This window comes from Phyllostomus hastatus, unplaced genomic scaffold (assembly GCF_019186645.2).
Source record: "Phyllostomus hastatus isolate PE091 unplaced genomic scaffold, TTU_PhHast_1.1 phas_scaffold_345, whole genome shotgun sequence".
NCBI lineage: Eukaryota > Metazoa > Chordata > Mammalia > Chiroptera > Phyllostomidae > Phyllostomus > Phyllostomus hastatus.
In genome coordinates, this window is record NW_025334024.1 from 1,131,518 (window position 1) to 1,240,667 (window position 109,150).

The 109,150-nt window shown below is 49.5% G+C and overlaps 2 protein-coding genes and 1 pseudogene across 5 annotated transcripts; all 3 read right to left on the reverse strand.

Moving 5' to 3' along the window:
• Positions 1 to 369: 369 nt before the first annotated feature.
• IL17C (interleukin 17C) lies at positions 370 to 2,968 on the reverse strand. The gene is made up of 5 exons (XM_045819116.1): positions 2,896 to 2,968; positions 2,247 to 2,572; positions 1,433 to 1,685; positions 788 to 860; positions 370 to 392 (listed from the first exon to the last, which is right to left on the reverse strand). Exons 1-5 carry the CDS (start codon positions 2,896 to 2,898, stop codon positions 370 to 372), a joined length of 678 nt encoding a protein of 225 aa, XP_045675072.1. The 5' UTR covers positions 2,899 to 2,968.
• A 6,059-nt stretch (positions 2,969 to 9,027) lies between these two features.
• On the reverse strand, positions 9,028 to 69,849 carry ZC3H18 (zinc finger CCCH-type containing 18). Of its 4 annotated transcripts, none has more exons than XM_045818887.1 (19): positions 69,450 to 69,849; positions 62,411 to 63,009; positions 54,634 to 54,718; positions 53,781 to 53,852; positions 44,840 to 44,988; positions 44,518 to 44,610; positions 43,432 to 43,589; positions 36,739 to 36,856; positions 35,071 to 35,339; positions 20,045 to 20,236; positions 18,866 to 18,991; positions 16,273 to 16,377; positions 14,853 to 14,996; positions 14,331 to 14,390; positions 13,025 to 13,185; positions 12,587 to 12,789; positions 11,840 to 11,936; positions 10,632 to 10,728; positions 9,028 to 9,917 (listed from the first exon to the last, which is right to left on the reverse strand). In XM_045818887.1, exons 2-19 carry the CDS (start codon positions 62,993 to 62,995, stop codon positions 9,710 to 9,712), a joined length of 2,922 nt encoding a protein of 973 aa, XP_045674843.1. In that variant the 5' UTR covers positions 62,996 to 63,009; positions 69,450 to 69,849; the 3' UTR covers positions 9,028 to 9,709. The 4 variants fall into 4 exon arrangements, with proteins under 4 accessions (XP_045674843.1, XP_045674844.1, XP_045674845.1 ...); XM_045818888.1 differs by having other exon boundaries at positions 12,587 to 12,786; positions 69,450 to 69,848; XM_045818889.1 differs by lacking the exon at positions 53,781 to 53,852 and having other exon boundaries at positions 69,450 to 69,847.
• A 2,112-nt stretch (positions 69,850 to 71,961) lies between these two features.
• On the reverse strand, positions 71,962 to 72,658 carry LOC123806104 (annotated as a pseudogene).
• Between the last annotated feature and the right edge of the window lie 36,492 nt (positions 72,659 to 109,150).

Below are 109,150 nucleotides of genomic sequence, written 5' to 3' on the forward strand. Positions count from 1 at the left end.
CCCTGGTCCTTCCAGGCTCAAGACCAAGGTCACCCATCCCCCTTCCTGGTACTTGCACACAGTAGGCATTACGCAGTGGGTGAGAACTACTGGTCAGGCAGGCGGGTGCTGATAAGGGCCCAGCAAACCCCATAGTGCCCTGTCAACCCTCAGATTTGGCTGGTCCTGTTCGGGGGTCGTGGCTGAGCCAGAACTGCCCCAGGGCCCCTTCTACAACCGCTGAGGCCACGCACTCCTGGGCCCCTTAATGAAATGCCTCCGACAACCCCATGCCGGAAAATGCAGGTTCAGGACTTCTGCAGTGAGAGCACAGGCCGGGCCATCGGTTGGCCAGTGGGGCATCTGGCCTGGGGACGCTGGCCAGCTTGGTTACCCCTGGACTAGCAGGTCACCTGTGGTGGACAGAAGCCCAAGGGGACGTTGGGGCTGGGGGATGGCCTTTGGAGCTCCTGGGCCTCTGCTGGGCTGGGGGGGCAAGGCTCAGACAGCTGAAGGTGACGGCACTCACCCAGGCTGCACAGGTGCCCCCTGAGCTGGTGCCCCCTGGGAGTTACCCTCAGAGATGCCTGTCCCTGGGGTCGCAGAGGTATTTCCCAAGGATGGAGAGGGTGCTCACTGTCACAGCGTAGGTCTGGCCACACCCTGGGCCAGTGGGTAGAGGAAGGCCTCTCTTCATCACAGCCGGGCTGTGGGGACGCGGCCCATCCTGGGGCCCCAGTGCCATCACCAGGAGGCGTCACCAGGCGAAAACCACAGCAGCCAGCAGGGCACATCTGGGCTCCCCCACCCTGCATGTACTTGGGGTTCACGCACAGGCCTTTCTGGTGAATGTGGGCCTGCAGCAGCTCCTGCAAGGCCAGCTGGGAGTGAGGGCCCGGCAGGGGTGAGGGTGAGGGGGTTATCTTCACCCCTGTATCTACCTGGGACATCTGATGCTGTGCCCTTGGGGTGTTTATCAATTTAATGACACACATTTGCATTTACAATAAATAATTGTTTTAGAAATACAGGGGAGGTGGAAAGAGGGAGTGTGGGGGATCCCAGTGGGACCACCACGTGGGGCCATCGGAACCCCTTTCCTGTTTTTATTTTAAAAAGTTCTAGAGAATAATGAGGTTCCTTCTAGCCCACTGTTTGTATGAAAGGGTGACTGAGCATCGAGAGGGGCTGACCAGGGCAGGGTTACCCGGCCCTCCCCTGGAGCGCCCAGTCTCCACTGTCCTTCCTCAGACTAGAGGCCTGGAGCCCTGGTGCCTGCCCGGGGGCCCTGGGTAGGGGCAGTGGGGTCACCCAGGGCATATAAATAACCAATAAATACACAAAATAAATAGGAGGGGCCCTCTCTGCAGAGAGAGCCCCACTGTCCAGTCTGGGAGGCCATCCCTGCCCACAGCACAGCTGTGGGGACAGCTGAGGCAAGCGGTCACAGTACCACCCTGGGTAGGACGCAGGTGCAGCCAATGGGCACTTGGATGGACTCGACATGGAATTCAAAGGCTCCGGGCGTGGGCACCCCTGTTGCATCCTGGGAGCAGGGCTGTCTGCGCAGCACCAGCAGGCTCTGGTACAGCGGGACAGAGTTGAGCGCTGCTGTCTCACGGCCGGTCCTGGTGCTGATGCAGCCCCTGCACAGGCACTCGGCGAAGGCCAGCTTCTGCGGGTAGCGGTTCTCATCCGTGTCCACACTGCAGGAGAAGAGTGGTGAGGCACTGCGGAGAGCCTCAGCAGGCGTGTCCCTCCTTCCCTGACTGCACCCCGTGGCTGCCCTGTGTGCTCTGGGGCGCTCCTGGCCTGAGAGCTGAGGCATCAGGCTGCAGGGAGCCCAGAGGGCAGGCATGCAGTCAGTGCTCAATAAGTGATGATTTCCCATGACTCCAGTGCCCTCTCAGAGCACAGAAGCTAGGGTAGGTGGCTTTCACGAGCCACCCCCTACCTCCCTTTTGGTCCAGCCCATCGCCTGCAAGGGCTCAAGTGGGGGTCCCAGAATTTTCCCAGGAGACCTTGGTACCCAAGGTCTGGGCTGAGATCTCAAGACAACAGTGGCAAGGAGGAGCTCACTTGATGGGACCCCCCCACCCCCCAGGACAGGGGCCTGGCTGGACGAGGTCAGGATGCTTATCCCATTTAAGTAGTGAAAACACCGAGGCTCGGAGAGCTCTTTAGGAATCCAGTGCCCAGAGAAGGGAGGGAGCAGCCCAGTGCCACACAGGAGGATCCCAGTGCCCAGGGAGCCCCACAGTCCTCACCGGTATCTCCAGGGAGAGATGGAGCGCTGGTGGATGTCGGCTTCCAGTGCCTCCTCAGGCTGCAGCACCGGGCACCGGGTTCCAGCTGGGGGCCCCTTGTGCCGCTTCCTGCGGCCCACTGCCTCCAGGCTGGACACCAGGGCTACCGGCAAAGTCTGCTCCCACTTGGCAGCTCGGGCCAGCAGGTGTGCAGGGGCCCGGCCCAGGGGCAGCTCCTCGGCTGAGTAGCAGCGTGGGGTCCCATGGGTGTGGCCTCCCCAGAGTGGGGGGCTATGGACAGCCAGGCTGGCAGACAGCCAGAGCAGAAGCAGAAGGCTGGGGAGGAGCTGGTGGAACAGGAAGTGGGTGGTCAGGGCATGCCCAGGGAAGGGGGCACCTTGCTGCCACCCCAGCTTGCCCTGTTCCCTATGTAAAGATGGGAAATGGCCTGCTCTTACAGTTGGGGAACCTGAGGCCCAGAGGGGCTAGCCCCTTGGCCCAAGCTCCTCAGTGAACCAGAGTTCCTGTGTTCTGGTTCCCTCTTGCCCCAAGATTTGAAGGGACTTCCTGGACCCCATCCCAACATCATCAGCTCAGAGCTCAGGGAACTGTCAATCCTTCTGGGCCAGATGGCACTGTCCAGATGGGGGCGTGGGGAGAGGCGGCTCACCATTTCAGTGGCTGGGCTCAGAGTGGCTGGCTGGTGTGTGCCTGGCAGCAGTCCCAGGTATACTTGGCTGTGGTTCTGGGGTGCACCAGTGGCAGGCCTGGCCAGCTGGCTGTCAGCACCTTTATACTTCTGGCCACACCTGGGGAAAATCCAGCATCGCTTCCTCCTTGGGAAGTGCCCAGCTGCCGCTTCCTCCTCCCCTCCCTTCTGGTCCCCACAGACTGTCCCCTTCTCCCCAGCCCAGGGCAGATGAAGCCCACCCACCCCTCGCTCCAGACCTCCTCTCACTGCCACCCTAATTGTCACCCTATTCTGTTTTCCTCTCACTCCCACCCAGAGGGACCCCACCCCAGGCTATGCACCTGTAGATGGAGCTGCAAACAGATCCTGCCTATGTAACATTCTGGAACCTTCTGTAAAAGGGTTTTTCCTGAGTATTCTTTTTTTGTTTAAGATTTTGTTCATTTATCTTCAGAGAGGCAAAGGGAGAGGGAAACTTCGATGTGTGGTTGCCTCTTGCACGCCCCCTACTGGGGACCTGGGCATGAGCCCAGGCCTGAACCCTGCCTGGGAATCAATCAGCAACCCTTTGGTTCGCATGCACGTTGGCACTCAATCCACTGAGCCCCACCAGCCAGGGCTGCTGAGGATTCTTTAGCTTGCCTCTCTGATTACACCTGTATGTTTTCGCTCTCTGGACCTGGTGACCCGGTGCCTGGGGTGGGGCTCACACATCACATGCCGCAGCACAGTGCTCCTGTCCCATCGGTGGACATGAAGTTGGTTTCATTTTTTACCTAAGATGATCAAGGTCAGGGGAACGGCAGTGTCTGCCTCAAACTGCCGGTGCGGGGAAGTCCCGGGGAGACTTGGGGAGTTGGGGAGTGAGCGTCTTCAGGCTTTGTCAGGGTCGGGCAAAAGTGGATTTAGAGGAGTGAGTATTTGAAACACAGTTTCTTTTTGTTTTATTACTTATTAATTATTGTATTATTTTCCATACTAACAGCTGTAAACCTACTTTTGGCCCACCCTGTGTGTTTGGGCTTCCGTGTGTATTTTTCAACAAAAATTCAAGCTAACATGTCTGAGATGGGGGGGTGAAAATGCCTTGGAAACGTTAAGGAGCAGTGCACCCTGGGAAGCTTTATTTAAGGAGGCCCTGGGAGCCCACCTGCGTCCCACCCACTCATGCTGCTGGCTGGGAAGAGAGGTGCTGGGAGGGTGCCTTTGTTATCCCGGGAAGGAGAGAGTTTGGAGACAGATCTTGCAAAGTTTTGAATGGGGTTTGAAGGCCATCCTGGGGAGGGCCTGCCCGGGGGTCCCTGGGCAGGCACCTAGGCACCCTCCAATGCTGAGGGCCCTGCCTGTCCTGGTCCTCTCGAATCAGAGGGGAGTGGAGGAAGGGTGCCAACCTGCCCTCCAGTCTTCCTTTGCCTGACGGTAGGGGCCGGAGTGTATATGCTGTTACGGCACCATTCTCTGTTTAAAGCCACAAACCTGGTGGACATGAAGACCCCCTGAGAGGGGTGGGGCTGGAGACGGGAGCAGGATACCTGAGCTCTCCCAGCAACGCCACACAGCAGTGTGTGACTCTGGGCAAGGACTTGCCCTCTCGGGGCCTGAGCATCTTCAGGGTTAAGCTGTCCTGCGAGGAGCCGGTGAGGATTAGAGGAGGTCCTACCCTGCATGGGTGGATGGAAGTGCCTCAGCAACAGGTGCTGTGTCATGACTGTTTTCTCTGTTTATTTTGAATTATGGATGGATGGGATGGCTGGATGGATGCCATGAGTCCCTAGGACTGCCCCCCTCCCTTACAATGCCCCTACCCATTTACCCTCTGCTTGCATGCTTCCTGAAATGGGGAGCTCACCCACTGCATTGTTTGCTAGGGCTGTCATAATAAAGTACCACAAACCAAGATGCTTAAAGCAAGAGAAAATTATTCCCTCACAGTTCCGGAGGCCAGAACCCGCAAAACAAAGTGTCGGCAGGATCCTTACTGCCTCTCCCAGCTGTGTGTGGCACTGTGACCCTCAGAGTCCTTGGCTTGGAGACCCATCACTCCAACCTTTGCCTCGTGTTCACATGGCCTCCCTGTGTCTGTGTCATTTACGAGAACACGTGCCCTCCTCCAGGACGATCTCATTTCAAGATCCACGCCTTAATGATATCTGCAAAGGCCCTTTTCTCAGATAAGGACACACTCCTTGCAGGCACTGGTGGCTAGGACTTCAACATATTTTTTTAGGGGGGGACACAATTGAGCCCAGTACACCCTCTCGTACTAGATGCTGACGTTGTGGGTTAGGTCAGGCTGAGAGAACTGGGACCTACCTGCCTGCTGGGGCCCTTGGAGGTCTCAGAAAAACTCCAGCCCTGGCTGGTGTGGCTCAGTGGATTGAGTGCTGACTTGAGAACTGAAAGGTCACCAGTTAGATTCCCAGTCAGGGCACATGCCTGGGTTGTGGGCCAGGTCCCCAGTAGGGGGCACTTGAGGGGCAACCACACATTGATGTTTCTCCCTCTCTTTCTCCCTCCCTTCCCCTCTCTAAAAATAAAATCTTAAAAAACATTTCTTTAAAGAGAAAAATTCCAGCCCCTCCTGCTGTTCCCAGAAGTGTGGTGTGAGCCCCTGGATGGCAGGAGCCATGTCTCCAGCACACCCAGTCCTAGCACCTAGATGCTCTACTAGCACAGCAGAACCAAGGGGAGATAAGCCTGGATGACCTCATGGGAAAAAGCAGGGTGACGATGTCCCCCGTGCTGGGCCTCTAGGCAGTTCATGCTGGCGAGGCAGGGAGGCCAGGAACCCAGGAAGGCCAGCGGGCAGCAGCATTGCTTCCTTTGGTCTGGAAAGTCCGGCTGCACTCACACAGGTGTTCAACAGGAAATGAAAAGGCTGTAAAACTTGCTTGCACAGGGGTTTCTGGGGTTTCCCACCCTACAGGAAGGCTCTGGATGCTTGGGTCCAGCAGGGGTGGGGGCGGGTGTTGAGGGGGGCCACCTCCCTGCACGGGCCAACCCTCATGGGGTGTCTGCATTGTCTGTGTTCTTGTATCTGTTCTGAACAGCTGACCAGGCACGCACTGTGCTCTGTTGAGGAAACTGCGACCCTGACTTCACACCTATCCCTCCTCACCATGGGCCCCCTGCTCCCACGCAGGAGGCCAATACAAGGACTGGGAGTGTGTGTGTGTGGTACGGGGTGGGGGTGGGGCCGGAAGGGCACAGGGCAGGCAGGGGTGGAGCCTCATTCCGGTGCTGCTGACTGCTGAAGCAAGCACAGAAGTCCCAGGTTGGGCAAGACTGGAAAGGCACCACCAAGTGGAAGGTCTGAGGGCATCTTGGAGGCCGTGTCTGGGAAGAACCCCCCACAAACCATGCCCACAGGACCACACCCCTGATTACCACACCCCCAACTCTCAGAGACACACAACTAAGAGGACAGAGACGCAGGAAGAAGAATGTGAGGGCACTTCAAAGCAAGAGGAGGGGCCAGACAGAGGAGACAGGTGCAAAGTGTCACAGACAGACAAATCCGGGAACAGAGGCTGGCAGAGGGAAGGCAGTGGAGAGAAAGACACAGGCCAAGGCAGAAAGGCAAAACACAGGAGACACAGGGACACAGCAGGTGCTTCGTGTGTGGCCCAGCCTGTGGCTCAGAGCCTTTATAGCCCTGGCTGGATAGAAGCAGCCAAGTGGGCCTGGGTTGGGAGGTGGCCTGCAGGAAGGGTTTGCTCCAGGCTCTTGGGGTTCCAGGCTTCAAGTTTTCACCTATCCTAGAGGGGGGCCCAGCAACAGGGCTGAGACCACTCATCTGTGAAGGGGGCATGACAATACTGCCTCCCCTTTCGCTGGAGGGTGTGACCTTCCTAACCACTGGGCCCCAGGCAGCTCCTGCCTGGAGTCAGTCTATCATACAGCCCAGTTGACTTGTTCCCACAGCACTTTGCATTGTCAGGAATGACTTTTGACTGCATCTTTGTCCATGGTCCTGTACATGGGGCTTTCTAGGGTGGGGGCATCCCTGCTTGTTCACCCAGGGCCAAGGCCAGGGCCTGGCTTTTCTCAGCCAGAGCTTCTGAGTGAGGATGAGAATGACTTCTGCTCTGTGGGAGTGGGGGGACTTACAGGCTGGCAGGGGAACTGCCACGGAGATGGAGGGTTGGCAGTAAGCGGGGAAGGGAAGCCAAATCTGGAGGCAAAAGGGGTAGGTGGAGGCCCAAGCCTGGAGGGGAACAGCAGGGGCCTGACCCCGGGGCTGAGAGATGAAAATCAAGATCTGGTTCCTTCCTCTGAGACAGGCCAGTGTTAGGAACTTGGGGCCAAGCGCTTCTCCGGGTTCCACTGGAGGAAACACAAGGTAACAGCTTGAGGACCGCATTGTGGCTGCAGACACTGGAGAGACTGAGGGGAGGGGCTGAGAGGAAGTGGGAGGAGTCAGCTAGGTCAGCGTTCCAGGGTCAGGGAACAGCAAGTGCAAAGGCCCTAGGGTGGGAGGACAGGCCAGCGGCGGGGAGGGGTTAGCCTGGCTGTGCAGTGAGGACTGAAAGGTAGGGGACCCCACAGTGCACTGGAGGAGCAGTGTGGTGGGCAGAGACGGAACTTGAGAAACTCGCAATTATCCCCACTGTATTTGCATGTTAACCACCTGTCAGGATCTCAGTCAACAGGTCTCCCTTTTCTCAGATGCCTGGCCTGGAATGTTCTCCCCACTAGACCCTGGCAGGGGAGAGCTGGCTCAGGGTGAGGCCCTCACCCCTCCCAGGACAGGCACGGGGCCCCAGCCTAGCCCAGGTGAGCCACGACCTCAGACAGCAAATGGAAACCTGCTTGTTTAAACCTAGCTTGGGTCAAGGGGACCCAGGGCTGTGGCTCCAGCCTAGGTGTTAGAGGTCAGGGTCAGGTCAGTCTCTTGGGACTGGAAAGGGCTAGAGGAGGGAGGAGTACAGAGACCTGTGTAGTGGGCTCACCTGTGGGATCCTGGCTTTAGAGGGGCAGTCACTGCCCAGCTGGATTACAGGACCCAGTGGCTTATGGACATGGAACACAGGGACAGGCTGGCACTCAAGGTGTCCTGGATTCTGGCTCCAGGTCCTTGAAAGCCACTCATTCAGAAAATGGGAGTTCCCTTTGCATCTGGCTATGACCTGATGGCACACCAGATAAGCCTTTAAAAATAGTGGGAGACACCCCACTCAGGCTGCTGTGCTGTAAGAGGATGTGGGCACTGGATGGAAAACAGTGCGTGCACTCAGGAGGCCCAGCCGCACAGCCAGTGTGCAGCACCGGCCCCTGCAAGCTTTCCTGTCCAGCCTGACTGCCACCCAGCTTCGGGGCGGAGCGCCGGGACATGCACACTGTAAGCTGGTGTCAGCTCAGCAGCTCATGTAAGTAGATGAGGACCCCAGGCTGCTGCCTCCGGGCACTAGCTCCACAGGACCCTCCTGCAGGACTGGAACTGGGGGCAGCAGCAGTGTGGGCTCTGGGGGTGTTTCAATCCCTAGTCCTTACAGTACTTGCTTTATGGGAACCTGAGGGTGGCGGGGCACGCTGAGGTCCATGGCACCACTGTGTGAGTTTAATCCGACCAAGAAGGACCCCAAGTGAGCACTGGGGTTTGCCCCACGGTGGAAAGGGCCCTACTGGGGCTCTCCAGACGGCAGTGGGAACCCCAAGGGCTGCTGCCCTGAGAACGGCGGACATTTCTGCTCTGCAGTGGATGGACAGCAAATTTAAGGCTCTGGATGGGGCACTGGCTTTGGGGACAGGTGTTGGCCTGGCCTGAGGAGGATCCTTCCTGACCTCTCTAGCCCAGGGCCCTCTGCTGGAGTAGGTGACCACGGGTTTGCATGCAGGAAGCCCTGCCAGGGCCATGTCCACCACCAGGAAACTGAGGCACAGTGCTCCCTGGGGGTGGGGGGCAGAGGACAGAGTGCCTGCGCTAACGGTGAGTGAGCAATTACTGCTCTGGGCTGAAAGCTCCCAGGGAATCGCACAAGGGTCTCCGGGGAGACCCCATGTCCCCAGCCTCCATTAGCCAGGGGCCGCGGCACAGCAGGAGGGCCCAGTGGACGCCACGAGGTGTGCAGGCCCAGGCACACGAAACACCACCACCAGGGTTAAGGCAGCTGCTTATCAAAATATTTTATTTTAGGAGACCCCTCAGAAAAAGACCCTCCACATTAGACAGACGCCCAACAATATACCCTTGGCCTTTTTTTTTTGGTCTTTCTGTATTTTGTTCATTTTCAAATCAACTAAAACAAATTGATGCTTAAAATAAGACAGGAAGTTATTTCCCAGTCAGACTTTAGTGAAGAATATATATATATTTTGATCCTGGGGACGGGCAGGGACGGGGAAGAGGTTGCTCAGAAGCACTCGGTGTTCCCGTCGACAGCAGGAGAGCCGCATGGCGAGGCCGCGACAGACAGCAGGGCGAGAACTGGCCTCACTGGCAGAGGGAGGAACAGAAGATCGGGAGGGAAGATGTACGGGCTGGCTGATCAGGACGCCTGGGACTTAAAATTTACATAAAACTGCCGCGTCCTCGCCCAGTGCTGCCTGCCTGCCTCTGCTCTGGAAGGGGCCGGTCAGTGTGGTCGGGGGAAGGCTGGGGTTCAGCATCATCTTCATTACGTGTGTGTGGCTTCTTTTCCAGCTGAGAAACTTTTTTTCTTTTTTAATATTTAAAAAGAATCACAGCCAAAATAAGACATTGACTGCAAAATCCAAAATGGCTGCGCTTACCCTATTTATAAAAACACGCGAGTCTTTGCCTCTGGTAGGGGAGCCGAGCCCGCAGGGCCCATTACACTTTCCCAGGAATCTTGGCCCGCTTGCGAGCAATGGCGTCCTCCACGGCTTTGAGCTGCTTCAGGAGCTCCTCCCGCCTCGACAGTGTGCTGGCCTTCCCTGATTTCGTGCCAGTGGAGGTGGTGGTGCTGGCATCTGAGGCTTTACCAGGCACACTTGTGACCTTGCTGGAGCTCTTGGACTGCGGTGACAACTGGCGCTTCCTGCAGGGGTGGGGAGGCCATTAGAGGGGTCCGAGTGCCTCTCCCTCTCTGCCACGAGCTCCTGCCAGGCGGGGGCCACGAGGCCCCGTCTAGGGGCCTGAGCCCTATCTGCTGTACCTGCCAGGCAGAAGGCACCCTCTCCGCAGGGAACGGAGGCCCCCACCCCATGGTGGGTGAGTGCCAGGCCCCAGCCCAGCACCGCACTAACCAGTCCCTCTTGCTTTTGGTCCTGGTGTGCGGCCTCCGTCCGAGGTGACGTAAGACCCACGCTACAGACTTAGGACCCCTGAGGCTACGGGTGCCTGGGTGTGTGTTGGGGTTGCACAGCTCCGAGTCTTGTGCACCTGCCCTCCCCATATCTGCCACCCCCCCCAAACCTTGACCCCGAGCTACATGGCGTAGCTGCACAGGGACTCAGAGCCAAATTCCTGGGAAAAGGAAATTACTCTCCTACTCCCTGTGCCTCAAATGGAAGGTACAAAAGAGCTGGGACCACCTTCCCATCCGTAAGTCCCCAACTCCCCACCTTAGGCCGACAGTGGAGTGCCTCAGGCCACTCTTATCCCAGGCCCCGCGGGTGCGGCAGAGTGAGACATGTGGGGCTGCCCTCTTGCCTCCAGATCTGAGACGTGCCCCAGCTGCCTCTGGGTCTGCCGGCCCTCCCGAGGCAAAGGAGCCCACGTGGTGTGGCTGTGGCTCGGGTGGGGCACTCACCTGTCTGGCGGGGCCACAGGAGCCTTGGAATTCTGGCCCCTTTGCCGCTCTGGCTTTGGGGAGCCGATTCTCCCACCTGACTTCCGGTCCCGAGAACCTGGGACAATGTAAGACCAGGGTCCCAGTTATACATGGGGCTGGCAGCGGAGAGGGCTGGTGCAGCCTTACCGGATGCTAGTGACCCCGCTCTATCTTGACAGCTCAGCACAGCTTCCTAATTTCCTCAGCGGGGCCCCAGGGGACCCATGAGCGCCGAGCTCCAGACTGGTGCCAGGTTTCTGGAGCTGGTGTCTACCAGACCACCGAGCCGTCAGCCTGTTCCCACAGGAACACGGAGACCCTGCCCACCCTCTGCCCTCACGTTCTCAGAGTCGGGTGGAGTCTCCCAGAGCCCGTGTGTTCTGTGCTATCACAAGAGAAGAGAACCCAGCCGTCGTCTGTCAGCCAGATATTAGAAATCTGGGACAAAACAGACCAAAGCCAACCCAACCCAGTGCCTTTGGGAGCTCCCCCTGATGGGGCAGCTCAGTTGGCCAGAGCGTCATCCTGATGTGCCGAGGCTGCAGGTCTGATCCCTGGTCAGGGCACACAGCAGCATCAACCAACGAATGCATAAAAAGTGGAACAAGAGGTCGATGTTTCTTTATCTCTAAAAATCAATAAAAAACTGAAAAACAAAACAAAACAAAAACAAAAAAACAACAAACAGAAAAACCCCAACGCCACTCGTACTAACTTTTGTTTTGGGAAATAGTTATTTTTCATAAAGAAATGTTATTTGTGCTAAAATATAGTGGCTTACCAGTTATTTAAAAATATTAAGAATTTTTCCCAGTTTTGACTTCTAATACTGTAAATAAAGACCAGAAGTTCCGTGGGGTCCTCTGTCTGTGTCTCTCTCTCTATATTTTTCTGTTTTGTAACTTTTTTTTTAACCCTCACCCAAGGACATGCTCATTGATTTTAGACAGAGAAGGGAGAGAGGGAAACATCTATCGGTTGCCTCTCACAGGTGAACTGATCGGGGACCTCTTGTACACACGCCCACTGGGGACCCACTGGGGACCAAACCTGCAACTTCTCGGTTTACAGGATAACGCTCCAACCAAGTGAGCCATACTGGCCAGGGCAAGGGGCCTCAATTTCTTAAAAAATGGACAAGGTCCTGGTCCCTCCGCCAGTCGGGTCCCTGAAGGGACAGAGCTCACCTCTGTCTGGGGACACGTTGGCCCGCTTGGCCGGAGGAGGGCTTGGCCTGTCCTTGTCCGAGGGCTCATACCGTTTCCTGCTCCCTTTGTCAGCGGCCTGAAGTACGGGAGGGAGCACAGTGAGGACACAGGGTCTGAGACACCGGCCACCAGGCGGGACACACAGCGCAAGGAACAGAGTGGTGACATCCTCACTCCCACACCTGCTCTCTGCTCCCACAGGTCCCCCTTCACCCAGCTGGCTCCGGGTGAAGCAGGGCCCACGGCTGGGGGGCCTTTACTCGCTGTGGCAAAGGTGCCAGCTGAGACGCTGTGCTCCCTGTGGGGGCCATGCGACGGGACAGGCCCCCAGTAGACTCAGCCTCTTGCCCTTCCAGTCCCATAGGGCCTAGGAGACATCATCTCACAGAGGCCGAGTTTGCTCTGCTCTGTCCCAGTGCTGCCCTGTGGGAACTGGCCAGCTTAGGCACAGGGAAGAAGGTCAACGGTGTGGGTGCTCCGGGTCAGGGAGAGCACCCACTGGATGCCCTGATGTCCCAGGATGTGCTATAGCAACCTGTCCAACCGGTGCCCGCACGCCCCCGCCTTTCCCACAGGGCTGTCCATCAGGGCAGGGGGATGAGCAGGGCTGATACCCAGCCGCCAAGTTCAAAAGGCCACTTGCTGGCTCCCACTCGGTCTCGGTCTAGGATGACCCCGAGCTGCGTGTTTCCCTGTGGCTCCCACCAGAAGAGCCTACAGCCTCACCTTGTTCAGCAGTGTCAACTTGATCTCTTTGTGTGCCACAAATGTACCCTGCTGGGGCTGCCCGGGGGGTGCCTGCTGGGGGGTTGTGGGCTGCTGGGAGGATTTACTGCCTGTGGAAGATTTCGAGGATTTGGGTGGCTGTGTGGATGAATCTCTTTTCCGCTTATCCTCTTTAACACCGTCTTCTTTTTTAGATTTTCCTGCTGACAAGAAGGGCTCGGTCACGGTCACCAACACTGCACTGTGGTTACCCGAGTGCCGCTTGGTGGAGGGGTGTGTTATCAGGCAGGCAACGTGTGTGCAGGGATGAAACTGGGAGGTCACCGCACGGTTTGACCAGCTGCACGCAGTGCTGACCAAGGCTACACGCCCCCTCTCTCCACAAAGGGCCAGCCTCTCCTCTGTGGCCACAACACCAGCACACAAGGAGCCCCGTACCTTTCTCCTTCTTGGTCTGGGCTGGGGTTGGGGACCGTGAGCTGGCTGAGGACACAGGGCTGGCCAGGTCGGCGTACATGTCGTCAGAGTCCACACTGTGCACTGAGCTGCTGCTCGACGTGGCGCTGGACACCGAGGAGACGCTGCTCACGCTCAGGGACCTAGACACGTACGAGCCTGTTTGTGCCCGCGTGTCCCCAAACAAAAGATGGGCTGGGGCTGGAGGCCCTGGGCAGGGGTGACGTCTACTTTTCCCGACTCCCAGTTTCAAGGGACATGTACCCACCAAACCTTAAATTTCAGAGGGAACTCGAGATAGTTTAAAGGTGCCACATAGCAGAGAGATGCCCACGCTGTTTGCTGGGCAGGGCATATGACTAAGTGCAACCCGAGAGTTAGCGAGCACGGAACTGAGAGTCTCGGTTAATAATGCACAGTGAAGGGAGAGCTTCCACCTGCAGTGACCCCAGACACTAGACGGGAGACCACTTTAACCCATGGATTGTGTCAGGAAAGCTCGAAAATGATAGCCAGTCTCACGGGCCCCTGGTTCTGTCCCAGCTCATGCTGCACAAGGACTTGAAATGCACAAGCTGCTGCATTAGTCTCTGCGGAGTGCTATCTCTGTACTCTGAGAAAACCCCCACTGCTGTGTCCTAAGGTCATCAGACACTAGCATAGGGTGTGGCAAGGAAAGAGAGCTCAACACTTTTTTAAAAGTTAGGCCTTTAAACCTATTTAGAAAGATTTGGGCAAATATATATAAACCACCTGCTGCCTAGAAATAAAAGAAAGTTTGACTCAAGGAATCTAAGGTCTGGTTCAATACTGTCAACCTTTTAAACACCTGAACAGCAGAATTCTTTTCTGCTTCCTTTCTGAGATTTGAGAGAACTGGCAGTCCCTGGCTGCCTCCGGCACAGCATGGCCGGGTCAGGAACAAGCAGGAACAAGCAGGAAGACTCGGTGCCAGACCCTCTCAGACCCACTGAACTGGAAGCGCCCAGCTTCTGGGAGCCCATCAAGGGCTTGTGGGGCAGAAGGCACCTGGGCCCCTCACATGCTTGGAGCCCCTGGGCCAGGCTCCCTACTACACGAGTGTCAGTCTGTTCTCTCCTCTCCAACCCGGTGGAGACAGACAGCCAGCTGCTCCTGACAGCACCGACTGATGGCCACAGGCTGCCCAGGGGAGAAGGAAAGCTCACACCTGAGGTGACCTCTTCTAAGGTCCCTAGACCCTGACTGGGAGGCAGGAGCAGGGGCAGAAGCTGACGGGGACCGGGGCCAGAGAGATGCTGACAGTGACCTGGATCTGGAACTAGAGCCGCTGTAGCTGCTGCCGCTGCCGCTGCCACTGATGGTCCGCCTGCAACACAACCAAAAGTCCCGCCACTCACATCTCTGCAGAATTGAAAAGGGCAGACACAGTCTCTCCTCAGAACCAGGGCTAGTCACTGGCCCGAGACAGATGCTTAGCCAGTAACCTGCCACAGATTCGGAAGTGATTGGGGTCTATTTCCTAAGTGCAACTTTTTCTTAAAATAAAAGACATTTCAATTTCTCTACAGTGTCCCCACACCACCACCATCTCTTTCCAGGGAAGATTCTGGGTGTCAAGGGTGCCCTCCCTCCCCAGGTGGACAGTGTGACGGGCACACGTCTCTCATTGCACTCATGGGGACACCAAAGCTCAGTGAGGTGACAGGACTAGACAAAATCTCACAGGTCAGGGACAGAATGGATCCCTGGCCTAGGCTGCTTTGCCCAGGAATGGCCCCACCTCTAGCCTAGGCATCAGATACGGAAATCCCCACGTGGGTCTGCTCACCTCCTGGGGGGGGTCCTTGCTTGTCGCTCCCTCCTCCTGGCTTCCCGAGGGTCTCCTGGCTTGGCGGGCTCGGGGACGGGGGCAGTGGTCTTCAGGACCTGTGGTGGAGCTGGAGGTGGGGCTGGTTTCTTCACCACTTTCTCTCTGTTTGATAGGATGGAAGGTCAGACCTGGTGGAGAGGCCCAGCTAACGACCTCAGGGCATGTCACAGGGAGGCCCGGTGGGCTGTTGCTCCCATGTCACACCAGGCTCTTGGAATGTTTCTGAAGCCGCTAGAGAGCAGCAGCCCTACTTCCCCCTCACAGGCGGCAAGGCGAGGGTCCATCTGAGAACTCTGGAGACTAGCCGGGAGCTGGCGCTGTCAGACATCCTGCCCCCACGTGGGGATGGCCCCTTGAGGGTGCTGGGGCACACTCACATGTGGAAAGCACACTGCAGTAAAGAAAGCAGCCCCCCATTTTTTTTTTTTACCATCAGTGTGGGAAAACCCTCTGCCAGTTTCTTAGTGGTGGTGAGCACTCCTGATTCAGAGGGAGCGTGGAGCATGGGCCTGTCTGAGACCCTGTCAACAAAGTGACCTCAGCGGGAAGCAAGGTCTTGGTCAAAAGCAAGCCCAATGTTGGGGTGAATCAGATCTGTGCCGATGAAAATGACAAAGCGGGCGCCCTGCGCAAGCCCCGGTGTGAGGTTGGGGGTGGGGGTGCAGCTGTGGAGGGGATGGACTGTGTCTGCAGGGAGTGTCTGGACCGGCCCGTTGAACCTACTGATCGGTACAATTTAGATGGATGCGGTGCACTGGATATAAATTATACTTCAATACAATTCATTTTTAAAAGTGATCTGCTCAGGATTCCCTAAATGTTTCTGAGGCAGTTTTCTTGTTCCATATAAGGTGAAAAACTGCAGGATGCAAATTTTCAATGCCCGCCATACAGCAGGTGCAGGGCTACTTCCTGTGAAACAAGTAGCTGCTGGAAGAACAAGTCAGGAGGCAGGGCCTACGATGGCAAGGACGGCCGGGAGGCGCGCAGGTCCAGTCCCTTGCCCCTCAGGTGGCAGGGTCCACTGAACCAGCAACCGCCTCGAAGTGCCGGGCCGAGACACTGCACGTCAGGTGTTTGTGTGAGTGCTAGATGTTTCTAACCTCTCCTGTGGGTCACGTCTCTGAGAAGGACCACTGTGACACAGCCCGGTGCCTGCCTGGTAAGAGCGGTAAGAGCGGAGCTGATGACTTCCTTGTGCTGCGCTTGCTTGGAACCCCAAGGAGCATCGCCATCACCACCCTCCAAGCAGCGGTGCTGGAGCATGAATGCTGTGAGTGCCCCTGGGTCCACACGCCCACCTCCGCGAGTCCTGTCTACGTTCCCTCAGGCTTCTCCACACAAGTGACAGGAGGGAGGGGGAGGGCTGGGCACTTACCCTGCTTTCCCAGGAGGCAGAGCTGGCTCCCCCTTGGTTCTGACAGAAGGTCTGTGTGGGGAAGGCGTTGGAGATGGGGATGGGGACGAGGAAAAGGACCGGGACCTAGGGAGCAAACAGAGGTGTGAGGTGGGAGCGCCACAGTGCCCGGGTCCGAGTCTGAGCACGCTGGGACACCGCTTCAAATTCACAGGGCAGACCACTATGAATTCCTGCTTGTTGGCCTCAGATTAAATGTGGGCTTCAGAAAGTTCTCAGTCATTTCATAAACTATATCACTTGTATGTAGGGAAAGGAGAGTGCTGAGGGGACAGCTGGTGACCACACTGGTGAGTCCTTCTGAGGCCCTGAACCAAGGGGCATACTAGCTCTGTGAGCACGATGGGAAGGGCATAGGCTCTGCTCTCCATGCTGCAATGAAGCCCCGACGAGGAGACATACAGCCTGAGTGGGCTGCGGCAGCATGGGAGAAATGGAAGGCTACGCTGGGCACCCGGGACCCAGGTGAGCTGGAGGGTGGTGGGGGTAGGGGTGGCTCTGAGAGTGGCCAGCAGCACAGGCTCACGTGCAGACATGGTGGTGCTATGTGCCAGAGACTGGCCTGGCTCGGGGAGTGATCCAGCTGATGGACACCGCGATGAGCTCATTTGGACACAAGTTGCATGGGCCGGTAGGACAGACAAAGCGCTAGGAAAGGGGCGCTGGACTGGCTGGAGTTCCAGCAGGCGTGGCCTGACCGGCTGCTGCCTCACCACCCCAGGATTCATACCACGTCACACAGGAGGCAACCCTTTGAAAGGTTTAAGGGTTTGCTGTTTTTACTCCCTACTTAGAAACTGCCCTGTAAGATTTTCAACATTTCAGCCAAGCAACACCACCAGCTAAGCTAAGATCAGGCTCTTGCAGTCACACATGCTGCACTGTGAAAACACACAGGAGAAATGCCCATTTCTCTTCCTGTCCTCACACTCGTGGCCCTTGGCTGGGCAGCCCGCCAGGAGTGGAAGGAATGCCAGGCTCACTTCCAAGAAGCGTCAGCAACACTGTGCAGCCCCAAGTCACCACCTGGGAATCCCCTCCTCCCTGCTCCTATTCTTCAGAAGGTGCTGCAGAGCCAGTGCCCACATGGGGTGCTGCAGGGAGGCACTCTGCTCATGTTCTCAGGGGCCGCAGGACTGTCCCAGGAGCCAGCCAAGGCGTGGAGCCAGGCAAGAGGGCTGCTGATGGACAGACACTAGAACAGGCCCCAGCCAGACATCGGTGCAGTATAAACACAAGCCAAGGGGAAGGTTAGGCGGTGAAGAAAGTGCACCTGATTTTGTGGAAACGGCAACAAATTTATGTCCAAGCTGAAAATATCCTGGGACTGGTTCAGGACCCAGGGCTGGGTCCTGAGTGGTTTCTTTAGAACTGGGTGATGAGGAGGCCGAGCATCCTCCCTGGGGTCCACCTCCTGGAAGGACAGCTGGTTTCCCACCACCTCCCTCCGGCTTGTGCTGAGGCCCCTCCTGCCCCATGCCTGAGTCAGTGAGAGGAGCCTGGCCAGCCCACCAGGCTGATGATGGTTCTTTCTCCCACTGTTTGTAGCCTCGGGCCTTGTCACAGCTGCCCCAGCCCTGTCCCTGACTTAAGAGACTCCATACCACGGGGCTTTCTTTTCAGGCTCTCCCAGCGTCCATTGCACATACACTGGGAAAAGTGTAGGTAACCCCCACATAATTGTGATTTCCAAATTTCCCAGCTTGGCCTTGGGCTCCTTCCCATAGCTTACCAGCCTTGTTTCTTAAATGAAGCCACAAACAAGATTTCCCCCACTGTGGATGCCTTGCTCAATATATCTTCTGCCGTTCACCTCACCTCCTACAGGTAACATTCCATGACTGCCCCATGGCCGGCAGCTGTTCTATAATCTCTGGGTACTGCTTCAACTTCCAGCAGGAATATCATGAGGCCCCAGGGCCCAGAGCTGACCCTCTAGAGACCCTTAAGAAAAAGTTTCCTTTTCTTTTTCAAAGCCATTGCTATGCACAAGGTTCAACATTCATGGAAAACAGGTCCCCATATTATCTGTTTGTTCCACAGCCCACTGAAAACGTTAACTTGACCAGCAGGTTCAATACAGCTCCAATGACCTACTGCTGCTCTGATCCTCTCTACAACTTTCCTCAAGAAAGACCGGCTGCCAGGAAGGGGTGCCACCGTGGGGGAACAGGCCACCACAGGATAAACTGGTCCATTTAGTCCCCAGACATCTGGTGATGTGTTTCCCAGAGAAGCACGTGTGTGTGTGTGTGGGTGAGCCTCTATATGAGTGTGATGCCTCATTTCTGACTTAGCACACCCCAAAGCAGGCCGACACAGGTGCTGTGTCTGACTGTCTCCTGACGCGCACTGTTTTACCATCTCCCAGAGTCTACAGTGAGCTGGCACCTTGCTGTGCATTCTTCAGAATTTGAGACTGTTCTGGAAACAACAGTACCTGGAAGAACCCCATCAGGAGAGAGATCTGCCATCATGCAGGTGACCTGGCATGACTTGGACCACACCCAGAGGTGCCCAAGTTCACTGTCCCTGCCGAGCCCTGGGGACGTACCTGGACCGGCTGCCTGAGAAGGAGCTATGTCTGGAAGACCGGCTGGAGTAGGAGCTGTAGGATGAGGACCTGGACCGAGACCGGGACGAACCAGAGCCCGAGTAGGACGAGGACCGTGAAGATGACCTAGAGCATCCAAGGGGGAGAGAGGAGAGGCCAGGTCTTCTTCCATCCTTGCCCTGCCCACTGGTGCCTGTCCTTAGGTTCAGGCCCGGATGACACAGCTATGCTCACACACAGATACACACCACCTCACACAGACACCCCCCCCCCACTCACAGAGATGTACACAGGTAGACATCCCCCCCAGATATAGCCCCCCCACTCACAGACACACTACCCTCACAGGTACACATACAGATACACCCCCCCCTCACAGACACAGAGACACCCACCCTTTGGACACCTTGGTGGACACACTCCAGTCCCATCCCCCTTCTAGTGGGAATGGTGTTTGGAGACCAAGACCTGGATGCTGGGCATCTCACTTGCTGGGACACGGCTCCCAGGCCTTCAGTGTGCAGAGCCAGGACCAACCGTGTGGTTGCCGTGTGTGCATGTGTCTGACTCTCAGACACAGATCTGTGTATTTCTCTACCTGTCCATCTGTGTACACAGTGAACCCTGAATCCACACTGATATCCACAGTCCTGGCTGCACACTGCAGCTGCCTTGGATGCCCCCTTTCCGATCTATAACACCTTTCCCTGGCAGAGGGAGACCCAGCTCTCACCATCCACACTTTCCTCACTTGTTTGGGCAGAGCTAGTGCACACACAGGTTTCAGAGCTGCTAACCCAACCTTGCAGGAGAAATGGACTGACTGACTGGATGACTCGTGCTGTTCTGCAGGTCTCTCCTCTCAGTGTCTCTCCCAGAGTGACCCAGACAAGCGTTCTCCCCTCACAAACACCTCCCACCCCGCCCTGGTTCACCCGCCAGGTCTGTGTTCCACGCTGAGCCACCCGCATCCTGGCTGATCTCAACACGTGAGGCTGAACCCAGGTTCCAAGTGCCGGTGTTGTCTGCTGCCGAGGCTCCAGCATCCGGGTACTCAGTAAGCCTCGGCTAAACTAATAGATGCCTGTTTAGTCCTACGGACTTTTCCCCAGGGCACTACAGGACATTGCTCCTGTGGTGTTTAGGAACCAGCCATTCGCACCAGCCCCGCCTCCTTACCTGGAGGAATTGGAGGCAGAGGCTGATGAGGCTGATGTTTTTCGACGCCTTCGTGCACGGCTAGGGGAAACCGATACCCCAAGTTTCTTCTTGGGAGACTTGGACCGGCGCCAAGGGTCCTTCCACTCATCCGCTCGCTTCACCTGTGGCCCAGTAGAGGCTGCCTCCTTCTTTGGTGGCTCAGTTTGACGGCTAAAAATACAGAGGAGTTAGCAATTCTCAGGTCACCTTCCATTTGGCAGTACTGCTATTTTGTGAAAGAAACCGAGAAGTGAGATTTTTGAGGAATGCCTAAAAAATAAAAGGTCATCTCCAAGAGGTAGCAGATATTCCACTTACAGCAATACTTATTTAAAGAAGACAAGCATAGTTCTCTCCATAAAAGGTTTCTGCTCACACATGTTATTTTCAAGGGGAACATCCATTTTCTCCTTCACTGTTCCTAACCATACTGGTGTTTAATTTTTTTAAAATAATTACTTATTGAATTCCTATCTGCTCCAAGCTCTGGGAAGGACAGGGATAGAGTCACCCTTATCTAACACATATTCTCTATAGTTGGTACATAGTAGGCACACAATAAATACCTATAAAATTAAAGGATAATAAAGTATTTTTTTCAAATGCATTAGAATTGGGAATTATCAAACCCAAGTCTTTAAAAGACTAGTTTAATCAACACAGAGAACATCCTGATTAAAACCCAGGAAGAAGAGATGAGAAAGTGGCCCAGAGAAAGTCACAGGAGCTCCTATACAATAGCCACTAACTGCAAGTGTCAAGACTGAAGGCTGGTGGCTTAGGGGGAGGACAGTCTGCTGGGCAATTCCTCCCCAATCCTGGCAGGACTGTGTAAACACTGATTACAGGTGGGCAGATGAGACCACCTGGAATGGAATCAAATCAAAGCCTAAACACGAAGGCCACTTTCTGCACTGGAGAACCTGGGAGTTGAGGGAGGCTGTCCGTGGTCACAGGCTGTGGGAACCTACCCACTGCTGCCCAGGAGCCCAGAGTGGAGAGAAAGTGGGAGTGGGAAGCTAACAGCCCTCGGGAGGAGGCTCAGCACCAAGCCAGAAACACCCACAGAAACAGAAATCCCTACACGCCTTAGCATCCCCACTTAAACATGGGCCGACCTGCAGGGTCCCAGAAACACTGAGAGGGGTTTGGCATGAAGGGACCTGCTGGCCCCATGGTTTTTTAAAATTAATTACAACATTTTAAGTTCATTTAAAATGTTTAGTAAATACAGAAAGCAGAGTTCTCTCTCTCTCCAGGGACAGCCAGTGGTTAGCATCTCCGCCTCTCCTTCCCACCTCTCCCTTCCCACCTTTCACGCTCCGTGATGCACACTCACACGTGTGCTCACAATGCCTCTGAACACACTGGGACCTGCCTGGGACTGCTCGATTGGCAGCGGGAGCATCTCTTCCACGGCATCCGTTGGTAGAGACCAGGTCTTTCTTGACTGTGTGGTAATTCCCTGTCAGGTGCATGTAATCTGAACATTTCTACACTGTTAGCTGTTTCTACCTTACATAAAAAAAACACACACAGCCCTGGTTGGTGTGGCTCAGTGTACTGAGCACCAGCCTGAGAACCAAAAGGTCGCCGGCTGGAATCCCAGTCAGGGCACATGCCTGGATTGTGGGCCAGGTCCCCATTTGGGAGCGAACAAGAGCCAACTGACTGATACTTCTCTCACTCCCTTTCTCCGCCCCCTCCCGAAAATAAATAAATAAATCTTTAACAAAAAATAAAACAGTTAAATTAAAAAATACCCCCCCCCGCCACAAATAACATTAAAATGACTCTAAATACAAAACTCATAGACATCTTTTTTTTTTTTAAGGGTGAATTCCTAAAAAAGTGAAACCAGTAGGTCAAAGAAGATAAGCATCTTACAAGTTTGTGGTGAACTGTCACACATTTGCCCCTAAAGTAAAAGTGACTTGTGATAGCCTCACCAGTATAAGGTGCCCATTTTACCTCCTTCTCAGCAATGCTGGGCTCCTGTGTTACCAGTGAAGCACCATCAGCATCACCAGATAAAAATAACACCCAAATCCTGGCAACTGTGTTAGAAAGAACAAGGGTCTCAAGGTCTGGGTGGTTCATACAAATGCTATTCTCACTAAATGCTAAAATGAAGCACAATATTTTGCAGACGCAGTTGTAACCCCATGAGCTTGACTGGGACCCAACAACTGCACGTGCCGAAATGGGCTCCTGTCTGTTCCCGGCGGCACCACCCAGGGCTGTAGGGCTCTGTCTCCTGCGCTTCCTGGCATCTGTGAGCTCTGGTCGTCTGCCTCATTCTTGGCCAGCTTTCTAGTAAGCTCTTCATTTATGAAGAACTGGAACCCATTCCCAGGCTATTTGCTGTTTAAGGTGTTTGGTGGTAGTGTTTGACATACAGAGCATGACACTTGAACTGTCAAAGCAACTCCTTTCCCTTCTCCTGTGCAGCTTCCTTTAGCCTGATACAGTCCCCCATTGCAAGTCACATTTACTCGAATTTTTCTTCTAGCTGATCCAGAGTTTCTTTCTTTTGATCATTCCTGAAGCACTGGCTAACCAGCTTCTCTTTTCCAAACGGTTTGTGGTGTGATGCCACCTCTGATGAATATAAAAGTTCTTCTTCTTAGGGGAAGTGCTCGTGGGCTGAGCTCTCCCACTGATCTACTCCCATTCTGGAATCGTAGCTGCAGATAGGTCACCAATATACAGATGGTCCCCAAGGTATAATGGTTCACAACTTATTTTCAACTTCATGGTGGTGTGAAATACGCATTCAGTAGAAACTACTTCAAATTTTTATCTTTTCCCAGGCTAGTGGTATTTGGCATGATATACTCTCTTGTAATGCTGGGCAGGGGCAGGTCCTAATCCGCCACGAAACTGTGAGGGTCAATAACCAAGATGCTACAGCGTATTCATTTTGTTAAATGATTTTGCTCAACTTTAGGCTAATGTGAGTGTTCTGAGCACATATAAGGCAGGCTGGGCTAGATGTTTGGTAGTTAGATGTATTAAGTGCAATTCTGACTCACAATATTTTTAATTTACAGTGGGTTTATTGGGATGTGACTCCCATTATAAGTCGAGGAACATCTGTAGTTAAAATTTCCAATACTCTTACTTTTCAAAGATTGCTTGGTATGTCCTGCCTATTTTGATCTACAGAAGATCTTTAGTAACACTATCAGACCCTGCTCCCCAAGTCCCACTGGGCTTTGGATTAGAATGTGATTAAACTTATGAATATCCCCTTGCTATATTCATGTCTCTTTTCATGGATGTCAGCACAGGATAATAGTTTTCTACCTTTCGGGGGTAGATTTTTAGTTCTATTACAAATTCACCACCACTAGCATCTCAGCCATCTTGGCCTTGCTATGACCAGCATCTGGTTACATTATACCACAACATATAAAAACCACTGCCTGTTGATACATTCAGAACTTTAAAATCAATCAATCCACTGACTAGAAATTTCTATGCCTACCATTTGCCCAGAGTCTCAAACCAGAAGCAACACCCACCATTTAAAAACTGCCCCGAGGATGCCCTAAACTGAGGCATAAAATCCCTGTTCCCTTGGCCCAATCCCTGAGACATATGAGCACACAAACTTGTAAGCGTATTCTGAAAAAGTAATCCAGGAAGGAAGGAGGTAAAACCTGTCTGACAAACCCAGCCTGTCACAGGCCATTGGGAGCTGCTTTCACCTTTATATTTCCTGTGTCATTTTAGTTCTAAAAATGCAAGAGGAAATGGAGCACCTTGGTCACTAGGTTTTTCATTAGTCATCAAAGTGGCCCAGCTCTGTCAGCTTGCAGCCCTTCTCACACAGGGAGAGAGGAAGAGATGGAAACCAAGGGAATAATTCATGATGCATCCGTGACAGTACTGAAGGTTCTTGCTGTAGTGAAGGGGGAGGAGAAAGAATGCGGAACCCTGACCCCATCACAGCATGGAAAAGAAAACCACTCAGGCCACAGAGAGGTGGCCAACACAGTCCCCCACAATCTCTTAGAGGCAACATTTCCTCACTAGAAAGAATTTGCCATTCACTCTGAACATAAGACTGTAAATCTCAAACTGAGCTGCCTCCTTTAACAGCCTGGTGGTGTCCCTGAAGTTTCTCACTTTCTGGGCTGGTGCCACAGATGGGCCTGAACACATGATCCCCAGTGCAAGTCCTACACAGATGGAGCAAACTGCTGGGGCCACCCGCCCTCCCCTGATGTAACAAGCCTGGCCACGACTGCACTTTAAAAAGTGAAAGTATTTTAATAATGTTGGGGGTACCCGGATATAGAAAAATTATGCAGATGGCACAAAATGAAGTTCAGGGATCACTATGTTAACGAGTGACTTTGTAGGCCACCATAGTCAAATACTAATGTGCGGAGGCCCAAGTGGTTTCAGTCCCCAGACTTGGAAGACCCAAACCAGAAAGCAATGTTTTTAGACTTGGACGCAAAACTTAAAGCATCTATTGTAATGGTAGATCTAAAAATTTTTATTTATTTATTTATTTGTAGAGAGAGGGGAAGGGAGGGAGAAAGAGAGGGAGAAAGAAACATCAGTGTGGGGTTGTCTCTTGGGTGCACCCCACTGGGGACCCAGCCTGCAACCCAGGCATGTGCCCTGACTAGGAATCGAACTGGTGACCCTTTGGTTTGCAGGCCAGCACTTAATCCACTGAACCACATCAACCAGGGCTTAATGGTAGATGTTTTGAAAAGAATGACTGAATTAACTAATAATAAAAACTTCATGAAAAAAATTCCATTTGAGAAAAATGTTCACATTATATTGGGGAAGGGCAGAGGGGAAGAGGCAAAATCAGGTATTCTCTTAAACTCTCAGTTTGGGAGTGTGGCCAACCTATGACAGCAGGAGTTGTCAACAAGCCAGCTTTTCTTCTTTTTCTCTTTATTCTTTAGAAGGTTTTTAAAACTTTAAAATTTTCCTAAGTTTTTAGGAAAGTTTTTAAAACTTTCCTAAATTGTCATGGTTTCCATTTATTACAGAAACACCCCAAATGCTACTTAATTTTTTTTCCATTTCTGCAAAGAAAATCTTTTAATACTTTTGACAAGTACATACTCTCAGGAATTTTACTAATAAATAATTTTAGTGATGTGTTGTCATCTCTTATAAGAACCTCAAAAGAGCCCTGGCTGGTGTGTCTCAGTGGACTGAGTGCCGGCCTGGGAACCAAAGGGTCACTGGTGCGATTCCTCGTCAGGGCACATGCCTGGGTTGCAGGCCAGGTCCTCAGTAGGGGGTGCGTGAGAGGCAACCACACACCGATGTTTCTCTCCCTTTCTTTCTCCTCTAAAAATAAATAAATAAAATCTAAAAACAAAACAAAACAAAACAAAACAAAACCTGGAAGGAGTAGGAAAGTGCCCCTGCCCACTGACTGGAGGAACTGGAGTGTCACGTAGCTCATGAATACAATGCCATGGATGTCAGTCCTCAATGGTCTCTAAACGAAACACCACCATGGGCCAGCAGGTGTTGTTCTATGCACTGCAGCAAATTAAACTCGACCCAGTTAGTAAGGGAGCAACTAGGGGCAGAGCTTAGGCTGATGTGCCCTGGAATTCTGGTGAAGCTGGCACTGCTGACCGTGGAACCGATGACCCTGGTCCCAAGGTGGCCAGACAAGTCTGCTCAGGCAGTGGGGTCATGCTGGTGCCTCGACCCACTGGCAGGGAAGCAGGGCTGCTTCTGCTTTCTGAGAGAGCCCAAGACACCCAAAGCTGAAGTGCTTCTCTCCCTGAAGACAATACCCCAGATGAGAGCCTGGAAAACCAGAAAGACAAACAAACTACACCCAAATGGAGAAGAGCAGGCTTGCCACCATTTTTACACATGCCATCAACCAAAGCTAAAGAAGTGGACAGGAAGAAAACCCAGCTGAATGGAAACAGCTGGCAAGGTAAGATCTCAGTCAGGGATACTGGCATCAAGAGCTGGCAGAATAGATTTGGAATTTGCATAAACACTTCTAAACTGAGAGGGGGAAAAAACCCTTCGGTAATCTTGGACAGAGGAAGAGGCCTTAACTAAGCACAGCTACGACACAGCCTTATCTCCCAGGCAGCTGATCCTTTGTTCAAGGCCACCGAGAGAGTCCCCAAGGAGCAGAGGTCAGCTGCTCTATGACTGTCAAACAAAAATGTCGTAACAAAACACAACAAAGGGGCCTTGAGTCAACTCAGGAGGAGCTCACATCTTACATCAGCCCAGAGGTGTCAGTACCAATGATGCAAGGTCGCCACAGTGAGTGTATCTGGAAACTCCGACCGGCCAGCTGCCAGGTTTAGGGTCAAAGGTTAAAAAAAAAAAGATAAATAGGCTAAAGGTTCTCCTCTGAAATCAAAAGGGTTAAACATCTAGTAAAGACACAAGAAAAAGGAATTTGAAACATGTGGATTTTCTCACTGACCTCACTCACAGTCATGTTTGGAGAAACACAACACCATTCGTAGCAGCTCCTCTCTGCTAGTTCATCCGGGAACCTTTGTGGAGCATTACACTGCTCACCTCCCTTAACATTGAGCAGAACTGCCCACGCAAGTCCCCAGGTACGCTTGGGGCTGCCATGCCCCTTTCCTGGACTATCCTGGTGGCCCCTCCTGCCTGGACCCCAAGTGCACACTCCCTCTGAATCCCCTCTGTCCCAAGCCATACAAATCAGGAGGCTCCAATTCCCAGCTCACCTGGGTGGACACCTACCAACAGAAGAAACGCCAAACCCCAATCCATTCCTCCCTTTGGAATGCCCACCTTGCGTGAAGTCCCATGCATTCCCCACAGAGGACTATCATTATTTTTTAGGATCCACCCAGATGGCTGTAAACCCTCCTCCAAAGTCTACCATGACGCGTGGCCCTCTCTTAGGGACTACACATAAGTAAGAATGTGATCTGACTTGTATTTCCTATTCATGTTTCTCAACTCTGCGTCTTTCTCAGGACTGAGCAGAAGGCCTGCAGCACATGGCAATGCATGCTGAATCAACGGGGCCCAGAGCAAGTCCCAGAACCCTGACCAGGGGGCCTTGATGGAGTAGGGCATTCCAAGGGCCTGCGGACCTACACTAAGGACTGCCATCACAGGTGACAGTCCTTCCAAGGGAGGCTTGAGAAGGCGGGGGCAGGACAGACAGGCTTTCCCCAGTGAGGAGTGACCTGGGGATGAAAAGACCCGTCGTCTTAATCCATAGATTTTGAAAACGTGTTTAAACTTCATCACGAGCAGGTAAACCTAAGAAAACTGTAACTATGAACACCACCACCACCACCACCAAGAGTCCGTGCTGTTTCAAGTGGTGTGTATTAAGACTTCCTATTTCCACGGTGAGGACTTGTCATTTAAATACATTTTCTGAATTTCCAAGAATATGAACATTGCGTTAGGTTCTTTAATGCCACTCATTTCTCCACTTCCCACCCTTGGTCCCCACTTGAAAACACACTGCTGTACCTAAAAAAAAGAGTAAGACTCAAACAGGCTTAACAATGTCTGATTCATGACTGTATCTGTATGCATCTGTATTATCTAATGCCTACCCGTATCAGATGTCTATACTTAGCCTTGAATGCACGAGAGATCACTATTTATCTTTTCATCTTGATCAAACAGTTGGGCAACTTCTGAACAATTCAGTGTGTAAGGAGCCAAGAAATTAAATAGGATACACTTTTTCTCAAAGAAGCTGTGGGCACAAGAACTTTCTCCAAGTCAAGAAATTAAGCTCTGCCCAGGATACAGCAGAATGAGAGATCAGAAAGGTAAAACAGGTTTACTGAATTGTCAGGGGAGTCTTTTGTGTAACAGAAAGGTCAGTGCCGGTTTTGAAGCTGAGTGTAAGTGCTGGGGAATCTAACTCGGAGCAGTCTGACCGCCTGGCTCACCAGGGAGCAGCAGGGTAACAACAGAGCCGGGAATGGAGTGGGAGGCGGAAACCGGCCCATCACAGGGCCTAGGATAGTACCACACTGCTTCCCCAGGTCATGTACATCCTGTGTGGGTGCTGACAGCAGTCCAGGTGTGGTCATCTGACACAATCGGGACAGTAAATGCATGCAATACCACCATGGGGGCCTAGGTACAATCACTCCCAACTCATAATGCTCAAATTCAGGGAATCAGTGAATTTCACAATGTAAGATGTGCATACCAATGGGAAGGCACTGAAAGGTGGTGATAAACCACCCACTGCCTCTCTGAGACAAAGCAGAAAGGAAACCGAGAGGCCCAGCACCATGCTAAGCATGGCCAGAGGAGAGGCTGTCGGGCCTGAGAAAACAGGGAGGGTAAAAGTCGCCATAAGTTGAGGGAAACCGTGTGTGTGTATGTGTGAATGTACACATACACAAACGTATCTCATGGACAGTCAGAGGAGACTTGAGTGACTGTGTGACTGTCGTCCTTTCTGGGGTGGCAGAGGGCCATATAGTCTCAGCCACTGCTGTAAGGGTGAGTCTGAGCTGGACAGAAACACACAGGGTGGTGGTCCATGTTCAACTGCAGGTACCCTCTCTAACCCAGGTACTCCCTGCCCTAGAACAGTGGTTCTGAGCCTTTGTGATGGAGTCACAAACCCCTTTGAAGAAAACTATACATGCCCACCAACCCACCCCGAGACCCTTGGTGTGCCTCAAACTGGAGACCCGCAGGTTAGCACGATAATACCAGGGCAACCGTGAGGGTGAATCGACAGCCCACCCAACACCGCACTGACAGGCCTTGCACAGGATGCTGGCAGTCCTAGGTGACCAGAAACCTATCTGGGAAACAAGGAAACTACTAAGCTTTAGTGAGTGTGAAAAAAGGGGTGGGAATAGGTGCTTCCTTATGAGGATTACCAAGTATCCTAGGAAATGAAGAGCCTACCATTCCAACCCTAAGCGGCAGTAAACCTCAAACACACAGGTAGTCTGAGAAATTCCTCCAGCAAGGTCCCAGTTACTACTTATATCTAGAATGAAATTCATTTGTCTATGCCAAAGAATGTCCGGGTTTCCCTCCTCAGCTCCACAGAGAAAGCACAGACACTGGCTTGGCTGTAGAGTAGATAGAGGTTTCACAAAAGAATTTTCGCCTATTTACATAGGTGCATTCTGTAGAATTACGTAGAAGTTATTGTTAAAAGGTTCCTATCTAAAAATAGCACCAGTATAGGAGTGAGCAAAAGTTCTCAGAAGGTGTAGTTACATGGGTGAAGAGTGATGCTATCACTAAATACAGTGACACTGCATCCAGCCTGGGAGGTCTACAGAAAAGCTGAGAAATCCCTGAGGTAGAGATTTGAGAGACAGATCACCAACTACCTGTCTTAGATGGGTACAGATCGGGCAGGTGAGGGAGAACCACAGGAAAGAGGGCTGACAGGCAGGGGAAGAAGAAGGGAGCCCCTGGGATCTTGCTGGTTTGCGCCTCTCTCTCCTGGTAATGGGTATCTGGCCTTGAAGCTCTTACTGGTGCAGATGAAACAGAAGAACCACCATACTTTATTGCAGTTTAGCATTGTCCACTCCTACTTAGGTCCATTAGACCCTGTGAGTAAGATTTCTGGTGCAGATTCTGTCCTCACATGGTGGCTGAAGACAAAAGCCACCCAAGTGGCTCTTTCTTAAGGTAGTTATGTCATCCTCCTATTTTAGGTGAGAAAAGTTCTTTTCATCTAGCCTGTCAGAGGCTAAATAAGTGAGCTCTTCTGTAAAAGGGAGATCATATAAAAGCATTACTGCAGGGAAATTCAGCCACCTCCTGAAGTGGTCATGCCGGCTCTGGCTGATCAAGGCAAAGAAAGCAGGAGGCTGCACTGGAAATTCTGCTTTCGTGAAAACCCAGCCCTCAGGCTGGTAGTGAGGCTGATGGAGCTCCAAGTAGGGGAATCAAAGATGGAGTTCAACACTCCCTAGCATCAGTGAGATGGGCTGAATCTAGATCAAGTGACAGGACTGCCCCACCTCTGCTGATGGCAGTAGGTGCTGGGGGTGGAGCCCCACAGAAGCACAAGTTAAGAGTTTGGAGAGGAAAAAAAGGGACAAACCAAGTAAGAAATGCGGGGTAGGGGTGGGGTGGCACAGAGAACAGACCAACCTAGTTTGGTGAGAAAAGTTCCATGGGATTTTAGGAAGAACTCATTTAGTCAAGCTTCCTAAATACTGACCTACTAATTAAGCTGAGTCACTTTCCTCACTTCCAAATCTATGATTCTGCAAACACAGGATCTGGAGGCTGTTCACAGCAATCTGCTGCTTGGGGGCCAAATAAATGCTGCTGCTTTTAAATCACTTTTTTTTATTCGTATACACTTTACTCTAAAAAGGTCAGACGACACTGGAGATAACAGTGAGTACTAGACGGGTGTCTGTACCATGAATTAGTAACAAGCAGAGAAGCCCAGCTGACCTGTCTGGCTGTCCTATAACATGGCTCTCTAAAATGTACCTTCATAGGCATAAAACCATTTTCCTTGGGTCCCTCAGCTGGAAATAGACATCTGACTTGGAAGAACTGCTTGGCTTCTTGGAAATAAGCAAGACTAACATGTTAGTAAGGGCTGGGGAAGGGGTCCATAGCCTGAGTAAATATGCTTATAAACCGCAAAACCACAGAAGTGGACTAGCTGATGTGATTAGGGCACCACAGAGCTACATGGTCAGTGATATCCTAGACATCACTTGCCAGTCTTTCTTGTGTCTCTGCTTCCAAGACTGGGGATCTGGATATGCATAAAAACAGTCATTAATGAATCTGGAAAGCAGGCTGAGTTAGTTCTGTTTGCAGACCTCGGTCTGCAATTTTACTCGGTCTACAGCACTCACTTGTGCCACATAAGGTAAAAACACAGGCTGCTACCATATCAAAAACTCATTTATGGCTCCATCAAATATTCATGAGCACTAGCTTTAATGCCAGCCCCAAGACTGCAGTGTCCACCAGGGATTATGTTCTAGAAGGGCAACAAGTGATAACAGATAAGTGAATGAGGAGATGGTAAGAGCCACGAGGGATAATAAAGCAGGTGGGAAGACAGGAAGAGTGAGTGGGGCGACCTCTCTGAGTAGTGGGATTTGAAGAAAGCCCCGAAGACACTGGGGCAGAGGGAATGGCAAAGGAAAGGCTGAGGCCAGAATGTGTTTGATGAATAGCAAAGGGGTGGGAGTAGCTGGTGAATGTGAGCAGAAAGGCACGGGCCTCATCTCTGAGGAGTGTCCAAGTGGGGAACACAGCCCTAGGGCCAAGTCAATGCTGGAAACACTGCGCATTTCTGGGGAAAGTGCTTCTATCAGCAAGGGTCTTCAAAAGGGCCAACAACAGAAAGATCAAAATCAAGCTTTTCTATTCAAATTTAAAGAATGATTACTGTAACAGATTTATCAAAGCAGCCTTTTAAAGAACAAACCCTCTTGGAATATGTAATTTACCCTTGAAGTTCTTTAAGAATATCACTTTGCCTAAAGTTAGGAAAGCATAAAAAAAATTACAACAAATTTGGGGAGGTCAAGTCATCGCAATTTAGATGGAAACAGTCAAAACTGGAGCTTATCACAACTAAGTGTCCTGATGCAGCCACAAATAACCCTAAGATGAAAGACTACAGTCTTGACATTTACTTTCAGCAACACAACTCGTACACGGGAAAGGAGCCTGTCTAATCAAAAGGTCAAGAAAAGGAATGATTGCCTGGTTTCATCCACCAAAAAACCCGTTAGAGTTAACAAACAAGCTCAGCACAGTTGCAGAATACAAAACCAACATACGGAAATCAGCTGCACACCTGTACACTAATAACAAACTATCTGAAAATGAAACAACCCCATTTACAACTGCACCCAAAATAATACTTAGGAATAAATTTAACCAAGGAGATGAAGGATATCTACAAAAATACCAGATATTGATGAAAGAAACAAACAGAAAGATATTCTGTGCTCATGTACTGGAAGCATTAATACTATTAAAATGCCCATACTACCAGCAAAGTGAACTACAGATTCAATACAATTCCCATCAAAATTTCAATGGCATTTTTCATAAAACTAGAAAAAAAACCCTAAAATTTGTATGGAACATCAAAAGACCCCAAAATAGCCAAGCAATCCTGAGTAAGAACAGCAAAGTTGGAGGTGGCACACTTCCCAATTTCAAACAATACCACAAGGCTATAGTAATCAAAACACTATGGTACAGACAATAAAAAACAGACACATAGATAAATGGAATAAAACTGAGAGCCCGGAAATAAATTCTTGCATACAGGGTCAACTTACATTTTACAAGGGAGCCATAAATGCTCAATAAGGAAAGGACAGCCCTGACCAGTGCAGCTCAATTGGCTGGATGTCCTCCTTTAAAGCCAAAGGTCACTGGTTCACTTTCCGGTCAGGGAATATGCCTGAGTTGCGGGTTTGGTCCCTGACTGGGGCATATACGAGAGGCAGCTGATTGATGTTTCTCTCCCTCTCTTTCTCCCTCCCTTTCCCTCTCTCTAAAAATAAACAAAATCTTAAAAACAAACAAACAACGAAAGGTTTTTAAAAAAATGAGTGAAGAATCTGACTAGACATTTCCCAAAGAAGACATACAATCAATAGACACATGAAAAAATGCTCTACATCACCATAGAAATGTAAATCAAAACCACAATGTGGTATCTTCTCACACTTGTGAAGATAGCTATTATTGAAACAAACAAACAAACAACAACAAACAAGCCAGAAATAACAAGGGCTGGAGAGGATGTGGAGAAACAGGAACCCTGCTGCACTGCTGGTAGGAATATAAATTGGTGCAGCCACTATGAAAAACTCTACGTAGGTTCCTCAAGAAATTACAAATAAAACCAACATAAGATCCAGCAATCCAATCCCACTGCTGGGTGTACATCAAAAGGAGATGAAACCATTCTCAAGATATCTGCACTCCCATGTTCACTGCACATCATTCACAATAGCTGAGACATGGAAACAACCTCACTGCCTACCAACAGATGAATGGATAAAGACAAAAGTGGTGTATGTATTCAATTGAATGTTATTCAGCCTCGAAAATGGACCTCCCGATAATTGTGACAACATGGGAGGATTTTGAGGGCATTATGCTAAGTGAAATAAGCCAGACAACGATTCTCTGTTCTCACTGCATACTGGAATCTAAAAAAGCCAAATACACAGAAACAGAGCAGAATGGTGGATGCCATGTGCTAAGGCGTGGGGGAAATGGGGAAGATGTTGGTCAGATGATACAAATTTTCAGTTATAAGGTGAGTAAGTTCTGGGATCTAACACATGGCATCGTGTCCAGTGTTAACAATACTATATTACATATATAAGCTGCGAAGAGAGTGGATCTTAAATCTTATCACTAAACACACACAAAAAGTAATTATATGAAGTGGTGCTGGTATGAACTTACTTTAGTGTAGTAATCATTTCAAAATATAAATGTGTCAAATTATCACATCATACACCTTAAAATTACATGACATTACATGTCAACTGTACCTAAATTAAGCTGGAAAAGATAGAGCCCTCCCCTTAAGTAGAAAAAAAAGAAAGGAAAGAAAGTGAACATGATCATGAAAGTGACATGATAGCCCACGGATGGAAGAAAGTGTCTGCACACTAGACACCTGATGAGGGACTTGCACCTGGAATATGTAAAGAACTGTTACAACTCAATAATAAAGACTGCCAAATTAAAACATGTTCAAAGGATCCAAATTGATATTTTTCCAAAGGAGACACACATGTGGCCCATAAGCACATGAAAAGATGCTCAACACCCTTAGTTTTCCGAGGAAAGCAATTTAAACTACAATGAGACAGCACTGCACACCCACCAGGATGCCTATAATCAAAAAGATACCCAGTGTTGGCAAGGATAAGGAAGAAAGTGGAACCTTAGACATGCCTGCTGGGAATGTAAGATGTTGCAGCTACTTTGGAAAAGTCTTAATGTTCCTCAAAAGAGGTTAAACATAGTTACCACATGACCCAGCAATTCCACTCCTAGGTTTTCACCCAAAAGAAATGAAAACTATGTTCACACATAAACCTGTACGTGAAGGTTCAGTCATTATAGCCAAAAGGGAGCAACAACACAAATGTCCATGTGATTCCATTTGTATGAAATGTCCATGATAAGCAAATCCAGAGACAGAAAGTGAATTAGTGGTTGCCAAGAGCCAGATGGCTGTTTGGGGAAAAGTGGGGAGTGACTACTAATGGGTACAAGGTTTCCTTTGGGGGGACAAAGGTGTTTTAAAACTATGGTGATGGCCCTACCAACTTATGTATACTCTATAACCGTTGAATTTGTATATTTTAAATGGGTATATTGCATGATCTGTGAATTACCTCTCATTAAAACTAAAAAACCCACAAAATTTCACCAAGTTCTACGATTTTTTAATGTGGACCACCTGTTTGGCTCCAGTATTTAAATACGTTTAAAAAGAAAGAAAAGCTGCGTGAAGCCCTGGAGCCTGCCTCGCCCTTGGGCCTTTGCTGTGGGACATGTCCTCACAGCCCACCACAGCGTCCTACGGGCAGCTCGCACGGCACAGCACGGAACCTGCCACACAGAACAGACTAACAGGAGAGGCCAGCGATCCACCCAAAGACTCAAGGTTCTGCATTCAAACCGCTAGAGCGCCACACTGTGGCCAGTGGCCAGAAACTAGCACATCCTACAGTTCCTAATTCCTCCTTCCAAGCCCCAGGTGAACTGGGAATCCAAGACTTTCCTGATTTAGGACATACGGTGGTGGCACAGTGCATGTTTCACAACACACATGTTACATGATGGGGCAACTACTCATGGAAACACATTAACATTTCTTCAGCAACCAACTTTGAGACTGTGGGCACAGGTGTGGGACCAGGCAGGGCCAACACCATGGACCTGCAGGTCCCTCCTCTTAGGGCTCCACGTTCTGGCCTGCTAGACCCCAGCACGGAGCCCAGGGGTGGGGGGCCTACCTTGGTGGCTGTGGGGAGCGGGGCTTTGGCTTCTCCTTTTCCTTCTCTCGCTCCTTCTCTCTGTCTCGGTCTCTGTGCTGTCTGTCCTTCTCGTCCCGCTTGGCTCGCTCTCGCTCCCACTCCTCTTTCCTCCGCTGCCGTTCCTTGTCCCGCTCGCGCTCTCGCTCGCGCTCACGCTCCCGTTCCCGCTCCCGCTGCCGGCGCTCCCGCTCTCGGTCTCGCTCGCGCTCCCGCTGTCTGTTCTCTCGCTCTCTTTCCCTTTCCCGTTCCTTTGTTGAAAAGTCAAACACACACAGACGCCAGCTACAATGTAAACACTTATAACGGAAATTAGAGAAAATGCAAAAAAGCAAGCAAATAGAAGCTTAGGGAACAATTTCTGGTGATAATTTTGTTTCAGTTTCTCCTTAAAACACAATGTTAAAAAATGAATTATGCCAAATTAGAATGGAATACAACCCAAGAGTGAACTCTTCCAACGACTAATTCTAGACTAATCAGCATGCAAGGGCTGGTGTAAACTCTGGCTGCCAGCATGTGATCCCACGGGCCTCCCTGGCTTCAGCTCTTCACGTGTAGAGACTTCACAAAGGCTCAGACCCGGGGCACTTAAAGCACTCTGTACCACGGTGTTCGGAAGCGTGTCGGCATCCCGAAATTGTGGCCCTTACATTTCTAACACATCGTCGAACACCTTTTTGAACCATTACTCTGTTCTCATTCATTTATCTGCTCTAATACTCACAGTTAAAAGTGAATAATGCCTAAATCACAGCATGTTGACAGGTTCTGAGCTTTAGGTGGCCTGCGTAGAAATGAAGTGCACTGCTGACCTTCATGTTGGCCCACCTGCCCCTGGGATACAGGGGGGGATGTGGTGGAAGGGGCGCTAGCAGGTCCCTGCTACTTCCAAGGCACAAGGCACTGGGCACTGTCCCCCTGTATCACAGCCCCACCAAGGAATCTGCTCTACTGGGCTGAGGGGCCTGGATGGTCAGCCAGGGTCCTTGCCTCTCCACAAACTCACCATTTGATGAGTTCCCAGGGCAGTCACCTTCTTTTGGTCCTAAAAACGCATGACTCTGTCACATAAGTCATAGCACAAAAACTACTAAATTGCCTCTAACTGACCTCTTCCTAGTGGCAGCTTTTTCATATCACCCCAAAAGCATAAGATTAGGGACTCAAGGGCTGAAGCACATAATTCACAAATATACCAAACTCTCAACAGAAATACTAATATAGACTGGTTCTCCATTAGACTATGGAATGGTTGGTAGCAGCCCAAAGGAATGCACCTCATCGGTTAAGCATGACAGTTATAAACACTATTACTAAGGAGCCTAAAAAAATAATTCTTAAGAGTGTAGAACACACTCCCCTGCAAACTGTATCAACAACCAATTAGCAAATCTAATTGAACAAAACAAAACAAAGAAACAAAAAAAACGTAGCAAGAACAGAGATAAACCAAAGGAAGTCTCTGTTCAAATTAGCACAAATTTCATCTGTGGATCTGAAATTAGCTCTTCAGAGTCAATTTGGGCTAGAGTCAGTACACTGTGCCAACATAATTAAGCTCACATAAAGTCCTATAAATAAAAACAGGGGGCAATTTTAACAAATCAATTAGTAAAGTTCAGATCTGCAAACATAAGTCCTACTTACCCGGTAGTTGTGGTACGGTTCTGTTTCTGTATATTGCACCCTGAAATTCTCATACTGCCCACCACGCCAGAACCGTTCTATTTCATAGTCATAATAAGGATCTGCATAAGGCTCAAGCCTGAAAAACAAACAGATAAAAAAACCAAATAAAATCTTTTCACTTAAAAATAGTATTGCAACCATACTACATAAAAATGTTCACAAACAGAATCCAAAACATTAAGAATAATATATCATGACTAAGTGGAATTTATTCCAGGAACGAAAGGTTCAGTCAGTCACTATTAGGAAATTTTATGACTGTATCTCATATGATAATAGACCTAAAGAGAAAAGTCATAGGATTCTATCTACAGATAATGAAAATGTCTACTGATACTGAAAATAACAAAAATTCAATATTCCTTCCTAATGAAAATACTCAAGAAAACAGGAAATAGTCCTGGCTCGAGTGGCTCAGTGGCTTGAGCGCTGGCCTGTGAAATGAAGTCACTGGTTCGATTCCCAGTCAGGGCACATGCCTGGGACTGCAGACCAGGTCCCCAGATGGGGGTGTGGAGAGGCAAACAATTTATGTAACTCTCGTATGTTTCAATCCCTCTCTTTCTCACTCCCTTTCCCCTCTCTAAAAGTAAATAAAATTAAAAAAAAAAAAAAAAAGAAAGAAACCAGGAAATAATACTTCCTTAATGTGATAAAATATATGTATACACTTTAGAATAAAGCCAACATCTTACTTCAGAGCAACAGGGGAGGCATTTCTGTCAGACTGGGATGAGGCAAGGGGGCTGCTGCCTCCCCAGTGACCCACCATCATGCTGGAGGCACTGACAATGCCATCAGACTACGGGTGTCCAAGAGAGGCATGATAGGGAAAAGAGTGCAATGATCTCAATTTGCAAAGTTGATAATGTTATGCCTGAAAAATTGAGACCTGATGAGAAACCCAATTCAAACAGCCAGAAGAACCTAGTAAAGCTGGCAAAGAAAAATTAACATACAGAAACCAACACCTTATACACAAATAATTCATACCCCCAACTGGGGACTTGGCCAGTAACCCAGGCATGTGTCCTGACTGGGAATCAAACTGGTGACCCTTTGGTTCTGAGGCCGGCACTCCATCCACTGAGCCATATTAGCCAGGGCTATTTGAGGAAAACTTTAAAATGTTCTTGAAAGACACAAAAGTTGATGCCATCCCCAGTCATCTTCATGTCCTCCTATGCTGCCTGCTTTCCAGGAAATCTCTCCTCTGGTGTTTCCAGTGCCCCTGGCAGACATAACCCAAGGCTACCTCTGCCAAATGACAAAGCTCACTTTCATCCCAAAGAGCCAGACGTCTTTCTAACAATCTGACCCTGACACCACTCAGATAATATTTAGTGACAACAATCTGGAACTACGACACCTGCAGGACCACATCTGCTACACAGAAAGGAGAGAATACACTCCCCGAGGCAGAGATTTTTCCCGTGACCTTAAAAACACAAAACCAACACAACACGCAGCCAATGAAGGACCCAGAAAACACTTTTCCATAAGGGTGTGAAGGTACATGTTCTCTCAAGGAGGGAGTGCAGGCAAATTCGGTTTGGGGAAACTGGTTAAGCAAAACAAAAATGGCCTCTCCCCTTCAGGATTTCTCAGTTTTTAGGGTACAGTGGATGAGGAAAGGGCACGTGGCATTCCCCGCCTGCTCCCCTCAGAACCAAGCCTGGGCGGCCTGGGCCTGCAGGAGCCCATAAAATGCTGTCATGAACTTGACCTGGCAATCACTGCCTCCTTGGGCACAATATCAAAGGAGGAAAGCTGGCAAGGGTGGACTCCTAGGCCTGGGGTATGCAGCTTGACAGTGGCCCTGGTTTACTAAGCAGCTCTATTCCAGACAGAGCTATTATGAATGACCTTGTTCCTTGAAGATGACATCCAGAGGATACAAGAGGCTCACCTTAGGGGCCTCTTGTATCCTCTGATTCAGGCTCCTTTGGGACTCAGTGGAGTACTCCTGCTACAGTGTCCCACAGCCTCACTCAGAGATGACATTTTTTTAAAGTTTTTTTATATTTTATTGAGTATGCTATTAGAGTTGTCCCATTTCCCTTCACTCCCCTCCACCCTGTACACCCTCTCCCACCCATACCCCCCCCATTAGTTCATGTCCATGTGTCATACTTATAAGTTCTTTAGCTTCTACATTTCTCATACTATTCTTACCCTCCCCCTATCTATTTTCAGCCTACAATCTATGCTACTTGTTCTCTGTACCTTTTCCCCCTCTCCTCCCCCCACTCCCCTGTTGCTAACCCTCCATGTGATGTCCATTTCTGTGGTTCTGTTCCTGTTCTAGTTGTTTCCTTAGTTTCTTCTGCTTTTGCTTTAGGTGTGGTTGTGGATAATTGTGAGTTTGCTGTCCTTTTACTATACATGTTTTTTTTTTATCTTCTTTTCTTAGATAAGTCCCTTTAACATTTCATAAAATAAGGGCTTGGTGATGAACTCCTTTAACTTGACCTTATCTGAGAAGCACTTTACCTGCCCTTCCATTCTATGAAAGCTTTGCTGGATAGAGCAATCTGGGATATAGGTCCTTGTCTTTCAGGACTTGGAATACTTCTTTCCAGCCCCTTCTTGCCTGTAAGGTCTCTTTTGAGAAATCAGCTGACAGTCTGATGGGAACTCCTTTGTAGGTTACTGTCCCCTTATCTCATGCTGTTTCTAGGAGTCTCTCCTTCATTTTTACCTTGGCTAATGTAATTATGATGTGCCTTGGTGTGTTTCTTCTTGGGTCCAACTTCTTTGGGACTCTCTGAGCTTCCTGGAGAGTCTGGAAATAGACTTCCTGGAAGTCTATTTCCTTTGCCAGAATGGGGAAGTTCTCCTTTATTATTTATTCAAATAAGTTTTCAATCTATTGCTCTTCCTCTTCTGGTATCCCTATAATTTGGATGTTGGAACGTTTAAAGATGTCCTGGAGGTTCCTAAGCTTCTCCTCGTTTTTTTGAATTCTTATTTCTCCATTCTTTCCTGTTTGGTTCTTTCTTCCTTCTGTTCCAAACCATTGATTTGAGTCCTGGTTTCCTTCACATCACTGCTGGTTCCCTGTGCATTTTCCTTTATTTCTTTTATGGTAACCTGCATTTGTTCACCTAATTTGCACCCAAAATCAACCAATTCTGTGAGCTTCCTGATCACCAGTGTTTTGAACTGTGCATCTGATAGATTGGCTATCTCTCAGTCGTTTAAAATGATGAGTCCTGGGGCATTGATTTGTTCTTCTATTTGAGCCATCTCTCTCTTTTTTTTTTGGTCTGGTCGCTACTGTTATGGTGAGGGGCGGAGCCTTAGGTATTCACAGGGGCTGGGCACCTCAGTCGCTAGATTGTGACGTTGTATGTGGGGGCGGGGTCAGGAGGGAATAATGGCGGTAGTTCCGTTCTCCTGGAACCTCAGTCCCTTCTCTGGGATCCTGGGTTGCGCGTTCTGCCCTGCTCCACAATTGCTGCCTTACTGGGTCTGCCAGCTGCCGCTTGCGTACTCAGGGTCCACCCACTGCGATCTTGTGCGCCCCAGATGCCTTACATGCTCCCTCCTGGTTGCCTTATGTGCCCAGTTCTCCCTGTTCTCCGCGTACCGCGAACGGCACCCGGCAGCTCCTCTCAGCCCCTCCTACCGGTCTGGATGAACGGGTCTACTTCAACTTCTTGGCTGTCCGACTTCCATTCAGATAAATTCTGTCAGTTCTGGGTGTTATTCTGCCTCTAAATTGTTGTTGTTCCGATCTTGGTTGTGCAAAGAGGTACGGTGTGTCCACCTATACCTCCATCTTGGCCAGAAGGGACTCAGAGATGACATTTCTAAAGGACTCCTATGCACGGTCTTACAAGTCAAAGTGACCAAGGTGGTGGAAACGGAACTTTAAAAGCTATATGAATTGGGATGGGCCTAACTAGAAGAGCACTATTTTCACTAAGTGATTCTGCTAGATAAATTCTAATTCCAAATAAAAGTATAAAGAAAAAAACAGTTTTCCCATTCTCTATACCATCTCAGAATACTTCCCCAGGAGTTCTTGAATGGCAGCTTTCCCACAGGTTCTACAACCAAGTACATAGCTCCACATGACCAGAACCTGACCACATTAAGAAGGTGCTATGTGACAACTACTCAGTTTTTCTATCTCTAAAACTCAGAATCAGGTCTGACGGCCTACGTCTCTGGAATTGAAATCAGCAGTTCTCACACTTTGGCGGGCCACCAGGGTCACCTGGGGTCCTCGTTAAAGACAGCCAGCTGGGATCCACCCTCCCTAGAACTTCTGATTGGACAGCTTTGAAAGAATGCATTTCCAATAAGCTCCCATGTGATGTTGCTCGTGGTCCAGAGGCCATCCCTAGAGAGCCACAGCTTTCAGTCATTTTACCACCTTCCCCACTCGGTCTGTAACCTTGATCACAGGCTTGCTGTGCCATGGGGTAAGGAGCATCTGGGCACAACACAGTCACACAGCAGGATCCTGGTAAGTGAGAATCACTAAGGCTTGGTCATTTTGAGCCTGCTGTAAAATTCCAACTTAGTTTCTCAGTCACCCTTCCACACTGCAAAGTGCATCCTGCTTTGCCAGCTGTTACATGAGAGCTGGCCAACCTGGGTGGAGAAGAGGCCTGCTCTGCCCTGGTCTCCTTCTGTAGCCAAGTGGCAGTTTCCTCTCACTTCCCCAGGCCCAGCCTCATTGCCCACCTTGAAGGTGCCAGCATAGCTGGCCCACATCCCCTCCTCAAGAGATCTGAATTCTAGGCCCTACTCCCAGCTTTTCAGCCTTAACAGTCCCCCTGGCCCCTCACCATGGCAGCTACTCTTTCTGCTTCTGCAGCCACCTAGAAAATCATGTCTTTATGTTAAGTGCTCTCCATTGAAACAGCTGGGTGGCTTCTGCTGGGCAGCCCCTGGCTGACACAGCCCTTGTACTGAGTGCCATCAGAAACAGCTGGGCCCTTCTCACCTGATACACACGCAAGGACCCTGTTTCCAGAGGTCTGGACCAGGTCTAGGTGGGGCCTGGCACACGCAGATTACAAAAACGTTAGTTAATTCTGATGCACAGCAGATGTTGAAAAAACAAACAAAATACAAGTAAAAACCTGTCTCTAAGGGCCATTCCCAGAAGCTTTTGCCTGAGAGTCCTGCAGCATCGATCTTTCCCAACAGAGGCAGCAGCAGCCCTGTCAGCCTGGCACCAAGCATGGGGTGGGGCCAGGGCACAGCTGCTTGTGCAGCCAAGGCCAGCACAGAACCAGGCCTGTCAGACTGTTCCCCATCGGGCACATTTTCTGGGTCCGCGCTCTAGCAAGCATGGGGAACAGAGTGCCAAGGGTGGAACCTGAGGTTCTAAAGCCTCTTCTCTCACCACTCCCAAGAACCACACTCAGAGAAGGTGCTGTATAAACTGGCTCCTGTGACTGTCACAGGAGCCTCTTGCCCAGGCAAGAAGGACAGTGCCATCACCTTGACTTACACTATAAAGAGGTGAGGCCTCGAGACTTGTGGCAATATGCCCCCAGCAGATGTAGTTCTCGCTCAGACACTCCTGTGATTGAGTACTTTCCCCACACACAGAATCAGAAAACAAAAAGTTTTAACTGTTTTTTAAATATCCACCCTTCAACCTCTAAGTTGTTAGCTCCATGACAGGCGTGAACACTAGAGCATCCTCCCTTCCCCCTCCCCTCGCTGCAAACAGAAAGCCCAGAGGAGCATAAACCAGGAGCATGAGAAGGCTTAGCGGGTCCAGGTCAACACTACTGAATCCTGAAACACAAGCACTGTATGGGTTCCATTGTATGTGTTCCTAAAACTGTGTACCTTTTACTGTCATTTCGGCCAGAAGCCACTGACTGTTACTTTCCAGGAGCAAGCGTAAGTGAATGAAGTGTTGCTACAAGACTAACAGGGTGCTAAAGCAAGCTCACATCACTGACCCGAGCTCACACTGCACTGGCTGCTCAGGAGAAACCTGGCCTGTTTCTGTCCCCTTAGAGGTGAGTGCAACAAACCTGGGCTTTCCCCGGGAGTGGGAGCACTGGGAGGTAAGTGCTATACTTACCGTGTCACACAATTTCCGACTGGGGACTGAACCTGCAACCAGGTTATGTGCTGACGGGAAATCAACCCTTTGGTGCATGGACGATGCTCTAACTGAGCCACCCAGCCAGGGCTCAGTAATTATTTTTTAGAAGATCAGTGATTAAGCATCCGGTAGAGTAAACAAAGACAGCATTTACCATGACAACGTCACACCTCCCCTGCTCCTGGGCTTAGTGACAAACTGCATAGGTTTTCCTGGTTCCTGGGTAACTTGGGAAGAGGTGAAGACTTATGGGGCTTCATGAACAGCTGTAAAAACTCTCAGAGCTTGTGGGAGGCCAACTGGGCATGAGCCCTTCTCAGTCACATGGCCCTGACACAAAAATAAAAAATGTCCTTCATGGAAGCAAAATACTGAGGGGAAGTCAATGGCAAAACATCTGGCATGATCTCAGGGACATTGTTCTTAGTCCGGGGAGTGTGGGCAGGTACCTGTCCCTGCATGACTTGGGGACCGATGTGCTGCTTCCCTCTGGGATCTGAGCCCCACATAGCCGGGGACTACTTAATTCTCTTTCAAAGGAGAATGAAGAGGTAAACCATCCTTACGTGGTGTCTCTGACATCTCTTGTGATCCGATAATTCCAATCTCGGAAAACTTCATTTTCTTTGTCAAACTCCCGTTCATCCTCACCAATGGTCACAGTAAACCTTTTCTCTTCAAAGTCAGGCTCCTGTTCTTTTCGAATGGTTGCTTTTTTTAAAACCTACCATTGTGAGAAGAAGCCAGCACAAGTTACTGTTAGGAAAAACAAAGGGAAGCCTGTTCTGATTTGACCCACAGAAGCTTGGCCAGTGTGGCACAGCTGGGTGCTCAGGGGGCGGAGTACACCTCAACTCTGTGCCTGGGGTGGACGGAGGACCCCGTGTGCCTTTCTGTGGGACTGGAGCACCCTGTCCTCACACACAGCTGTAGCTGGCGGTTAGGACAGGTCCACTAAGCAGCACCACGGGGCTTACTCATTCTGGGAAGGGTGAGTTAGGTGGCTGCTTCCTAATAGTAGTCTTGGTATTGAACCAACGGACTGCAGATATTCTTTCAGTGATGAGGACCAAGTGTGGAGAGGAAGGCAAGTCTGCTTGTGGCAGAAGAAGTCATTCAAATCTCAGAGGAAAGGAGGGGTGGTAAAGTATGTGCTACGGGAGGGAGAATGGTTCTGTTTTAGACTGTCATCTCAGTGAAGAGCAACCAACGTAGGGAGCTCAGAAAGTAGCCTGGACAGGGAGGCCCATGTTTGTATCATGGATCTCAAGGGAGAGGATGGCTTCTCCAGAAGACAGGCCCCTTGGGGGTAGCAGTGTGCACTAACTCTGGGGAGAGGCTCTGAGTGGCTAGGAGCTGCAGCACCAGCTGGGTATGGTCTAATGCTGCCCAAGCCGCACGAAGACGGGGGCCTGTGTTCTACACTGGGACTCCCTGGTTTTCTGAGCTTGGTCATGGCCTAGCATGCCTCAGACAGACAGTTAGAAATCATTTTCCATTCTCTAGCTCTTCAAAGAAATCACAGAAATATACCTCACTTCAGAGGCTTTACTGAGTTTTTGATCACTGTCTCTGGATCAAGGAAATGCTAGTTTTGTGCAAGGACCGCCACTAGTATTTTTCTTCTCAGGTTTCCTGCTGAAGTCTGTTACCTCCTTTGCATGCCGAAGTCCTCGTTCCCAGGCACTCTCTGTAGGGGGTTCTGGAGGGGGTGGAGGCAAAATTTCATCAACTACTGGCCCACCCTATTAAAAAATGAGAAGGGAAAATTTGAGAAAGCGAACAAAACTTTAAAACCTGTAAAGAAACAAGAGCAAAAACACCTGGAAGCATCTGGAAGGCAGCTCTTGTGACTACTATGATGTCACAGAAATGCCTTTTGCATAAGCGAATTAATGTGCCCTTAGCTGGAGAGCCACAAACAGCTTAGATGTCTGATTTGCTAGCAATGAAAAAAAAAAGGTGTTCACGCACCCAAGGGTTGGCAGGCATCAGTGGGTGAGGTCCGAGAGGCGGGGCACCATTAGGCGGGAAAGGTTCGGCTTTGGTGATCAGGGAGTAGTTGCCCTTGTCGTTGACTCCAGGGTGTATGAACCTACAATTCATCCCCCAGGTACAGTTCCCTAAGGAAACAAAGGTTAGGTCAGAACGTGTCTACAAGAGCCCAAGTACATGAGGCCAGCTTCCTGCCTGCTTTGCTTAGGTTTTCCTGAGGGCTTGTGATGTGCCAGGCTGTGTGCTGAGCACACACATCCACAGGTCACTGGTGTCACCCTCTACCCTGTGAGGTGCGTGAGCCTGAATATGGACAGGCCAAAGCCAACTGGCTGCAACGAGGTGTGTGTGGGCTCACTCCTCATACCTGAGCCCCCCACCCTCACCTGTACACGGCACACACGCCCAGGTCTTTGGCAGGCAGGCCTGAACAGTCACGGGCCGGACCCTCAGCCAGGGAGTGAGTAGTACTTCCTAAAAGGCTCCTGAAGGGGGTCGGCCATGTGTTAGAGGAAATACACCATATGGACAGTTCACTTCCCCCTCAAAACAGAAAAGTCCAAGAGCTTCCCAGACAGAGGTGGCCCCTGCCCTGTGTGTTTACTGCTCAGAGATAGACACCATGCCCCAGTGAGACTCACAGGTGCACACACAGGACCCTGCTTCTGACTTAAAACCCACTCATAATGAAATAAAAATTGAGAAGCACAAAAAGGAACAGAATTCTGAAAGCTTGTCCCATGGTGGTCTTTACCAGCTCTGTAAATTTGCATTTCTCCTATCAAAAGCCTCACAAACCATTACAGTATATTTCTTGTCCTTGAAACACATAGTTATAATAAATTAGGTGTTTATACTTTACAAAAAAAGGAATCATCATTTAGTATTATATTCAGTGAAGAGAACACCAGGCTTATTCAAGGCAACCACTTACCTTTCAACAGAGGACAAGAAGTCGAAGTTTAACTGTAATCACTGAGTGAATCACTTAAAATTTTTAATTTTTACAGTAGGTAATATGTACAACGGCTCAAAAATAAATATGGCACAGAATATGTTAGTTTCAAAAACATTTTCAATGGGTTAACATGTAGTTAAATACAAACTAATGAAAAATTATAGCCCTGGCTGGTGTGGCTCAGTGGACTGAGTGCTGACCTGCGAACCAAAGGGTTTCTGGTTCGATTCCCAGTCAGGGCACATGCCTGGGATGTGGGCCAAATTCCAAGTAGGGGGAGCACAGGACACAACCACACACTGATGTTTCTCTCCCCCTCTTCCCTTCTTTCTAAAAATAAATGAACAAAATCTTTATAAAAAATAAAATATATATTCACTTCTAAAATGATACTCCATTTGAACATCTCTCTCTACAAAACATGATTTTCCTTGTGCAATATAAAGAGAAGTAATCAATTGGTATGTAGGAAAAAGCTAAATTTTACCTTTCAAATATAAATATTTAAATTTGTATTAAAATCAACTTAATACATTGATCTAAATTAAATATGAAATAAAGCATGCTTAAAATTGCTTCTCTGTAAAAATGTCAGATTAGCTTTTAAAATTCCTAATATAGTGTTTGAGAAATCACATATAAGTCAGAGGGGAAATACCGTACTACAGGAGATTCAAAATGCGAGTCTCAGGAGATTTAAAGAAAAAAAGACTACACAGTCTGTCCACACAAAACATCGCCCATGAGCGAGCCACTGTCAAGGAAGCTGTTTTGTGACCCATATTGGAAGGGGGAGAAAAGAGAAACAGGTGGGTAAGAAACACCACATGAGCAAAGTGAGAGGCAACGGCAGGAACACATGCCTCTCTGAGACACTGGTGGGTTACCGAAGCCCGACCCTTTGGAGCCCCCTGCTCCTGGGCATGTTAACATACTTACTGAACATATGTCTGGACCCCTGGCTGTCAAAGGACAGCTGTCTAGCAAATGCAGCCCAAGACAGCAGTCAGAATAGCACAGCCCCATTAGCTATTGTAAAGTGAATTTTTATCTGTGTAGAAAAGTCTGGAAGGATATACCCCAAACTGTTATGACTATGGAAGGAGACTTTTATTTTTTACTGTCTTGACTCATTAGCACATATTTCATAATTTAAAAAATCAATTTATTTGGAAAAAAATTCATTGGGAAATGGAAGCAAAAATCAATCTTCTGATTTTAAAATTGTATGGTGGTTGCCCTGACTGGTGGCTCAGTTGGTTGGAGCGTCATCCTATACCCCAAAAGGCTGCAGGTTTGACTCCTGGTCAGGGCACACACCTAGGTTGCAGGTTCGATCCCCAGTTGGGACATGTATGGGAGGCAACTGATTGAGATTTCTCTCTCTCTCTTCCTAATTAATAAACATATCCTCCTCAGATGAACACTTAAAAAAAAAATTGAATGGCAGACTGCTTCTGAAAGAAACACCACAAACACAAAACTTAAGTGGACTGTGATTCTGACTGGATGAATAAAAAGGCTCACAACTACATGAGGACCGGAATATGAGCCAGAAGGGAACAGAAGAAATAGAAACTGCTGTGACAGGCAGTTTAATGGGACAAGTTTCCTCATCTTGGCAAACACAGGGCTTCAAAGGCATTGATGGTATTCCATTTCTTCACTGGACAGTGGGCACATCAGTAATTGTTTTATTTTTTATTATTCTCTATACTTGTGTAAACATTACAATATACATTATATATAAGATGTTTTATAATAAAAATATGATGATGTAAACAAAAAGGAAAAATATGCAAATATTCTAAAAGGTATTAGTGAGGTCTCCATGCCTCCAGGGCCCTCCACAGAGGCAGTTATTAATTTATCAAGGAATTGCTCGATCTATGTACCATCCCTATTTTTCCTTTGTCATACATAAACTCTGTGTTAAACCTTGCTTTTTTTTCACTAAATAATATATCTATACAAAATGTATTATCTCTCTCTACAAAAAAGGAACCTATAGGCTCAACAACAACAAACCTAAACTCTTATCACCAAAACAGATGATATATGCAGGAAACCTAAAGGGGCCCAGTAGAAATCAAGGAAACTAGACACTGCGACGGTAAGAAATGAAATCCATGTCTTCCACACCAGCAACCCACCAGTCACAACCACACTATACAAGCCCAAGGAACTCATCTCGCCCATGTTGTGAATGTCAGGAGAAGAAAGCATGTGAAAGCAAGCTATGTCTATGGGCTTACATTTGAACGTGTGGGCGGGGGGAATCCAGAAACACTAAACAGATTTTAAATTTGTGATTGTTGGTTCCACTGGTGATTAGCACACTGCAGTGCTGATTAGACTTCCTTATTTCTATGAGATGTAATGCTCTTATTTAAATATACCTTGCTCCCATTTCTTGTTAGTTTAAATAATTCAGAATTGATAATAATCAGACTGTGGAAATACAATAAAGCAGTTTAAAGTACTTCATGATAGGAAGGCAGAATACTTAAGTCTAATAATTAAATACTAAGAACAAACCTAAGCTCTACAAATGCATATTCTAATAGGCATAAATCCACCAAACTATCACACGGGAAGTTGCAATGATATACCAAGAACTTGTGTGTCCTTTCCTTTCTCATGTCACAGAGCACTGTGACGGAAACGGATAGACAGCCACCGTCACATACAGCAGTATTCTGAGATATTTTAACTTCTTTAAGAAATACATTATGGTAACTGAAAAATTAAAATAATTTCTGGACTGCTTCTTCATAAATAATGTAGACTTGACTAACTTTTCAGTCTTAGGAACCCAAAAGAGCCTTTCTTCAAATTGGTTAAACTGATATTTACTGTACAGATTAAATCGATATTTACTGTAGAAATTAAAACAGAAAATTTAAAGACCTAATATATAATATATATAATTTAACAATATCAACATAAATGTTTTATGAAGACTAGTTATATTTAGAAAATACTCAGTGATTATTTTCTCTTTTGCAAATCTGATGCTGACACAGAATAGAAAATAGCTGGGTTCTCATGTCTGCTTCTGCATTCAGTGTGTGGTGCTGGGTTGTTTTAATTGAATATCCAGCTGCAGGTGGATATGTAGCTGGACAAGGAAGGGGCATTTTAATAGCCTTTTCAGGTACTCTTGAATGTTCTTTCATGCAAAACTGGACAAGTGAGGGCTTCTTCAGTTAGCCACAGTGTAGGATCGGTAACCCTATCATGATACTGAACTGTTTCCGACTCTGTTCCACAAAAGGGCACTAGTTTATGAACTGTGAACGGATCTTCTACCCCGGTATGATTCTGTAACATCACCTAGTGGTCATTTGGAAAAGTTCATTGAACACTGAAATGCTGTTGAGCCCACGGTGGAGACACTAGTTCTCCAAAACTCTAATTTTCACTCGAGAGCTCTAATTCTATCATCAGCAACAGTACTGTCAGCTGTTCTCCTTGAAGCAGCAGGCTCACTTGGTGAGTCTTTGACAAGACTTGGTTCTGCCCTACCCTGGTGTATCATGGTCCTTTCTGCAAGTGAACACGCACCCCGTGGAAAGCTTACAGTGCAAACCCCGAGTGTCTCCTCCCTGGACATGATCTCTGTGGTACTTCAGTGCACAGCAGAGGGGCTCCATGCACACTTCCAATTCCTCATGCTGAATACAGAAAAGACATATACTAAGGGCTCTTAGTGGGGTGATAAAAATGTTCTAAAACTGGATTGTGGTGATGGCTGCACAACTTGGTAAATTTAATTTAAAAAATCACCAAAAACAGGCAAATTTTATGGCAGGTAAATTATACCTCAATTAAGTTTTTCCTATTTAAAAACCAGTACAAGTGTAAAATTAGAATTTTTACTGCTGTATTACTGACTTACTGTAAAATTGGATTTAACTGTGAGTGCATAGTGGTCAATATCTGACTATTAGTACAGACTTAAGATTATTATGAAAATAGTTTTGACATCAGGGGTCCCCTGAAAAGTCTCAAGGACCCCTAGGAATCCGAAGACTGCACTTTGAGAACTGCTGCTTTAAACATGAGAACATGGATTCAAAAGTGGGCAACGGAAATTTCTCTAAAGACATTCAAATGGCCAAAAGTACATAAAAAGATGCTCAATATCACTAATCCTTAGGGAAATGCAAATCAAAACCATAATGAGGTGAGGAGATACCCCTCTCATTATCCATTAGGATAGTTAGTATAAAAAAAATCAGAAAATAACAAATGTTGGTGAGGATGTGAGAAATGAACTCTTGTGTACTGTTGGGAATGTAAAATGGTACAGCTACTGTGGAAAACAGTATGGCAGGGCCTCAACAAATTAAAAACAGAACTCCCCAAAGATCCAGCAATCTCTGTGTACATGCTCAAAAGATGTGAGAGCAGGGTCTTGAGAGAGATATTTGTGCACCTATGTTCACAGCAGGATTACTCACAAGAGTTAAAAGGTGGAAGCAACTCAGATGTCCACTGTCTGCTGACTGGATAAACAAAATGTGGTCTACACTCACAATGGAGCGTTACTCAGCCTTGAAAAGGAAATTCTGACACATGCACAACATGGATAAATCTTGAGGACGTTATTCTAAGTAAAATAAGCCAGTCGTGAAAGGACAAATACTGTATGATTCAACTTATGTTAGGCATCTAGAACGGTCAAATTCAGAGACTGAAAGTAGAGTGGTGACCACCAGGGGCTGAGGGGAATGAAGAATGAGGAGTTAGTGTTTAATGGGGACAGAGTTTTAGTTTTACAGATGAAAAGTCCTGGAGATGGGTGGTGTTGACAGCCACAACATGAATGTACTCAATGCCACTGAATTTTACGCTTCAAAGCGGTCAATGTGGTAAATTCTATGAGTGTTTTACTACGGCTAAAAAAGAGAACACAAAGCAGCTGAAACAAGGAAGCCTGGCTCACAGAACAGACTGGGCCCTGCTGACAGCTGGGGAAATCGGAAACACAGAAGACAGTTTGAAGAAACAACTAGTTATGCCTTTGTGAATAGAACTTGCGTACTGATGACTCACACAAGTATTAAGTCTGTCCATAAAAAGGCCAGCCATCGTTAATGTAACAAGAACGGTTTGCATGACATTGATCTAACATGGCAGCCAAGGAGAGTGGACTGGAATGCACATGCGTGAATGATGATGACTTCACTGTACTAGTCAGTGGGGGTGGTAGACGCTGTTGAGTGAGCATGTGTACTGTGTGGCCACTGCATTCAAAATGACTGAGTAGAGCAAGGAATCTCCATCAAATTTTGCATTAAGCTTGGACATTCCTCCACAGAAACTATTTGGATGGCCACAGCTATGGGCAACTGGTGACTGGCAGCTTCTTCACAACAATGCATGCACTCAAGCATCACGGGTTGTGCAGAGTTTATGAAACATCAAATCACTCAGGTGACTCAGGCCCCCTACAGCCCAGATCTGGCACCCTGTGACTTCTGGCTTTCTCCAAAACTAAAATCACCTTTGAAAGGGAAGAGATTTCAGGCCATTGACGAGATTCAAGAAAATAAGGGGGTAGCTGATGGCGACTGAGAGAACTATGTGAGGTCCTGAGGTGCCTACTTTGAAGGGGACTGAAGTGTCATTGTCTTATGTACAATGTTTCTTGCACCTTCTTTAATAAATGTCTCTTTTTCAGAGTACATGGCTGGACTTTCTGGACAGACCTCATACAGAGGTAAAAATATACCGTAAGTAGTATTGGTGCTGTAAAATGTTTCAATTTGTATTCCTAAGTACATTTTGTTTTCAATGGTCACAAATGTTAATGTGTCCATTTGGCCAATTAAATAAAGATCACAACTTGTAACAGAAGCATAGCTAACAAAATTTAAAAAAGACTTTTTTTCAAATTGAGATGTAATTCATATACCACAAAATATCATTACTTAAAGTATGTAATTCAGTGGGTTTTAGTACATGCAAAGTTGCGCAGTCACCACCAATTCTAGACCATTTCATTGCCACAGAAGGAAACCCGGTACTCACGAGATATCATCCCTTACTGCTTCACTGCCCCCCCCCCCCCCCGCCCGCCGGCCTATACGATGACTAATCTTTCTCTCTCTCTCTCTACGGAGCTGCCTGTTCTGGACGGAGCTGCCTGTTCTGGACGGTCACATAAATGAACACGTGCAGCACGCGGCCTTCTGTGTTTGGCTTCTTTTTCCTTGGCACAATGTTCTCAAGGTTCATCCACGCTGTAGTGTCAATACTTTATTCCTTTCTATGGCTGAGTAGTGTTCCATTGTATGGTTAAAACAAATTTTATTTATCCAGCCTCAGTTGATGGACATCTAGGTTGTTTCCATTTTTTGGCTATTGTGAATAATGCTGTTACATTCATGTACAAGTTTTTGTGTGGAGGCTTTTATTTCTCCCACATGGGTACCCAGAAATGGAACTGCCGGGCTGTATGGTAGCTCCATCCTTCACTTTCTGAGGGACCAACAGACCCTTTTATGTTCCCGCCAGCACTGTATGAGGGCTGCATTTCTCTGCACCCTCACCAAACACAACAACAAACTTAAAGTTACTTCTCCTACTCTTGGAGGCAACTTAAATGTATCCATCTCAATGGATTGTGGGTCAGCAAAAACATTTACATCTCAAAATTTTCTCATAACTAAGAAAAAGCCGGAGTTATGTTCTAGAACGCTGAAAAAAAAATCAACCATTTCCTTTTGTACTATATCACAATTCTCTGTAGAATAAACAATTATAGGAGGAAAGGTAAATACGTATATTTAAAAGTATTCCTGAAACAAGTTACTGATCATGCCCAATTAAGCTGCGAAAAGGCCACTTGCCACTACCTTCAGATTTTTCTACTGCAGAAAGCCTTACCCACTGGTCTCACTCCCTGAAATCCATACCGAGCACTTAGTTTGACCCTGGAGGCACCTCACTCCCATTGTGACATGACCCCGTGACGTCCATGGAGATGGTGTCCTGTCCTTGTCCATCGGGATTCTCCTGATGATGCTGATCTGCAGTTCCAGCAACAACTTCATTTGTATGCATGCTTCTCTTGCTAAATTCTGGAAACTACTCCAGTGGTGTGACCCCAGCACCTGGACTAGAGGCTCAGTGTCATGAATGGTGGATACTGCTGCCCCCTGCTGTGCGGCAAGCTCTAACCAGCCAGCAGGCTTCTCACCCCCCAGTTTGTGAACAGGGCTAATTGCAAATGACAGCAAATACACTTGTTATGTATACATATTTGTCTCCATTGCTTTCATCTAAATGTTTCCAAGATATGCTGACATTTGATCCCAAATCATTATGGAAAGGAGGTCGTCTACCTAAGTTTAAATTTTCTGAAATACTGACACTTCCAGTATTTTCTAAAATGTATTGCACGCTTGTCTGCATTCTTAGGGTGGCTCTGCTGCTCATGATGTAATGTCTGCTCTACAACACCTGACTGTGCTGGCGGCCCTCCCTTGGGCACAGCGGAGCCCACCACACACAGGCAAGCTGAACTGTTTTTGGCGTGGCAGAAACAAACACATAAATAGCACAGGCCAAGTACACATGCCTTCAGGAGCAAGCTGACCTGGGTCCTGAGTGTGCTGGTCCCTCAGCTCCCACGTACCCACATCATCAGGCCATCCCTCAGTATAGGGACAGGGACACTCAAGGGCCACTGGAAGCGCAGAGTCATAGAAGTGCCCTTCCATGAGATGGGACTCCACCGTGCCCCTGCAGCCCCGCCCTCCCCATGTGGTCGGTCACAGCTCCCTCCAGCCTCATCGAGTGCCTCTAAGTATTGAGGCTCATGACCGCTCTCTGCCCCTCCAAGCCTCCCCTTCCTTCTGGCTTCACTCTGGGTCCAGGAGAAAGAAGTCTGGCCTCTGGAGCAGGGGGACTTTGAGAGACTAAAGAGAGTGAATATTGTATATTTTGTACCTTTAACCTGGTCTCTGAATGGTATGGAATTTGATATTGGTGGAAGAAGAGTGGATAATGGTGTCACAACATCTGGAAAAGAAGTACAGGAAGCTCTTGTGAACTTTAGATGGTACACGCAGGCTGGGTCACTGAGCAAAGTCATCACGGGGCAGAGTAAAATTAAGAGAAAAACATCTTCCTACCTATCCAAGGAAAATGATGAATTACAAGACATATACCCAAACTACTGCTGCACATGAAAGAAACCTTAAAATTGGAAATTCTCATTTCCATTTCCAAATTTCCTAAGACTTTAGCCCAGACTTTTCAAGAACATTTTACCATACTGCCACCTGTTACTGCTTCTTGACTCACACCGTTTACTTTTCAGGACAGAGGGAGCCTTGCTGCTTTCAAAGGCCTTCCCTTTGCTACTTGGAAATCCATTTCAAATGAAGGATATACTTCTGATACATCTTGCAGCAAAGTGGTAATTCTCCTTAAAGGTGGGAGAATGTCGAAACTGGTGCCTGGGACATTTGGCCTCATTAAAAGAACCACTTAGAAAAATGCCTGACACTGTCTACATTAAAGTCATGGATCTGTTATAAACAATTGGGCCTAGAACCACAAGTGTGAAAATGACCAGGCTGGCTTCCCTCAGAGTTAGTCATGTGATGAAAAGACCAGTAAAAGAATCTATTGTTTCACATGGAAACTGCCACCACAAACTATCATACTCTGCATTCTGGCCCAAAACAGCCTCACACAGGCTCCAGGGCACCTGACAAGACTGAACCACACCATGGTCCCAGGAAAAGCCAAGGCCACACAAATGGGCCATGCAAAGGCCCCTCACTCAGACAATTACCTTTCATGAAGAATCGGCAGGTGGGACGAGGCCTCACCTTCCTGTCACTGGGGTCCTTTACTTCACCCTCTTCCAGATCATCATCCTGAAACAGAGGACAATGTGAATGCAGAGGGAATCATCTTGACAAGAGGGAAGAGGCGGGAGGGACATCTACCAGCAGGCATGGCTTTCACCAAACTGGAAAGGCTACGGTCATAAGATCTACGTCTGGGCCATTCACCAATTCATGTTCATTTTCCAAACCTCAGTCTCCTCATCCCCACAATGGGTAATTTCAAAGCATACCTATAATATGACTGAGGAATTCCACGAAAGAACAGAGTGAAAACATTGCAAGGCATGCAATGCAAGGGACAAACCTGGGTTTCATTACACTATTTCTCTGAATTAGCAATTCTGGGCAGGAAATGGTTACATTTAAGGTGTTTAATATTTTGTACATTTAGAACAAAATATTTAATGTTCTTAAAATTCAGCATTAAGTTCCTCTAATTTTAAAGTCTGGGGGCGGGACCCTGGCCTGTGTGGCTTAGTTGCGCATCGTCCTGCAAACTATGAAGTTGCAGGTTTGATTCCCAGTCAGGGCACATGCCTGGGTGTGGGTTCCATCTTCAGTCACAGCACATACAAGAGGCAACCAGTTGATGTTTCTCTCTTTTTCTACCTCTCTTCCCTTCTATGAGCAATAAAAGAAAAAAATTTCTGGGGTGGGGAGGGAAGTTCGGTGCTGCAAGTCGTGATGCCACTGGCCTGTATGTGGACCCACCTCTTATCTTAGATCCAGGCCCTTTTTTCATTCTTATTCCACAGTTCCTGTATCTTGCCTGTCTAAACTTGGAACAACATGGGAGCTTTAAGAAGACCAAAGCCCAGGGGTTCTAAAGAGCAGCCACAACCTGGACCAGTCCAGTGCCCTCCCCAGGTGCCACCGTCCTAGGGCCTCAGTCACCACTGACCTGCAGACTCCTTCTCACCTGTGCCTCTTAGATGAGACCTCCCCTCCCGCAGGAGCACCCCCAGCCCAAGAAGGCATGTCTGCGGACATCTGTTGGTCTGTCCAGGATGAAACTCCTCATCGCCCTATGTCCCAGAGTACTCTAATGCAGTTACTCCAAAAGGTCCTGCAGGGCAGACGCCTAAAGTCACTGGACCTCTTTCCCCCACCTTCTGCAGCACCGCCATCTTCCAGACTGTGGCTCAGTCCAACCCGGCCAGGGGAAGCTCTCCCTAACTGGGGCCCCCCAGCCTCTCTGGAACTCGCCCACACACTCCCCACAACATGGTGAACTTTTCAGACCCAGCCAGACCATATCCGTCCCTCCCTTCTTCCGTCATCACTTATCTCATTTCAGACTGCAGCCTGAATCCCCTCCTAAGAGCCCCCATCTCCTTTCACGATGCGTCTCCACAGCCTTCTCTCCTGTGGCACTGATCACGGCCACCACGGCCTGCCCCAAGGAACTGGAGGCTCCACCAGGCAGGACTGTGTTTGTGTGCTCACCACGTGCTGCCAGTCCAAGCACAGTGCTGAGCTTGCACTAAATGGAAAGTGTATGTTGAATGCAGAGATGCTGAAGTCAAACCCTGGACTTGGGATGACTTACTTTGAAAGCTCAAATAATAGTTAAGTAATTTCTGCCTTGAAAATCTGAGATATTAAAAAGCATCTCATAACAAAAAGAACAGATGCCTGAGAGTTATATCCCGTAAGAGAGCCAACAAAATGATTTTTTGAGAAATTAAATAACTTATTCAAGTTCATTTCTCAAGGATCCCTAGAATTCACGGAAAGTTTGTATGCGCTGAACAACATTTCCCCATCTTCCCTTACCCTCAACGATTTCTTCAAATCTTAGAGAAAATGTGCTTATTTTATGCTAAGTGACAGAACACTTCTCTCCCCTGGTCTATTTACTACTTTTCTCATTGTAATGATCACTACACTAAAGCCTTAATGTGGTCCTTTATATGAGCTCAAATCTAAGTTTAGAGCAGACTCTTTGTTCTCAATAAACACAAACAAACAAAAATAAAACCACAACTCTTTTGAAAGGTCAGAACCCATTCAGATCTTACTGCTTCAGTTAGAAAGTAATGCACAGGAGTGAAATGATGAGTACAGAATAATAGTTTTTCAGAAGTAAGGATTTACAGCAATGCACTAGATCAGATTTAAAGAGGTGTGTGTTTCTGCAAGGTGTTACTTTCAATATTCGCAAGAGCAAACAGAAGAACCACCTACCCATCATAAGATTGGTAAGCAGTCACATGAATCATATAAGAGTATATGCAGCTTCTAAAAACGATCAGTAAACAGACCTAGAAATGCACAGTAAAGCACACAATATAATGTTAAACCAATTAGCACAAAATAGCATCTAGATCACAGTAACCACTGTCATCTAGTCCCAACACCTGCCATGACAGAGATAGAGGGCTATATACACTATTGGTATGCTGGGTTTATGGCCTCTCCTTTAAAACAAACAAACAAACAAACAACAGCAGCAACAAAACAAAACCCCACAAGCAAAAACAATCAATAAATCACTCAGCGATATAATATCCTGAATTTTGAACCAATCATTCAATTAACCCATGAGTTTTCAAGTGATGGATAATTAAAACAAGTTCTTAAATCTGTATTACAGAGTTTCATGCAAATACAACCCAAGAAAGGGATCTCTACAGCCAAACTCACAATGTTTAGTTTTTGAGGGCTGTTCCACCAAGTGTGTAACGTATGAGAATTCTTTCAGACCTCCTGCTCACGTGACCCAGAGCAGAGGCAGCAGACAGCTGAGGACAAGGAGAGGCCCTAGTGGTCAGGCCAGAAGCAAACTGGTGGGTCTGTGAGAAGGATGGTGCCTGTGAAGCTCTCAGCAACTATCACCCTGATTGGCTAAAAATAGTACAGATAATCTACCTTGGAGGAGTGTGCAAGGCCCTCTACAATACACAAGTGGAAGGAACAGCCATGGCTCATTGGCATACCTCTAGCAGCACTTCCTCAGGGTCAACAGGCACAGAGCACACCCACCTTCAATGCTGTTATAAGATACATATGACTGACTGGATGAAAGGCCTGCGTTCAAATCCTGATGGTGTGACTGTGGACACATCCCTCCACATGAACTTTGGTTTCCTCTAGCAGAACAGAGCTACATTCATAGCGCTCATGTAGTGCCTCACGTAAAACATGAGCAGCGAGCCCTGGCTGGTGTGGCTCAGTTGGCTGGGCACTGTCCTACAAACCGAAAGGTCACCGGTTCGATTCCCAGTCAGGGCACATGCCTGGGTTGTGGGTTTGGTCCTGGGTTGGGTGTGTGTAAAAAAAAAGACCCCAAAAACCCATGAGCACAAGGCACTTAATGAGTTATCACTACTGGAAAAATACCTGAGGCAATGTGCTGGGATATAATTATCTCTGAGCACTGGTAGCATAAGTGATTTTTACTTTCTTTTTTTGAGTATGTTTTTATTTTCCTTACAAAATGCACACATATCAATCATACAAGAAGTTGTTTCCAACTCCACAGCTCCTGCAGCAACGGCAGATAAGGAGCCGGTCACCGAGTGGTGCTGCTGTGCATGAAGCAGATGTGGCACATGAACACACGCACCACAGCAGAGGCCTGAGGCGCCACCCTGACACTGCCACCTGGGTCAACCACAACCTCCTTAAACCCTGGATCCTGCATCTATAAAATGGGTTAACGGTACAGGTCTATAATCCCTTACCCCCAAACCCTTGCAGCCAGATGTTTCAGGAATTCAGAAATGTTTTGGTTTTAGGCAGGTGATAAGGTGGGGTCTGAAGCAGCACCCTGTAATGGTCACAGTAATCTTTCTGTGGGGAGATGTGTCACGTACAGGACCACAAACAGCCTGGTGTCAGCTGTGAAAAAACCTTTCCCATTCTCATGGGCCTTCTGGGCCCTCCTAACCAAGAGTAAGGACTGTGACCTATGCTTACTCGTGTGGCTGTGTTGACCAGTCATCCAGGCAGCAGATAAGGCATGGGCTCTTCTCAAATGTGGCACCAGCTTCCTATGCTTCGGTGAGGGGACTCATGCCAGCCCTCCCCTGAGTGACTGGGAGGCGAGTGAACACAGGGAATGCACCACCTGAAAGGGGCGGGCCTTGCAGACAATAAACCCTCAGCCTTGAGGGTTTGCTGAAGAGAACCTTTTTGTAAAGATAGTATGTATCTACACATAAAAGGAACATCTATATTTGAACAGAATATAAAATACCACCTGCAAGGAAAATGCTTCAAAGTATTTTTGTATGCAGGTGGGCTGAGAGCTACCACTTCTGAACGAGAAATCACATGGACTGTCCACTTAGGATGCGTCCTGCTGTGTGAGAGGTCACTCTACCAGTGTGAGAATCATAGATGAGAAGAATGGAATAGAACACATACCCCCAAAGGATGATACTCTACAGGTGGTCAAAGTTCTGTTAACTGAATGATATAAGATATAAAAACAGAACCAAGTAGCCCTGGCTGGTGTGGCTCAGTGGATTGAGCACCGGACTATGAACTGAAAGGTCGCCACTCTGATTTCCAGTCAGGGCACATGCCTGGGTTGCAGGCCAGGTCCCCAGTGGGTGTGTGCAAGAGGCAACTGATCTATAAAGGGGAATCAAAGAACCAAAGGTTGTTCCATCTGCTCATATCTGCTCATCAAACACAAATATTTCTGGTAATACTAACTAGAGGCTCAGGAGAAAGAAAGGAAGACCCTCGCACAGTTGGAGTTGATTACAGCAGCTCGTTTACAGCAGCTCGTTCACTTCTCTAAGAGACATGTATGTAGAAACAAAACCACAAATGCATCCGATTTTCTTAAATATGGCTTTCTAAATAAGTAATAGATTAAAGATTAAATAAAGCTCATACTAGGTTCAGTTGTTAGGGACCCTCTGACCCCACTCCATATAACCAGGTGCTAGAAACCAGCCCCGACCCAGTGTGCAACATCACCCCTACCACAGCACTTCCAGAAAGGCACTCGCATCTGAAAGCTGCCGGGCAGCACACTATAAAGGTAATTCAAGACCTTAGTCACAAATTGTGTGGTTCAGATAAAAGAATGTCAAGAGTTTATTGTACAAATTGATGTCACTATCAAGAACACTTCCAAGACAGAGAAAAGTTGGGGAGGGTGGGAGGGTGTGGATGACTCCCCCTCAAATTAGCTCACCTGTCCCAGTGACCCAAAATATAAAGGGAAAAGCAAAATGATGCACCTGACAGAAAGGGAGAGCTCCTCAGGTACAGGAAGACGTGTCACATGGCAATCTAGATTCTTCCACCCAACTGTTCCCAGCCACGCAGGGCCAGACACTGAGGGAGGGTTGGAGTAGCCCACGTGTGCAGAAGGGGCCCTCTGAACTGTAAGTTCGCAGCCGAGCTGGCAGGACACTTGCTGGACACGGAACCACTCAGAGGCCTCACTGAATACACATATCCTCCCCACAAAAATATCCAGGTGGTTCACCCTGATACCAGAGCTGCACTTGAAAGCCATGGGGAAAAAGCCCTCTGTGATGTATAATTTCCATTAGAACCAGAAGCTACTTTGCAGGGATTTAAGCTAAAGTGGACCAGACCAAAGGCCCACCAGAAACAGGCTGTTTGTAGACCCAACACCCACCTCTGGTTCCTATTTCACCAGAGAAATGCAGCTGGGGACAGGGCATTGTGGGAAAGAAACAAACAAGAGAGGGCGCTTGGTGGGGACACAGGGTACACATAGCAGAGACCTGACAATAAACGAAGAGTCAGAGCTAGTACAGAGAGAGCAGGAAAAATGAACCAAGAGTAGTTATTCATGTACTCGCTGATACACGTCTCACATTGGGTTCTCCCAAAGGTGTTTAGGGATGGTGCTGGTCACCCACAACCAGGGCCTAAACGGCCCTCTCTATGGGAATGGCTTGCCTGTACAGACCTCCCGTCCACTGACACCCCACATCTCAATGGCACTCAAATTAAATGTGCCCCAAAGCAACAGGTTTCTCTATCTGCTCAGAAGGCAGGTACTGGTTGCCTACCATGTGCCAAGTATGGTGATACTGAGGGAGGCAGCCTAGTAGGTCCCAGAAGTAGGGAACTTGTGTTCCAGGAGGTAAGAAGAGGGTGGCAGGAAGTGATGGGAACAAACACACTGACAATCCAGTTAATTTAACTGTGGAAGTACAACAAAGGTGCCAAATACAACAGAGAGGCAGGGGCAGGAGGTAGAGCCCAGGTAAAGGTGATATTTACGCCAACACTTAAAGCAGGGATGTCGCCCTGGCTGGTGTGGCTCCGTGGACTGAGCATGGGCCTGTGAACCAATGGGTCGCCAGTTCGCCTCCCAGTCAGGGCACACGCCCGGGTGGTGAGCCAGGTCCCCAGTTTGGGGGCTGTGAGAGGCAACCATACATTTATGTTTCTTTATCTCTCTCTCTCTTTCTCCTTCCCTTCCCCTCTCTCTAGAAAATAAATAAATAAAATCTTAAAAAAAAAAAAGAAAAATAAAGCAGGGATGTCAAAGTCATTTTCACCGGGGCCACAGTCAGCCTCATAGTTACCTTCAAAGGGACAAATGTAATTTCAACTCCTTAACAATTAAGGAGTAGTTGCATTTATACAGTTCTATGAACCAAAGTTAGACAAGCAATGTCTAAACCCCTACAAATTCACCGGACACAGCAAGGCCACCACATATCAGAATGGACTGAGAACTATGCACCAACACACTATTACAGAAGCGTGGTACTTAGAGTAAACCTGTGGTTAAGTATTTAACCAGCAACCTTTTCCCTCCCAACCCAAAACATTTCTGAAACTCTACACACCTTCACTGTCGTGACTTTCAGATAAGCAGCATCTCCTTCCCTAGCGGACTTTACAAAAATCCAGATAGTTCAATCTGCTCTCTCTCTCTCAACTCCTTTGAGTAAAAGTATTACTCAGTAGAACATCAGGCTCTTTGCCCCCAAAACCCAACTTACTAAAGATCATGATTAAAGTTCTTTCCAAAAGGTTATCTGTAATAAAATCCCAAACTACCCATATCTAAGAAATATTACCAGTTTTACATTTTCCTCAAGCTGAAGGCCAGATTATTTAAATAAATATGAAAGTGTGATGGTCTGCTCAAAAGCTGAGGTATTCTGACGCACAACCCCATTTTATCCAGTCCCGAGGGTCTTATTTGGCCCAGCTGGGACCCTCGCCAGAGGACAGGCTGTGGGACGAAGGTAAAAATGCCTGAAAGAATAAAAACTGGAAGGAAGCCTCTTAAGTCTTTTCAGTCTCAAGAACCTGACAAGGAGTGAAGATCCACGATGGTTCTGGTCGAATGCCAGCTCAAATAGGATTTAAGATAGCAAAGATAAAAGGAGAAAATTACCTCTTCACTTGTTAAAAAATGATCTGAAACTTAAAAAAAGGGAAAAAATTTGGGGCCAGACATTCTGATAACGATAGCACCAACAGCATCAGACAGGTGAGTGAGGGTCCAAGGAAATTCTGCCAGCTACCAACGGGCAGACTGAAGTTTTCTGAATCTAGACTACTTCGCTTTGATTTTTAGCACTTCCTAATTACCATGGCGACTGCTCCCAGAACAATCCTCTCATTTTCCTACATTCCGCCATCCCACCTCCTTGTTCTGAGATGAGGCTAAATTAATCCTCCGTACAGCCTGCCTCCCGAGAGCAGTCTGGGGTGTGGCTGGGCTCCATCTACACACGCTTGCAGCTCAGGCATACTCACGTCGATCTCCCCGTCATCGATCTCCCCGTCGTCATCCTCTTTTTTTTTCTCCTTGGTGGCCTCCAGGGGCTCCTTTTCTTCCACACCGTGGACACCTGCCTTTCCCTCCTCCCCGGGAGCTCCTTCTCCCTTCTCCTCATCGTCCTCGGCCCCAGCCTTCTCGGCTTCGTCATCCTGCCCAGTGGGGGCTGGCTCTTCGGGGACCTCCTCGTCATAGTCTAACTCATGCTCGTCCAATTCCCTGGTGACTGAGGAGGCCTCATCCCTCAGGTCACTTGTGTGATCTTCCTCCCCCGCATCCCCTTCCTCTGCACGTGGGGGGCTCGCTGGGCCCCTGTTCAGCTCCTGATGCTCGGAGTCCGGGTCCTGATCCTCCTCATCAGAGCGACTCTCCTCTTCCTCCTGGCTCAGTCCCAGGGCAGCATTTTCCTCATCCTCCAAATCAGAAGCCCTCCCCGCAGCTCTGTCCACATCCTGATCAGACCCACTTTCTCTCAGAATGTCATCGTCTGAAAGCCCCTGCTGCTCCTCCTCTTCATCCTCTGGAGAGCGAGGGTCCCGTTCAGGGCTCTCAGCCACATCCATCGGTACCCACAGTTCTGCAAAAGAGAAAGAACATAGATTCACAACATTTATCAAAATGGAAAGTGCATCTTGCCTTGGTTTTCCTGTCCTCGCACTCACTCCTGACCTGCAGGGAGGACCAGGATCTACATTTTGCTTGGTCCTGCACAGCTCCTCTGAACCTCAATCCCCCTCCACAGACCACTACTGCTGGCTGTCCCACCATGGAGGATGGCAGGCCATCCCTGCACACATCACCTCCACAAGGAAGGACTGTGCTTGCTGTGTGTTAAGTACTTCACATCTGCAGCAACCTGGCAGGAAGACAGCTGGTGCACCTCTTCTTTTCACTAGTGACACCCAAATGGTCAGAGAAGGTAGGTGGGAAATTCAAGAAATAAGGCAGCAACGTTTGAAGGCATGTGTGTAACCATTTTTTCTGGAGTCACCCTGAAGGGCCTGGAACAGACACCCAGCCTATCTTTAGGAGTCCCCACATTGTAGGCTGTCTCTTGTTCCTGAATGCACTTCTCAAGTATGGCCCTGGCTGCCTCGTCAGATGCACCTGGCATGGTCTTGGGCCTCACCACAGACTTGTATGTTGGAGCTGCCAATGGACGTCCAGAAGGCAGCATGCATGTACCTCGTGATTCTCACAGCAAAGTGAAGATCCACTGCTCTATGACAGGTATGTTGTGGGAAAGAATTCTGGCAGAAAATGTGATATATTTAAGTATGGTTGACTGTTGAATAAACACACCTTTGAACTACATGGGTCCACTTATATGTGGGTTTTTTCAACTGGCCTAGGGAGCTCAAACCCACATTGTTCTAGGGTCAACTCTAGCTCCTAACGCATGGAGGGAATCCTAGTACACGAAGGGCTGACTGCAGTAATCCTTGGCTTTTAGACTGCTCAGGAGGCCAGCACCCCTACCCTCAGAGTTGTTCAAGGGTCAACTGTAGTTTCTTATGTAAAAAGACCAATATGTCAAGTTTAGATTTCTATTTTTACTAATCTAAATTTAGTTATAAAGTGAATATTTTTTTGGTTTTCCCAACTCAGTGTGCAAAGACAGTATATTGTTGCATTTGCTTTATGCAGACTGCACAAGATGGGATAAGACCATGAGTGCATGAAACCAACACCGAACAGTCTATAAGGAAACACATTCACCAATGAAACGTGCAGCAAGTCCCTACCACTGAGTTAGTGTGAAACAATAGTAATAGTGAAGGGTTCAATGGTCGCTTGATTCTTCCAATTTTTTATTCAAAATAAAGTTATGTCACAGTCATGCTGTTTGGCATCTCAGAAAACATGCACACATATATTTACAAACCTTACATACATGTAATTGTTTTAGGTATTTATAGCACTAAAGATTTAAAATATGTATTTTTAAATTGTATGCTTTCAAAAGGAGAACCTGTGTTTAAAGATGCACATACCAAGAGTTGGTTATGAACCTACAATAAAAAACATTGTTTTGGCTGTTAATGGAAATTATTATAATCGAGCACACATTAGGACAAATCACTTAAAATTCATCACTTTATAAATAAACTACATGATTAGCAGTGATTGAAATTTATGAACCAATCAATTCATTCAAAGTCATTTAAGTACAGAATTTTGAAAATGATTTAATTTTTGGTCTTTTAACTACACTGCCTAGAGGTAGAACTATTGGAAAGTATTAAAAAGTTAGTCCCAATATGGTATATTCTGCTGAAAATGAAAATTTGAGGCTCCTCCCATGACTCTGCGGCTTCCCTGGACAGGCAGAGCCTATCACTGCACACAGCACACTTCAACGGCCCCAGGCATCGCACAAGAATGAGAGAGCTAGCAAGGACAGGGCTGGCTTCTAAGGCCCCTCACACTCTTAACTATTCCAGATAGAGAGTGGGGACGGTTACAGCTATCAGCCAAGGGCCACTGGCAAACTCCCCCACTCTTAGTTAATGATATTGAAAAAAACACATAAGATTTTCCTTTGTGTATGTTACCCTTTGCCTATCTCTGTACACTTTTTATTACATTGTATGTAAGAGATCTCCATAGAATGGCAGGGACTTTCATTTCCCCAGCTGCTTAAGCTAGCACTGGTACCTTGTACGCAGGCAGTCACATGCAACTGATTACTGAGCCTTATATATCACTACTTGAAACCAAATAAATTCTGATTTTCACATTTTATACTCTAATGGTGACCCTGACACAAAGCTACCTCTTAAATCACTCAACCACATTTGAATGTTCTCAGACTAGTTTAAAAATCACGCAACTAACACCCTGAACAACCCTCTACCCCCAGGCCTGTGATTGGCCTTGTAACATACTATCCTATTCATAGCCACAAACTCTTACAACCTGTAACAGTCCTTTTCCTGGGCCCAGGTGCAAACTGGTTTCTGCTTTGGTTTCATTGTTTGCTCAGATCTAATCAAATTGCTTTTTATATTTAGGTAAACTTGGAATTAAATCTTAGAATAAGAAATGGAAAAAAGAGTGTGTCAAAATTCAAATAATGCAAGCAGTGGGATGTTTACCTCTTGGTACGCTGCACCTTTATGGTTACGTGGGCTAGTGCAAACAGTGTGGGCTTCTGAGGTATAACCTGAACTCCCAGCTCTACTGCTTCCTAGCCTGAAGATCTTAGGGAAATTAAGTAAACTTGCCAGACCCCAGTTTCTTCATCTGAAATATGGGGACAACAGTATCTACTGTACAAGGCTGTTGCAATAATTAGACGAGCCTATAATGCGCCTGGCATGTTTTAATTAAAAAAAAAAAAATAATTTTTATGAATTTATTTGAGCCAAACTGATGAATTATGCCCAGGAGCAAGATCTCAAATGCTCCCTGACACTCATAATGTGAAGGTGAGTAAAGGTAATCCTCAACTTCCAAAAACAATACTCCTTTCACCCATAAAGTGCAGATCAATTCTCTTGGTGCACTCGAAAGTAATTCACTCACTGTTTCATTCAGCAAATACCAGATAATCTACTTAATCCAAGATTGTATTATTAAAACAACTTCTGCGAAAATTCAACAGCTACCACTTTCCACTGTGAGACTACCACTCTGAGTCAGGTGCTTGACCAATTTCCCTACATCAACCTTCCAAATAAGTGATGGCCCCCTTCATAGATAAGGAAACCAGTGGCCATGTGAACTTGGAGCTGCACTTGAAGTACTCAGTCCCAGAGCCCTGGGCTATGCAGGGAATGAGCTTCTGCTCCCTGTCGAGGAATTAACCCCTACCATTTGCCATTGTTCCTGTACAAAAATGGAACCCGAGTTCCAAACTAATTTTATAATTCCTTTTTGGAACACAGCCCACACATAAATTGGTGACTTCTATGCACCAGTAGATTTTGCCTGTTTTTCTTTTCTCCCTTCTAAAGTTTTGTGTTAATCCAGCTATCTTCCTATCTTAGCCCTTCTAGAACCAAAAACATACCTTTTCGTATAAATGTAAAAGTTAATATATTTACACAGACTACCAGTTAAAAAACAGTGATGACCATATGGAGATTCAATTTGTGACACCATTTATGATTTTAAACTTATCTGAAGTTTCGATCATACTTAAAATTTAATAGGAATGCCCTCCACAGTTTGAATTATGGAAATTACTTCAACATTCTAAAGATGCAAAGGTAACTTCCTGACTCTCAAAGGTGGTGCTCAGCCCTGATCACGGGTGGAGAAGCCAAAGATCCTGAGTGTACCTGCTACTATCAGGGGCAGCTCAGGGCTCTCTGCCAGCAGTGCTTACTTAGCCTTGGGAGTAAGGACTGCTTTGAGGATAAGATGAAGGGTTGGCTTCTCTCTCTAGAAAAATCGGAAACAATTTATCTTCTACTTTAGGGAGTTCAAAACCTCCTGAGGACCACCCATGGCACCTAGATTAAGAACTCTTGCCCTAAGTATACCGTACATTATTTTATTATGTATCCATACTTAACACACTGTACTGAAACTATTTGTTTGCAAAGTCTGCTGGGAGGTCCTCATGCCCCCCCCCCCCCCCCGCAAAGTGACTGAGAGGACTCAGATTCACCTCTGTATGTTCCCTAGGCTCAGCAAACAAATATCTGGCACTTAGTAGCAGAGCTCCCATGTAATTCACTGTCTAAACTAGGACATGTTTGACACTGAGACTGGAAGGAAGCACTGTTAACAATTACAACAAGCGTGAATAAGGGCTGTCCAAGGCACAGGGGGATATCCAGTCACTCTAGGAGGCCCTGTGAGATCACCTGGGAACTCACAATCTGAGGCTGTTTCCACCTTGCAGATGGAAATATGCAAAAGGACTCCCTGTTAAAATCACGTGGCCTGCTAAGTGTAGCCAATGAAAGGGAGGGTCCTCTGGTTACGTCTGCACCAACTGCCAGGTGCACCGATTTTACTCAGTTTGCTCTCACACAATCACCCTGTAATTGAGGATTCTTGGCAAAGTTTGGAACTAATTCTTTATTCCTTTATCCATAAAATGGTGAACTTGCCCAGAGAACAGAATGATAAATATTTCTCACTGTGCTTCCACTACCTAGTGCATTTAGCAGATGGTACCTGATGTTTGTTGAATGAAAGAATGACAAAGTCTCTTTACCTGATAAACAACCTGTTGCACACCAGAAGTAAATCTGAAATAAGTGCCTAACTTTCAGAGGACTGTACCAGAACTCAAGCATAGTGGCTGTTGTCTCATGTTCCGGCAATCACTCTGCAAGGCTGCACACTGATTCCAACAGCACTGCTAAAGCACAGAACATTTTGGGAATGTCTCTTTTAAGTGACCTTTAGAACCTGCAGAACACTCTCTTGGTGCTTTCAGTGGAAGCAAATCTTCCTCATTTCAAGGTGAGTTGCTTTGAGAAACAGCAGGAAGACACTCTGAGCCTGGTCTGGTAAGTGAGGTGAGGTGAGTTACAAAGCCAGGCAAGACAATCTATGGTCAAATATAGGATGTAACTATTCAGTAAGGTAGATTTTCTCAGATGTCTTATGTATTTAACTACCAAAACAGGAACACTCAAGTTTTGAATCATAACCTCTCATGTTAACAACTTTAAATAAAGCAGTCCCTATCTGAATGCCTAAGTTTTGGTACATTTGGTTAAAATTCTCATTCATAACTTCATATACTTACAAATTCCAAAGGAAGGATGGCATGGTTGGTGAAACACAACACCCCCAACTCAGTTTGACCACCAAAAAAAAAAAACTCAGAGGGGAAGCACTCACCTTGAAATGATCTGTAGCTGTTGGAAAAGTTTTTTAAAAAAAGTTTTAAACATGAGCAAGGCCACAGCTTACCTGTTTGCTCTCTGGAATGATTCCACAAAGCTTTCTCACAGAGTCTGAGCATTTCCCACCCATAACTGGAGAGGAGTTCCAGCCTTAATGACACATTTGATTGGTTTCCAGAGCTGGCTGGGCTCCACGCGTCTCAGACTGTAAAATTATCAGGCAAAGACTACCTTCCCAGGACTTGGAAATGGGAGTCAGCCTTTTCCAGGTTCACACTGATAATCCCAACCTCTGCTCTGGGCAAGGACCACTCCACAGGATATACAATGAAGGTGAATCTCCAGGAAGAAATGATGAGACCCCTTGCCATGCCCCTAAACAGTACTTCACATGTCAAGTGAAGTACTGTTGTCAAGTACCCCCTTCCATTCTTCCCAAATGGATCTGAAGACTGACCAACTCTTGCAGTTGAGTTTGCTGGTATATAAAATGATCAACGACTTTACCCTGCAAACTCAGCTGTTTGCAAGGTATACAATATAATATAAAATATAAAATATTTTGAAAAACTTAAGTTTTAGCAGAAGCAAGACTGGAAGTAGGTTCTTCCAGCATCGTAGCTGCAGTGAGTTTATACTAAAGGCAGGCATTCTTTGGGTTCCTAACCAAAGAGGCAAGAAAGTTACATATTTTTAAGAGTGGGGTGCGCCTTGGGGCACAGCCAATACGTACAACCTGTGCACAGTGGGAAGCTGAGAGAGCAAGTTCCAGGAGGGTCCAGAGAGCTCAAAGTTCCCGAAGAGCCCATCTCCAGTCAGAGCTGCTGCCTTCGGAGAGCGAACCTGCGTGCCTCCCCCTAAACACCTATGTGGACTGCAAACATGTGCCACGCGAATGTCCCGGAAGAGAAATGACAGCTTTAGGAGAATCAACTCCACCGCGGGGCGCGGACGCAGCCCCAGGGAACTGGGACTCTTACGAGGTTCCAGGGTCCCCCGGGCCGGCTCGCTGCGGACGGAATGCGGGATCGTGCTACCTCAGCATCCTCTACTCCGGGTCCACGAGCCCCGCTTCGGTCAGGGGGGGTGAGCAGCCCGGAGGCAGCGGCAGCGGGCTCCCGGGCCTGGGCTCCGCACCGCCACCACGCTCCCCGCCTAGCCGCCTAGGCCTCCTCCCCGCCGGCCAAGCCACCCCGCCGCCTACCTCAGCGCGAGGACGGGGAGGGGGCCACGGTTCCGCTGGGGTCGGGGCGGCGCGGGGAAGACGTCCCTCGGCCCTTCCGCTCCTTACAGGATCCGGCAAGAGGCGCGACGCGGGCGGAACAAACGGGCTCCACTACCCGCGGGGGCCGGCCATTGTGCTACGTCATCAGGCTGCGACGGCCGTCCTGCCGGACGGCGGGCTTCCCTCTCTCGCCCCGCCCTCCACCCTTTTCCTTCCGGCCTCCGCACCGCCGCTCCGCGCCGCTGCTCTTCGCCTCTCCGCCCCCGCGCGGTGTGCCCCCCGAGCCCTTCACGGCGCAAGCGCGGCAAAAGGCCCCGCCGCGGGGCTGGATCTGAGCCCGTTCGCTGCCAGCCGCTGGACGACGTTTGCGGGGAGGGCTTACGGCGTCGCGTGGTCACGTGACGTATCGAGTTCCCGCCTGGCGGACGTGCTTTCGGTTTGGAGAGGTTTACCCTTCGTAGAGGTGGGAAGTTTTGCTATGGGGGTTTACAATTTTAAATGCTTCTGTCGGGGCAGGGAGCTCCCGTTCTGTTAAACTTAAGCACTCAACAAGAAAATCATTTTTGAGATACTGGCTTAGTGGATTGGGCGCGGGCCTGCGATCTGAATGGGCGCTGGTTCAATTCCTTGTCAGGGTATATGTTTGGGTTGAAAGCCAGGTTCCCAATTGGGGATGTGTGAGAGGCAACCAAGCAAAGTTTCGCACATCGGTGTTTCTCTCCCTCTCTTTCTTGCTCCCTTCTCCGCTCTCTGGAAATAAATAAAAATACAAGTCTTTAAAAAAGAGATATTGAATCCTGACTGGATAGTTCAGTTGGTTAGAGCGTTGTCCTGATATGTCAAGGTTGCAGGTTGAATCCCCAGTCATGACTCTATAAATAACTGGAACAACATATGGATGGTTCTCTTCTCTCTCTTCCTTGTGCTCTCTGAAATAAATAAAAAAATTAAAAGTAAAAAAGAGATACTGAACTGAGTTTAAATATCAAAGTCTCAACATTTAAAACTATTTCATGGGACCAAATAGCTCCCGCTCTGTTAACCAGTTCAACACAAATTATTTTTGAGATACTGAGTTTAAATAAAAAACTTAAAAATTTTTACTGTCCCTGCTTTCTTAAAAGTAATCAGCTGGGAACCCTCTTACACTATTGGTAGAAATGTGAATTGGTTCAGCTACTGTGGAAACCAGTATGGAGGTTCCCCCCCAAAGTAAGATTAGAACTACCATGTGATCCAGAAATTCCAAATCTTGGACTTACCTAAGGAATTAAAAAACACTAATTTAGAAAGATACCTGCATTCCCATGTTTTTGCAATGTTATTTACAGTAGCAAAGATATAGGAGAAACCTAAGTGTCCATGGGTAGATGAATGGATAAAGAACAAGTAAAATAAGTATTCAATGGAGTACTATTCAGCCATAAATAATGTGGAACCCTGCCACTTTCAACAAGTGGATGGACTTTGAGGGTATTATGCTAAGTGAAGTAGGTTAAGTCAGATAAAGACAAATACCATGTGATTTCACTCATATACAATGTAACACAAGAACAAAACAAAAGCAAACATGTACAGGCAGACAACAGATTGGTGGTTACCAGAGGGGAAGCAGCGGGGGGAGGGGCCATGGAGGGAGGGCACAATAGATAAAGAAGTCAATTATATGGTAGCAGATGGAAACTGGACTTTTGGTGGTGAGCAGGATGTAGTGTGTATAGAGGTCAAATTATAATGTGACACACCTGTAACTTCTGTATTATAAACTAATGCTGCCTCAATAAAATAATAATCAGCTCAAAAAGTTAGTCAGTTTTGATACTGAATTTACATATCAAATACTAAACATTTAAAACTATTTCCACCATACTAATTAACTTCCACTCTATTAAATATAATCACTTTAACACAAAATTAATTATTTTTGAGATAGGGAGTTAAATATCAAAGTTTGTAATTTTTAGACTATTTCTGTCAGACTAAACAGCACTGTCTTTTAAATGTGATCAGCTTAGCCCTGGCTGTTGTGGTTCAGTTGGTTGGACCAAAGGGTCATGATCTGATTCCTTGTTAGGGCATGTACCCAAGTTGTGGGTTCGATTCCCAGTCAGGGTGTGAACGAGAGGACAGCTGAGTCATCCTCTCTCTCTCTCTCAAAACAATGAAAAAATAGCCCTGGCCGGCGTAGCTCAGTGGATTGAGTGCGGGCTGGGAACTAAAGTGTCCCAGGTTCGATTCCCAGCCAGGGTACATTCCTGGGTTGTAGGCCATAACCCCCAGCAACCGCACATTGATGTCTGTCTGTCTGTCTCTCTCTCCCTCCCTCCCTCCCTTCCCTCTCTAAAAATAAATAAATAAAATCTTTAAAAAAAATCTCCTTTAGGTAAGGATGAAAAAAATTAAAATGTGATCAGCTTAACTCTGTGCAAACTTTCATAATCAGAAGGGCATCATGTCATTTTGAAGTATTTTTACAGTTTGCCAGCTGCCCTCAGAAGCCTGCAGTGGGAGCCACACAGGCAGCCTACAGGAAGACAAATGAGTGTGCTCTGCACTTCGAGACGACTGTGCTTAGAAGGGAACTGGGCTTGACTGAATTCCCTGCTGTGCCCCTGCCTGAAAAATCTAATTCTTTTTTTTTTTTGCTTCTAAGTTTTTATTAGCATGACAAACATCCATACCAGTGTGGGAGGTGCGAGTGGGAGAACAGGGAAGGGGTGGGCAGGGCAGAGCAAAGGGTAAAGCTCCAGGTTCTCCCCATCATGGACATCCTAGTCCCCGGGAGGAATATGGTCCTTAAAAATCAGGTGCCACTTCTTTAGTACGATGTTTTTTAAAAAAATTTTTTCCAGTGTTTCTGTATATAATTTTTTAAAAGATTTTATTTATTTATTTTTAGAGAGAGGGAGAAAGAGAGGGAGAGAAGCGTTGATTGGTTGCCTCTTGCAAGCCCCCAACTGGGAACCTGGCCAACAACCCAGGCATGGGCCCCGACGGAATCGAACCAGTGGCCTTTTGGTTTGCAGGCTGACACTCAATCCACTGAGCCACACCAGCCAGGGAAATATAGTTTCCTAATGGGTACCAGTTTGGGCCATAATTATCTTTTGAAGGTCCCCAGTGGTGTCATCAGTATTGCTCTTCACATTGACCTTCTTCCACAGACAGTGGTAAGTAGCCTTCATCATCCTGTCTAGAGCTACACAGAGCAGTGGTTGGCGGGCAGCAGAGGCAGGACATCAAGTTTCCCAGGCCCCAAGACCTTGGCTGAGACTTTTCAGTTCCTAACCTCCCAGACCGGAGGCCTCCAGGCCCCCAGGTTCCCAGGACTGTAAACCCCAAGCAGTCGGGTCTCCCACCTTTGGGTAGCTTCTCACGGCCCAAGGACCATGGGTGGCTGGCTTCTATCAGCTTTCTCCCACTCCAAAACACTCCGCCTAGCCCCTCATGTCAAATTGCCTAGAACCTCCCCACCTTAAAATTCTTTTTTAAAGAAAAGAACTATTTTGTTTAGAGAGAGGGGAAGGGAGGGAAAGAAACTTTGGTTGCCTCTTGCACACCCCCAACCAGGGACCTGGCCAGCGACCCAGGCATATACCCTGACCAGGAATCGAACTGGTGTCCTTTGGGTTTGGGGGACAATGCCCAACCCTCTGAGACACACCTGTCAGGGCCCCACCTTAAATTCTTAATCATTTTGGGACAAGGAGCCTAGGTTTTCATTTTGCTCTGAACCCTGCAAATTTTGTAGCTGGTCTTGGGGGTAATTAAGGGTTTGGGGGGATGGTAAGCAGGCAGGCCTTTCCTCATGCCATGTTCCTCCTCCAGGAAAACTCTTCCTTGGTGCATTGCACCACTGTGGTACCCACAAATATGAGTGTCTGGTCCACAATAAAACTGAATGAACGCAGATGTCTGCCCTAAGTTACCTGAATGAATGGGTGAGGAAGGGAAGAAATGAGGGCATTAACAGAGTTACCATATAATCCAGCAACGCCACGTCTAGGTAGCTAACCCAAGAGAAATGAAACGTGCGCACAAAAACTCCTACGCAATTGATTGTCCATAGCATTATTCACAGTAGCTCGAAAGTGGAAACAATCTAGATATCTACCAACTGATGATGGGTAAATATATAAAATACCTATGCATACATGGAATATTACTCAGCTGTACGAAGAAATGAAGTCTCTGTAAGATGAGATATCAGAGAGAGACCCTTCTCTCTCTGTCTCTCACTCCCCACCCTCGTTGTTTGAGGACACAAGAAGCTGGAGTTTGCACGCCAAGGAGGCGGCTCCGACCAGACTCCTGTCATATCATCCTGATCTTGGACTCCCAGGACCCAGAACTGTGAGAAAATAAATTTCTGTTGTGTAAGGTCCCCCAGTCTATGGTACTTCGTCATGGCAGACTTAGTTGACTAATATGCCATGTGCATGAACTATCCAGAAGAGGCAAATCCATAGTCAAAAAGTAGATTAGTGGTTACCAGGGGTTGGAGGAGGCTGAGTCCCCTCCAGCAGCTCCCTCTGCCCTCAGATGAAACTCAAGTACTGGAGCCTGATGCACCTGCTCTTTATAATCTAGCCCACCAACCCTTGGGCTCTCTCCCTTGCCTTTGACCTGCTCCACACTTTTCTTTGCCCCCATGCCTTTGCACGTGCCACTCCTGCTGCCTGGAGCACAGTTCCCACTTTTCCCTTTCATCTAGCTAGCTTTTAATTGTTCTTCAGGTCTCCCTTGGATGGACCTCCTCCCAGAACCCTTGTCTGTCTTTGCAGCTGGGCACAAGCTCCTAGAGGGAAGAACTTCGATCACCCTGTAGCCCTGGGTCAGGCCCCAGGTCCGGCACTGAGTTACTCATGACAGTATTTGCAACATCTGGAGTGTGCATGTAGTGGTGGTGGGGGGTGGTATTTAGAAAGACAGAAAATGACTGAGGTGGGATTAGATTCCAGGTCTCTCCAAACCTAAATACCATAGGCTTGAACCTCTGCTCTCTGAGCCAGAGGCCCTGGGTGTGACGGTGCAAGCGGCATCCCTCTAAGACTCAGCTCCCCTGCTCTGTAAAGTGGGACTCTCGACACCTGCTGCCTCCCTCTCTGAAGGGGATGAAGAGATGACATGGCGACAGTCACAAACTTGGTTTCTGGAGCTCTTCGCTCAGGGCAGGCCTTGTGCCAAGATTCTCGTGAGCAAAGCCCCTCACTTTACTCCATTTCGTAGCTGGGGGACTAGAAGGTGCAAAGTCGCAGAGCTTTGATTTCACCCCAGGTGGTCAGACCACAAAACCCAAGCCCTTTGTGACACAACGAATGATGCTCTCTCGAGATCATGTTATTCTGGCTGTGGCTGACATGCAAGAGAAATGTAAACCTCTGCTTCATCATTTGGGATCACTGTCACTAGCAGTCATTTTGATGCTGATGGGCATATTCCCAAGCATTCTGAGTGCAGACAGCCATGCTACCATCCTGAAAAAGGCCACCTGGACAGTCGAGAACAATGGCCCGAATTCGCATTACGTACCATGTAAAATAGCTGCCACTGCCGAGCTATTTTACATGGTGGGGGAACAGTGAATCCGAATTTAAGGAGGACGGTGAGTTTCATTGGACCACAACGTGTTGGAGAACAATGTGGCATTATTGAGAGCAGTAGACAGGTGTTCTCAAGGTGGGGTCCTGGGACCAGCAGCAGCAACAGCACCTGGGGATTTGTTAAAATGCATTCTCAGGCTGGCACCAGAGCTACTGCATCAGAAACTCTGCCAGTGGGGCCAGCAGGCTGCCGGTTAAAAGGGCTCAGGCTCTTCTCCATTGACTGGTGCCTTTCTTGTGTGTGGGCACCAGGAGACATGGACAAGGATATTTGTAGAAGATTTTTCAGTAATAACTGAAAGGGAAAAAAACAAAAATGACCAAAATGTTTATAGGTGATTATAATAATGTACAACATTGGACTTGTTAATAATTGGAATACATGAATCTCAAGTGTTATGTATATCTACAGATTGGTGAAGCTGTTTTTTTCCTACTGTGAGAAGCTGCTTCCAGAGAGGGTGTTGACCTTGACCACTCCTGTGGAGAGCAATGGGGGTCCACAGTAGACTCTTGAGCAGGGCAGTGACATGAAGAAAGTGGCATGTTGGTGATTTTAAAGCACCTATCTTATAGCTCCTACATTTGAATCACCATGTGCCTGTTGCTTTTCCTCTTGTTTTTTAGTCTTCTGGTCCCTTTTATAGCATGCCTTGCACTTTTTATTTTTTAGAGAGAGAGAGGAGAAGGGAAGGAGAAAGAGAGAGAAACGTCAATGTATGTGCGAGAGAAACATGGACCAGTGCCGCCAGCCGGGGGCCTGGCCTGCAGCCCAGGCATGTGCCCCAACTGGGAATCAAACCGGTGACCTTTCAATTTACAGACTGACGCCCAATCCACTGAGCCACTGCAGTCAGGGCCACTTGTATGTTTTTGATGTTGGACATTGTGGATGAATTATCATGGGGGTGCTGGCATGGAGTTATGTACTCCCAAAGAGGGTGAGGCTTTCTTACAGGCAGATACCGGGGCCCTGGTTAATGCTTGCTTCTAGGCCTCATAAGAGCTGGTCTGTTTCCGAGAGTGTGGTCTTCCTGGGAAGTGTAACTTCGGCACTCTCGGAGGAAAGCCTGCACTGTCTGTTCGGGCCCCACCTCTGCAGGTGCGATCTACAACCTGTTCTCCCTGTGCTACACGGGACTGCTAAATGTGTGCTCAGCTCCTCACCTTCCAGGTGCTCTTTTCTGCGTGGGCACCTAAGCAGTGTTTCTTCTCAAGTCCCAGCTGTCTGTTCAGCTTAGTGGGCCTGCGCTTGCGGCCTTTACACCAGCAAGGAGAGCCTGCAGGGGGAAGGGGGTGTGTATCATTTTTGTTGTTTCCCTTCCCCCAAGGGTCAGAGCCCCCATGTTCTGAGTATTGGCTGTCCTCCACATACCTGTGTGTCTTTGTGTTGTCCAGCTCTTATGTTGTCATTACAGGGGTTGGGGGAGTTCAACATAAGGGTCTGTGTGAAAGCAGCATTTTATTTGTTTATTTATTTTTAGAGAGAGGAAGGGAGAGAGAAACATGGATTTGTTGTTCCACGTATTTCTGCATTCACTGGTTCATTCTTTTATTGGTTGATTCTGGCATGTGCCCTGACAGAAGATTGAAACCACAACCTTGCTGTATCCTCTCTAACCGACTGAGCCACCCACCCGGGGCCTGGAAGCAGCTTTTTAGAGAGGCAACTCTGACGGACGGAACAGCTGGGAGAGGGCACCGGAGGGCTCTCCCTTCTCCAGGCTTGCCCGTGGGTGTGGGGGGTGGTGCCTCTGCTGAGGGATGAGGACGGTGCTCCGGGGGGCGGCAGCAGCAGAGGGTGAGAGACAGAGAAGACCGCCATCCCCCGGGCACAGCGGAGCCTTCCGTTCGACTCTAGCCTGTGGAGCCCCTCCTTCCCAGCTATTCCAGGTAGCCCCAGTGGGGAGCTGGGTGCTGTGTGTGCGGGGCACTGGGGGCCACAGCCTGCCACCCCTTTCTCTTCCCACGGGCTCTTTCTCCTCTCTGCCCATCTCTGTTCAGCCAGGTCCTGGCAACCACTCTTTGGAACCAAACTAATGACAATACCACCGAGCAGGAATGCCTGCACAGAAGTCCATCCACAGTGCATCCTGCACACACACTCGCATCCGAGTCCCGTGAGGAAATGTTATCCAGCCACGGCAGTGGATGGACTGCAGCCACGCTCAGAGGACTGGCTGTCTCAGCATGATGATGGGAGTGGGATTAGCAGGACACAAGCAGCTGTCAGTGCCCGCGGTCCTGTAGACAGGCGGGATGAAGGGTGACATTTGCGGGCGTGAGCCTGGGAAGTGGCAACCTCCTTGGAGGAAGGGCAGGGGCTGGGAGGGCAGGAGTTATATTTACTCATGTGCTCCTTTTATTCATTCAACCATTAATTTATCTTTTTTGTGTACCTTCTCTGTGTTATTACACTTCACAGTTAAAATGTAAAGAAAGAGAAAGACACCAGTGGTCACTGGACTTTCTGGGAGAGTAGGCTACTAAGACCTATATTCAGACAGTAACCAGAGGGGAAGGGGAGGGAGATAACTGGGGAAAGAAGGGAAAGGGTCTTCAAGGAACACGTATAAAGGACCCATGGACAAAGCCAAAGATGGGTAGGATTGAGGGTGGGGGTGGGGTAGAGTGATGGTGGGAAAATGGAGGCAACTGTATTCGAACAACAATTTAAAGATGATAAAAAATAAAATCTATATTCAAGGGCACTGCTCCCAGATACTTGACTTGGAGGCCCAGGAATCTGCTAACGGGGTCCTCCTGGGTTCTGAGGAGGAGCTCCGGCTCGGAATCTGTACTCTAAATTCCCGGGAAGAGCCAGGCCCCGGCTGTTGAGGAGAAACAGCCTGGGATTCCTGCTCTCTGAGCCAGCTGAAAGGCACCTTCTAGGTTTCTGCCCAAGAGAAGAGGTGCCAACCATGTCCCTCATGGGGTGCACAACAGTGAGCCCCAGCCCCAGCAGGAAGAATCTGGGGCACCCTTGCCCCCCAGGGCCTCCAAAACTGCCCCACTCCCACTCTTTCGCTTGCGCCAGCCACTCCTCCTGAGCCTGTTTCCTTCTGGCACTTGCCATCCAGGAGATGCTCAGCAAGGTGTTCTTTCCTTCCCAGGTCACTGTGAAGCGCCCTGGGGTGAGGAATGGCGGCCTCCACTCCAGGGTCACCTTCAGATTCCAGACCGCTGAGAACCGCCAGTTAATTCCATCCTGGCCTCTCGTGGAGAAGGGGACTTGTCCCCGCCCCCCACCAGCTGCCTGGGTCTCTGCTTCCTCCTGTCAGGCTGACTATCAAAGACTCAGCCTGATAAATGCCTGGAGAGCCCCTCCCCAGGAGGGGAGGGCCCTGGGCTTTCTTCTTGCAGGTCTCCCTGCTGGGTAGGCTGGATCAGCTGAGTGGGGTTGGCGTGCTCAGCCCTGCAGGGGGCAGGTGAGGGGCTCCAGGGAGTAGGGAGAAGCTGGCCAGCCCCTGTGTCCATGCATATGTGTGAGGCATTGCAGCCTGCAGGGTGAGAAGCCTTCATCCGTGGACAGACTGAGGTGCAGGATTGGTTTCCCTCTCTGTCTCCCCTGGAAAAGGAGGAAGGAGGCACTGAGTTTCTTCACAAGATAAGTTCTCAGCGCCTGCAAGTTTCTCCTGGGGACTGGGCTGGGAGGCAGTGGTCCCAGTAGCCCACCTGGTGGAATGTTCTGTGGAGAACAAGTGCTCAGGAAGGAGGGGGGAAGGCAGGAGGGGCGTTCACTGAGGTGCCGAGGCAGCATTGGGTGGTGCTTGTACATCTGGAGGGGCTGTTGTGAGAACTCTGATTCAGCCCTCCAGGCCGCCAGCCTTTTCAGCTGGCAGGGGCACACTGGGATCCTGGGGTGGTCATCTCACCTAAACAGAAAGGGAGGCTCCTTTTCAGGAGAGCGATGGGCCTGGGGCTCATGTGGATCTGTGTATGCAGCTACGCAGGGGCCTGTGAGTACAGGAGTGTGGTGTGTGTTCTATGTAATTGTGCATGTGGGTGTGTGAGAGTGGATGGCGTGTGTTTGTGTTTATAGCACATACACCTGTGTTGTGGGGTGTGAGAGAGCTTATGTTGTGTATTTACATATGCATATGTGCATTTGGGTCCCTGGGTTTTGGCTACAGGGTGTATGTAGGTGAGTGCAAGTGTGTCAATGAAGAAGTGTGCCCTACATGTGTGTGAGGTCTGATGTGCTTGTATGTGTTGAGTAAGCTGTGAAGGGGAGTTTTGGTTCATGAGTAGTTTTGTATGTATATGTGTGTGCATGCCTGTGTATTGGTGTACATGGGGGAGAATAATGGGCTATGTGTGTGGCGTGTGTTTGTGAACGTGATGTGACTGTTGCATGTGTGTGCATATGTGCGTGCTTGGATGTGTGTGCAGGTGTATGTTGTATATGTAGATTATGCCATGCGTGCAGGTGTGTTGCTGGTGTGTTGTGTGTATGTGTGCGCATGGGTGTGTGCACACGGGGCCACACATGTGTGCACACAGTGTGTTGTGGGTGTGTTTCACGCATGTGCTGTGCGCATGTAGGTGTGTTACAGGTATATGTTGTGTGTGTGCAGGTGCCTGGACAGCATCCTAGGGGCCATCACATCTCTCCCGGCCCTGCTCTAATTCTGTGCCCTGGCACCTTCCCCATGGGGGCTCTGGAGGCTGTTGGCCCCTAGGGCTGGGCAAGAGTGGGTGGAGCACTTGGCCTGGCAACCAGCTCTGGGTGGTGGTCAGCCTCAGCTTCACCTGCACAGAGGGTCACCTGCAACTCACTCTAGGTCACTGTGGGGGTCAGCCTGGTTAGTGAGGAGGTGGCGCAGGGTTGCCATGGGCCAGCTCTGCACACACCCAGCTTCTCAAATCAAACTGGGGCTTTAAAGGGAGGTGACATGTGGCCCTTCAGGCCAATGACACTAACAAGAGTAAAGGATAGAAGTGTATGTGTGTGTGGTGCGTATGTGTGTTGTATGACTGTTATGTGTATCATATATGCACTTGTGCTGTATGTGGCACACATTCTGTGTAATGTATATTCTATGTATGTACATGTGCTCCATGTGTATGAGGGTGCTGTGTGGCATGTGCATGTATGCTGTATGTGTTAGGCACTATATAATATGTATACCTGTGTGGCATGTATATCCTGTGGTGCATGTGCCTAACATGTGTGTCATATATTGTGTTTTACATATGTGTGGTATGATTGTGGTGCGCGCGCGCGTGTGTGTCCTGTGCCCTCACCTGTTTGCCCAAGTGTCAGTTTTGACTTCGCTCATTGAGCAGATGACTCTGGCTCTATCAGCTCATAACAAAGTTCCTTTTGCTGTCATCCCCAGAAGCATAAAAAAGGGAGGGGACATCTCTGAACAGCGACAGGTGGAAGGGGGTCTGGCTGACTCCAGGTCCGTTTCCAGAGTAAGAGCAAGATCCACTGTGGCCAAGGCCTCGGGGTTCCTGGGCAAGAGCTGGTCATCAGCGTCCAGCTGTGCTCCTGGGAAGCCAAGCCTGGGCACTCACAGAACGGAGGGAGTCATCCTCACTGACAGATGGGGAAACTGAGGCTCACAGAGATTAAAGCCTCAATATTAACATTAAATAATGGGCACCGAACCTTTACCAGGCTCTCAGCCCAGAACTTTCCATGCCTCACCATTTCACAAAAATCACCAGGATCCTTTATTCTCCCCAGTTCACGGATGAGCTTGTTCAGGCTTAGAGATGTTGTGTGACTTTCTAACGACAGAGGGCAGCTGACAGTGAGCACCCAGTGAGCACTGACATGTTGTGCCAGCCGAGGGCTTGAAGTGTGTGTTGCCTGGTCCGCTCAGTCTTGTGTGTCAGCTGTGATTGTTATCGGTATTTACACACCAGGAAACTGAGCCTTGTAGAGAATGTGACTCACTAATTACATTAGTGGTAGAGACTGAAATGTGCATTCCCTCTTCTATTTTCCTGCCTGGTTGAGCAGATAATTTTGTAAGTGTGGGTCTCTGCATGTCCCTGGGGGCCCAGTTCATAGGAGTGGCAGGTGTACATCGGGCTTTGCAGTTGCCCCACCAGGGGTGGATGCCTCCTGGAGATCCCCCCTCTTGCCCTCTCCAGTACCTGGTCAGCCATCACAGAAAATGGGAGAAAGCTGGACAACCCTAGTAACGTGTCGCTGGTGCAAGGTACCACCATCCTGGGCCCGATTGAGTACAGGATGGTCTCAGTCTCCTGGTGCTCCTAGTGTGCGTGGTGGGCATCATGGGCAATGCCATGGTGGTCCTGGTGGTGCTGACCACATGGGACATGCATATGCCCACCAACTGCTACCTGGTCAGTTTGGCCCTGGCTCACCTCACCGTGTTGGTGGCCACAGGGTTGCCAAACAACTCTGAAAGCCTGGCTGGGCAGTAGGTCTATGGGCACGTTGGCTGCCTGGGCATCACCTACTTGCAGTACCTGGGCATCAATGTCTCCTTCTGCTCCATGCACCATGGCATTCACCATGGAGAGGAAGAGGCTCTTAGCCTACCACCTGCATGTCATTTTCTTTACCACAGAGCAATACAGCCAGGACATCCTGGCTGGGATTCTTGGTAAACTGAGGCTCAGCAGAGCAGAGAGGGGAGCTTGGGCGGGACCTGGAAGAACCTGGCGTCAGGGGGCAAACTTTAGGAAGTGTGGTTCTCATCTTGGCTCTGCTGCTGACACTCTGTAGGACACCAAGGCCACCACTGCAGTCCTCTGGGTCTCGGTTCCCCATCTGGAAAGTGGCAATTTAGACTGGATGATCTCTTGGGTCTCTTCTAGTTCTGATTTTAGCGCCCGAGAGGTATTCTAACCTCATAGTTAACTGTGTGGACTTTGAAGCTTGCTGACTGGATTCAAACCCAGCTCTTTCTCTCCCTAGATGCTAGCTAGGCCTTGGACAAGTTGGCCCCAGAGGCTAGGTGGCATGTCCTGGTTCTAGGTCTCCCTGGGTGTGTCCTTCTGGAGTCCAGTGGCCTCCATCCCCTTGCCATGTGCATTGACCTGGTGGCCTGGGTATTACAGGGTGGAGGTACCTGGGTCTAGGCTGTGGGCAATGTCTTTGGCTGCCTCAGTCAGTGACCTTTGGAAGTAGGCAACAGAAAACCCACTGGGACTGGTAGAAGGTCAAAGTCCTTTGAAGGAAACTGGGGTCCCTGGGCTGTAGCAGATGCGGCAGTGGCTGGTGGGCTTCAGGGATAAGGTCCTTGAGGGGAGTTCCCACTTCCCCTCCCCCCTCAAGCCTGGCTCTCTTTGCTCTGCCAGTCTCCCTGGCTGCTTCAGAATGGCCACTTGGCTCCCCACATCTTCATGGTCTTCAAATTCTCCCATTGAAGGACCAGTTCAACCATCATATCCCCATTCCAGTTTCCCCAGATGGAGAATTTGATTGGCTAAGCTGGGTTAGGTATCCCCACTTTGGTCCAATCACACAATGATGGGTGAATCATGTGACTCTGCTGGCCCAATGGCAACTGGCTGTCTTTGGCTGTGGGTACCTCGCCCTCCGCTGCCCAGTGTGGGCACAGACCATGTGCACAGTGGCCTGAGCCAAGTGGATCATCACTAGTGTCTGGGGCGTATGTCCATCTACTGTCTGCTCTGACTCTTCCTGGTGGACCTTAATATCAGTGGGAGCCATGGCCTGTAGTGTGGCTACAAGGTGTCCTGTAGCCTCTACCTGTCCATCTACCTTCTGGACTTCAATGTCTTCTTTGTCATGCCCCCGCTGGTGGCCACCATCCTCTGTGGGCTCATTAGGACAGTCTTGTTCTGGAGCTCCATGCCCCATCTGCCCTACCACAGGGTCAGTAAGGCCCGGCCAGAGGCAGGAACCGAGGAGGGGCCACCCCATGGGTCAGGCCAGGGCATGATGGGCAGCTGCCTAGGCCCAAAGGCTTCTCATCCTCCAGGAAGTAGGTAATCAAGGTCTTCTCTGGGGTTGGGTGTGGCTGAGGTGGGTGAGGCTGGTGAAGGGTGGGAGGAATTAGCACCAGAGAGATGTAGGGAGATACAGAAAGGCATAAATGATGGGGAGAAAGGACATAAGCTCAACATTTGTTCATTTATTCAACAATTGTCTACCAAGCACCTACTAAACGCCAGACATGGTTCTAGGTGCTGGGACATGGGAGAACATGACAAAGCTGGTCATCCTACCTGCTGGGACTCATGGCGGGTGGAAACACACCGTGAGCACCACAAGCACACAAAAAAGAAAGGAAATAAAGGAAGACTCAAAGCGAGGAGGAGAGGGAGTTTAGGAGAGAGTTTGGAAAGGCTTCACTGAGAGGTGACAATGGAGTAAAGATCTGAGATTGGCAAGGGAGCACACTGAGCAGACATCCAGGCCAAGCATTCCTGGTGGAGAAAGAAGGAGGGCAGCACAAAGCCTGAGACAGGAGGTGCCTGGCTCTGAGGACCAGCAAGGAGCAGAGGTGAGGAAGGGTCCTGTGGGCTGGAAGCTCTTGGCTTTGACTAGAGGGAGTGGGGGCAAATGTCTAGGGCGTCCTGAGTGGAAGGACAGAATCCGTCTCAGGTTTCAGCAGGATCTCCATGTTCGGAGACTGAGACAGGAGTGAGTGTACAGGTTCCCACATATAAGCACGATGGGGCACTCAGTCTGAGGCAGGACGAAAACTGAGCAGAGAGGGTACCTGTGAGTGAGCAAAAGATGTGAGTGTAGAGAGGGCGGGAGACAGAGACACAGTAAGACAGACTGGGAGAAAGAGGGTGATTGAGAGAGGGGTGGGGGAGAAATAGGTATACAGAGGTGGAGAGAAAGGCAGAGGGAGAGAGAGGGAGAAGGGAGAGAAAAACACAGAGAGGGAGACAGAGACAGAGAACTGAGTCAGGTGCGTTTGGAGCAGCAAAGGCCTGTGCTCACACCTGGGGTGTAACATGGTCCCAGACACACAGCTGTGGACACACAGTAAGTCCAAGTTCCTGGGGCAAAGAGAGTGATGACTTCCTGGGTGCCCCTCTTCCCCACCAGAATTCACAGGGAGACTGCTGTTCCCCAGATGCTGCAAGTGGAAAAGAGAGGCTCGGAGAGGTTAGGGGCACTGCCCAGGGCCCCACAGCTAGGAAGCAGGGCGCAGTGGTCTAATGTTGGCTTGCCTGCTCTGGCACCCACACTCTCACCTGCTGGCTTTGTGGCCCGGAGGGGGCAGCAGGGAGGCACCAGGACTGGAGCAGATGAGGGGGTTCCTGGTGCTGCTTTCAGTTGGTCTAACTGGGAGCAGTACTTGTTGGAATTAATTGTTTGGTTTTCCAGAAGGTACTCAGCATAGAGAACTCCTTTCCAATCCCACCATACACACATCGCCTTCTTTGGATGAAGACCAGCCTTTGGTGTGGTTGGTGGTGGTTCATTTCACTTGCCCCACAATCTCTTCCATTCCACGTTATTGTAAAGTATCCACTTTTCATCACCCATCACAATTTGTTTTAAAAACTGAATGTTTTCGTTACACTTAAGCAGAGAATCACATACAGAAATGTGGTCAAGAAGGGTTTATTTTTCTGCCTAACTAATGTAGGACCCAAACATCAAAGCAATTAACATAACCAAGCTGGTGCAAATGATCATCAATGCTTGATTTGAATATTTTGAGTATGTCAGCTATCTCCCACATGGTATAACATTGACTGTTCTCAATTAATGTCTCAATTTGATCTCTGTCAACTTCAATGGGTCTACCGGACCACGGAACATTGTCCAGAGAGAAACCTCCAGCATGAAACTTCACAAACCACTTTTGACACATTCAATCAGTCACAGCACCTTTTCCATACACTGCACAAATCTTTTTGCATTTTTGTTGCACTTTTATCTTTCTTGAAATAATAAAGCATGATATACCAAAGTGTTGCTTATTTTCTTTCATCTTCAATATTGAAGTGGCTACACAAAAATTCACCAATTTTAGTGATTTTTTAAAAAACCCATGCTGTTATGACATCTGTCACAATACAATCTAACAAAAAAGTTTTGAATGAAGTTAAAGACAACCAGAGCCATCTCATGGGAAAAAAGCTAAACAAACTATTTCATGATCAATCAGCACAGCTTTGAATGTCAGCCCCAGGCAGCTGCACAGGAAGTGTTTAGCACAGTGCCCAGAGGATAGGCAGCAATAATTTATTATTTTAGTAATAAAATTATTCTCATCACTTACGAAACTCTTCATGAGGCAGGCGCCATGGCTGCACCCTTCTGTGGTGTTTGCTTGGCCACCAGCCGTGAGGTGTGCCAGGCTCCAGAGGCTTCCCCTCCCACACCCTCCCACAGGTCACTGAGAAGCTGGGGGTGATCACGCTGCTCTTTGCTGCCCTGTGGATGCCCGACCTCATGCTCATGCTGCTTGGCTTCTCGTGGCCCGGCCTTTCACAGACCCTTTGGTCCTTTTCTTCTGCCGCATCCGCGTCTGCACCGACAGTGCTGTCAACTCTATTGTCTACAGCTTCATGTCCCCAAAGTTCCAGGTGGCTGTGCAGGTGCAGGGTTGAGAGGCTGCAGAGGTGCACAGCCCACCTCACCCACTGCAATGTGGTTCAAGAGGCCCCCCAGAAGATTCTGACTGGCAGGAGTGAGGTCATAGGCCCTCCAACAGCTGTGTACCTGCCCCAGCCGCAGGAGACTTAACTTCAGCACAGTCTGAGGGCTGCCCTGCTGCTGCCCAATCTGTCTCCTTCACCCCTTCTGCCTCCATCCCTCCTGTCTGCTCACTTCTGGGTACTGCAGGTGTCTGTCCAGCCACTGTGGCTGGCAGGGCCAGGAGAGGGGCAGGCGCCCCTGTTGCCAGTGGTTCTTAGCTTCAGGTCCTCAGTGAGTTTCTCTATGGAAAAGGACATTAGAGTCTCCTGGGTCACGCAGTTGGAGTTCAAGGGTGAGCTCCATTTGAGTAGCTCCCGCACCTCCTTTGGAAATAGGGGAGGTGAGAAATAGAGAAGAAGAAGATGCTGGAAGAACCCCAGTCTTCATCAGTGTGAAATTATGACCTTCCATTGTTACTTATGTTGTAAGCATTGTGCTATAAGGGGAAAGTCCTGGTGGGTGTTAAAGGAATATGCTTCCCATCTCTGGTAATGTCCATCCATCAGTCTAGCTGTGGACAGTGCCACCTGGTGCCATGTTGAAAGGGTACCCAGCTTCCACTGGCGGACACCCAGAGACACTTCATGCTGCCCCATCATCTGCACAGAGGCTGTATCCACCTGGCCACTCATATGTGCTGAGGAGGACCAGGTACACAGGGGTCCTGCTTCCCTCCCTTTTGCCTTCTGCCCCTGGGCCAGGATACCCACCTGGGGCTGTCTCTGGGTCATAAACAGAGTAGAGGGCTTGACTGAATCAGAAACAGGGAGCCATTTCTGAGCTCCCTCACTCTCAAATGTGCAAGCTGAGTCTTGTGGGGTGCACTTTGACCTGCAGGCATAGCAGCCTGTTCCCCCGTGGGTGAGCCAAGGAGCTCTTGACCCCAGAGCTGGACATGACAAAGGTGTGGGACTCCTGATCCCAACCCTATCCTTCTCGGGATTATTTTCCTCTGGGGCCCCTGCCCTGGTCATTAAAAGCATATTTTTGGTGGAGCTTTGTTTGGGAGGAGGTCTGAGTTTTGCAGAGATGGCCAGACTGCAGCCTGGCAGTGGGGCACCTGTGTCGGATGGAAGGAGCGGCAGCAAGGGTGGGAAGGTGCCGTGAAAGCTGGGTCAACCCGGCGGATGGTGCAGGCAGTGGTGGGCGGTGTTTCCAGTGGCACCCGAGGGATGGATGGGGAGGACGGGAAGGTTAAGGGCCTCCATGGAAGAAGGGCACCTGCACTTGCACACTGGAGCTGAGCCCAGTGGACACAGGCATCGCCTTGGACCTGCCAGTGTTGAGGTCCAGGCATTGGCCTTGAGGCCAGGTCTGTGTCAGTCTTGCTGTCTTAGTTCAGACAGCAAGTAAAATAGTAAAGTAATAGTTCCTTTACTATTTATTTTATTTTCTTGTTTGCAAAGGAACATCTAATTGATAAGGAGCTTAACATTGTATCGCCCCTTTCCAGGACATACATGAAAATCAGGAAGCGAATTTGCGCATCCCCCATACTGCTGCAAGTGGAAACAGAGCTTCTGTAAGTGCAGGAGGCCACCGAGCAGATGCATGGCTTCCCAGGAGTGGGCTTGTATCTCTTTGCCTTCATTTGACACACAGCGCTTGGGGGGTCCCCAAACCTGGTTGTGCATCAGCCCTTCCCCCTGTTTCCATCGTACGTCTCCAGAGTGAAGTCCCTTACTCTATCGGATTTCCCTGTCCATTTCTCACTGCTTGCTGTGGACCAGAATGGTGATTTCCACATACGGGTCCCCTGGGCCCAGGCTGCAGGCCTGGGGGTATGCGGTAGCAGGGCCAGGAGCTGCTCAGTGGGAGCAATGAGGAGTGACAGCTGTGGCAAAGTAGTCTGTGAAAACCATGCCAACCGTCTCTTGGGGAGGGTGGGAGCACCTGAGCAGAGAGCCCTAGCCCTCTGGCTGGGCCACCCCCACTCATATCATGACAAGGCCTGGTGGCCAGCAACACCCCTGTTTAAGGTGACAGATACCATACATTATGTTCTAGACATATTTCCCACCCCAGTGGCTAAAAGGGAAAACTTTGGTGTGTGAAGGCATACACCAGTGGTTCTCAGATGCGTCATGAAATCCACACAGATGAGTGCTGAGTTCTCATTTCGGCATGAGATTCATTCTGCCACAGCCAGGATTCGTGCTCTCCTGGTATTGATCATCAGAGGAGCTTCAGCTGTGTGTAAGTGGGCACAGCAGTTGGCGGAGCCAGCCACAGCAAGGGCCTGTGTTTCCTAGGAATGGGCTCAGAAGATGACAGTGGCGCTGAGAACCACCGGGGGGTGGAGCGTGACACCGGAGGAGCTCTCAGGTATTGAGACACGTTGGCATTGTAACGGTGCTAACTTACTCAGTGCCGCCAGGGCTCACCACCACCACTCCTGCTCTCTGATGAGTGTTCATGGCTTCAATGTGGGGCTGAGGCCTTAGGCTCAATGCCCTGAGCGGTGTGGCTGGTGAGGGGACAGGGCCTGGTGTTGGCACAGGCAGACCTGTGAATCCTGGCAGGGGCTCTGTCTCCTCCATGAGGAGACGGCTGGGAGGACCGAGGGAAAGATGTGGGGCTGGGCGCTTTCTGCCACAAAGCTGGAGCTCAAGACGAGGAGGGTCCCTCAATGAAATGGTTGCACCAGCTGGGGCACTGCTGTGTGTGGTCCCCTCTGAGCCTTCTTAGGGAAACATTGGACTTTACCTTAGCCTGTGCTCCCAGAAAAAAAGGGGCAGGGAAGAAGCCCCACAACCCTTTTGCTTTCCTAATATCCCCGGAGGTGGCTGACTGCAGAGAACCCCTTCCCCGAAAGACTGTGATGAGTCCCCAGTCTACTCTTTCTCATGACCCCCGTGAGACCCACAGAGCCCCCCTGGGTTACCTGAGACCAGGACAGACCCTGACCCTCTAATTCCTGTTCTATTTCATGGTTGATTACCCGAGATTGACTGGAGCCGTTTGTCCTCCTGATGGACACAGAGGAAAACATTTCCCACTCGGCTGCCCCTGACTCCCCCAACTGCAAAACAAATCCACCCGTAGACCTCCCACCTGTCACCTGCAGACCACCTGTCACCGATCTACGCTTCATAGAGCCCAGAGCAGAGTCACCTGCCAGGGCTTGTGGTTGGTCTTCAGACTCACGGAGCTCTCCCTTATCGCAAAGGCCTGAACAAAACTTCCTACGGTTTTGTCTCTGGCGTTGGCCCCAGTGGTGCTTCCCGACTTAGAGTCTGGGTGGGGGCAGGGCTGGGAAGGTGGAGGGAGGTGGGAGTGAGGGAGCCATGCTCTGGGGAGGGAGTAGCTCAGGGCACCCCCCCAGGCTCCCTCTCTTACTTTCCACGTGGGCAGATTCTCATGGTGGTCCTGAGGATGAAGGAGCATGAGACATGAATGGTAAATTGTGAAGTGTTCCTGGCATGTGGGGGTCACTGATGCAGTGGGTCATCATTTGATAGGCTACCAGGAGGTATCTAGGTGGCTTAGGCACCTGAAGACCCCAGCTAACTGGCTGGCGGAGGCCACTTCCTGTTGCAGGGGCCTCAGGCCCCAGGAGGTAACCCGGGGAGGGCTGGCAGTGCAGGGAGCGGTGGTGGACCTGTGCAGACTGAGTGCTCTAGGACTGGGATGCTCCCTGCCTGGCCCAGGGCCGAGGGAGATGGTGGTACCCAGGCTCCACCGTCAGCACGTGGAGAAGGGCAGGGACTCAAGGGGCCCTGGGCTGTGCCTTGACTGGCTGTGTGTCTAGCTAGATACCGCATTAACATCACTGAGCCTCCGGTTTCTTCTTCAGCAAAGCAGAGAGCTCACCCCCGTGACCTGGGGCGGGGCTGGTGAGTACTTAATCTAGCAGTTCTCCAAGTGCGGTCCTCAGAACCCTCAAGGTCTGCGCCATCAAAACCACTTAGATGTCGCTTGCTTTTTTTCACAGGTTGACTTTCTCACCGACAGGGCAGAAGCAGTGTCACGAACCTGCTGGTGTCTGAGCTGGACGGAGGCTGGGCCCCCAGCCGTGCTCATGGTCACTGCAGTCTTCAGGCTCACACAGCAGTCAGAGAGACACTGCTCCCCCCAGGCTGGCCTTGAGGAGGCAGCTGCAAGTACTGATTGTATTCCACCTCAGCTCTTAAATTCTGTCTTTTTAATGTTTTCCGTGAAGTGCACAGGTTGTCTGGAGGGAAGGCTTGCATGCTAAGTCTGTGCTGTGAGCAGAGCTGGCCGCTCTTCCCACAGAGCAGCCGTGACCTCGACACACCAGGGCGACACAGACCCAAGTCTTCTCAGAGACTTGCCTGATGGGCCTGCCACCTCGAGGGGAACAGCTGACAACACTGTTGCTAATGATAGCAGTTGAGATCTCTGAAGAGAAAGCCGAGTTTAGGAGAGCCGGTCTCTCCACTGTGGGCTGCACAGCTTCTTAGAGTTCCGTGATGTTTCTGATGAGACCGGCGGTGATGTCGAGCTCGGTGTTTTCATGTTATACGATGGAGTGTGTCGTGGTTTGGAACGTTAGTGTGACTCAGTGAACTTAGATTTTCCAATGACCCAATGTGGGGTGTTGGAAATCATGCCTGTGTAACAGATCCTTTCAAAGTGTAAAACTGGCTAGTAAATTTTAATGTTACAGAGAATGAAAAGTTGAATGATATGGTAGCAGCTTCCGCAGTGAAGCTGATCTTTAGGAATCTACCACTTGTTGAGTTTTGGTGCAGCCAAGATGGTCCGACAAGGCTATTAACACACTCCTCTCTTTCCAACTGCATGTCGTGCGAGGCAAGATTTTCTTTTTTTATCAATGAAAGTGATATATCGTGCCAGAGTATATGCAGACTCTTACATTTAATTTTCATTTTATTTTGGAAATTATTATTTTTAATAAAAACATGACTTATGTTAACATAATGGTTTATTCTTGTTAGCTCTTTTTAATCTATAAAAATATGTTTATTGATTTTAGAGAGAGAAGAAGGGAGAGAGAATGAGAGAGAGAAACATTGATTGGTTGCCTCCCACCTGCACCCCGACCAGGGAATGAACCCATAACCTAGGTATGTCCTCTGACCGGGGATTGAACCTGCAGATTTTTGGTGTACAGGACAATGCTCTAACCAACTGAGCCACATTGGCAAGGGCCCTTGGTAGTTTTAAATAAAATAAGTATTTAAAAAATTCTCAAATTTAACATCTAATATGGTAAATAGCTATGGTTCAACCCACATAAATCAAACCTCTTTGGAGTTCTCAGTAATTTTTAAGTGTGAACTGGGTCCAGAGTCTAACAGGTTGTGAACCACTTAATAAAAAAATCAAATAGGTGTGAATTAATTTGCCTAGTACCTGGGAAAGACTGTTTTTATAAATGATCATCTTTCTTCCTTTTGGCTTACTTTCGGGGAAGCAGGTTTAGAAAGAGAATTACCTATGGGTACAGGCAGAACCAGGCCACTGCCAGACTCCCAGCCAGCGATGCCTGCTCTGTTCGCTCTGCTCACCTCATTTCTCCACCCTCTTCCTCCCTTCCTCCTGCCTTCCCCCAGACCCACCTGTGGCTTCGGAGCAAAGGGCATCTTGGCGCAGTGTCTCCTGGAGCAGCTCGGAGCCCTCATGCCTTTCACTCAGGACTCACCCTCCTCCTAGAGGCCGCCGGCATCCGGAAACACCTCAGGAGGGTGCGTCACTGTGAGGGCTCCAGAGGCAGAAAGACCCAGTGCCTGCCTTTGAGAAGCCTACCTTCATGTCTCTAGTCACAACCAATTCACTGCCAGGTTTTAGCTGTAAATAACACCTGAGCTCCTTCATAGATTCATCCAGTATGTTCCACCGCAAAGCACAGTTGGCCCTTGGACACCTGGGAGGTTAGGGGTGTTGACTTCCCACGCAGCCAAAAATTCACGAATAACCACAGATGGCTCTCCACACGCTCGGATTCCCAAGGGCAGAGTGGAGCCTTGAGCGATGCGGGGTTAACTGTGCAGGTCAGTTGAAAAACATCTGTGTATAAGTGGAGGTGTGCAGTCCAAACTCGTCTTGTTCAAGGGTCGACTGTAATTCAAGTCCATCGTCTCCTGTGAGTTTTTCCCCAGGCCAATGAGGTGGCTACCAGTGTAGTCTTGTGACAGTCGAGGAGGTGCAGGGGGCTGTTCGTGGTTGGAAGTGACCCGCTGAGTCCAGACCCAAGCTGTGCCCTCCCCTGCATCAGCTGTTGGGGACATATGATGAAAATAAAAGCTGCCCACCCAGAGAACCTGTCCATAAGGGTGGAAGAGAGAGAAGATGGTTTGATTACCACGTAAGCATGACCCCAGGATGTCATGTGGGTCACATCCGCTGGATCATCACAGATAGGGGAGCCCTCTCTTTCCTTTCACAGAGATGCAGCTCATGACATGTGTGTCCTCAAAATAGAAGTAGTTCACGCTCAACCCACCTGGTAACTGGAGGACCATCTGTGTCAGCTGAGGGCCTTTATCTAAAGGAATAATAACACTTCTATCTCTGACAGGGGCCAGGCTTGCAGCTGGGAGCTTGGTGCCTGCTGAGATAGGCCCCTGTCCTCTGTGGGGACTGGGAGATAGGGTGCCCCTTTCTTTGTTGTTGTTTTTTTTTTATCCTTACCTGAGGGTATGTTTTATTGATTTTTTTAGAGAGGGAGGAAGGAGGAGAAGAGAGAGACAGAAAGAGAGAGAGAGAGAAGAAACATTGATTAGTTGCCTCCCATTCGTGCCCTGACTGGGGATTGAACCCACAACCTGGGTATGTGCCCTGGTCCAGGATTGAACCTGCAACCTCTGGTGTCAGGGACAATGTTCCAACCAGCTGAGCCACCTGGCCAGGGCAGGGTGCTCCTTTCTTAATGATCACATTCAACGAGGAGGTTCCCGGGTCCTGGGGAGAGATGGTCCTGGGTTATAAAACAGCAAGAGGCTCATACAGTCAAAGTGTTACATGTGTTTTAAAAGAGGCAGAACAAGAATTTACAAGTTTTTAGCAATAAATGCTCTAAGAAGAGTAGGTAGCTCTATTTTCTTTTTGTACCTGGAGAAATAAAAATTTCCCCTATTTTGATACGTATTTGCTCTTGCCCAGCCCACCAGCGTGTCCTGAGGGGGGTGGAGGTAACCTGCCAGCTTGCATCTGGAGCAAGGAGGGTCTGCACAGACAAACAGGCCGATAAAAGATGTTAGTTCAGCCCTGACTGGCGTGGCTTGGTTGGTTGGGTATCATCCTGCAAAGCAAAAGGTCACCAGTTTGATTCCTGATCAGGGTGCATGCCTGGGTTGCAGGTGCCATCCCTGGTTAGGGCATGTATGAGAGGCAACCGATCAATGTTTCTCTCCCTCTCTTTCTCCCTCCTTTCCACCCTCTGAGAATAAATAAATGGAAAAAGATGTCAGTTTGGGAGCAGTAAACCTGTGAGGAGCTGGCAGGGGATGTCAGTGAGTTCCGGAGATGCTGGCTCTCCTTGTCTGGGGAGTTGGGAGCCTGGAGCCACAGGCCACCAGAGTGTCCCCTGGAGAAGTCCAAGCTGATCAAATCCTTCTGAAACAGATTCCAGGATCCACTCAGTTCTGTTTCTGGACAATAGCTCCCTGCATTGTTGGGAAATAACAGTCTTAGAATGTGCACACAACCCAGCTAATGCTCCCACGGAGGCTGGGCTTACTGTGTCTCATCTGCTCCTCCTGCAACCCCGGAGCTGGACCATCACTGCATTGCTGAGGAGAAAAAAATGAATCTGGTGAGTTTCCAGGCCTGGCTCAGCATTACACCGCTAGAACACAGAGGAGGCAGGACCTACCCCCAGTTTTAACTCCAAACCCTCGTCCCCTCCAGCCTGCTCCGCAGCCCCCTTGGTTTTCCTTGGCCTCTCCTGTGTAGTGAGGAAGGAGAGCTGCTCTGAAGTTGGCAACACTTACTGCATGTCTCCTGTAAGCCGGTCAAGTGCAGATGCAGACGTGTGAGAAACAGGCTTCGCCACTGTGCAGGTGCGACCCTTGGTCATCAGCTCGGGGTCCGTGCCCGTGGGTTGAGAGCCACGTAAGCCAGAACAGAGCTCAACTTTTACACCTGGGGAACCTGAGGCTCTAAGAGAAGAAGGGACTTGCCCAAGGTTACTTAATGACTATAGCTCCGGGTGCCAGTTTCCCTGGTGCTTCTGGGCCTGGAGTCCATCACAGCAAGGTCTCCTGCAAACCCAGGCTTCTCTGCTTGGCTGGCTTGCATTGTCCTTTCACCATAGCAACCAAGAGGCATCTGAGATGGGTTTTGTTTCTTGATGGGTTTTGAGTATAATCAGGGCTCCTGGTCCTCTCACAACAGGAACAGGATAGCTCCGTTACCTGCCTTTCACCCCTGCCTGGCCTGGTGGTGTCCCTGGAGCCTGGCTTCAACCAAGGCCAGGGTGGGGAGGGGATGCACCCCTGTCACAGTGCAGAGTTTCTGGCTAATGTTTAGAGAGTTTACAACAAAATCAGTTTCCAAACAGGCTCTGCTGGGCGGCTTGTCCTTTCTGCTGTCTTGATTCAACATGACTAAAATCAGAGTGTTTCTTTTAGGTCAGACTGTGTGTGAATGTCTTAGTGTCTCAGGGCTGCTGTGACAAAGTACCAACTAGGGAATTTAAAGCAACAATTTATAATCTCACAGTTCTGGAGGCCAGAGTCTGAAATCAGTAGCACTGGGTCGGACTCCCAGTGTCCGTGGTGCTGCACTCCCCCTGAAGCCTCTGGGGGAGGATTCTTCCTGCCTCCGTCAGGACCTGGGTGCCCCCGGTGTCCTTGGCTTGTGGCCACATCACTCCAGTCCCTACCTTCACGGTCCCATGGCCTTCTCTGCTTCTGAGTGTGGCACAGCTCCGCCTTGTGAGGATCTGCATGATGACACTGGGTCGGCCCAGGTAACTCAAGCAAATTGCCCCCTCTCAAGATCCTCAATTTAATCACATCTGCAAAACCCTTCTCCAAATAAGGTCACATTTATAGGTCCCGGGAATGAGGACCTGGTCTATTTTAGGGGCCATAGGTGGCCAAGTGCAGTACAAACCACCAGACTCAATTCTGATCTTGAGAACCACCTGCGGGTCTGTGCTTGGATGTCATGAGGTGACAGGAAGGCCAAGAAATAGTGGCTCGTGAGCATGTGCTCAGGTGACTCTGGGTGTGTCTGGTTGCTCTAATTTCTCACTTTCATGGAGGGGCTAACTCAGGCTTCGGGTTGGACAGATCTGAACTGCTGTCTTTGCTCTCCTCTCACTCGTGAGCCAGGTGGCGAGTTAGCTGAACCAGCTGAGCTTTTCGGCCCTCACTCGTAAACAGGACTGGAAGCACAGGGTCACCCAGGTTCTCCTAATAAGATGCTATATGCAAAGTGCTTGATAGCAGCCTGGCCTCTTGGGAATACCCCAAAACAGGTAGCTTTTAGTACAAAACAGGAGTTTTCACTGAAGCAGTAATGGCCCGGTCACTTTATTGGAGCCACCCCTCCCACCAGGTCAGGGAGAGTGGGGGAGCTGGTGCTGGGGCGCCAGCAGGAGGCCTGGAGCTGCCCCTCCCAGGTGGGGCACTCCCTCCCAGCTCCGCAAGCTGGGTCCTTCCAGATGGGACCCCACTCCATGGAACCCTCACCCAGGCTGCTGTCTTCTTCCCTGGATCCTCTAAACAGGGCTAGATCCTCTGCTCAGCACATTTCATGCCACACAAATCCTCTTTTAACTGAGATTTTATAAACACTTTAATCTTGCATGTTGTAGCTGAAATAATGCATGTTTGTGCAGTCTTATTGAATAAGGAGTCTGTTACCTCCCAGATGCCCATTGAACTCGCCTTTAGTGGCAGGTCTGAGAGAGGGTGATAAAAGCATTTCACTTGCAATGCCGACAAACTGTGCACACTGTGGCTTTAAGAAAAAGCATAGGGGAAATGATGATGACTCTGGGGAGCACTGGCCTTTGAAGGCCTTGGCAAAACATTTCCTTGTTTGTCCCCACCTGTGGAGCAAGGTCCACAAGGGGCTTCACGGACTGTCTCCCCACCATCCCCGTGAGCCTCACCCACCATCCTCCAGCCATTGTTAAGTGCCAGGTGCAACAATAATAAGTGTGGGCTTTGTCTTTAAGGAAACTTCTGTTTGGTTTAGGAAGTGAAAGGTAAAATCTGCACATAAATCCCAGTGATTCACGGGATAAAGTTAGAAGGCCCCCGTGTGAGTATCCTGCTGTAACAAAGTACCACTCAGCTGGGTAGCTTAAAAGAACAGGAATCTATTCTCTCACGGTTCTGGGGGCCAGAAGTCTGAGACCAAGGCATTGGCAGGGCCTGGCACCCTCTCTGGAGACTCAGGGGAGGATCCTTCCTGCCTCTTCCAGCTTCTGTGGTTACTGGCAGTCCCTGTGGCCACATGATTCCGATCTCTGCATCTGTCATCACATGGAGTCCTCCCTGCGTCCTCTTCTTACAAGGACACCAGTGGGCTTGTGGAGAAGAGAGGTGGGGCTCTGGAGCAGGCAGGGCATGTGTGGCCCGGAGAGCCACAGGAGGAACTGGGCCTAAGGGGACACTGCTGGCCGGGTGTCATGTGATAGAACCTCTGTACAAGGTTGCTGCCTCCTAGAGAGATGACACAGCCGGGTCTCCTGTCCTTGGGGAGGATGACGAGAAGCTGAGAGAAGAAGCCACACAGGGCTCAATTCTACCAACCTCACCACTCAGACCTGTCCCTGCCAGTGCCCACGAGCATGTTTAAAATACAGGACGGACGCTCGTTCTCACAGGTGGAGCAGCAAAAGGCGGCCTGTCACTGTAGCGGGTGTGAGCCTTGGAAACGCTCTACATGAAAAAGCCGTTTGCAAAAGGCTCCATGCTGTATGATGCTATCCAATCTGGAAAAGGCGAAACCATAAGGGCAGAAGCAAATGAGCGGTTGCGGGGGTCTGGGGGCTGGGGGAGCTGGGGAGTAAGTGTGTGTAAGTGGGCACAGCCTTCCTTTCTGAGTAAAACATGCTGGAGACAGACGGAGGTGGCGGGTGCACACCGTGCTGAATATGCTGAACACCACTGAATTGTGTGCGTGAAGAAGGTGTATGTGAATTTTACCTTGAGGGGGAAAAAGGCAGTGGGGAGAGGAGAGTGTGGGGCACAGTGAGCCAGGTGAGGGGCCTGGTCCCCACACTGTCCTGGAAGGACCCAAACCCTCCTGTGATCCTGGGCACTCCCCAAAATGGGGTGTTCGGCTGGCTGATTCCCAATCATCATAAGGTAGATAAAAATGGCTTAGAAAAGTCAGCAGCATACTGATCATTTCCTTTTATTGGTTTTTTAGAGAAAGAGAAGAAGGGGGAGCTGGAGAAACATCGTTTGATTGCCTTCCTGTGCACATCCTGACAGGGATCAAATCTGCAACTGGGGCATGTGCCCTGACTAGGAATTGAACCTGTGACCTTTTGGCCCAAAGGACAACCCCCAACCAACTGAACCTCACCAGCCAGGGCTGTGATGGTCGTTTTTAGAGAGTCTTTCTCATTCCATATGGAGAAATGGTCAAGCACACAGCTCTCTGCAGGTGGCTACTTGGTCAGCCTCTCTCCGCTCAGCTCAGCCCCGGATTCCCTTTCCCCAGGAGCCTTGGGCAGGTGGGGAAGGCCAGGGGTGGCCTGCAGGGGGCGTCGGCTGGCCCCCTGCTTCCTGTGAAGTCCGGGCCTGCGTAGGATGCTGGTGCTCCGGGGCTCTGAGATTTTCCTGATCTGAAGTTTGACGTGAGGCTGCGTGGGAGACAGGCGGAGGAGAGAGATGCGTGTCCTCAAGCCCATCTTCTGACCACAGGAAACATTCCCCCGCTGTTTCCTCTTCAGGAGGCCATTGAGCTTTTGCCCTTCACCTTGGGGACTTCCACTTGCCTCAGGGAACCATCCTCATCCAATGCTCCGGAAAGGAGGAGCCCGCTGCCTGCCCGGGGCCTGGGGTGGGGGTCACCCTGGGCATCCCTGTCCCTGGGTGGTATATGTCTGGCTCAGGCAGGGCAGGGCCCTGGACCTCTCTGGATCCACCAGAGCTGGCTTTATGTGGTGGCTCCTTTGGAGGCAGAATGGACCTCAGTGCATGATAGACCCTGTGGTATAGGGGGAGTAAAGGAGAGTCAGCACCCCTGAGGCATGCATGGTGCTAGGGGTGGGAGACAGAGAAACACAGAAAGTTCCTTTTATTCGAGTAGAGCTTGGGTTGGGGTGGGGAACACCTCTCCCACAACATTCTACGTTTGACCTGGCTTGAAGGCGTGGGAAGGCGTGGGAGGTAGTCCAGAAGGTTGTGTATGGATGAGGAGCTGAAGTGCAGCGAGTGTTTGGGAGGAGGGAGGGAGTAGTCAGGGCTCGGTGAGGGAGAGACCCCTTTGTCTTCTCCAATGGGGGTTCCCATCAGGGGCCCTAGAGCTGACTGCAGCCCTGGGAGAAGACTGTCCAGAGAGAGTATGGGTTCAGGCTGCTCAGTTGCACCCCAAGTCTTGATCGAAGCCTCCTCTGCCTCCATGGGGTGCCTCAGCTGGAGGACAGTCCAAAACACTGCTATCCCTCCCCAGGTATTAGACTGATTCCAGAAGTTCTTATTGCTGTTTAAGTGAGGGTTCGCCTGAAAGCTTCATTACAGACAATCTGACACAGATTGGAAGTGACCTGCCACTTTTTAATTTCTTTCCTCTCTCTTTTTTAATCCTCACCTGAGGACATTTTTTTTTTTCATTGTTTTCAAAGAGAGAGGAAGGGAGAGAGAGAAACACCGACTTGGTTGCCATCCTGTATGCGCCCCAACCGGGGGCCGGACCTGCAACCTGGGTGTGTGACTTGAAGGGGAATGGAACCTGTGACCTTTGGGTCCCTGGGGTGACGCCCAACTAAGTGAGCCACACAGGTCGGGGCTCACTTCTACATTTCTTGGACTGAGTATTTTAAAAAAAATAAAAATCAGAGTATTCTAGACATTATAGTTAAAATAAGGCAGCCTAACGTCTTCTCTTGTGAAACTGAGTCTGATGGAGGATCTATTTTTAGACTCAGAAATCGACTAACTTTATTCTGCTTTAATTTTTCCCGTGTCGAGACCCAAGCTCCCTCTCCTTTTTGCCGTGTGAGTTTTGCATGGAGTCTGGCCAAGGGCAGCGGGACTGGGCTTGCGGCGGAGCTGGAGCACGGAGCGGAGCGGCCAGCGTGCCGCTGCTGAAGGGTGATTAGCCTTTTGGACCCTCGGTCTCCTCTCCTGTGAAACACAGGAGCGCGAGGAGGGGTCTGGCTGGGAACAGAGCTTCTGAAACCCTGACCCACGGACTTCTGCTTGCTCGGCAGCACTTCTACCGGTCTGCAGTGAAACGAGAAAAATAAAAGTCAGGAGTTTCAAGAAATCAAATGTATTTCATGCAAAAGCCTGTCTTTTGTTCTGAGAGTATGTTGTTCTAACATTTTTGATGCTGAAATGTGTTTTCATGAAATGTTGAGATGATAAAATAGTGGTTAAAAAAATTAACATCGGTGTTTGGGGGAAAAAATAAAAGGAAAGATTAGATCCACTTGTCCCCTAGAGTGGTGGTGGGCAGTTTTCTGGCTCATAAATTTCCAGTCTGAGGACCCTGCTCTGGGGGCGCCCTTGCCAGCCTCCAGCTCGGATCCCACCGCTGATCCCCTTGGACTGACCAGCCGTGTGCCAGGCCAGAGGCTCTGGGAGGGAGCTGCTGGCCGAGCTGTGGGTCCAACTAGATCGGAGAGTCTGCAGGTGGGGCAGCGACCCTTCAGTCTGGGCCACTGAGAGGTCAGGCACAGCAGTCCTGCCCGGAGCTTGAGGTGGAATCAAGGAGGGTCCCTTGGCTCCACACTGACAGTGTCACCAGAAAGGGACTGGACCTGGAGCGGGTCTGCCTTGGACCGGCCTGTAGTGTGTGTGTTCTTGACTTCACGCGGGAAGGATTTTGCATACACGTCCAGGCGATTTGGAGAGGACGTTGATTAAAGCTGGGGACAGTGGGACCAGGAAGGGCCTAGGGCAGGAGAGAGCCTGGGCGGTGCCCTGCTCTGGATCTTGAGAAATGTAGGAAAGAAGTTCGCCAAGGCGGGACTGCTTTTAGCTCACTGGGGAGTCAGAGAAAAGGGGCCTTGGAGATAGGTTCAGGGGGTCAGCGGGTGGGAGGGGGCGGGGTGAGCTGGCCCTGCTCGCTGCTTCCTAGGAGAGAGCAGTGAAGATGCACGCCAGAGGGGAAGAGAGGCGTGGGTGTGCCCCAGAGAGAGTCCCGGCTGGGCCGGCGGCCTTTGTCCCGAGGGCTTTTTTATCTGGTGGGAATCCTAAGGGGAGGCCTCAGGGGAAAATCCCAACAGAATATCCGTTAGTTTTCCAGGTGTGCCCTTCAACATCTTCATTCATCAGAAGGAATGTGTAGGGGAGTTTGGGACTACTCTGGTCAGCTTCACTGCTTCCCCTTTATCTTGGGTTGTCTGGCTCTAATCAGGATTTTGCTATTTGTTCCCCTGATTTCATCCGCCCTTGGGCTTGGATGGCACAGGTGGCACTAATTGGGTCTCTGTTCCCTATCTCCCTGACCAGGGTGATTTAAGTTGGTTAGGGAGGCAAGGTATAAACCACGTGTTCTGGAGAGTCCTTGGCTATGGAAGATAAGGTCTTGCACTTCACTAGCTGGCTATAAATTCGTCAATTGTTTGGCCTTGTGTAATGGTCTTTTCCCATTTTCCTCATTCCAAGTGGAATTTTCTTAGTGTTTTGCTGTCCTGCCTCAATGCCACATGAGAGCCAGGAGCCCAGACCACGGGGCAGGAAGAGCCGGGGTGGTCCCACCACATGGCTCTGGTCCCAACCTGCCAGGGCTGGGCTGGGGGCTTGGAAGCCCTTTGTGACTCCCGGGGGATGAAGGGGATGCTCTCCTGGGGGAATGGGCTTTGATGACAATGACATTTCTATCACTGATATTAAAGGATGTAATCTTGGTGGTGATGCTGTGGGGTCAGCAGGACACTCCCAGTTTACCGATGAGAAGGGGAGGCCAAGCAGTGAATGGCTCTGCCGTCATGGGCAGAGTGGGGATGTACACCCTGCGCCACGGGGGCTCCACCAAGGTCATCGGTCTGGCTGTGGTATCTTCCTGCTTTGAGCCCACCCAGAATCTGTTCTTTCAGAACAAGCATGCCCCCAGCTCTGCTCCTGTCCGCTTCAGGGAAAGGGTCTTCATCCTTGCCTCAGCTCCGTGCCGAAGGGTCCCCACCTGCTGGCTTTAGGTGTCTGACTTCTCATCCGCCCACAGATGTGCGGCAAGGTCACTCCGTTGTTACCCATTGGACTGGTGAGGATGCTGAGGGTCCTGAAGGTGACTTGCCCAAAGTCGAGTGGCCAGGAAGGGCCAAGATAGGATTGAGCTGGGGTGTCTGAAGCCAGAGCCCATTCTTGTAATTTTTAGACTTGAATGATCATCAGCTTCTGCTTTTTCCCTTCAAAATGAACATCAATGTGGTAGGGATGGGAGAAGGGTCTGAAAGGACTTCTCTTCAAAGACATATGAGGGGCCAACAGGTACGTGAAAAGATGCTCCACATTACTGTCCTTTGGGGAAGCACAAATCAAAACCACAGAGAGACCTCATCCCCATAGGACAGCGAGAAGAAAGAGTTGGACAGTGACAAGGGCCGGTGAGGACGCGGAGGACTCTGACCCTGACACACGCTGGCAGGGGTGTAACACGGTGCAGCCACCATGGGAGACAGTCTGGTGGCTCCTCAAGGGGTTACACAGAGGGCGTTCACGTGACTCAGCCATTCTGCAGGAACACCTGTGCACGGGCAGTCGTAGTGGCGTTATTCATGACAGTTAAAGAGGGAAAGCAGTCTAAATGTCTATTTGCACTGAATGAACAAAACGTGTTCCATCCATACAGTGGGATATTTGGCCATCAAAAGGAATGAAGCACCAACACATGCTACGGCTTGGATGGACCTTAAAAACATTATGCTGAGTGAGAGGAGCCAGGCACAAAAGGTTATGAATTGTGTGACTCCATTTGCGTGAAATGTCCAGAGCAGGTACGTCTGCAGAGACAGGGAGTCAGTCGGTGGTGCGGGACTGGCAGCAGACTGCCTGGGAGACTCGCACACAGGCTGGGAGTGTCCTTAAATGCGCGGCGGGGCAGGGAAGAGGTCTCCCGTTTGCCCCGTGTGGGTGGTGGGGGGGTGGGACTATAAATAGAGCCCTAGATTATGGCTGCTATCAGTCCCAATTATGTGACACTCCCTCTGTCATCACTCCCAGTTTTCTTTGCCTCTGTCGCTCTCTGTGTCACTCAATTTCTGTCCGTTTCTCTGTGGCTCTTTCTGTTTATCCCTCTCCATTGCTGTCTATTTTTCTGTCTCTGAACTGGGAGATGGGGATGCAACATGTCAAAAGGTTAATTCTAAAGGAGGGACTTGCCAGCTAAGGAAGCGGGCGCCCAGTCTCCCCCTTGAGCATGGGGTGCAGCTGACGCCAAGGTCGCTGCTATGAAGTGTAACTGAATGCAGGTCCAGCTGCCTGCTGCCACGACAGCCGATACTCGAGAGGCAGGTGCTGATGTAAAGAAAAGTGGTTTATTTGTAATTGCTAGCCATCTGGAAGATGGGGGACTCATGTCTCAAAGCCCATCTCTGCCTCTCAGTGGAGGCAGAGGGTTTTTTTTTAAATAAGGAGGGAGAGGGGAACAGAACAAAGATCAAGGGAAGAGGTTGAAGAGTTCTCTGTGTGCAGATGAGCACAGCCCATTCTGATAGGGGAAGTGATAGTCGGGCGTGCAGCAGCCTGGCTTCACATCACCCCAGCTTCACGTCATGCTGGATCCATGGATCAAGTTCAGCAAATCTCCCGGAGTTGGGGAGTTGGGATGCTTGGAGGTCAGGACCTGCCTCTTTTGAAATTAATTCCTAGCATTCCTATACAAACATGCTGTTCATCTATAAGCCACGGATCAGTCAGAGTCAGCACTTACAGAAACAATGTCAGAAGGTGGGGTGGGTTACAATGTTTCACTGTTACAGAAGAGATGGCTGCCTTTCAAGCCAGGATGCCCAGATACACACGGGAATCAGAGCTACAGTCATTTGCTTGTGGCCACTTCAGCTCTGAGGGGGCCCATGCTGAAGGGCAGCCAGGATGACGTGGTAATGTCTGCTTATGAAGAGGCCTCATGAAATGCAGTGACTGCCATCCTCTGCATCTGACATTGGCCAGCAAACATTAGCCAAACAAACCTCACAATACTTTCCTTACGTGAAACCATGCCCAGTTTGGTGTAGGAAATGGATTAAATAGAGCCGTTCTTGTCCATGTAGCAGTGAGCCACCTGGAGCTGCCTCCCCTCAACCCCAGCAGCTTCTAACATGCCTCCACAGACCCCATGGGTCCTGGGGGCACAGTCTGGAGACCACCAGTGCAGTGGGCAGTCTAGGGCCTCCTCCCGGGTTCCTACCGCTGTAACATGGCTGTGTCCACAACAGTCCAGTTCTCCGGGGTAAGGGCTGGCCAGCGTCTACGCCCAGGACTGTGGAGCTGGGCCTGGGTGTAGCATGCAGGCACTCCAGTAGGGCGTTGACAGAAGGATCTCCAAGTGGCCATCCTGCTCACAGCCTGGACGGGGCTTGGGATCAGGGCAGGCTGAAGGCTGTCCATTGGCAAAGGAGGTGGCGTTTCTGACACTCCAGAAGCTTCTTGATCAGCACAGAAGATTGCTCCTCCCTCTGAACCTTAAGGGGTATCAGGTTGAAAGATGTTCTTCTGGCCCTGGCTGGTGTGGTTAGGTCAATTGAGTGCCAGCTTGTGAACTAAAGGGTAACCAGTTCAATTCCCAGTCAGGGCATATGCCTGGGTTGCGGGCCAGGTCCCCAGGAGGGGGCATTCGAGAGGCAACCACACATTGATATTTTTCTTCCTCCCTTTCTCCCTCCCTTCCCCTCTGTTTAAAAATAATTTTTTTAAAGAAAAAGGCAGCCCCGGCTGGTATAGCTCAATGGATTGAGTGCAGGCCTGTGAACCAAAGGTCGCTGGTTCGATTCCCAGTCGGGGTACATACCTGGGTTGTAGGCCAGATTTCCGGTGGGTGGTATGCAAGAGGCAACCACACACTGATGTTTATCTCTCTCTCTTTCTCCGTCCCTTCCCCTTTCTCTAAAAATAAATAAATAAAATCTTTAAAAAAAGAAAAGAAAAAAGAAAAAGGTATTCCCTCAAATCCATTTGGAGTTCTGAATGTGTCCTTATTTGGAATAAGGGTCTTTGCAGATATAACTAGGGTGAGGATCACAACGAGGTCCTCCCTTATTAGGGTAGACCCTAAACCCAATAAAAGTGTTCTCCCCTGGCTGGCGTAGCTCAGTGGATTGAGCTCAGGCTGCGAACCAAAGTGTCGCAGATTCGATTCCCAGTCAGGGTACATGTCTGGGTTGCAGGCCATGACCCCCAGCAACGCACATTGATGTTTCTCTCTCTCTCTCTCTCTCTCTCTCTCTCTCTCTCTCTCTCTCTCTCCCCCTCCCTTCCCTCTCTAAAAATAAATAAATAAAATCTTTAAAAAAAGTGTCCCCAAAAGTGACAGAAAAGGAAGACATTTAAAGGGACGCAGAAAACAATACCCCGTGAAGAGATACCCAGCCGGAGGGAGGACTGATGCCCCTGCAAGGCTGGACGGACCCACCAGCACCAGGCTGGGAGGCCTAGGCCTGAAGCAGCTGCTCCCCTAGAGTGTCAGGGGAGGGGTGGCCCTGCCCACACCTTGATTTCTGACTTCTGGATTCCAGAACAGGGAGAGGACCCTTCTGTTGTTTTAAGCACCCCTCACCCTGTCTGTGGTTGTTTGCTCTGGCAGCCCCAGGGTACTTGTCCAGGGATAAGGGACTTGAGTGGAGAGGTGTTTGGAAGAAGGTGAAGGCAGGATCCTTTCCCCGGGCTGACTTCCTCCGGTCCCTCCTCAACTCCCTCCAGCATCCCCACGCTCCCTGAAAAACTCAAGGAGTTCAGATGGCAGCTCAGCCCCCAGAGCTGGCGAGTTTCCAACAGATGCCCTGTCACTGGGCTCTGAGAATATAGAGTTAGACGGCTCCTTCTTCTAGAGCCTTCTGTGGCTCAGTCCTTGGGCCTTCTGCCTGTGCATTCCTCCACAGCCACCCCCACCCCGGGGCACAGAGCGCCCAGTGAGCCATCAGTGTTCAAGGCAGCCCCTCCATTGCCTTCTGCCCTCCTGTGCCCTGAATGGGCAGCAGAGTCCAGCAGTTTTCTCAGATGCCTGTCAACACCTCAGGGCTCCCACGACTCAGTGATTTAGGCAATTATGCAAACATGGTCTGGTTGTCTCTGCACAGAGCAATTTGCTGCCTGGTTGCGTGGTGTTCCTTTGCTACCAGTGGGCCCGTGGTTGCTACCAAGGAGCCCTTTTTCTTGTCACATTTGCACCAGCATTCCTTTGAGGGGGGAATATTTGTTTTCCTCCAGGTGAGTAACTTAGGAGCAGGTATCCCAGAGTTTGGAAGACTTCGGGCTCATGTGGCCTTTATGTGGGTGTTTCAGCTCCTTGAGCCTCAGTCTCTTGTCCACGAAATGAGAAGCGCACCTGGGAGGAGGGACCAGGTGACGTGTGTGCTCTGATTCTGTTCTCATACGTGAAGGGCACTTGTTGCCGGATGTAGAATTCTGGGTTGACAGTGTCATTTCTCTTTTAGCCTTTCAAACATTTTATTTTGCTGTCTTCTGGATACCGTTATTTTCTGACAAGCACTCAGCTGCCATTCTCATTTCCTGCGTTTTAGTGTCTTTTTTCTCTGGGCGAGTGAATGTGACCCATTTGTGGTTCTGTGACATCCTGCGTTGCCACGTGGAAGACACTGGCTTACCGAGTCCTGCAGAACCTCCAGAGTGACGTCATTTGTCTTACAACAGTAAAAAAATTCACTTTCATTAATATCGCCACCCATCTCAGCAGGAACACGGTCTTTAACTATTGAGAAGCTGTTGCGCAGACAGTGATGGATACAAGATGCTCCGAAATCCCAGTTTTCACTTGAAAGCTCCAGTGCTAACAGTGGTGAGAAATACTGTCCCCTATTTTCCTCCAAGGGACAGGCTCACTGGTCGTTTTCTAGGGAGGGGTCTGCCCAGTGTCCAATTCTGAACAGTCACAGTCTTTTCATCATTCATTTTTCAGATCAGAGAAAGGTGTTCCCTGAGAAAATCAGGGGGTTCAGGTGGCAACTCAACCCCCATTGCTGTTCCCCCAGCAGCCCCTCGGCACCTCCCGCTCCCTCCTGGGGGATTCAGAGGAGTGTGCCCAATGGTAGGGACTTAATACAGTTGGTAATTTCTGCAGCTTCATCAAGGACATCCTTAATCGAAGTGTGAGTGGAGAGGGGTCATTACCACAACCTCGTGCAGCTGCCTTATTTGTGTGAAGGTCCTCTTGTCGTACCCACCTTGACTTTTGTGCCATTCATGCAAATATGGGTCAAAATAGGGTCTTGTAGACCCTCTGCAGGGGTCTTGGGGCCCCCTAGGGTCCTTGAAAAACACTCTGAAGACTGCTGATACGAAAGCACATAGCGGTGTGTGTGTGTATGTGTGTGTGTGTGTCCCTTTTCCTTTCCACCCGGTCCTCTGTTGGGCAGCTGGAGTGTCCGGCTGGTCGGCCAGGCCCTGTGGCTGTGGCCTTCCCTGGGGTGGGCTGCAGCTCTAGGCTTCCAGCTGGGCTCTGAGTTCAAGCACACAACATCTCGGGGAGCTTCTCTGCTTCTCAGCCCCTCCCTGGCCCCGGCCGTCGGCCCAGCCTTTGCAGATCTGCTACCTGTGATCTCACCAGGAGCTGAGTTGGGAGGAGGGTTGGGTGCAGCTCTGGTTACACCTCATTTCCTTTGGCCAAAAAGGTCTGGAGGGTGAGCTCAGGCCACTCTCCCTAGTGGCCGTAGGACCGAACTCTGTCCACTGAAGGACTTGAGGCAGCTTCTTTCTTCCAACCAGCTCTCCCTTAGGGAGCCCCCCGGGGGTGGACTGAGTCTGGCTTTCAAGCTCAGGTACACACACCACCCACGGGTGGTGGAAAGTTTGGCTGGCTTCTTCTCACGCTCCCCCAAGCCCCACTCCCTGGGATGCCCACCCCTCTCCCTGCCCAGACGATCTGCCGGGGCCCTGCTGGGCCTTGTGTGTGCCTGTCCCTCTGGAGTCTCTCTGTCTCAAGGTCACCTTGTTGGCAACCTCAATTCCCCTGTTCCATGTAAGGAAACATATTCATACGTGCTTAGGATGTGGACAGCTTTGGGGCCGTTATTCTGCCAATCACACCATCCCTTGAAGCTTTTCATATCCTTGCTCTCTGCATTTGAATCTGCAGTTACGTCTGTGCCCCGGTGCACTTGCGTTTCCCCCTCAGCACGGGGTCAGTGCTTGGCGAGGAACACACCCACAGCCCGGCGCCGCTGGGGAACTCCCCCGTGGGGCATTAGTGGGCGGAAACACATCTGTGGCTTCTCAAACCAGTTCTCATGAGCAGTGCACTGTGGCCGGGAGGACTCTGGCTGTTTCTCTTCAAGTTTGTACTCTGGGAAGGGAAGAGCAGCAGTGCTCTGCCCAGGGCGTTCTTCCACGCCCGGGGCTGGAACTGTCCCTCCTGGCTATTCTGGGCACTGGGGTAGTCCAGGCTTAGCAGAGCCAGGCTCCAAGGCTCACCTGCATCATGGATGAAGGGCAGAAAGGTATCGGGGAGAGTGTCCGGGACATTGGGGTGGTCAACCACACGCCCTATGGAGGGGGAGCTGTGGTCTTGCCATCCCCCCAGGTTGCCAGAGCCTGGGGTATGGATCCAGCCCCTTCCTGCTCATCCCTGCCCCAGCTGACAAAGGTCCTCTCAGTACAGCTGTATCTGCACTCTTAAGAAAGACGTGAACAGTCTGTTCTTGTTATGTGGGTGTTTCTCAAACTTGTTAGAGAAGAATCCGCTGAAAGCTCATTAAATGCAGGTTCTCAGGCCCCGACCTGCTTCGGCCCCTGTCGGGGGCCCTGGAACATGGATTCCTCACTGGCTCAGGTAATGCTGATGGGGGAAGAGGGCTCTCAGGAACTGCAGCCAACTGTGGCCAGAGCACCTCTCCCCTAAGTCGTCCCCAGTGGTAAGGCAGCTGGAGACGAAGGGAGAGAGGCCTGATCTGGCCAGGCAGGAAGGACGCGCGGGCCAACCCTTCTAAGCTGCCACCATTGATAGCCCTGGTGAGGGCAGGGCTGTGAGCTGGGCTGGGGCCCTGGTGCAGCGGGGATCCTGGTTGCAGCCAGGAGGCAGAGGACGAACAGACGGCCGGCCGTGTGTCGGGGCAGTTTGGGGTCATGCGTGCAGTTTACTTCAGTGCTCCCAGCAGCCCTCATGGTTTGGGGGGATTGTGGCAAGTTGCACCCCACCTCAGCCTTCTGTCCATTCCATAAGAACAACGACAGGAGGGCCGTGGCCAGGGACCTCAGTTGGTTAGAACAGACTCCCAATACATCAAGGTTGTGGGTTTGATCCCCAGTCAGGGCACATACAAGAATAAACCAATAAATGCATAAGTGATGAGAAACAAATTGATGTTTCTCTCTGTCTCACTCTCTCCCCCTTCCCCCCGCCAAATCAATAAATTAAAAAAAAAAAAAGCGGCAATAGGAGGACAAGCCATACCGTGGGCACTGTGGAAGCAGTTTGATTATGGCCTGGCGCCCGCTGGGACTCTGGAGATCCCCGTCATCTCTGAGTTCCCTCGCCCCAAGGGCCAGCCCCAGTCCAGGCCCCTTCCTCACTGACTGGTCATCTTCACTGCTCCTTTCCCTCCTGTGCAGATGGACTATTTTCCAAACTGCGAGGTTGATCTCCGTGTCCTCTTGAGGCTCGTTCTTGGTTGTGATGAGCTACCTCCCATCCCTCTTTGCTCCCCTTGCACCCCTTTCCTCCTGTCTCAGGGGACAAAGGGCCCACAGGCTTGATGAGCATGGAGTGTGATAGGGCAAGCTCCCAGCACTGGCCTGCTGGCCCGCATAAATGAGTTGCTGCTGACCCCTGGTGCCAGGAATGTCCACTTGCCTTGATTCCTAGAGCTAGGCGGTCCCTGGTGGTGTGTGAGGGCACAGGGCTGCGGATGGCAATGGCCTGGGAGTGGGCTGATCCCTTAGTGCCCTCACAGGACTCTGGCTAGACGGCCTGGTTAGGAGGAGACGGGGTTGCACGGGCCTTGAGCAGGGGCCACATGTGCAAGGAGCTGTTATATGATGTCCCTGGTCAGAGCTGGCTCCAGGGAGGTGCGATTGGTGTAGTGGAAGGATGGGATCCAGGAAGAAGCCCAGAGCTGGACAGGAGGGGCCAGCTTTGGGGATGGGCTGTAGATGGGCCATCGGGGTGTGGGGGAGAGGGCCTCGCTCATGTTTCTGCTGGTCGTTTCACTCTGTTGTGACTTC

Bases quoted from the DNA above. Each gene is read 5' to 3' on its own strand.
- ZC3H18 (XM_045818887.1), bottom strand. From the start codon at position 62,995: ATGGATGTGGCTGAGAGCCCTGAACGGGACCCTCGCTCTCCAGAGGAT. The intron at 35,340-36,738 runs GTAAGTAGGACT...TTTTCAACAAAG, and splicing joins AACCGTACCACAACTACCGG to GAACGGGAAAGGGAAAGAGA. The intron at 16,378-18,865 runs GTACGTCCCCAG...TTTGCTCCCTAG, and splicing joins TTCTCAGGCAGCCGGTCCAG to GTCCCGGTCCTTTTCCTCGT.
- IL17C (XM_045819116.1), bottom strand. The intron at 1,686-2,246 runs GTGAGGACTGTG...CTTCTCCTGCAG, and splicing joins ATCTCTCCCTGGAGATACCG to TGTGGACACGGATGAGAACC. The intron at 393-787 runs GTGGGGGAGCCC...TGTCCACCACAG, and splicing joins GAACCCCAAGTACATGCAGG to GTGACCTGCTAGTCCAGGGG.